At 35.8% G+C, this 107,586-nt stretch overlaps 8 protein-coding genes across 12 annotated transcripts; 4 read left to right on the top strand and 4 right to left on the bottom strand.

Annotated features, from left to right (window-relative positions):
* Positions 1–1,388: 1,388 nt before the first annotated feature.
* On the bottom strand, positions 1,389–5,630 carry LOC145595826 (ras-related protein RABA5a-like). 3 transcript variants are annotated; one of them, XM_081652255.1, is made up of 5 exons: positions 5,477–5,630; positions 5,153–5,249; positions 2,877–3,054; positions 2,435–2,783; positions 1,389–1,882 (listed from the first exon to the last, which is right to left on the bottom strand). In XM_081652255.1, exons 4-5 carry the CDS (start codon positions 2,772–2,774, stop codon positions 1,548–1,550), a joined length of 675 nt encoding a protein of 224 aa, XP_081508381.1. In that variant the 5' UTR covers positions 2,775–2,783; positions 2,877–3,054; positions 5,153–5,249; positions 5,477–5,630; the 3' UTR covers positions 1,389–1,547. The 3 variants fall into 3 exon arrangements, with proteins under 3 accessions (XP_081508381.1, XP_081508379.1, XP_081508382.1); XM_081652253.1 differs by lacking the exon at positions 5,153–5,249; XM_081652256.1 differs by lacking the exon at positions 5,153–5,249 and having other exon boundaries at positions 2,991–3,054.
* Positions 5,631–21,909: 16,279 nt separating this feature from the next.
* On the bottom strand, positions 21,910–22,437 carry LOC145594456 (uncharacterized). Its single transcript, XM_081650764.1, has one exon. It carries the CDS (start codon positions 22,435–22,437, stop codon positions 21,910–21,912), a length of 528 nt encoding a protein of 175 aa, XP_081506890.1.
* An 8,279-nt stretch (positions 22,438–30,716) lies between these two features.
* LOC145594455 (uncharacterized) lies at positions 30,717–31,244 on the bottom strand. Its single transcript, XM_081650763.1, has one exon. It carries the CDS (start codon positions 31,242–31,244, stop codon positions 30,717–30,719), a length of 528 nt encoding a protein of 175 aa, XP_081506889.1.
* Positions 31,245–41,512: 10,268 nt separating this feature from the next.
* On the bottom strand, positions 41,513–50,160 carry LOC145593796 (protein ACTIVITY OF BC1 COMPLEX KINASE 3, chloroplastic-like). Of its 3 annotated transcripts, XR_014102802.1 has the most exons (10): positions 50,022–50,160; positions 49,434–49,848; positions 49,119–49,346; positions 48,549–48,884; positions 47,658–48,213; positions 47,297–47,483; positions 46,845–47,214; positions 46,358–46,509; positions 41,880–41,935; positions 41,513–41,784 (listed from the first exon to the last, which is right to left on the bottom strand). XR_014102802.1 is itself a non-coding variant. In XM_081650161.1 (9 exons), exons 2-8 carry the CDS (start codon positions 49,812–49,814, stop codon positions 46,381–46,383), a joined length of 2,187 nt encoding a protein of 728 aa, XP_081506287.1. In that variant the 5' UTR covers positions 49,815–49,857; positions 50,022–50,160; the 3' UTR covers positions 41,513–41,784; positions 46,358–46,380. The 3 variants fall into 3 exon arrangements, 2 of the variants coding, with proteins under 2 accessions (XP_081506287.1, XP_081506286.1); XM_081650161.1 differs by lacking the exon at positions 41,880–41,935 and having other exon boundaries at positions 49,434–49,857; XM_081650160.1 differs by lacking the exon at positions 41,880–41,935.
* Positions 50,161–50,312: 152 nt separating this feature from the next.
* On the top strand, positions 50,313–74,691 carry LOC145593795 (uncharacterized). The gene is made up of 12 exons (XM_081650159.1): positions 50,313–50,745; positions 51,077–51,247; positions 53,042–53,185; positions 54,034–54,139; positions 54,286–54,434; positions 56,924–57,049; positions 57,556–57,699; positions 58,469–58,556; positions 59,598–59,971; positions 61,234–61,554; positions 63,647–63,868; positions 74,213–74,691. Exons 1-12 carry the CDS (start codon positions 50,395–50,397, stop codon positions 74,345–74,347), a joined length of 2,331 nt encoding a protein of 776 aa, XP_081506285.1. The 5' UTR covers positions 50,313–50,394; the 3' UTR covers positions 74,348–74,691.
* A 2,474-nt stretch (positions 74,692–77,165) lies between these two features.
* LOC145594454 (xyloglucan endotransglucosylase protein 34-like) lies at positions 77,166–78,991 on the top strand. The gene is made up of 4 exons (XM_081650762.1): positions 77,166–77,409; positions 77,540–77,640; positions 78,270–78,463; positions 78,548–78,991. The coding sequence occupies exons 1-4, from the start codon at positions 77,166–77,168 to the stop codon at positions 78,948–78,950; spliced, it is 942 nt and encodes a 313-aa protein (XP_081506888.1). The 3' UTR covers positions 78,951–78,991.
* A 12,448-nt stretch (positions 78,992–91,439) lies between these two features.
* On the top strand, positions 91,440–97,853 carry LOC145593794 (ARF guanine-nucleotide exchange factor GNOM-like). Its single transcript, XM_081650158.1, has 3 exons — positions 91,440–91,583; positions 91,910–92,701; positions 93,892–97,853. Exons 2-3 carry the CDS (start codon positions 92,024–92,026, stop codon positions 97,531–97,533), a joined length of 4,320 nt encoding a protein of 1,439 aa, XP_081506284.1. The 5' UTR covers positions 91,440–91,583; positions 91,910–92,023; the 3' UTR covers positions 97,534–97,853.
* A 1,834-nt stretch (positions 97,854–99,687) lies between these two features.
* LOC145593793 (putative voltage-gated potassium channel subunit beta) lies at positions 99,688–101,825 on the top strand. Its single transcript, XM_081650157.1, has 3 exons — positions 99,688–100,555; positions 100,777–100,941; positions 101,293–101,825. Exons 1-3 carry the CDS (start codon positions 99,848–99,850, stop codon positions 101,404–101,406), a joined length of 987 nt encoding a protein of 328 aa, XP_081506283.1. The 5' UTR covers positions 99,688–99,847; the 3' UTR covers positions 101,407–101,825.
* The last annotated feature ends 5,761 nt before the right edge of the window (positions 101,826–107,586 follow it).

The raw sequence follows: 107,586 nt of genomic DNA, 5'->3' as shown, positions 1-107,586 counted from the left end.
TTCTCATGTAAATTTTGTTTTCCCATGTACTTTTATTACTTTCTCTCTCTACTTTTGTGCATACCCAATGTCAATTTACTTTTTCAATGTACTTTAATAATTCTTATTTGTGTTTATTAATTTCCGTGAAAATTGTCCATAAGGGACTATCAAAAGGGGATAGAAGGAGTGCCTTCTAAATGGTAATGGACAAATAGGAAAGAAAAAAAAAAAAAAAAAAAAAAAAAAAAAAAAAAAAAAACAAGCTTGGTGGATAAGATTATATCTTCCCATGGAGATTATAGGTTGTTTTTCCATACTATGGTCTCGTTTGATTAATGGATAGAAAAAATTCCTATGAGAAATAATTCAAAAGATTAATCACAACACGTAATCTACTTTTAAAATTATACTTTTACACTTTGTTTGGATAAAGGGAGGGGGACAAATTCTCCTGTTTGAATAAAGGATTGGGGGAAGGAAGGGAAAGGAGAGGAAGGGATCTATAAGCGTAATCCCTCCAAAATTGGAGAGATTTGGAGGGAAAATGGAGCTCACCTCCCCCTCCCTTTTCCATTCCCTTCCTCCTTTTCCTCTCCCCTTCCTTTCCTTCTTTGCTATCCAAACAAAGTATTAGAGCGTGTTTGTAAAGTAGAACGAAGCAAGAACAAGAATCGTAAGACGCAAGTGCAATCCCTCTATTGAAAATCCACCCGCATGATCAAACCCACTTTAAATACACTATATTAGCTTAGAATACTGGACAAACTCTGAAGATTTTGTAATACATGAGAAATTACTTGCCTTATAAAATTCTTAGGATTTACACAAATATGTTTGGTTGTATTTGTCAGCCATAGGACTTGTGATTGAATAAGGGTGGGTGAGTATAAATTCTTTGTGGGAAATTGTAATTAAATGAACTTTGACTTTTTCATTTTATTTTTAACGCTAACCAAACAAGATGGCCAAAAGGAAATTCATGGAAATTTTAAGTGTCCATGAAAATAAATGACGAGTTGACAACCCTACAAGGCTAAGTTCATTAATAAATGAATATTGGAATGTAGATACTTGAATGTTCGGAGTTCATTTAGAGACTCAATTTTGAAGGCATTAATTGATTTGCTACATCATTTGCAATCTGCTTGGTCTAGCAATGCATGTACCATATATGTGTCATTACAAAAATACAATTTTCGTGCATTTATCTAGATAAATTTATAGTTCAGTAATTCTGCAGGAAGTTTTTTGTTAAGACTTTGGCACCACTTGAAGTCGAACAACCATGTCATCGTTGTGATGAACTGGTGTCTGCTTTTTCATGACTACATACGGAGTAGTTATTACATTTTCATTGTAAGGCAATTTAATCATGCAGGCAAAATACAGATGAATATACAACAACCTACACCACAAAGACTAGAAATTTTACTAATCTTCAATCAAATTTACAATTTTAGTCTTCCATACTTTCATGATAGCATCCAGTAATAAATGAATGAAATAACCAGAAATGATTGTTTCCAGAAGCATCAGGACAACAGCATAGGCATCACATTTCCGAGTTAAGAACTGCAACATCCAGCCTTTTTTGGTTGTTCCACGGTGGTATTTTCATCTCCTTGCAGAACGACTGTCCGGCCATTACTCAAGGACGATAAATCATTCTTCTTTAACTCGTGGGATTGCATAACTTTACGGCTTAAGATGTTATAGATCTCTATAACAACGATCTGGAAAGCAGCAGCCACATTGGATGAATCTAAGGCAGAAGTCTCAATGAAGAACAGGCCTTGTGCCTCTGCCAAAGCCTTCCCTTCAGCAGTTGACACCTCTCTTGCATCCTTGAGATCCGATTTGTTCCCTACGAGTATTGTAACCACATTCATATCGGAATGCGCTGCAAAACAAACATCATAATTTATCAATTCAAAGAGAGAATATTTAATTGGAAGGGAACATAATACAGTCTTAGCACTCATTACATAACCTGTTGATACCCATAAAGGGCACTTTTTTGTTTTAATCGACATCTCATATTGATTAGACAGATCTTTATGGATAAGCTTCAGTTTAAAACTTTTACAGTACTACCGTCATTTTCAATCTCCTTTCTTCACATATTACTGTACAGAGGAAGTGGCGAGAGAGAGAGAGAGAGAGAGAGAGAAGGAGAGAGGTGGGGGGGGGGGGGGGAGGAAAGCCAGAGCTGTAAGATGACAATCTTAGCATTGTAGTTTTAAAGAAAATGTCACAATTAGCAAAAACAATACAATCAACTCACAACTAAGTGCTTCTAAGTACAGATGCTATCTACCTAGAAACATATTGAGAATTGAGATAATATAATCGAACAGTAGTAGACATCGAACTATCGAAGTCATGGATTGATGCTTTATGATAAAATTACCAAACACAATCAATAATCAGGTAAATCCATATATATGCTTACTGTGAAGTTCATTAAGCCATCTGCTAATGTTATTGAATGTTTGGCGTCTACTGATATCATACACCAAAAGAGCCCCAACTGCACCTCTGTAATATGCTGATGTAACAGCTCTGAACCGCTCCTGACCAGCAGTGTCCCAAATTTGAGCTTTGATTTCCTTTCCGTTTATCTCCATCTTCTGCGTTTGAAACTCTACACCTATAGTAGACTTTGAATTTGGGTAAAACTCATCTCTAGCAAATCTTGCAAGCAAATTAGACTTCCCAACAGCAGAATCACCAACTAATACTATCTTAAATAGATAATCCTCAATAGTTTGCTCCTCTGAATAAAATGCCATCTTAAACACCTGATGATGAAATCAGCTTTAGATATTCAAACAAAGGGTCCTCTAGTCTTCTTCAATATATAAAAACATATGTCACGAGTTCAGTAACAGTACCAGAATATAGATGCTTCTTCCCTAGTGAAGTGACATGAAATACAGAGAGCAAGTGAAGACTATGCACAACCCTTGAAAGGAAGCCAAGAAAATCATCAATAGTAAGGTACTCACTTATTCCTCTAAGTAAACACGCTAAGTTCCCACCAAAACAGCAAGCAGGGTAGCAATAGCTAACCTGTAACAGGGGGAAAAAACGTACAAATTATGGGCACGTCTATTTAATGTCCACAGCTAGATGGAAAAACAATTATATAAAGGAATCACATAACACAGAAACCTCATTCTTACATCGACTTAAACCACCTTTGTGATTACCCAACAGCCAACATTTCATACAGTCTACTCCTGAATTAATTATGGTTGGATGATATGGAATTGCTACACTTATTCTGCATTTACCAACATCCAACGTAGGATTTTGGATCATTAAATGACCTTCTAAAATATCCTATATGATTACCATTTACCAATCATTTCATGGTCAATTTTGAAAATATTGTCTACAAAGAAATTGTTTATATGTATTCAACCGATCTTATGTTAATGAAGTTTCATGATGTAAAGTGTACAAGGATTTTAACAGGCAAATCGATCCTCATAAGTTTTCAATGATACCTATCTACAATAAAGTATAACTTGAAATGTCATGAATAAGAAGATTTGCTTGTTAGTTGAACTAGTTGAAGCGTACTAAGTTTACACATTCAAGAAGAGCTGAACAACATTCAGCAGGGAGAGAGTAAAAGTAACTGCAACTCCCACTATCCCGACATTCTATGTAATAAATTCTATTCTTATCAGTTATCACCCTTCGGACAATGACTTCTGGAAATATACTTTTAGCCTCCTATGCAATAATTCAATATGGCGTAAAGAAAAGGCTTTTCCAATGAGATTATTGGTGAGCCTCATGTACAGCCTTCATCTCCTAGATGAGTGAAAATCCATACATATTTTGGCATTCATGATATTCCATGGATGTTTGCTTTAGCTCTAAATTATGTGGAACATTAAACGATACAACCACTTAATCAAAATCTCCGATGGCCTTCTCTTTTCCTACTTTAGAGCACTACATCAATGACACAATTTTGAGCAAGGAGGATTGTCATACAAAGGGACTTCAACCACTTAAGCTCATTAAATTCCCTTACAATTGACCTCTTTCCTCCGCTTTAAGTATCCTACATAAACCACATTTGACAATATTTGGGGAAAAGAGAGCCATCGAGTTTCTTAATCACACTGGAAACAATTGGTTGATCTCATTCCATGAGCCTTGATGTAACTGGAGTTTGTATCCATTTCACTAATTTTCAGCAACAACAATGACACATCCTCAATCCCAATAGGATAGGGTCTAATGCATGAATAAGATTGGCCATTGACAAATATTATCTTCCTACATTAACTACTGAACCCAACTGCTTCATGTACTTTTGCACCTCCCTCCCCATTCAAGTCATCTTTGCCCTCCCTTGGCTTCATCTAGAATCCAACTTCTCTCATATCAATGCTTCTATTGGTTGACATTTCACATGCTCAAACCAAAATTATTTGTTCTACCTAATCTTATCATCAATACTGTACTTGCATTTTTAACCTTCCTTCAAATAGCATCAATTTGAATTTTATCTCTAACGCTGTTTTCACACATCCATCTCTAACAGATGCATCTTTCCAGATCCAATACAAGGTCAATTCATGTATTTCACTTATCTTTGTGATAGTTCTGTTTTCAAATCTCCATAGTAGAGAAATTAAAACAATGAGGTTGAACTCTTATTTAACTAACTGTAATCGAGAGGAATCAAATCTTCAGGTAAATTAGTCTAAATTCATACCACATAAAGCATTGAGCTGGTTAGAAATGCACCTTGATTCTATCAAGGACTAATCATCATTCAACCAACAGCGTCACAATCGTCACCATTAAGGTGACTCTTGGAGGTAGCATTGCACCAGCTTTGAAAGTTTTACCAATGCCACGATTTTAAGTTTAATTAGGTGAGTTTCAGCCAAAGATATCAGTACAAAAGTATAGAATCTATAACCAGCTAGATAGACCTTAGTGGATAATTAATTAAGCATTAAAAGTCAACACCCAAACATAACATAAATCAGTGAAGTGATCACCAAAGAATTTGGATTCAGATCACGGGCTAATCACCAGAACGTTTTGCACAAAATCAGCCAATTTTAGTTTCTAAGCAAGTAAATAATTCAGACGCAAAAGCTAAAATGATGTTCTAGGCAACAAGAGAGAGACGAACCTGAGTACCGTAAGTACGCAGGCCCGTCCCTGAGCCAGGGCAGGAAGAGAGGCCGCCCTGAGCCCAGGGAGAAAAATTCCATTTTCAAAGTTCCATCCTAACATTCAAGGGTTTTGCAACACATTAGCAATCAAATCTGACTCAATCATCAATTTAAATTCTTCTCGCTTAAGAATATAAATAGCAAATTCCAGCATTCCAATAATTAAATGTAACCAATAGTTCCATAATCAATCCACCCGAGAAGAACCCTAAATTGAATTAAATCAACGATTAACACTAGATTTTAAAACTGATATTCGATGATTAACAAAAACATCTTACCTATGCTTCAATGGAAGAGAGAAGCTCACAAGCCGCTTCAACGGAGAATTCAGAGTAGCCGCTTCAATGGAGGAAAGAGACAGGGAGGGGTGCACGTGAAAAACTCCAATATCCTTTCGGAAAGGTTTTTTTTTTTTCCTCTTAATACTGTACTTTGTACTCCGTTTTTTTTTTTTTTTTTTTAAACCATACTGTACAGAGTAGTAGAGTACATTGTTTTATTGGTTTTACAAATTGCTGTTGACACGTGTCACTGTTTTATTGTAGTATAATAATATTAATAATTAATCAATATATATATATTAAAACTCATAGCAAGACATGATGTTTTGCCATGTGTCAACAATTTTGCCAATTGGCATATGATGTGTCGTCGCCAAATCATAACATAGCATTAATTATTGAAAAACTCTATGCATTAATTATTGAAAAACTTAATTGATAAACTCTTCATATGCATGACAATTTTCCTTGGACTGTAACTCCTTTTAATTACATAATAATAAAGTTAGTAAGAAATTTAACATTACTCCATTTTTATTTTGTGTATTAACTCATAAAATTGTACAGTAATCATATCATAGAGTAAAATATTTTTGTGCATTATGGAGTAGTATATATTTTGACATCAAATTTATAAAGATTTGATTTATCATATTTTTATGATTTTAATGTAAAAAAATTATTCTTATAATCAAATAAACCTCATACAAGCAACAAGCAACAAGCTACTTAAGCTATTATATTAAATAAATAAATAAAACCATCACTTAAACTCTTAATGACAAACAAGCCAAATTTATATATTTGATTAAAGTAATAAACTTATAATGGCCCGGGGCATCGCCCGGGCCAATAACTAGTTACTTAGTATTTGTGTGCAAAATTAGAAGTACTTCCTCTGTCTTATCTCACCTTGACTAGTTTTGGTGATTTATAGGTTAGCAAAATTATAGCCATGTGCATCTTGTTTTACTCGTCTCGATTTATACTTTCATAATATTAAATTTTTATAATTTTTACACGTTAACAATTAAAGATATTAATAATTGAAATACTGCATTGGCAAGCGTGAAAAGAGAAGTGTTGCTAGTATTATGATAGTATATTAGTTTGATATGATAGAATATTTCCATATAATATCTTTTTTAATTTAGTTATTTTCCTAAGATCCTAAGATATCTTGTGATACTAGGACTAGGATTTGTATCTCCTATATATTTCCCAATGTGATGAATGAGAAGGCAAGCAATTCTATTCCAATTATTTTCTATTCCTCTCTAATTTATCATGGTATCAACAACAGGTTGAATTTTTTTGTTTTTTTCGCCATGGAGCAGACTTCAAATCTGCAATTAAATTTCATCACCGAACCTTCGAAGGTGCTTTCGGGTTTTGTGAGTAATAATGATAAATTTGATGATTCTTGTTGGATTATCGATACCGGAGCAACCCATCATGTTATCGGTAATAGTTCATGGTTGTTTGACACACACATCATTGAATGTCCGGTTGGCTTACCGAACGGTGAACGTGTATTTGCTACCTTGGAGGGTTCCATTTGTTTGTCCGATAAAATCACAATCACTGGAGTTCTTTTTGTGCCTCATCTTCATTGCAATTTAATCTCTGTTACTCAACTTAGTGATCAATTAAATGTTGTTGTCCAATTTAACTCATATATGTGTGCTATACAGGACCGACTGAAGCAACTGATTGGAACGGGACTTCGGTGAGACGGACTATATTATTTTAGCAAACTGGATACTGTGCAACGTGTGTCTGTGGTTGGAGCTACATCAGAATTAGAGCTCTGGCACAGAAGAATGGGTCATCCTTTAGAGAAAGTAGTTAAGTTGCTTCCTCATATTAGCAATAATAAAAGTGGTTTATCTAAGGGGTGTGAAGTATGTTTTCGTGCTCAACAACCTAGAGACAAATTTCCTCTAAGTGAAAATAATTCTACTCGAATTTTTGAAAAAATACATTGTGATTTGTGGGGTCCATATAAACATGTTTCATCGTGTGGTGCTCGTTATTTTTTTACTATTGTTGATGATTATTCCCGGGCTGTTTGGATTTATTTGATGCTTGACAAGACAGAAGTTTTTCAGATGTTTATGGCGTTTGTTGCTATGGTCGATAGGCAATTTAACCAAACAATTAAAATTGTGCAAAGTGATAATGGAACAGAATTTAATTGTTTGAAGGATTATTTTGTTGCAAATGGTATTTTGTTTCAAACCTCGTGTGTAGGGACTCCTCAACAAAACGGGAGAGTAGAGAGAAAACACAAACACATTCTAAATGTTGGTAGAGCCTTGAGATTCCAAGCCAAACTACCTATCTATTTTTGGGGTGAGTGCGTTTTAGCCGCGGCTCACTTGATTAATCGAACTCCTACTCCTCTTCTTCAAAATAAAACTCCTTTCGAAATACTCTTTAATAAACCTCCATCTTTTGGTGCTATTCGTACTTTTGGTTGTTTGTGATTTGCACACAATCAAAAGACGAGGGGGGATAAGTTTGCTAGTAGGAGTCGTAAATGTGTTTTTATGGGGTATCCCTTCGGTAAAAAGGGGTGGAAGCTATTTGATCTCGAAACAAAGGAATTTTTTGTCTCTCGTGATGTGAAATTTGTTGAAGATGTGTTCCCTTATAGTTGCCCGGAAGTTGTTAATATTGATACTCCTATGAGTGATACGGAGGATATTATTCATATGGATTTCGCTGAATATGATTTGAGTGATGATTTGGCTGCATTGACTGTTTTAAGGCCTATTTGTGTGACTGTTTTAAGATGAAGGATCTAGGTCCTTTGAAATATTTTTTGGGGATTGAAGTGGCTCGTAGCTCTGCAGGTTTATTTTTATGTCAGCGAAAATATACTCTGGACATTATTTCTGATACAGGTTTATTAGGCGCAAAGCCTAGTGGTTTTCCCATGGAGCAAAATCACAAATTGGGATTGGCCACCGGCGAATTTCTTTCTGATCCAGAGTCTTATAGACGGCTTGTTGGTCGTCTGATTTATCTTACTGCCACACGCCCTGACTTGGCGTATTCGGTTCATATTTTGTCTCAGTTTATGCAGCAACCTCGTAGTGAACACTGGGATGCTGCAATGAGGGTGGTTCGATACTTGAAAGGGACTCCCGGACAAGGTATTTTATTGAGCTCTGATTGTGATTTAAATCTGCAGGGTTGGTGTGATTCCGATTGGGGTGCTTGTCCTCTGACTCGACGTTCTTTATCTGGTTGGTTAGTTTTCCTTGGAAAATCTCCTATTTCATGGAAAACTAAGAAGCAACCAACTGTTTCTTTCTCTTCTTCGGAGGCCGAGTATAGGTCCATGTCTTTATGCTCTAAAGAGCTAAAATGGGTTAAGGCTTTGTTATTGAGTCTTGGGATACAACATCCAAAGGCAATTAAGTTATTTTGTGATAATGAAGCAGCTTTGCACATTGCAAAGAATCCGATTTTTCATGAACGGACAAAGCATATTGAGATTGATTGTCACTTTGTTCGTGATGCAATTACTGAGGGGTGGATATCTACATCTCATGTTCCGACTTCTTCACAGCTTGCGGATATTTTTACAAAAGCACTTGGGAAAGCACAGTTTGATTGTCTTCTTTCCAAGTTGGGCACTTACGATCCGAGCGCTCCAACTTGAGGGGGGGTATTGAGATATGATAGTATATTAGTTTGATATGATAGAATATTTCCATATAATATCTTTTCTAATTTAGTTATTTTCCTAAGATCCTAAGATATCTTGTGATACTAGGACTAGGATTTGTATCTCCTATATATTTCCCAATGTGATGAATGAGAAGGCAAACAATTCTATTCCAATTATTTTCTATTCCTCTCTAATTTATCATGATTGATAATTAGCATAGATGGTTAAACAATGATCTTTTATTAAGAGGCTAAATATTCGAACCTTCTCATCCATATACGAAGATATATTTTGATATTTTCAATATAATTGAGAGTTGAGACATGGAGTATTATCGATTGTGTGGGACGTGGGTGACATGGTATACCGAGGAGTAGAGTGGCTGATGTTTCATGATGAGGAGTTGAGTATGTGACATGACGTAATGATGGGGTCTACATTACGCATAGATGTAACACCCTAGAAATTCTTGTCTTTTAAAATACATGTTTTGCTCTTTTAAAACTCGAAATAGGAAAATCTAAGATATTATCGCCACCGTGAAAACGGTTAAGGCAATTATCAAAGACACACAACAAAAGACAAAACTTAAAACCATTCAAAACAAAGCAAACCAAACGAAAGTAAAATCAAACGAAAATAATAACCTACAACTTGGAACCATTGTAGGCCCTTATTAACCAAATCCAAAACTTTGCGTTAGTCTCACACATATTAATACTATCATAACTGTAAGTCTGTAACACCCCGACCCCAAACAAATTAGGGAGGGGCCTATTGTCACGAAATGCACATCGAGGGCCAACAACTGTCCCCACAAACCAACACAAGTCCTTCCGGCGCATTTTGTCCTCACTCATGCGCACCCTAGGAAAAATTCCCAGGAGGTCACCTATCCCAAGACTACTCCCAGCCAAGCACGCTTAACTATGGAGTATTCTTAGCATATGAGCTTCCTAAAAAAAAGATGCATCTTGTTGATATGAGTAGTATATCAAACTCCTTTAAAGCAATCATGAGAGGTATTACATACCACCAATTCAATGTAAAACAATTGATAAATTTGGCTAAAAAAGTGGTAATTTGCAACAAAATTTTTAAAATTGGTGGTCTTTTGTAACATTTTTTTTAAAAGGTGGTTATATGCAAAAAAACAAGATTTAAAAGGTGGTTTTTTGCAAAATTTCCATAAATCAACTATTATGGGGTCCATTTTCTAGTCATCATGTCATGATTATAAATAAAGCAATTATTATGGGGTCTATTTTCCTACCTTATAAAAAGTAGAAGATTGCTCTTATGAATAGTGCATGGACCATTATACCCCTTAAAATGTTTGTTTACCTTCTTACCTCCATGTGTAATTTTGTAATTTTACTTAAGACCCATTAATCAATTACAATAAATGGAGGATGGAAAAATAAAGTTTGAGGTTATGGTTTAATTTCATGACAACACTAGTTAATGGACAACGAAAAGTTATTGCTTTATGTGGGCGTTATTTTAAAGTAGTTTAACTAAAGTTTAGAATGTTGCACAACTATACAACATTCGATCATCACATTAGTTTGAGGTTATGGTTTAATTTCATGGCAGCATTAGTTAATGGACAATGAAAAGTTGTTACTTTATGTGGGCGTTATTTTAAAGTAGTTTAACTAAAGTTTAGAATGTTTCACACCTATACAACATTCATCACATTTATCTATATATTTTCAAGTGTTACATTTCCGTACCTACCCAAGGATATAATTGTCAATAATTTATTTCCTAGTAAATGCATTTAAAAGCATAGCCAATAGATTTTGGGTGTCATGACAAGCTATTACAACTCGACCATAAACATCTATTATGTCGCGCGCAACGCGCACGTAGGCTCCCCTAGTTTAACAAAAAGTTGTTAATTTACTTACAATTTTGTCATTTGATAAACATATTTAAATATTTTGTTTACCAGGGAGATAAACTTGCATTTTCTCTTAATGTTATAGTTAGTTTAATATAAAAACTTCGAGTTTACCAAATATAAGAAGAATTTTTACAATTTATCAAAGAATAAAATTAAAAACTACAGTGTTACCAAAGAGATATTCCTTCTTTTTTTTTTCAATGTAGTTAAGATGGAGTACTATTGATTGTGTGGGTGACGTGGCATATTGAGGAGTTGAGTGGGTGGCGTGGCATAATGAGGAGTTGAGTAGATGACATGACGTAATGTTAGGGTCTACGTTGGGCATAGACGTTCTTAGAAACACTTTTTTAATTTATATTTGTATAGATTAGTACTAGATTAAGTCACGTGCCATGCACGGTTTTATTAAATTTAACAACAAATAAATTATAAATAACGTTGTTAGTTCAACAATAAGTTACCCAAAAATATAATTTTAATAAAATAACTTGAATAGTTATTTACACCAATACCAAATACGTAAATGTTACATTGGATTGTATTAGAAGCTTAAGGTTCTATATCATAAAACGAAAATATTTGCTTATATGAAATTTTTTGCTTTTGTTAGTTAACTAGAGATGGGCAACTGGCCGTGTATAGTTATTGATTGATGATTATTGATTGAATGTATTTGAAGATTTAATTTGGAAAAATATATTAGCGGTGTATAGAATAATATTTTGGTGACAATTTTAGATATTTACTATAATATAAATGACATGAATCTTTTCTAGTGTTTGAAAAATATATGGTAGTCAAATAGGAAGATTATATTATAATAATTTGGTAAATATATTTGACGAAGATTTGACGAATAAGAAAAAAAAAGGTGGTTTTGGAGGGAAAAAACAACATCAGAAAGTGACACGTGTCATTCCTAGTGTCTACTTTAGTATTATGTTATTGATTGATTGATAGATGTAACCATCAATAAAATTAATATTTGTAATAACTGAAATTAATATTTTCATTAAATCATCGTTAGAGATATTAATAGTTAATTATGTTTATTGACAAATATACTATGCTTCGTATATGTAATTACATTAATAGATGCATTTGCTAAAGTGATTATTTTTCACCAAATTACGAATACATACACTTACGACATTTTCCGATTTACTAAAAACAACTGAACTGAAATGAACTGATTGGGGATGAACTGAACTGAACTAAACTGAATATAGCTGATATGAATTGTTTATGAGAGTATGAAATTATAAACTAAATTAAACTGATTGTAGTTGAGCTGAACTAAACTGAAATGAAATTAAGATGAACATATTAAACCCTTTATTATAGAATGGAGAGAGTGAGAGATAGCTCAAGTGGTTAGAGCTTCCTCCCGATTCCAAGAAATTTTGGGATCGATTCTCACCCCGGTCCTTGCGGCTCTCTCTAAACACACACGCGCGCGCACACACCCTTTCCCTAAATACTCAATTCCCAAATTATAGCTATTTTTTCATTAATTCCCTAAATACATCCACGTAACACAAGTGAGGACCCTTTTTTTTTTTTAATTTTTTATTTTTATCGATTCAGGTAGAAATCGGTTTTCAAAATTGAAGACCGCTACTTCAAGTAGCGACGATTTTCTACTGTATTTGTTTTAAAAAAAGAGAAAATAAAAGTTTATGTCCTTGATAAAGAACATACGTTTATTATATGGCAAAATTATAAATAATCAACAACTTTTTTGAAAAAAATGATCCCACAATAGTTGATTTATTTACAAACATGCTATAATGACTCCAATATAAAGCTAGAAACATATAATTTATTAACTATTACTAAAGCAGAAAATTGCTGACATCATACACCCACTCCCTATTTTATGTGTCGCTTCCTCATTAAAAAATTTCCTACAAATTAAATATGTGATGTCATCAATGTTTATTTATTTATTTATTTGAATCTACACTTTATACGTATACCTTGGATAATGCCAATATAATCTGTTTGTTAAATACATTTTAAAAAAATTCTCTTCTTAATATGGCTTCTCCTTATATCTTCCATCTTCTTGATTTATATTTTATTTTGCATTATAATTTTTTTTTAGTTTTAAAATTTTGTGATACTTTAATATAAACTGGAATCATAACTTCATTTTTTTTTTCAATTTATACTATAGTTTATATTTTGCAGGTCGGTTCATTTGTGAATACAATAATATAGGCATCATAAATAGCCCGAAGGCGGCGCGCCCGACTGGGGGGGGGGGCTGATGAAGAACGAAGTCTCTCGCCCGAGCTTGCGCCCGGCCGGGCGCGAGAGATGCCCTTGATGAAGAAAAGGCGGGCCCGATCGGGCTGTGCCTTGCCCGATCGGGCGCGTGTTTTGAAGAGCTGTTAATCGGTGATTTTTGCTTAGTTTCTAATTAGGATTTTAGGAGCTTAGTATAATTACGTTTTAAAGTCGTTTTGTTACGATTACTTCTTCTCTTAGACTTTCTCTCTCTACAACTTTGTTCTTAACTTTACTCTTAATTCAACTCTTTATTTCTTATTACTTTGGTAACGATTTCTTATCCTTTAATCTCAGTTATTTATTCTCTTTCTTTCATCATGACTTGTTTAATTGCTTTGATTAGTTTAGATTTAATTATGCGTGAGTAGTTTCTTTTCTAGGGTTGTGGGGATCCATACATAATATGAAGGGGTAATTTATTATTGTTGATTGTCAATGCTAGATTAATTTATTATTGATTGATTTAATGCTCTGCAACTAGATTAGCGTTGGTCTTTTATGTATGAGTTTAGCAATATTGATTCGAGATTCGAGAGATGAAAATTGATATTTAGGCTTAGTTTCAATAGGCATGTTAATTTATAAATGGTTAAGTCGAGATTCGAGAGATGAGATTTAATACTAGTAGATTAATTCTGTGATTGTAATACGTAGAGAAAGCCCTTTATAATCTGGTTAATTGATCATTGATGATTGATTATTATGTTTTACCCTGAAATATTATTTATTGGTGAACCTATGCCCTAGGTCTTTTATTCATTGATTTTCTCTATTCTTACTCTCCCCTACTTTACTCTCCTTAGCTTATATACCTTTTACAATAATAATTTGGTTACTTAATAATTTAGATTATAATAATTAATTAGGAATAGAAAGACTAGTTTCCCTGTGGATTCGACCCTACTTCCCTATCTACATTAGTTAGAGGATTTAGGAATTACTTTTGATTAGGTGATACGACTTTAGCCTGTCAATATATTAAATTTAAAATATTTTATTATTTTCTTTATATTGTGTATAGTACAAGTACTAAGATTTAGTATATGCTTAAATTTTCATATTCGATTTGCTCTTCTTCAAAATTAATTAAATCAAGATAGAATTTGCAACTAATGGTTACGTCTCTATAATTTTTCTCATATGAAAGAAGTAATAATAATACATAAAATTTATTTATATCAAAGATATTTTTTAGGGAAGTAATAAGATTACATAAAATTCATTTATATCAAAGTAATATCTTATGCATAAAAAAATACAAAAACAGATTTCACATAATTATAAAAACAAAACTTAAAAAAAAATAAAAAATTAAAACTTAGTAAGATTAGATTAGGATTGCATAACTACAAAAATTGAATAAATTAACAAGTGAATTGAAAAATTATAAATAAAATTAGGCCTAAATTAACAATTGAATTGAAAAAATAGAAACAAAATTAGGCCTAAATTAACAAATGAATTGAAATTAGGGCATAAACTATACTAACACTCCATCCCTAATTTAAACACCAACAATCTCCGGCGTTAAGCTGCTCTGATGGCGGAATCTGGTGTAACACCCCAATAATTCTCTCTTAAAAACCTGTGAGAAACCTGTAAATAACCTGAACAAATCCAAGAGAATTACTGGTGTGCTACCGCCACGTGTTCAAACGTTAAGGCTATCTCAGAAGTTAGCAGCGGAAAACCAAACAGATTAAATAAGCCTCACAGCAAAGTATTTAAATCAAAATAAGTATTACAAGTTGGAACCTTTAAGGCCCTTATTCAAAACCCAAAAGCAGAAGTAAGTAATTAAAATTCAGTGTTAAAACAAACTTAAACCAAAAGAAATGGTGTCAAATGAAATCGAGTTAAATAAAATCAAACTTGCAAGAAAAGCGAAAACAAGCAACCAACTCTCTACTCAAGATCCCACAACCCTGATGAATGCTGCATGTGAGAGAACCTGTGGTTATTCTGCTCCCCAATATTACAAGTGTAAAAATTGGATCGTCACAGGGTCATTTGAAGGCGAAGGCCATGACCAAAGAAGGACACACACACAAAAGCACGCAATCAGCAAAGCTGAGTACATACAAGCTGCAAAGTAAAATAAGGAAGTACTTAACATGCTACTAATAATCAATCATACGCATAATTAAATCACAAACTCAACACACGACTCGATTATTTAATTTATTAAGACTCCACTAGCTAATAGTAGCTAACTCATTTCAATTTATTCTTTGGATTTAGCAATAGACAAGGTTGTCCAACCCATGTCCCATTTGGAACATCAATAAAGAAAAACCCCATGCCTCCTTTCGGAAACATCAATAAACATCCAACGACCACGGGCGCGACTCCGTGACCGTAGTTAGTATGAGATCTCACCTAACTCCTAGTTTTATAAAAAAAAGTATTTGAAATAAGAGACTCGTAGATCAGACAGCCTCGAGAAAAGTACACGGCTAATACCCCATGTACCCCAACCCCTGATTGTCATTACTCCAGAAGTGCACCAATCCAGAGTTTTATTGCTCATCCATCTTGCACTTTACGTGATTTACAGGTTTAGACTTGGTGATGACTCACATGCATAATAATTCAATCAATCCAATATCAATTCAATCAAGTAAAACAACTTTTCAATTTCAATTCTTGATTTATTAGTGGTAAGCAACATTTATTATTTATTCCTTTACTACCTCGGTGTATAAACACCTTGAGTGCATAAGGCACCCCAAACTCTTAACCTTGTCTTATAAGACATGAACCATTCCTTTACTCATCCTATTTCATTAAATCATGAATGAGTAGTAATTGAATCATTTCACCAATCACATACCTTTGCCTCTAAGCATACCTTGCATAATTAGTACATAACCAATAATTGCAATAATAAATAATGCACATCAAATGAAATTCACAATGTATAACCATACAATTTAACCCAGTCATCCCTAGACATGGTACTAAGTTCTCGATCCATCCTTAAACATGCACCTAATAGCAAGGCTTTGTAACTTGTACGTACCTTGAGTAAACAATTCGATTGGCCACTTTAAAGACTAGAAATCGCCTTCTACAAAGTCCTCTCCTAAACCAAATAATAAGGAATAAATCAATACCAAAGCAATTAAAATTACAGCAATACTAAAGTATTTAAAAACCTCTCAAACCATTAAAATAAAGTCCTTAAATTAATCCAATTAGCCAAAACTAATAGTACAACATCCCAACTACAAGTTTAGGTGTTAAAATCATGAAAATATAGTGTTTAATAATAAATTACAGCAACTTTAAAGTGGTAAAATAAATCTGAAAATTTGGTTTAAGCATATAAAATAATCCCATAAGCATAATTATTTGAAAAAGCCATCATATAGCAATTTAGAGTGTTAAAAACCCAAAAATACATCAATTCAACGCAAATAGAGGCTTCAAAATAGAAGATACAAAATCTGAAAATTTAATAATAATCAAAATAATTGAACTTAAACATAATTTACATATAATATAGTTAGATAACTTAATTAGTACGTTTTAAACCCTAAAACCATGAAAAATCAACATTTAAACCCTAAATTTATAATTAAACCAAATCTGAAAATTTATTAAATAAATTAAACATGATGAAACTCATAAATTTATAAACTTTAATAACCCAAGTATAAAATCAAACCATAATAATAAGAATTCATAAACAAAATTTAATAAAGATCAAAACTTTAATTAAAAAAAATAACAAGAATAAGATAAGGAGAAATAAGGGAAGGAGAAGGGAGGAAGGAGGCAAACTGCTGGGCTGGGCTGCTGTGGTCGACGGCAGGCAGTGGCGGTGCTGCTGTGGCGGCAGTGGCGGTGCTGCTGGCGGCAGCACTGTAGCAGGTAAGTTTTTTTTTTTTTTTTTTCTTTCTTCTCTTCGTGAAAGCAGTAGGAATGAAGGAGAGTGTTTTTTTCTTTTTTTTTTTTACGTGAGTTTTGAGGGAGGAGGGGTATAAGGGTTTTTATTTTGGGCTTTTTAATCTCCTAATTAAATTAGGAGTGGTATTCCTAAATAGGCTAGGATTATTAATAATAAATATAAAAAACACTACTTTATTTTAAAAACTTCCATAAAATAATTTTTTAATAAAATTACCATAAATATAATTACAAGAATAACATATAATTAAATTATAATTAAATTAAAATTTGGGGGATTACAATCTACCCCTCTTAAAAGAAGTTTCGCCCTCGAAACTTAACCCAAAAACCATAATTTTTTTCAAAATCGCTCAAACTTTTGTGTTTTGTATTGCTGTAAATTGCTTGCTTCTTAACAAACATACTTAACAAATCGGACTTTGTACTCAATGAACTCATATTTGGCTTAAGTGTACATACTTTTATTGTATGTAAACGCTATAATAATGCATAATGATAACCAAAAACATGCAAAAACGTGCAAAATCAAGCAATAAATGGTATAATTAAGGTAAAAGCGCGAAATTACATCGCATTCTTCCCCCCTCAAAAGAAAAGAGTTACGCCCTCGTAACTCACCTCGTCAAATAATTCGGGATACTTGTTCCTCATTTCTTCCTCGGCCTCCCAAGTGGCTTCTTCATATTCCTGATTAGACCAAAGGACCTTCACTATCTTCACATCTTTGTTTCTAGTATTGCGCACTTTGTGATCTAGTATCTTTACTGGTCTTTCTTCATAAGTTAGAGACTCATCCAATTGAATAGTCTCTGGTTGCAAAACATGGGTTTCACTAGGCATATACTTCTTTAGCTGGGAAATGTGGAACACATCATGCATTTTCTCAAACTCCATTGGCAAGGCCAATTTGTAAGCCACCTTTCCCACACGTTGGAGGATTTCATATGGCCCTACATACTTAGCACTAAGTTTCCCTTTCTTGCCAAATCGCATCACACCTTTTGTTGGAGAAACTTTCAGAAAGACCTTGTCCCCAACATTAAACTCATCATCTCTTCTCTTTAAGTCAGCATAACTTTTCTGTCTATCTTGTGCTGCCTTGATACGCGACTGGATTAGTCTCACCTTGCCCACCATATCCTCAATGAAATCTGTACCCAAAGTAACCCGTTCACTGTAGTCATTCCAGCAAACTGGACTTCTGCACTTCCTTCCATATAGTGCTTCAAATGGTGCCATCTTGATGCTTGCATGGTAACTGTTATTGTAGGAGAATTCTATCAAAGGTAGGTGATCCTCCCAATTTCCTTGGAAATCTAAAGCACAAGCTCGTAACATATCCTCCATAGTTTGGTTTGTTCTCTCAGTCTGACCATCTGTTGCAGGGTGAAAAGCAGTACTCATCTTCAATGTTGTCCCAAGGTTCTCCTGCACTTTTTGCCAAAACTTTGATAGAAACCTCGAATCTCTATCTGACACTATGTCCTTAGGAACTCCATGCAACCGAACTACATTCTTCACATAGACACTTGCTAGCTGCTTCTTTTTCCAGGTCTCTTTGATAGGAATGAACATCGCTGACTTAGTAAGTCTGTCCACAATCACCCAAATCGTGTCATTCCCAGAACGAGTCTTGGGTAGGCCTGTCACAAAGTCCATGGATATAGAATCCCACTTCCATTCCGGTATCTCCAAGGGTTGTACTTTTCCCATGGGTCTCTTGTGATCTATCTTCACCTTCTGGCACGTCAGACACTTGGATACAAACTCAGCTACCTCTCTCTTCATATTCGACCACCAATAGAACTCTTTCAAGTCCTTATACAACTTATCTCCCCCGGGGTGAACTGAATAAGGTGTATTATGGCACTCCTCCATGATTTTCCTTTTAATCTCCTCGCACTTCTGTGGTATACACCATCTCTCTTTATATCTCAGACTCCCATCCTCATGAATCTTGAATTCAGTCTCCGCACCACTAGTCACTCGATCCCTAATCTTTTGAAACGACTCATCCTCCAGTTGCCTTTCTCTAATCTCCTCAAATATGGTAGGTTGGATGGTTAAAGCACTCAGTAATCCCTCTAACTCTCCTTGATTGATAACCTCAAGGTTCAATCGCCTCATATCTTCACACAACTCATTGGCCACAATTAAAGCATTGACATTATGACTCGACTTTCTGCTAAGGGCATCAGCAACTACATTTGCCTTTCCCTCATGATACTGAATGTGGACATGGTAGTCTGTGAGGTACTCTAGCCATCTACGTTGCCGCATATTCAAATGATCTTGGGTGAAGATGTACTTTAGGCTCTTATGGTCTGTGAAGATCTTACAAGAAACACCATAAAGGTAGTGCCTCCAAATTTTCAAGGCAAACACAACAGCTGCAAGCTCCAAGTCATGGGTAGGGTAATTTACCTCATGTTTCTTCAGTTGTCTCGATGCATATGCGATCACCTTTCCATTTTGCTGTAATACACATCCCAAACCATGCTTCGAAGCATCACTATACACTTCGAATCCTTCTCTCCCATCAGGTAATACCAGCACTGGTGCAGTAGTCAATCGCTCTTTGAGGGTTTGAAAAGCTGACTCACAACTCTCATTCCACTCAAACTTACTCTGCTTCTTCATAAGGGTAGTCATGGGTCTAGCTATCTTCGAAAAATCCTTAACAAACCTTCTATAATACCCAGCTAATCCCAAGAAACTACGAACATCAGTCACATTCTTAGGTGTTGGCCACTCACTTACTGCCTTAATCTTCGCAGGATCCACAGATACACCCTCTTTCGAAATGTAATGCCCCAAAAATGCAACTTTCTCCAACCAAAAATCACACTTAGAAAACTTAGCATACAACTTGTTCTTTCTAAGGGTTTCAAGGGTAGTTCTCAAGTGCTCAGCATGTTCTTCCTCATTCTTCAAATACACCAAAATGTCATCGATGAATACAACCACAAACTTATCCAAATACTCATGAAACACTCGGTTCATCAAGTCCATGAATATGGCTGGTGCATTGGTTAACCCAAAAGGCATGACAGTAAACTCATAATGCCCATATCGAGTTCTAAAGGCTGTTTTTGGAATGTCTTTATCTGCAACCTTCAACTGATGATACCCCGACCTCAAATCAATCTTCGAAAACACACTTGCCCCCTTTAGTTGGTCAAACAAGTCATCTATCCTAGGTAAAGGGTACTTATTCTTCACAGTCACATTATTCAGCTCTCTGTAATCAATACATAGCCTCAAGCTTCCATCCTTCTTTTTCACAAATAACACAGGTGCTCCCCAAGGTGATGCACTAGGCCTAATGAACCCCTTGTCTAACAACTCCTGTAATTGAGCCTTTAGCTCACTCATCTCAGCTGGTGCCATCCTATAAGGTGCTTTTGAGATAGGTGCAGCTCCTGGGACTAAATCAATGGTAAACTCAAGTTCCCTCTTAGGTGGCATTCCTGAAATCTCTTCTGGAAAAACATCTAAAAACTCATTCACAATGGGTACATCCTCCATCCGCTTACTCTCACTCATACTCAAATCTTGGACACAGCAAAAGTACAATGGACATCCCTTACTCACTAGCTTCTTGACCTTCAAAGCAGAAATAATCCCAAAACCCTTAGGCTTCCCTAAACGTCTATATGACACCGTCTTACCCAAAGGATCTCTCAACTGCACCCTCTGCATCTCACAGTCTATCTTGGCCTTGTATGAGCTCAGCCAATCCATCCCCAGAATTACATCCAAATCCCCTAGATTAAACTCAATAAGATTCGAAGGAAAGATAGCTTCTCCTATTTTCAAAGGCAAGCCTTTGAATATTCTATTACAATGGACAAGTTTGCCAGTAGGCAGACTAACCGACACATCAACATGACTGGACTCAGTTAAGTTTAATTTGCGCACAACAGAAGTAGAAAAGAAAGAGTAAGCTGCTCCAGAGTCAAACAAAGTGTTGACAGAGGCAGAATGAATAGAAAAAGTACCAGTAACTACATCTGAGGACCTCTCAGCTTCTCCCTTGCTCATCACAGTCAAGCGTCCGGGAGTGTTGTTTCTTGCCTGGTAACCATTGTTGTTGTTGCCTGAGTTGTTGCTGTTGTTGCCAGATCTGTTGTTGTTGCTACCATTGCCAAACTTCCCATTCTGACCATTTCCAAACTTCCCATTCTGACCATTTCCCCTATTCCCCTGGTTGTTGAAGTTGTTAGGCCTCTGTTGAGTGTTCCCACCATTCCCACCATTTCCCTGTTGTTTCTGTTTGGTGTAACACTCATATTCCCTGTGCCCCTTCTTGTTACAGAACCGACAAGTCACTAAATTCCCATCACAATCTCTCCCAGGGTGGTTTCTCCTACACCTCTTACAATGGTAGGTTCTCTCTCCATTATTAACAGTAGAAGAGTTGCTAGCAGTTTGGTCACCTCTATCAAATGAGTTCCCATTCCTAGGCCTCTTATAGCTACTTTGGTGCTCTGGTCTCCCAAAGTCCTTCCTCTTTTCCCCGGCCTTGGCAGTCTCTCCCACACTCTTAGAATTTAGGTGGTACATGTGGGCAGCTCTTTCATATACCTTGTCTAGGGTTTTAAATACCTTCCCCGCTAGGTCTTTTTACAGTTGGTTAGTTAACCCTTGCTCAAACCTCTGAGCCTTCAGCTCCTCAGTGGGTACTACTTCAGGGGCAAACCTAGCAAGTGCCATAAACTTATTATAATACTCAGAGATTGTCATCTGCCCCATTTCCAGATTTATGAACTCTTGGGCTTTTTGTTTCTTTAGGAAAGGAGGGTAGAATTTGTCTCTTAAAGCGGTTTTGAATACCTCCCACCCAAAGTTAGGTTTGGCTTTCACTAGCTCACAGTTATCTCTCCACCAAATGTCAGCTTCCTCCTTAAGATACATGGCTGCCTGATCCACCTTCAAATTATCAGGGCAGTTCAGTGCCACAAACAATTTGTCAAACTCACGTATCCAGTTCTCTAAGAAGGTGGGGTCAGCACCTCCCTTGAACACTGGGGGTCTCACTTGTGCTAGCTTCTTGAACATTTCTGCCTGGGGGTCAAGTTGATCCCCTCGGTTTTGGTTCAGATTCTCTGCCAACATTCGGATGGCTTCAGCAAGGGCGGCGTTATTGGCCATGGTAGTTTTACGCCTGAAAATATACGGACATCATACTCTAGTTCAAATACCATACGCATATACTCCCAGAATCATCATAATAAATATCACATATATTGGTTCAAAAGGGCACCTTGCTTTGCACCCCTTTGTCCCAAGTAGAATCATACAAATATAAACACAATTCACACCCAAATTCAAGTAAAGTTAAGAAAAATAATCCCCATACCACGTCACTCTTACTAGCTTAATAATAACCAAAGGAAATATCTTAAAATCTTTATTTCACTAACTTTAACTTTCTTTGGCTCACAAATATTAGTAAAATGAAACTTCTAATATAAAATAATGACTTTATTATAACTTAAATAAAAGTATGAATCCCAAAGAACAATAACTCTATAGCTTTAGCTACTTATTTAAATTAATCATCTAAAGCATACTATAATAAAGTTCTAATAACTATTATTAATGACAAGTTGCCTTATTCATGCTAACTCTACTCTAAAAAAAAATATCTCAAGGTATCACATTGTTGTTCCTATCTTTCTTTTCATCATAGTTATTGACATCAAAATCGGGATCCTTTTCATCATCTGAATCTTCAATAGTTATGTACTTGTGAAGCGGATTAGGATTCCTAGTAGCTCTTTTTCCCGCATTTGGATCTTCCAGTGGTGGTTGTAGCCATTCAAGGTCATCCTCATCTGGAAAGTCAATAAGGGTATAGTCATGGAACATTCTTTTATAAGTGTTAATCTTATGCTTCTTATTCTTCGCAGTTTTAAACTCATGTATATATTGGTAGTCTTCCTCATCAGGATTATCTGGCATCATAATCCTTTCGTACCTCTCTAAGGTATCTTCACTTCGCGCATCATTCTCATCCTCAGACACAACAATAGGGTTGTTCCTAGTAGCATTATTCGTGCTTCCAGACGTGCTTACTGAATCACTCATCTCCTTTCTACGTCATCCCAACGCAACGAACATACAAAAGCATAACACAAGCACATCACAAAACACATTAATTAAGACATTAATTACTAAATGTTAGATAAATAAGAAAAATGACACTCCAAATGACAATAAAATGTAAAGATATGTATGGAATATGCATGCATTCCCTTCTTAAGTCTACCCAAAGCTCACCAAGTAGACAAAATAAACTTCAAAATCATTTTAGATAAAACATTTCAAACATACCAAGTTTCGAAAAATCACTTTAGCCTTTGAACTTAAATCCTCAATGTTAATTAGTTAGGCGCCTAAGACATGTTAAGCTAGTTGGCTTTAGTGGTAATTAAATCTAAACCTAAGCTCCCAGATACCACTTTGTAACACCCCAATAATTCTCTCTTAAAAACCTGTGAGAAACCTGTAAATAACCTGAACAAATCCAAGAGAATTACTGGTGTGCTACCGCCACGTGTTCAAACGTTAAGGCTATCTCAGAAGTTAGCAGCGGAAAACCAAACAGATTAAATAAGCCTCACAGCAAAGTATTTAAATCAAAATAAGTATTACAAGTTGGAACCTTTAAGGCCCTTATTCAAAACCCAAAAGCAGAAGTAAGTAATTAAAATTCAGTGTTAAAACAAACTTAAACCAAAAGAAATGGTGTCAAATGAAATCGAGTTAAATAAAATCAAACTTGCAAGAAAAGCGAAAACAAGCAACCAACTCTCTACTCAAGATCCCACAACCCTGATGAATGCTGCATGTGAGAGAACCTGTGGTTATTCTGCTCCCCAATATTACAAGTGTAAAAATTGGATCGTCACAGGGTCATTTGAAGGCGAAGGCCATGACCAAAGAAGGACACACACACAAAAGCACGCAATCAGCAAAGCTGAGTACATACAAGCTGCAAAGTAAAATAAGGAAGTACTTAACATGCTACTAATAATCAATCATACGCATAATTAAATCACAAACTCAACACACGACTCGATTATTTAATTTATTAAGACTCCACTAGCTAATAGTAGCTAACTCATTTCAATTTATTCTTTGGATTTAGCAATAGACAAGGTTGTCCAACCCATGTCCCATTTGGAACATCAATAAAGAAAAACCCCATGCCTCCTTTCGGAAACATCAATAAACATCCAACGACCACGGGCGCGACTCCGTGACCGTAGTTAGTATGAGATCTCACCTAACTCCTAGTTTTATAAAAAAAAGTATTTGAAATAAGAGACTCGTAGATCAGACGGCCTCGAGAAAAGTACACGGCTAATACCCCATGTACCCCAACCCCTGATTGTCATTACTCCAGAAGTGCACCAATCCAGAGTTTTATTGCTCATCCATCTTGCACTTTACGTGATTTACAGGTTTAGACTTGGTGATGACTCACATGCATAATAATTCAATCAATCCAATATCAATTCAATCAAGTAAAACAACTTTTCAATTTCAATTCTTGATTTATTAGTGGTAAGCAACATTTATTATTTATTCCTTTACTACCTCGGTGTATAAACACCTTGAGTGCATAAGGCACCCCAAACTCTTAACCTTGTCTTATAAGACATGAACCATTCCTTTACTCATCCTATTTCATTAAATCATGAATGAGTAGTAATTGAATCATTTCACCAATCACATACCTTTGCCTCTAAGCATACCTTGCATAATTAGTACATAACCAATAATTGCAATAATAAATAATGCACATCAAATGAAATTCACAATGTATAACCATACAATTTAACCCAGTCATCCCTAGACATGGTACTAAGTTCTCGATCCATCCTTAAACATGCACCTAATAGCAAGGCTTTGTAACTTGTACGTACCTTGAGTAAACAATTCGATTGGCCACTTTAAAGACTAGAAATCGCCTTCTACAAAGTCCTCTCCTAAACCAAATAATAAGGAATAAATCAATACCAAAGCAATTAAAATTACAGCAATACTAAAGTATTTAAAAACCTCTCAAACCATTAAAATAAAGTCCTTAAATTAATCCAATTAGCCAAAACTAATAGTACAACATCCCAACTACAAGTTTAGGTGTTAAAATCATGAAAATATAGTGTTTAATAATAAATTACAGCAACTTTAAAGTGGTAAAATAAATCTGAAAATTTGGTTTAAGCATATAAAATAATCCCATAAGCATAATTATTTGAAAAAGCCATCATATAGCAATTTAGAGTGTTAAAAACCCAAAAATACATCAATTCAACGCAAATAGAGGCTTCAAAATAGAAGATACAAAATCTGAAAATTTAATAATAATCAAAATAATTGAACTTAAACATAATTTACATATAATATAGTTAGATAACTTAATTAGTACGTTTTAAACCCTAAAACCATGAAAAATCAACATTTAAACCCTAAATTTATAATTAAACCAAATCTGAAAATTTATTAAATAAATTAAACATGATGAAACTCATAAATTTATAAACTTTAATAACCCAAGTATAAAATCAAACCATAATAATAAGAATTCATAAACAAAATTTAATAAAGATCAAAACTTTAATTAAAAAAAATAACAAGAATAAGATAAGGAGAAATAAGGGAAGGAGAAGGGAGGAAGGAGGCAAACTGCTGGGCTGGGCTGCTGTGGTCGACGGCAGGCAGTGGCGGTGCTGCTGGCGGCAGCACTGTAGCAGGTAAGTTTTTTTTTTTTTTTTTTCTTTCTTCTCTTCGTGAAAGCAGTAGGAATGAAGGAGAGTGTTTTTTTCTTTTTTTTTTTTACGTGAGTTTTGAGGGAGGAGGGGTATAAGGGTTTTTATTTTGGGCTTTTTAATCTCCTAATTAAATTAGGAGTGGTATTCCTAAATAGGCTAGGATTATTAATAATAAATATAAAAAACACTACTTTATTTTAAAAACTTCCATAAAATAATTTTTTAATAAAATTACCATAAATATAATTACAAGAATAACATATAATTAAATTATAATTAAATTAAAATTTGGGGGATTACAATCTACCCCTCTTAAAAGAAGTTTCGCCCTCGAAACTTAACCCAAAAACCATAATTTTTTTCAAAATCGCTCAAACTTTTGTGTTTTGTATTGCTGTAAATTGCTTGCTTCTTAACAAACATACTTAACAAATCGGACTTTGTACTCAATGAACTCATATTTGGCTTAAGTGTACATACTTTTATTGTATGTAAACGCTATAATAATGCATAATGATAACCAAAAACATGCAAAAACGTGCAAAATCAAGCAATAAATGGTATAATTAAGGTAAAAGCGCGAAATTACATCGCATTCTTCCCCCCTCAAAAGAAAAGAGTTACGCCCTCGTAACTCACCTCGTCAAATAATTCGGGATACTTGTTCCTCATTTCTTCCTCGGCCTCCCAAGTGGCTTCTTCATATTCCTGATTAGACCAAAGGACCTTCACTATCTTCACATCTTTGTTTCTAGTATTGCGCACTTTGTGATCTAGTATCTTTACTGGTCTTTCTTCATAAGTTAGAGACTCATCCAATTGAATAGTCTCTGGTTGCAAAACATGGGTTTCACTAGGCACATACTTCTTTAGCTGGGAAATGTGGAACACATCATGCATTTTCTCAAACTCCATTGGCAAGGCCAATTTGTAAGCCACCTTTCCCACACGTTGGAGGATTTCATATGGCCCTACATACTTAGCACTAAGTTTCCCTTTCTTGCCAAATCGCATCACACCTTTTGTTGGAGAAACTTTCAGAAAGACCTTGTCCCCAACATTAAACTCATCATCTCTTCTCTTTAAGTCAGCATAACTTTTCTGTCTATCTTGTGCTGCCTTGATACGCGACTGGATTAGTCTCACCTTGCCCACCATATCCTCAATGAAATCTGTACCCAAAGTAACCCGTTCACTGTAGTCATTCCAGCAAACTGGACTTCTGCACTTCCTTCCATATAGTGCTTCAAATGGTGCCATCTTGATGCTTGCATGGTAACTGTTATTGTAGGAGAATTCTATCAAAGGTAGGTGATCCTCCCAATTTCCTTGGAAATCTAAAGCACAAGCTCGTAACATATCCTCCATAGTTTGGTTTGTTCTCTCAGTCTGACCATCTGTTGCAGGGTGAAAAGCAGTACTCATCTTCAATGTTGTCCCAAGGTTCTCCTGCACTTTTTGCCAAAACTTTGATAGAAACCTCGAATCTCTATCTGACACTATGTCCTTAGGAACTCCATGCAACCGAACTACATTCTTCACATAGACACTTGCTAGCTGCTTCTTTTTCCAGGTCTCTTTGATAGGAATGAACATCGCTGACTTAGTAAGTCTGTCCACAATCACCCAAATCGTGTCATTCCCAGAACGAGTCTTGGGTAGGCCTGTCACAAAGTCCATGGATATAGAATCCCACTTCCATTCCGGTATCTCCAAGGGTTGTACTTTTCCCATGGGTCTCTTGTGATCTATCTTCACCTTCTGGCACGTCAGACACTTGGATACAAACTCAGCTACCTCTCTCTTCATATTCGACCACCAATAGAACTCTTTCAAGTCCTTATACAACTTATCTCCCCCGGGGTGAACTGAATAAGGTGTATTATGGCACTCCTCCATGATTTTCCTTTTAATCTCCTCGCACTTCTGTGGTATACACCATCTCTCTTTATATCTCAGACTCCCATCCTCATGAATCTTGAATTCAGTCTCCGCACCACTAGTCACTCGATCCCTAATCTTTTGAAACGACTCATCCTCCAGTTGCCTTTCTCTAATCTCCTCAAATATGGTAGGTTGGATGGTTAAAGCACTCAGTAATCCCTCTAACTCTCCTTGATTGATAACCTCAAGGTTCAATCGCCTCATATCTTCACACAACTCATTGGCCACAATTAAAGCATTGACATTATGACTCGACTTTCTGCTAAGGGCATCAGCAACTACATTTGCCTTTCCCTCATGATACTGAATGTGGACATGGTAGTCTGTGAGGTACTCTAGCCATCTACGTTGCCGCATATTCAAATGATCTTGGGTGAAGATGTACTTTAGGCTCTTATGGTCTGTGAAGATCTTACAAGAAACACCATAAAGGTAGTGCCTCCAAATTTTCAAGGCAAACACAACAGCTGCAAGCTCCAAGTCATGGGTAGGGTAATTTACCTCATGTTTCTTCAGTTGTCTCGATGCATATGCGATCACCTTTCCATTTTGCTGTAATACACATCCCAAACCATGCTTCGAAGCATCACTATACACTTCGAATCCTTCTCTCCCATCAGGTAATACCAGCACTGGTGCAGTAGTCAATCGCTCTTTGAGGGTTTGAAAAGCTGACTCACAACTCTCATTCCACTCAAACTTACTCTGCTTCTTCATAAGGGTAGTCATGGGTCTAGCTATCTTCGAAAAATCCTTAACAAACCTTCTATAATACCCAGCTAATCCCAAGAAACTACGAACATCAGTCACATTCTTAGGTGTTGGCCACTCACTTACTGCCTTAATCTTCGCAGGATCCACAGATACACCCTCTTTCGAAATGTAATGCCCCAAAAATGCAACTTTCTCCAACCAAAAATCACACTTAGAAAACTTAGCATACAACTTGTTCTTTCTAAGGGTTTCAAGGGTAGTTCTCAAGTGCTCAGCATGTTCTTCCTCATTCTTCAAATACACCAAAATGTCATCGATGAATACAACCACAAACTTATCCAAATACTCATGAAACACTCGGTTCATCAAGTCCATGAATATGGCTGGTGCATTGGTTAACCCAAAAGGCATGACAGTAAACTCATAATGCCCATATCGAGTTCTAAAGGCTGTTTTTGGAATGTCTTTATCTGCAACCTTCAACTGATGATACCCCGACCTCAAATCAATCTTCGAAAACACACTTGCCCCCTTTAGTTGGTCAAACAAGTCATCTATCCTAGGTAAAGGGTACTTATTCTTCACAGTCACATTATTCAGCTCTCTGTAATCAATACATAGCCTCAAGCTTCCATCCTTCTTTTTCACAAATAACACAGGTGCTCCCCAAGGTGATGCACTAGGCCTAATGAACCCCTTGTCTAACAACTCCTGTAATTGAGCCTTTAGCTCACTCATCTCAGCTGGTGCCATCCTATAAGGTGCTTTTGAGATAGGTGCAGCTCCTGGGACTAAATCAATGGTAAACTCAAGTTCCCTCTTAGGTGGCATTCCTGAAATCTCTTCTGGAAAAACATCTAAAAACTCATTCACAATGGGTACATCCTCCATCCGCTTACTCTCACTCATACTCAAATCTTGGACACAGCAAAAGTACAATGGACATCCCTTACTCACTAGCTTCTTGACCTTCAAAGCAGAAATAATCCCAAAACCCTTAGGCTTCCCTAAACGTCTATATGACACCGTCTTACCCAAAGGATCTCTCAACTGCACCCTCTGCATCTCACAGTCTATCTTGGCCTTGTATGAGCTCAGCCAATCCATCCCCAGAATTACATCCAAATCCCCTAGATTAAACTCAATAAGATTCGAAGGAAAGATAGCTTCTCCTATTTTCAAAGGCAAGCCTTTGAATATTCTATTACAATGGACAAGTTTGCCAGTAGGCAGACTAACCGACACATCAACATGACTGGACTCAGTTAAGTTTAATTTGCGCACAACAGAAGTAGAAAAGAAAGAGTAAGCTGCTCCAGAGTCAAACAAAGTGTTGACAGAGGCAGAATGAATAGAAAAAGTACCAGTAACTACATCTGAGGACCTCTCAGCTTCTCCCTTGCTCATCACAGTCAAGCGTCCGGGAGTGTTGTTTCTTGCCTGGTAACCATTGTTGTTGTTGCCTGAGTTGTTGCTGTTGTTGCCAGATCTGTTGTTGTTGCTACCATTGCCAAACTTCCCATTCTGACCATTTCCAAACTTCCCATTCTGACCATTTCCCCTATTCCCCTGGTTGTTGAAGTTGTTAGGCCTCTGTTGAGTGTTCCCACCATTCCCACCATTTCCCTGTTGTTTCTGTTTGGTGTAACACTCATATTCCCTGTGCCCCTTCTTGTTACAGAACCGACAAGTCACTAAATTCCCATCACAATCTCTCCCAGGGTGGTTTCTCCTACACCTCTTACAATGGTAGGTTCTCTCTCCATTATTAACAGTAGAAGAGTTGCTAGCAGTTTGGTCACCTCTATCAAATGAGTTCCCATTCCTAGGCCTCTTATAGCTACTTTGGTGCTCTGGTCTCCCAAAGTCCTTCCTCTTTTCCCCGGCCTTGGCAGTCTCTCCCACACTCTTAGAATTTAGGTGGTACATGTGGGCAGCTCTTTCATATACCTTGTCTAGGGTTTTAAATACCTTCCCCGCTAGGTCTTTTTACAGTTGGTTAGTTAACCCTTGCTCAAACCTCTGAGCCTTCAGCTCCTCAGTGGGTACTACTTCAGGGGCAAACCTAGCAAGTGCCATAAACTTATTATAATACTCAGAGATTGTCATCTGCCCCATTTCCAGATTTATGAACTCTTGGGCTTTTTGTTTCTTTAGGAAAGGAGGGTAGAATTTGTCTCTTAAAGCGGTTTTGAATACCTCCCACCCAAAGTTAGGTTTGGCTTTCACTAGCTCACAGTTATCTCTCCACCAAATGTCAGCTTCCTCCTTAAGATACATGGCTGCCTGATCCACCTTCAAATTATCAGGGCAGTTCAGTGCCACAAACAATTTGTCAAACTCACGTATCCAGTTCTCTAAGAAGGTGGGGTCAGCACCTCCCTTGAACACTGGGGGTCTCACTTGTGCTAGCTTCTTGAACATTTCTGCCTGGGGGTCAAGTTGATCCCCTCGGTTTTGGTTCAGATTCTCTGCCAACATTCGGATGGCTTCAGCAAGGGCGGCGTTATTGGCCATGGTAGTTTTACGCCTGAAAATATACGGACATCATACTCTAGTTCAAATACCATACGCATATACTCCCAGAATCATCATAATAAATATCACATATATTGGTTCAAAAGGGCACCTTGCTTTGCACCCCTTTGTCCCAAGTAGAATCATACAAATATAAACACAATTCACACCCAAATTCAAGTAAAGTTAAGAAAAATAATCCCCATACCACGTCACTCTTACTAGCTTAATAATAACCAAAGGAAATATCTTAAAATCTTTATTTCACTAACTTTAACTTTCTTTGGCTCACAAATATTAGTAAAATGAAACTTCTAATATAAAATAATGACTTTATTATAACTTAAATAAAAGTATGAATCCCAAAGAACAATAACTCTATAGCTTTAGCTACTTATTTAAATTAATCATCTAAAGCATACTATAATAAAGTTCTAATAACTATTATTAATGACAAGTTGCCTTATTCATGCTAACTCTACTCTAAAAAAAAATATCTCAAGGTATCACATTGTTGTTCCTATCTTTCTTTTCATCATAGTTATTGACATCAAAATCGGGATCCTTTTCATCATCTGAATCTTCAATAGTTATGTACTTGTGAAGCGGATTAGGATTCCTAGTAGCTCTTTTTCCCGCATTTGGATCTTCCAGTGGTGGTTGTAGCCATTCAAGGTCATCCTCATCTGGAAAGTCAATAAGGGTATAGTCATGGAACATTCTTTTATAAGTGTTAATCTTATGCTTCTTATTCTTCGCAGTTTTAAACTCATGTATATATTGGTAGTCTTCCTCATCAGGATTATCTGGCGTCATAATCCTTTCGTACCTCTCTAAGGTATCTTCACTTCGCGCATCATTCTCATCCTCAGACACAACAATAGGGTTGTTCCTAGTAGCATTATTCGTGCTTCCAGACGTGCTTACTGAATCACTCATCTCCTTTCTACGTCATCCCAACGCAACGAACATACAAAAGCATAACACAAGCACATCACAAAACACATTAATTAAGACATTAATTACTAAATGTTAGATAAATAAGAAAAATGACACTCCAAATGACAATAAAATGTAAAGATATGTATGGAATATGCATGCATTCCCTTCTTAAGTCTACCCAAAGCTCACCAAGTAGACAAAATAAACTTCAAAATCATTTTAGATAAAACATTTCAAACATACCAAGTTTCGAAAAATCACTTTAGCCTTTGAACTTAAATCCTCAATGTTAATTAGTTAGGCGCCTAAGACATGTTAAGCTAGTTGGCTTTAGTGGTAATTAAATCTAAACCTAAGCTCCCAGATACCACTTTGTAACACCCCAATAATTCTCTCTTAAAAACCTGTGAGAAACCTGTAAATAACCTGAACAAATCCAAGAGAATTACTGGTGTGCTACCGCCACGTGTTCAAACGTTAAGGCTATCTCAGAAGTTAGCAGCGGAAAACCAAACAGATTAAATAAGCCTCACAGCAAAGTATTTAAATCAAAATAAGTATTACAAGTTGGAACCTTTAAGGCCCTTATTCAAAACCCAAAAGCAGAAGTAAGTAATTAAAATTCAGTGTTAAAACAAACTTAAACCAAAAGAAATGGTGTCAAATGAAATCGAGTTAAATAAAATCAAACTTGCAAGAAAAGCGAAAACAAGCAACCAACTCTCTACTCAAGATCCCACAACCCTGATGAATGCTGCATGTGAGAGAACCTGTGGTTATTCTGCTCCCCAATATTACAAGTGTAAAAATTGGATCGTCACAGGGTCATTTGAAGGCGAAGGCCATGACCAAAGAAGGACACACACACAAAAGCACGCAATCAGCAAAGCTGAGTACATACAAGCTGCAAAGTAAAATAAGGAAGTACTTAACATGCTACTAATAATCAATCATACGCATAATTAAATCACAAACTCAACACACGACTCGATTATTTAATTTATTAAGACTCCACTAGCTAATAGTAGCTAACTCATTTCAATTTATTCTTTGGATTTAGCAATAGACAAGGTTGTCCAACCCATGTCCCATTTGGAACATCAATAAAGAAAAACCCCATGCCTCCTTTCGGAAACATCAATAAACATCCAACGACCACGGGCGCGACTCCGTGACCGTAGTTAGTATGAGATCTCACCTAACTCCTAGTTTTATAAAAAAAAGTATTTGAAATAAGAGACTCGTAGATCAGACGGCCTCGAGAAAAGTACACGGCTAATACCCCATGTACCCCAACCCCTGATTGTCATTACTCCAGAAGTGCACCAATCCAGAGTTTTATTGCTCATCCATCTTGCACTTTACGTGATTTACAGGTTTAGACTTGGTGATGACTCACATGCATAATAATTCAATCAATCCAATATCAATTCAATCAAGTAAAACAACTTTTCAATTTCAATTCTTGATTTATTAGTGGTAAGCAACATTTATTATTTATTCCTTTACTACCTCGGTGTATAAACACCTTGAGTGCATAAGGCACCCCAAACTCTTAACCTTGTCTTATAAGACATGAACCATTCCTTTACTCATCCTATTTCATTAAATCATGAATGAGTAGTAATTGAATCATTTCACCAATCACATACCTTTGCCTCTAAGCATACCTTGCATAATTAGTACATAACCAATAATTGCAATAATAAATAATGCACATCAAATGAAATTCACAATGTATAACCATACAATTTAACCCAGTCATCCCTAGACATGGTACTAAGTTCTCGATCCATCCTTAAACATGCACCTAATAGCAAGGCTTTGTAACTTGTACGTACCTTGAGTAAACAATTCGATTGGCCACTTTAAAGACTAGAAATCGCCTTCTACAAAGTCCTCTCCTAAACCAAATAATAAGGAATAAATCAATACCAAAGCAATTAAAATTACAGCAATACTAAAGTATTTAAAAACCTCTCAAACCATTAAAATAAAGTCCTTAAATTAATCCAATTAGCCAAAACTAATAGTACAACATCCCAACTACAAGTTTAGGTGTTAAAATCATGAAAATATAGTGTTTAATAATAAATTACAGCAACTTTAAAGTGGTAAAATAAATCTGAAAATTTGGTTTAAGCATATAAAATAATCCCATAAGCATAATTATTTGAAAAAGCCATCATATAGCAATTTAGAGTGTTAAAAACCCAAAAATACATCAATTCAACGCAAATAGAGGCTTCAAAATAGAAGATACAAAATCTGAAAATTTAATAATAATCAAAATAATTGAACTTAAACATAATTTACATATAATATAGTTAGATAACTTAATTAGTACGTTTTAAACCCTAAAACCATGAAAAATCAACATTTAAACCCTAAATTTATAATTAAACCAAATCTGAAAATTTATTAAATAAATTAAACATGATGAAACTCATAAATTTATAAACTTTAATAACCCAAGTATAAAATCAAACCATAATAATAAGAATTCATAAACAAAATTTAATAAAGATCAAAACTTTAATTAAAAAAAATAACAAGAATAAGATAAGGAGAAATAAGGGAAGGAGAAGGGAGGAAGGAGGCAAACTGCTGGGCTGGGCTGCTGTGGTCGACGGCAGGCAGTGGCGGTGCTGCTGGCGGCAGCACTGTAGCAGGTAAGTTTTTTTTTTTTTTTTTTCTTTCTTCTCTTCGTGAAAGCAGTAGGAATGAAGGAGAGTGTTTTTTTCTTTTTTTTTTTTACGTGAGTTTTGAGGGAGGAGGGGTATAAGGGTTTTTATTTTGGGCTTTTTAATCTCCTAATTAAATTAGGAGTGGTATTCCTAAATAGGCTAGGATTATTAATAATAAATATAAAAAACACTACTTTATTTTAAAAACTTCCATAAAATAATTTTTTAATAAAATTACCATAAATATAATTACAAGAATAACATATAATTAAATTATAATTAAATTAAAATTTGGGGGATTACATCTGGTGGGTTGAATAATAGGTTTTTCTACGTAGTAACCCTGTAGTATCGGGTTTTCTAAGGTGTGCCCACCCTTTTGAGAAATTCTACACTGTAACCCTATGGTACAATTAGTAACTATACGGTAACCCACATCATCCTATATTTATGACGGACTTCAGAGGAGCATTAACTCCGTCAGCTAATTTCACCTTTAACAATACATTTCTCTCTCCTTAAAACTAAATCCCTCTCTAACCTTACTCTATGTTTCGTTTTCTTTCATTCTGATCAAATAAATAAACCCTAAAACTTTAATCATTTATTCAGAAACTCGTATTTCCCTAAAATCAATATCTTTAAAGAGCGAATTCTAAGGGTTTTTGGACGGAGAAAGTAGCAGTAAGTCGGAGGAGAGCTTGGAGACGACTGTGTAGCTCTGCATTTGGCGAAAGTATGAGCGTAATTGTAACACCCCAATAATTCTCTCTTTAAACCTGTGAGACCCTGAACAATATTCAAGAGAATTACTGGCGTGCTACCGCCAAGTGTTCAAACGTTAAGGCTTTATCAGAATATAGCAGCGGAAAAACTAAATCAGTTATAAATAAGTTTCAAAACCAACGAATGAAACCAACTCATACAACTTGGAACCATTAAGGCCCTTATTCAAAACCCAATAAAAGTAGTAAGTGATTAAATTCACTGTTCAAATAAATTCAAACCCAAAAGAAATAGTGTCGAATAAAATCGAATTAAAATAAATTCAAACTTGCAAAAGAAATAAATGCAAACAACCAACTCTCTACTCAAGATCCCACAACCCTGATGAATGCTGCATGTGTAAGAACCTGTGGTAATTCTGCTCCCCAATATTACAAGTGTAAAAATTGGATCGTCACAGGGTCATTGAAAGGCGAAGGCCCTGACCAAAGAAAGACACACAAAGCACGCAATCAGCAAAGCTGAGTACATACAAGCTGCAAAATAAATTAAGAAATCCATAACATGCTACTAATAATCAATCATCATGCATCATTAAATTATAGACTCAACACACGACTTAACTATTTATATTACTAAGACTCCATTAATTAATAATAGGTAAATCATTATTTTTATTCATTGGATTACGCAATAGACTAGGTTGTCCAACCCATGCTCCATTTGGAACATCAATAAAAGAAAAACCCCATGCCTCCTTTCGGAAACATCAATAAACATCCAACGACCACGGGCGCGACTCCGTGACCGTAGTTAGTATGAGATCTCACCTAACTCCTAGTTTTGAAAAATATTTGAAATAAGAGACTCGTAGATCAGACGACCTCGAGAAAAGTACACGGCTAATACCCCATGTACCCCAACCCCTGATTGTCATTACTCCAGAAGTGCACCAATCCAGAGTTTTATTGTTCATCCATCTTGCACTTTACGTGATTTACAGGTTTAGACTTGGTGATGACTCATATGCATAACAATACAATCAATCCAATATCAATTCAATCAAGTAAAACAACTTTTCAATTTCAATTCTTGATTTATTAGTGGCAAGCAACATTTATTATTTATTCCTTTACTACCTCGGTGTAAAGACACCTTGAGTGCATAAGGCACCCCAAAACCTCAACCTCGTCTTAGAAGATTTAAATTCTTCCTTTACTCATCCTGCTTGCATAATCATGAATGAGTAATAAATTAATCATTACACCAATCATATACCTTTGCCTCTAAGCGCACCTTGCATAATTAGAGCACAAATAATACTTGCAATATAAAATAGTGCACGTCATACGAAATTCACAATGTATAGCCAAACAATTTAACTCAGTCATCCCTATACATGATACTAAGTTCTCGATCCGTCGTCCTTAAACATGCACCTAAAAGAAAGGTTTCGTAACCTGTACGTACCTTGAGCAAACGAATTGGTATGCCACTTTACTAACTAGAAATCACCTTCAATAAACTCCTCTCCTAAGCCAAATAATAACATCTCAATCAATACCCAATCAATCAAATTTACAGCAATACTAACTTACTTTGAAACCTTCAAAATCCAAATCAAACAACACTTTAAAACCTTCCCTTTAGTTAAAATTAAAGGCTTATATATAGTTCTTTAAATTTTTCTTCATAAAAACCTTAAAATACACTCTTATACATAAAATTACAGCAAGTTCAAAGTCTAATAAAAATCTGAAAATTATATAAAAACCCCTAAAAATCTCCCTTTTTTAATGGGTGATTAAACCCTCTTTATAAAACATCAAAAGTAGTACTTAGAAACTATTTCCAACACTTAAAACTTCAATAAAAACATATATTTATGCTTAATTAACTTTAAACATAATTAATTTTATTAATCAAACTCAAGGATAATATTTTAAATATAAAAAAAACTTCGTTAAAATAAAAAACTGCCCGAAAATCATATTTAGAGGCTGAATTTGGCCACGAGAGGGTGGTGATCACTACCAAAGGTAGTATGGCTTTCTTAAAACGTTGTTTCCACATGGAAAACACTACTTTTTCATCAAAATCGGATGAGTTCAGAATCTGATCGGGATTAATATTAACGAACGAAAATCTAAAAATTAAAACACGAATCTATGTGTTCAAAATAATCTGGAATTAAGTTAAACTAATCAGTAGTCATAATTGATGTGTTCATTTTATATATATATTTATCCCCGTCCCTTGGTCGTAATTAGTAGTGTTTTTGGCTCCTACGAGCCACTTTTATTACTAATTTGTGTTTTCCAGTGCTTTGGTAGTTTTGCTTGAGTTTTGTAGGAATTTGCGTACTTGGAGCATTTTCCCGGGTTTTTCGAGGAGCATCTACAAGTATTGAAAGACCGCGACCACGTTCGATAGCCCAAGACCGATTGGAGGTAGCAAATCGGTGACTAAGGGCTCAGTTTTGGAGATATGAGGCGTTTGGGCCAAGTTGGAGAGCCCAAGGAAGAGCCTCGAGGCCCAAGAAGCCTCGCTCGGACCACCAGAGCACCGCCCGAAGGCGCGCCCGGCCGGGCGGGGCGGAGCAACACCTTGAAGGGTCCCGCGCCTAGAGCACGCGCCCGACCGGGCGCGAGAAGACATCTGAGGCAAAGGAGGCGGGCCCGGTCGGGCGAGCCACTGCCCGGCCGGGCGCGAGAAAGCATTTGAAGAGAAAAAGGCGGGCCCGGTCGGGCGGCCCCTTGCCCGACCGGGCGCGTGTAGAATTAGGGAGCTTTGATTTCCGATTTGTTTTGTTTAGCGGAGATTGTCTTGCTTAGTATTAATGTGTTATTATTAGGCAAGATTAGGACTTCTTCTTCATTATTATTACTCTAGTTTTTATTCTCTTCCTTCTCTCTACTCAACTTTCTCTCTCTAGACTTTTATTTTCTTTCTTGTTCCTCAACTCTATTGTAATTCCGCCGTCTTGGTACGATTTCTCTCTTAATTAATCTCAGTATTTTATTCATTCTATTTTTCTTTCATGTCTTGTTTAATTATTATGTTTTGCTTAGTTTTAATTATGTCTGAGTAGTCTTCCTTCTAGGGTTTATGGGGATCTAATAAATAATATGAAGGGGGTAATTTTATGATTGTTGATTATTAATGCTTAATTGATTTCCTATTGATTGTTTTAATGCTATGCAATTAGATTTGGCCAGGTTTAATTGTATGAGTTTAGTAATATTGATTCGAGATTCGAGAGATGAGAATTGATGTTTAGGCTTAGTTTCAATAGGCAGATTAATTTATAAATGGTTAGGTCGAGATTCGAGAGATGAGATTTAATACCGGTAAATTAATTCTGTGATTGTAATACGTAGCGAAAGCCCTTTATGATCTGATTAATTAATGCATTGATGATTGATTATTGTGTTTTACCCTGGAATATTGTTTATTAGTGAACCTATGCCCTAGGCTTTATTATTATTGATTTCTTCCTTAATTATTCTCTTTACTCATAATTTTCGTAGTATAATTTATAATCACAACAAATATTGGTTACTTTAATAATTTAGACTATATTAATTAATTAGGAGTAGAAAGACTAGTTTCCCTGTGGATTCGACCCTACTTCCCTATCTGCATAAGCTAGTGGGCTTAGGTAATTATTTTTGATTAGGTGATACGACTTTAGCCTGTCAATAATCACCAAAATTTCAAAACATCATTACTATAAAAGCCCTAAATCAATTGTTGATAAAAACCCTAAAATCATGATTTTCAATAAATTGAAACCCTAGGTTTATAATTCATAAAATATGAAATTTATAACATAAATATAATCTGAAATTTATAATCTTTATACCATTAAAATATTATTTGATACTAAAAATATAATCTTTATACTAAAATCAAAACCCAAAACAATTAAATTAACATTAAGCAAAATAATGAAACAAAGGAGGATGAAAATAAGACTAACCTTTTTGTGTGGGAAATTTTTGGAGATTCATGGGGTATTTATAGGAGAGAATTATTGTAGGGTAAAAAGAAAGATTGGGCCTCATAAAAATAATGGGTCGATTAAGTAAACAAATGGGTTAGGCTTGTGTGATTGGACATAAATTGTAGAATAAAGGTGCATAAAATAATTTGTTCAAATAATTTTCGACCCAGATTAATAATTTGAAACTTTTGAAATTAAATTATGAAAAATAACAAATAAATATTATAAATAAAATAAATTTTCATTTATAAAATATTTAAAAATACGGGGGATTACAGTAATTGACCAAAAATTGATATTTGAAATGATCAAAGTTGTTAAATTTACTGAATTATCGTAGTTTGTGAATTTCCTTTTGTTTTATATAAATTTTGGGCATATATGATATGAGCGTAATTTGGCTTTGTTTAGTTGTTGCAATTTGATGTGGTGTACTGGTTGTTGTTGTTGATATGATTTATTTGATTATTTTTTTATTTGTTTTTTAGTATAATGTGAATTGTTTGATAGTTGGGTTGCTGTTGATATTTGTGTTGTTGGTTTATCTCTTTCAATTTGCAGATGGAAGATTCTAGAATTTTGAATATTCAAACCCATAGCTCAAGTTTGAGGAGAACGAGCACCGAGAACTTGACATGGTAAATGGTGAATGAAGAGCGATTTCAAAAACAAAAAATGGTGAATGAAGAGCACTACAATGGAAGTGTAAGAAAAAAAATAGAGAAGGAAGGAGGGTTGAAGCAGGGCTTAAATAAGAGGAAGGAGAAAGGAATAAATTGGAGGGAAAAATTCCCACCAAAATGAACAGCCAATTAAATGGCTGGAACGATAAAACATAACACCGTTAAAGTAAAACTAACGGCAAGGGTACCGTACAGTTACTAACTGTACCATGGGGTTACATAATAGAATTTCTCAAAAGTGTAGGCACACCTTAGAAAATCCGATACTACAGGGTTACTATGTAGAAAAACCCTTGAATAATTTATCTCCATATTTGAGCAGTGTGAGAAGGCTGAGAAGATGAGGATTTTTATTTTTTTACTAGAAGCTAAAAGTGAGAAGGTGAGAGAGCATAACGTAACGATTATTTTTTTTTAATACTTCACAAGTGGCTGTTTAATCTTAGTAAACCGCTAATTGAAGTAGCGATTTATCTTTATAAACTAGGTTAAATCCGGTACAACACACGGATATTGAATAAATATATAAAAATACAATTATAAAAAAAATAATTGAATTGATTAACCCGATATTAAAACGCATTAAATACATATTAAATCAATAAAAACATACCTGTTACGGAGTAGAAAAAATCTTTAAATATGTAATGGTAATAATGACAAGTTGATATTTTAAGAGGTTTACTTTAGTTTTTATATAAGTCCTAATCTAAATGTAACCTTATTTTTATAAAGCAGGAATTTTTTTGATAATACATTGCCAAGTATCCCTTAAGATTTGCTTTTAGTAGTATGTAATGATGATAAATCGCCACTCCAAGTAGCGGTTTTCACATCAAACGTAAAATTCTTTTTTTAAAAAAATTGCTTAAACAGGTGACGTAGACGGTATTGTGAGAAGTTATAAAAAAGTGACTATATTAGTGGAATTGAGATTTTTGGCAGTATTATTATTTAAGGAAAGGACTCTAAATTTTACTTGCTTTAAAAGTTGGCTGACGAAGATCCAACTAGTTTGGAATAAACACAAATAATAAGAGAGAGATCTATCCACTCCAATTTCTCCAACTATACATACTACTTCCACCCTCCATTTCTACTCATTCTTCAGTATCATCAGATCCAATTTTTCAAGCCATGTTCACAAATCATTGTATTGAGAGACTAAAAAAAGGATTTTCCACGATTTTTGTAAGGCGTTATACAAGATTTGCTACTTGCATGTATATTCATTGCATGTTTCCGCATACAGAAGCTTGTAAAATTTAGCAAAGTACAAAAACATTAAACCATATGACCCTAAAATATAGGAGTAAATCAATAAGCATGTAATCCTTTCTTTACCTGCATTGCATGACATCAAATTTACAAATTTACAAGTACCTGTAAATACAAGAGAACACACACCCCCCTATGCTCAGTCTTCTGCCAATGGTAATATACTAATATAATCCAGCCTTCACTGCCGCTTACAATGCTTGTGAATTCTTGTAATACTGTTGCAACAAAAGCAGTATTAAACTACCAGCACAAGGTGACTACAATTGTTTTATTACAAGCAGTGAGGACTAAGGAGAGTATGCCCTTTTACCTTCACCTGGTATTTACCAAACTTGAATAATCTTTTGGCTGAAATTAATTTGTCTTCTGTAAAATTAAATCATTTTTTTTTAGTGAACTTAAAGTATTTTTACCAATTCATTTGTTTTTTGAAGTTATTGAGAGGCAGAAACTATGCAAAATTAGATGGTGCACATGAAAAAAGAAAACTTTCGTTCTTTGGAGTTGACATATATGTTATTTGGATTTAAACTATATATTCTTTTACATTTTTATTTGCTAATAAAGCACACGATGTCCTTAATATTGTAGGAAAATTGCTTCATAACCTAAACCTTAAACCCAAAAGTACCTACTTTCCAACAAAGCTCAAAGTCTAGGCCTATTTGTCCTTAGCCTTCCTTTTGTATATGGGTGACACCCCCTTGGTGGCTTTAAAATAACTCTCAAACAATTATTATAAAAAAATAATCTAACATGTATTTTTTTTAATGTTAAATTATGATTGTGTAGAGTGATTTTGCCGTTTAGGGCTTAGGCTTGCCTGGCTTGGTACATGGGTATACTGATACTTCATTTTGGGACAAAATCATGGATAAATTTCACTAAATAGCCAAGTTGAACACTTGAACTCGGCCTTTGAGTGTCACTTTGTGGCATTCACTACCGGTCCCTACTCAGCGACGGCTGCGACGCGCTGCACTTTATAGGCCCGGGTGTAGTGAAAAAATATGCAAGGGTTGCTAGGTTGTCGCCCTGATATCCTGAAGCAACGCGCCATCTTGAAGTCCGGGGGTGGTGTCAAGTATATAAGGGTTCCCGCATGATGAATGAATGCGGGTAAGGGTAAAGAAGCTAGTCCATGGAAATAGTAAGGGTAATAGGATGCGTTTTGGGACTTGAAATGTTGGCTCTTTGACCGGGAGGTTGGTTGAATTAGTAGAGGTTATGAAGAGGAGGAGAATTGACATAATGTGTCTACAAGAAACTAAGTGGGTTGGACACAAGGCAAAGGAAAGGGCTATAAAATTTGGTACTTCGGTAAGGATAAGGGTAGGAATGGAGTAGGTATCCTTATTAATCAGAAATATATAGATGATGCGGTTGAGGTGTCTAAAAGGAGTGATCGTATTATGAGTCTTAAGCTTGTATATTGTGATAGGTGATGAGGTCGTAACTATAATAAGTGCTTATGCACCACATGTAGGATTGGATGCCTATATTAGACAAGAATTTTGGGATGACTTCGAAGAAGTGGTGCAACTGAGAAATTGGTCATTAGGGGCGATCTTAATGGACATGTGGGCATTAGGAGGGATGACTTTAAAAGTATTCATGGAGGTTTTGGTTATGGAGATAGGAATGAAAATGAAGTGGGAAATGAATTTTGGATTTCGCATTGGCATATGACTTGAGTATCATGAACACATGGTTTGAAAAAAGGATCTCTCACCTAATGAGTTATAAGAGTGGGGTAAATGCAAGACGAATTGATTTCTTTATGGTAAGGAACGCTTGGAGGAAGAGTTACGTTGATTGAAAGGTGATCCCCGGGGAGAGTACGGTAACTCAACAACATAGACTTGTGATGCTTGATTTTCGAGGTCATAGATACGCAAGGATGCGGAGACCACAAGTGGAGCCTAAGATTTAGTAGTGGAAACTTCAAGGGGAGAACCAACAAAAATTTGTAAGAAAGATGGAGGATGTACGAATTTGGTCTGGTAGCACTGATTTGGATATAGATGCAATGTGGAGTAACTGATTTGGATATAGATGCAATGTGGAGTAAAATGGAGCATAGCATAAAGGAAGTGGCGAAAGAAATCCTAGGAAAATCCAAAGGAAGCATGCCACCGAGCATCTTGGTGGAATGGAGAAGTGCAACAAGCAATAAAGAACAAACGAGATTGCTATAAGATGTAGTAGAAATGCAGGAGTGATGAAAATTATGAGAAGTACAAAGAAGCGAAGAAAGTTGTGCAAGATGCGAGAACGAATGTGAACCGAGACCTTTATGCAAGCTTGGATACAAAGGAAGGAGAAAAAGACATCTATAAGCTTGCTCATATTAGAGATCGGAAGATGCAAAATATTAAAAAGGTCAAATGTGTGAAGGATATTGAGGAAGACAAGGAGAAAGGATAACTAGAGGTCTTACTTTGATAGTCTATTCGATGGTGATCGAACTCAAGATATTGGTGATACAAGTGTCCATCATGATATGGTTAATCGGGAGCTTATGTGGAGGATTCAAAAGGAAGAAGTCAAAATGGCATTAAAAAAGATGGGATTGAAGAAAGTAGTTTGGAGATGTTTGGGAGAAAGAGGAATTAAATGGTTGACAACTTTTTTCAACAAGATTAGGGGACGTAGTAAGATGCCTTTTTAGTGGAGGAAAAGTACTTTGTCTCCTTTGTATAAGAACAAAGTTGATGTCCAAGATTGTGCTAACTATCGAGGGATCAAACTAATGAGTCATACGATGAAACTTTGGGAGCGAGTGATAGAACAAAGGTTAAGGAGAAGTGTGAAGATCTCGGAAAACCAATTTGGATTTGTTGCTGGAAGATCAACTATGGAAGCACATCTAATGAGACTACTAATGGAGATCTATCGAAATAAGAAAAAGGATTTACATCTGGTTTTTATTGATTTGGAAAAGGCTTATGATAAGGTACCAAGGGAGATTTTTTGGTGGGCTTTAACATTGAAAGACGTTTTGCGGATATATATTGACATCACTAAGGACATGTATGAAGGAGCTAGCAAAAGTGTGCTGACTAGTGTAAGGAAGACGGAAGAGTTCCCAATTACAATTGTTCATATCAAGGTTCTGCACTTAGTCCTTTTTTTTTTTTTTTTTTTTTGTTTTTTTTTTTTTTTTTTTTTTGCTAAAGTCATGGACGAATTGATGAGTTCAATTTAAGATGATATACCATGGTGCATGATGTTTGCTGATGATATTGTGTGGATTGATAAGATGAAAGAAGGCATGGATAATAAGTTGGAATTGTGGAGACGGACTTTGGAGTCCCATGGCTTCAAGGTGAGCACAAGTAAGATGGAGTATTTAGAATGTAAGTTTAGCGGTGTGGGAAACAATGAGGCAGGGGTGATCACCTTGGATGGGAAGATTGTTCAAAGTTGTGAATTATTCAAAAGGATGGAGAATTGGATGGATATGTAGCTCATAGGATCAAAGCGAGTTGGTTGAAGTGGAAGAGTGCGATGGGTTTTTTATGTGATCTAGGCGTATCCCATAGATTAAAGGGGGAATTCTACCGAACGACAACAAGGCTTGCTTTGTTATACGGTACAAAATGTCGAAGTGTAAAGCACTACCATGTGCATAAGATTAATGTGGCGGAGATGTGTATGTTGCGATGGATGTGTGGTCATACAAAAAGGATTGGTTGAGGATTGAGATAACAAGGAAGAAAGTAGGGGTTACATTGATTGAGTACAAGATAAGGAAGAATCGCTTAAGATGGTTTGTACATGTAAGAAGGAGACCAAGTGACACTCCGATAAGGAGGCTTGAAATATTGTAAAATGTTGGGATAGCGAGAGGTAGGGGAAGACATAAGAAAACTATGAAGAGGGTGATTGAGAGTGACATGAGTGCTTTGGGGATTGAGGAGAATACGATGTTGGATAAGGCGGTGTGGAGAGAGAAAATTCATGTTAACAACGTGTCGTGATTACATATACTATCTAAATTTATTATTTGTTTAATTTTATTTTTAGCATACCAATGTCTTATGAAATGTTTTGATTTCCTTTGCTAAAGTTTTCTCCAACCTTTATGTTTTCTATTTCAATTTTTTAACCACTTTTTAAAAACTTTCTTGAATTTTATTTTTGGTTCTCTTTTAAAACTCCCTTATTTTTTCTTAAATGCTCTTTCGTTTACTCACTTAACTCACCTTTTTTCAGACTCTTTAAATGATGATTTTGTTATGTCCTTTTCTTTATATTGTACGATTCCTTATGATGATTCATGTTAGCTGACCGCAAATCATTTTGGTTGTTGTAGCCAAGTTGAGCACTTGAACATGTATGGACGTATGGTGTACCTGTGCGAATTTGAGTATACGGATTTGAGAAGCATAGGTTTTGGGTCATTATGGGCATTGGTATGGTTTAAGTTCAAATGTTAAAATAGAGGGTCAATTCCATATATAGAAGTTTGCAAGTAAAGTAGAAAAAATGTACAAAGTATTGCAAGTAAAATGGGATGGAGGGAGTAGTAAAAAATGAAGAAACTTGAGAATAAACTAATAAGTCTATAAAATTGATCGAGTCTCAATGAGTCCATTAAAAAATCCATAAAATGACTAGCTTATCTATTTCACTCAGATCTGAAGCCCTTGATTGAAACTTTGAAAGGTGAGGTCATCTAGTATGAACTGAATTATTCTCTGTCAAATTTAAACATTGTCTATGAACTTATCAGATTGATTATAGTGCTCCAAAAAAAGAAAAATTTAAGTTCTAGCATTTTACCTGCAGTTATATGTTGCTTTCTTCTATACTTGAAGGCTTGTAGTTGAGGTTGGGGCCTGTAAGACTTGCTGCAGAAAACGTGCTGCCAGACGCTGAGCAATGCCACCAAGGACACGGCCTCCAAGATCACGTGCTTCGCTTTGTTGAAGTACCTGCAAAAATGAATTTTACAAGTTATCAATGGTAAATCATCAAATTCAACAATAACTGCACAGTAACTACAGACATTGACAACAAGTCAACAAGACAAGAATAACAGCTAATGATGAATTTTGGTATTCGTTCATAGAGTTCAATGAATAAAGTGCTTATGCATGGATCATATACACTAATTAATCAAGCAGTCCATACAGCTTAATATGATCCACCCAGAAAAGTAATAGCCTTCTATTTTTACAGATCAACATTTCCCCAAGGCAAATCACATGCATAAAAAATGTAAATACGTGAAATTAAAAGTTTCTGTTGTTAATGTAATTATTTAGACCTGTAATATAGGTTGTAGGAGGGAAGGTTCAAAGTTATTTGAAGACTGTAGAAGCCCCCAAACCTTTAGCACTTGTCCTCGAAGTTCCAACATACTTTGCTGTTCAGCTTCCTTTAGTAATAAGAAAGGTCCTGTCGAACTACCATTTGTTACTAGAGTCCTCATGAATTCAGGTAGAGAACTGTATGTATCCATCAAAGAACCCAGAATTACTGCTTCAGTAACTCGCACAGCTTCCTTTATAACTAGAATCCTTAGTTCTTCACCATCCGGCCCCAACAATAGCTTCAGAACAGGTTGTAAAGCATCTTTTGCAGAAAAATCCCTGTCTTTACTCCCCTGAACAAGTAAATTTTCAAGTCTATTCCACCTGCAGTCAACCACCATAACATAAGAACTTTCATCTTTGGGTTTTCTGCAATCACTTTCAGCAATAATTTAGACAGAGTAACCTGAATTTCCCATCCTTAAACAGCAACTCAATAAGAGCATCTCGCAGATATGGGTTAGGATCAGTAAGAAGTCTCTTAGCAAAATATGGATAAGATGCAGCCAGAACCTTAAAATTTGGATCTGCATAAAGTGCTAAACCTTCTAGCACAGTAAGCGACCTCAGTATCAATGCATAATATGCTGGAACTGCCACATTAATAAAGAATAACATCAGATGTAGAACAGCTTCAATCTGAAGCAAATATTAAACCCACAAATTATCAGGTTAAGGACCTGCATAAACTCCGTTCCCTTATGGATGTATCACAGTGGAATGAGATGCCATATCTATGGAAAAACTGTATCAGATAAGAAGTTTACCATTGAATGGATATTGATAAAAGACGGCTCCTAGACCATCTACAAGCGTTTTGAAGTTCAGTTCACTAACAGTTGAACTGAGTGCATCATCAAAGAAATCCCGAAGTACAGGCACAATTGGAGAAACATCCACATCAGGGGATAAAAAATCCAGAGCATAATAATCTTGAGCCATGGCTTCATAGTCACGATTAACCATGTGGACAACATGACCAATAATTGCAAACCTTGCTTGTTCTGGGGTTTCACTCATCATTCCAAAGTCAATGAATGCCAGCTTTCCCTCAGGAGTTGCCAAAAGATTGCCAGGATGTGGATCTGCATGAAAGTATCCGTACTCAAGTAATTGTCTAAGGCTACACTGGATACCAATGGTAACAAGATCCAACACCTTCAACCCTTGTCTCTCAATTGTGATTTGTTCATTTAACTTGACACCATCAACCCACTCCATTGTTAAAACTTTGGCACTGGTGTAATCCCAGAAGATATCAGGAACAAAAACATCTTCCTTGTCAGCGTATAATTTCTTAAATCTTCTCGCATTCTTACCCTCCTGCAAATGCCTGTCAAAATTAACATCCAAACCCAAGAAAATATCATAGAAAGAAAATATGGGATGAATTTCAAGTTCCAAAACTTTCAAAACGACCAGTTTCATCAGAGCAGCTTTACTGAAGGGAAAATTATAGCTTTCAAATTTACCACAGAATTGGCAATTATTGCTATAAACACTTGGGCATCAGATAATGCAAAGGCCTCTCTGACATCCGCAAGGAAGCTGCTCTCTTTGACATGGCTAATCCAGGTCAAGGGCGGGTGATTGTTGTTACATTTCAGAGTATCCTGTTAATAAAATGACAAAATAAATATTGAAGAGGGAGTCCTTGCCTGTACATAGTTAAGCTCTTGATAAACTCTTCTGGCAAATTCATCAACTAGGGCAACAACATCACTTGTGACAAAGTCAACATATTTATTTATAAAAAGGGCCAGTCCTCTTATAAGGTAGAAGTCAAGCCCTATGGCCTCTTCAATACCAGGCCTCTGTACCTTGACAGCAACCGTCTGACCAGAATACTTCAATTGAGCTTTATAAACCTGACCCAAACTAGCAGCTGCAATCGGATACGGAGATATAGACGAGTATATGTCTTCAAGTGGAAATTCCAGCTCCTTCTCAATGCATGAGAATGCCTCCGCATTTGGGAATGTAGGCAAAGCATCCTAATCAATCAAACACAATCATAAGAATTCCCTACTTGACATGAGACCTAGACAAGAGAAAAAGTAGAGCTAATATAAATTCAGAATACATTTGAGTAGGCACTTGTTATTTGGTTACCCCTGATGTAATAGTAAATAGTAATATAACCCTTTGCAGTTAAGAGGAGTAAGTATTAGCAAGTAGTTATAAGAAAGAGCATGAAGACATTGGACAGCAAAAAATGGAGAGCGAACCTGTAGCTGAGAGAGTTCCTCAAGGTACTCAGGTGGGCACAAGTCAGGCCTTGTGGATAAACCCTGGCCAATTTTGACGAAAGTAGGGCCGAGAGCGGTAAAAATCTTGCGGAGCTGAACAGCTCTTAAGGATTTGTTTTGATTGAGCTGACCATTCCATTTATCAAGAAAGAGCTTGAAAGCAAAGGAACCCAAACCAAACAAAATATCAGAGGTCCTACGCAAGACCTACATGATGTATATATATATATATATGTATTAGTGAAATAATTGGAAAAAGATGAGCAAGAAATAAAGAGATGTAATGGTAGCAACCATGAAAGGGCGTGAGCCATATTTAGAAGCAACCATCTGAGGAGTGTAGACAGAAGCGGCGGCTGCTCTGGACATGGCCCTTGCCTCAGCTTGCATATCATCAGCAAGATTCTTCTTCCTCCTGTCAGATTGTGATAGTGATAGTGCAGCATCATTGGTTTTGGTAATGCTCCTAGTATTAGTATTATTATTAGACCCCCCTTGAGAAGGAAAAGTACGGGCATCAGCCTCCACCAAGGCCGAAAGTGTTAGTGGTCTAGACTTACGCCTCCGTCTATGACTGTGACTGTGACTTATGCTAGGAACGTTGATGAGTGATACTCCATTTTGATAACCGGAACTCAAGGGATGATGAGACAAGGACAACATCCCCGATGCCATGGATGGGGCAATTATCTTTGTGATTCAGTCACTCCTGTCAAACCTAGATATTATTAATTTTAGAACACTTCCACCATCACGATTCATGAATTCATTCATACTGGATTGATACTTCCAATTACAACATATAATTATAGATAATCCAATAATCGAAATCAAATTGGTTATTAGAATAACAGATTAGAAAAAAGAGGTAAACTAACTAACCTCGGTTAGGATATCGGAAAGCCAGCTGATGGAGGAGACCGGAGTAGGATGTGAGGTTGGGTTCTGTTGTGTTGTTAGAGAGAGAAAATCTGATATAACCATCCAACCAACCATCCATCCGGTTATTGATTACAAATAAGACACGTGGTCGGTCAATCTCCATTTTATATTAATAAAAAAAAAGGACCATCTCAAATGAGTGTAAGCATTTGTGTCCGCAAAGCTGGGTTGCCTTGGTGGAACGTTTAAGGCTTTAATTTTAGTTTGGTTGGGAGTGAGTAGTCTTTATTTTATTTTATTTTAAGAGAAGTATTACAATTTACAAGCTACAACTGAATAATCTCTACTACAGTACTAGTCTGCTACTGCTGCAATGGCGTTGGCTTCACCAGCTGTTGCATATTTTACTGAATTCAGGAATACCTCCTCCTCTTCTTCTTCTTCTTCTTCAAGCTTCAATCGCCGCAATTTCACAATTCGCGCCACTGCTACTGCTCCTCCCCCCGGCCCTCGGAAAGACGTTGATTCCAATTCCGATGATTTCGCCTCTTTCGCCCGTAGAAATAGGAGTATCAGTGTCGGAGAGATGTCTGCCGATATCAAGCGAGTCAGAGCTCGCATGGAAGAGAATGAAGATTTGGCTATTCTTATGCGCGGTCTCAGGGGACAGAATCTCTCCGACTCCCAATTTGCTGCCGATGATGTCCAACTCCGCTTGGTTGAGGTTTCCATTCTTCCTTTACTTTCTTTTTCCTATCACATTCTTACTTATTTCTTAACAATAACCCATCTCTGTTTACTTATACAAACCCAACTAATGCTTTTTTTAGGGATATTATGAAATCAATATCAATTACACCTTCCTATTCGGATAATCACAATACTACATTTAGGAAAATATTATAGGGTGTCAATTTTTAATAATATGATGCCTTAGTCAAAGTCAGTGAGGGTATATTTAATTGTTCTTGGAAGAGAAATAATTTGCATTAAAAGAAACTTGTTTTGTAATGTTTCTTGTTATAGAGAAATAATTTGTAATGTTTCTTGTCTAGGTTGATGAAAGCAGTGAGTTCCTTCCATTGGCATATGATCCGGCAAGCATATCCTCATACTGGGGCAAGCGCCCACTTGCTGTTGCAACACGTGTTGTGCAATTGCTTTCTGTTGCAGGAGGTTTTCTTTCTCGTCTTGGATGGGATGTGATCAATAAGAAAGTCAAGGAGGTATCATGATCTTTTCATCCTCAAATTTTATAGAATAATGATGATAAATATATTAAGGATAACAATATGGTGTTATCCATCCATGCAAGGAGGCAATATATGTTTTGCCCGTAAGCTATCTTGCATAAATGGGGAGTGATGATATATTTTCTGCTGCTTGTTATGATTAAATTTCTGTGTAAATCATGCTGCTTTTTTATTTTTTCATTCTTATGATCACAATCTTTACCGGTGTTTTGGATAGAAAGAAATGGAAGGAAAAGAAGGGGAGGGAAATGGAGAGATGTGATATCTTTCATTTGGATAACAAATGAGGAAGGAAGGGAATTGGAGGGGAGAGAAATGGAGGGATTAAATTGTAGGAAAATGATCCCTCCAACAATGGAGAGATTTGGAAGGAAAACTCACCATTCTTCTCTCCCCTCCTCTTCTCCTCCCTCCCCTTCTTTTCCTTCCTCTAATGTTATCCAAACACACTGTACATGTTTTGTTTATATGCCAGAAACCATTGAATACAAAACCTACAGCCTAAACTTTTAGTGCTAAACATGTGGTGTCATTTGTCTATAGGTCAAATTTCACTTTCATATATGTACATGTTAAGCTTAAGATCTAGCCTGAGTAAATTTTTTTTCTCAACAAGTCTGGTGGTAGATGTAATTGTAAGGCTGTTTATGTCTTGGACTCTTGCTGTGAGAAACCAACCTCCTTTCTATGTTTTAGAAACTTTATAAGTCTTTTACTTATCTTTTCTAGGCCTTGGAAGAAATTATTATTTTTCAATCCAGTGTTTAATAGAGAATATTGTAATTCCATAAAGAAGCTCTTTAGGGAGCAGTGATTAATGAAATCCAAGCTTCCTACCCATTGTTCATATCTCTTTATTACTTGTGTGTGTTGTTGTAGGCCTCTATAGATATTGTTCCGCCCATATTTTAAAGCACCCTAAAATAGTTAAAATCACAAGAGACCCTCAAACTTCATTGTCGGACCCGCTTGTGCCCGCCTCAATTTGCTCGGCCATCACAAACCCCAATAACCCTTGACTCCACTCTTGTCTCCAATCGGCAGGAGGGCCCATCAAACCTATTTCCCGCTTGTGCTACTCCGTGCTTGCAAGCCCCTGTCGCACTTGGCTAGCATCCTCGTGCCAATAGATGAAGCGCGTCACATTGATCCAGTGTCAAAACATTCGGACTGTGACACTTGGTCTCTTCAAGCACTGGTGCACCCTTCTGTACTGGTATAGCAGCCAATATTGTGAACATAATCTGGATTCTGTAAGGAATTTATTGGCCAGTAATCTCTAAGCACAACATAAAAGTATAAAACCCACTAATATAGATGTTAGTTATATGTATAATGATATTGGATGTTGCTCTATGCTCTTCATATTTAATCAAATAAGGCCCAAAAACAGTATTTTTTCAGCCATTCTGCCAATTACATCTGTAGATTCCCCCAGCTTGTTTAGTGTTGAAGCTGCTTTTAGATGAAAACCTTCTTAATGTGGCTTCTATTTTCCCCTTTACTTGCCAGTTTTGTGAATAGTGCTATGTACTTTTTTTCCTATCTTATCTCGGGTGACATATGCTTGTTAAAATGTGTTACTAGAAGCTGTGGATCAATGCTAAGGAGTAGGATTGAACTGCTTCTTCTCTGCTGAATATTAAACAGTTATTTTTCCTAAAAAAAGTCTCCATTATGATTTTTCATGCTTAATTTTCAACTTTTACTACTGGATTGATTTCAATGACTCTAATGTTTACCAACTTTACTTCCCCCACTTATCAGAATGAAGTTGCACGAGCAATTGAATTAAGGGAGATTGTGACCTCTTTGGGACCTGCATACATCAAACTGGGGCAAGCTCTTAGCATTAGACCCGATATACTGTCACCATCTGCAATGACTGAACTCCAAAAACTATGTGACAAGGTAATGTTAGGTTTGTTTTAGTATGTTTTGCTAATTGCTATGGCTGGAAATGTTGGCGATTGTCTGTCTCCTTGAGCAAGTTAGCCTAAGTTTAAAGTACTTGGATCATTGTAATTTCTTACCTTGTGTATGTCGTGATCTTTCATTCTCAAGCTAAGGCTAGCATTTACGATATTTTTCTCATCCTGCTTGTCTAAAAGAGCATTCATATTACGTGTTGAGTGAATTTTCATCTACTTTCCTAATCCTTCCAACAATAGAGGGGTTTAGTTTATTAAAAGGGAAAGGAAAATGGATCCCTCCAATGCCCTACCTTTTCTTTCCTAGCATGATAATGGGTTTAAGGGGATGGCTTTGAAAAAGAAAGGGCTATGTCAAGATTTGGGTTAAGGGCACTTTGGTGGCTTTTGGTTAGTGTATTTTATATAGATATATCTCACACTTACTCTAAGTGAGGATGGCCACCTTCTATGAAAAATATGATAAAATTGATGGTTAGTTAACTATAAAACCATCCTTCCCAATAGCTAGGTAGGCAATGATATGTAAAAAGTGCTTTTGAAAAATAAACCTATGTAAATAGATATCATTGGCCAACAATTCTAACAACAATCCTGGTAATTATAGCAGTAAGAGGAGACAAATCATTTTTTATCAGCTAAGTGATGTATAATCAGCTTTGAGGTATTATACAGCCCACATGGGCTTCATCTACAAATTACCATTGTTTATCTAAAAAACATTTCTAGTTGTTTGCATCACCAATAGATATGCCTGTCTTGTCAGGTCTTACCTTTTCCTTTTATATGTTTGATGATGAGTTTTATTCCTCTTTGGCAATATATAAGGTTCCATCGTTCCCGGATGATGTTGCAATGGCTCTCATAGAGGAGGAGCTTGGAAGTCCTTGGCCTGAAATTTATGATGAGCTTTCATCCTCTCCAATTGCTGCTGGTATGCACAGTAATTTATTGGTTATTGGAAAAAAAAAGTGGCTTTTGTTTATTTTTGAGACACAAAAAAAAAAAAAAAAAAAAAAAAGGTGCCATTTACTACACTGTTAAGGTAACTTATTATGTGCTTGTACATTTGTGTTTCAGCATCTCTGGGACAGGTTTATAAAGGTCGATTAAAAGAAAATGGGGATTTGGTTGCTGTCAAAGTGCAGAGACCTTTTGTTCTGGAGACTGTAACAGTTGATCTGTTCATCATTCGTAATTTGGGATTGGTTCTTCGCAAATTCCCTCAGGTAATGTTTTCAAAATTCTGGTCATATATTGTTAATTACTGCCTGGTCTGCATCCGTCACCAAGAGAGAGAGTCTACTTCACAAGTTCAAGGAGTTTCCATCCCAAAACCATATGGCAATAGGAGTAGCCCCTTAGCCTTACAAATTGGGACACTTACATGTATTGTTTGGGAAGGTTATACCTCAACACTTCCCCTCATATGTAAGGTCTCTTTTATAATCTAGTCACATGTGATGTTTCAATGGTGTCATAATGCATTTTCACACTCCCCCTCACAGGACCCATTCAATTTGGCCCAAAGTACATAACAACAATTAAAGGTCCTAATCGTGGGCCTTGCTCTAATAAATGTTATATACGGGCCTGGCCCCACCCGTTAGCTAAGAGAGAGAACTCCCACTACATAAGTCTAAGGGGGTTCCATCCCAAAACCATATGGCAGCAAGAGGAGTAGCCCCTTAGCCTTATAATTGGACACAACTTTCTCTCTTCCTCAGTGTAGGATACACATCCTATTACTCACCCTTACTTTTTACAAGGGTTCAATGTGGGACAACACTTCCGCTCACATGTGGGTTTGTTCATGGGCTCAACATTTCCTCTCACATGTGAGTTGTCCATTATACTAGCCCAAATCACAACTCAACCCAAGATTTGATACCATGTTAAAAGGGTGTGAGCAGTAAGATGAAGTCCCTTTTGACAGTTTCCTATTAAGAGATAAAAGGTGGTTAAATGGTGATAGGATGAAGAGAGGAAGAAAATCGAGGCTTTTGATGAGGGCATGTGCTTTGCACGTGATAATCTACGCCGGAGTGTGGCGGTCAATGGCCGGTATCTGAGTATAGATCCTGGTCAGCTAAAAAATTTTGTTTGAGGTCGCAAAAGCCACTTTTTTTTTGTATATTTATTATTTTTATTTTATAAAAGGTCCTTTCTCACAAAATGACCAATATAAAAGGTCTCCTTCCTGACAAATTTTCCAAAATAATATTTTGGGCTAAACTGCCCTTTTCCAAGTTGTTGATTGTCTCATGAACCATGGCCTCGAACTAACATACTAATTATTTAGTAATTATGTTTGTTTTTGGACCTTGGATAGATTTTGTATAATCTGTGCAGTTCTAGGTCCAAGGGTTGAACAAAGCTGCCAGAAATGTGCTTTTATTTATTTTTGATTTTTTTTGGTAGTCTGAAGTGTCCAAATGAAAATGTCATCTCTTGCTAAGACACAATTAAAACAGGTGAAAGTCATGTAGCTAGGAGTAGGAAAGTTTGCACACTATCACTGGAACCAGGAGTTCTTTACTAGGATTTCTGTTCTTTGTAGTTGGAGCCCTATTGTAAGAATATACGGAGTTTAGTTTACCATAACAACTTAATGTTTAAGGGTGAGTAATAACCCTTCTCTACATCTCCTTTTTGTCATCTCTTCATTTTGTTCTGAGTTCACAAATCATACACAGCTTCTGGATATAGGATGTAATTTCTCAGGACAATGCTCTTTTTAAGGGCCTCTTCATGCAGTCTGTGGGCAAGCTTCAAGCTCTTCTTCCCTTATTTGCTTCAATGTCATATTTTCAAATCACAAACCTGGAATTCCTTGATCGGCAACGACCACCTGTTGATATGGTGTCGAACCACCAAAATCAATTTGCCTATTGCTTACCAACCGCAAATTGGGCTTCTAATAATTAATATTGACAATAAAATCAAGTAAATTCATGCAATTAATAGAGAGCATGTCTTTACTTTTACCCAACTCATGTTTTGCAAACTTTACTAAAAAGTTTTCTCAATCCTTTTTGGGTTTTTTTTTTTTTTTTTTTTTTTTTTTTTTTTTTTGACTCACATGTTTTCCCTCTCCTTTTTATCTCCTTACCTCTCTTTTAAAACTCTCTTAAATTTACTTGTATACTCTTTTATGTTTCTCACTTTACGCACTTTTTTTAAAATCTTGCTATGCCCCTTTTCCTTTTCGGACGGTTCCTAATGACGATTCTGTTAGCCGACCCCATGAGTTGGGACTAAGGCTTTGTTGTTGCTGTAGTTATAGAGAGCATGTGTACATATTTGTCTATTGAAGACCAGATGCAAGTTAACTTGATAGTTTTTTGGTATTCTGTAAACTTCAGATCTCCCTCCTCAGGGTCTTTACCTCTCACAATGCATTGCACCTAGGTAGGGAGAGGTGCGTTGACACACCTTGCTCCTGGATGCAAGTTATAACTAAAGACTAGATGTGCAGTTTCTTTTTTTTTTTTTTTTTTTTTTTTTTGGGTAGAAAATCAATAAAGAAGTCAATACCTATGTCATTTCCATGCTCCATAAACTGCATTACATGCTGTGTTTAATGCCTGTTTACTGAGAAATTATGTTTGACAATGCTCAATGCGACCTGCTTTCCTGGTCTGTAAAGAGGACCTTCATTAAGTTCATTAAATTTTTCATCTGATGTCAACCTCTTCCTTTTCACACATGGCCGCAGATCTCGGTTGATGTGGTTGGCTTGGTCGATGAATGGGCAGCACGTTTCTTTGAAGAGCTTGATTATGTAAATGAGGGTGAAAATGGTACAATATTTGCAGAAATGATGCGGAAGGACCTTCCACAGGTTATTATTCTCTCCTGCTTTTTTAATATTATATAATTAGTAATATATAGATGTATCTTAAAGCCTTGAAGGGGGTGTCACCCATGAACAAAAGAGGGGCTGTGAACAAAACAAAAAAAAAAAAAACTCATGCCTTCAAGTTATCACGAAGCATACTATCTAAGAAATCAAGAATTGTATCACCCAGAATCTAATACTTAACTCCAGCTAAACAAAAGGGAACTTGAAACCTTGACCCACGAGGGTTATGCCCTCAGAATTCCATTATGGGGTTTTTTTTTTTTTTTCCCTTTCCAAGCTAACCACCAAATTGCCAATGTAATTTTTTCGCCACACTTCAGCAATTCAAATGTCATCTTTCTTGGGTTTGCTTAGAGCATATGATTGTGTGCCTACATCTTCCATGAGCATCTCTTACTGTCCAATTGTACTATTCATCTTTATTTTTGATTTTTTCTCTATTTTATGTATTTTTTATTTTGCCTAGCTGATACTGGCACTTTCAGGTGGTTGTACCAAAAACCTACACTAAGTATACTTCAAGAAAGGTTCTTACTACTCAATGGATTGATGGTGAGAAACTATCGCAAAGCACAGAGAGTGATGTTGGTGAGCTGGTTAATGTTGGGGTTATATGCTATCTGAAGCAGGTATAAAATGCATAATGGATCATCATTCATCTATTAAATGATAAAGTAATTTTTGAATTGTTTATTCTGCATAGCTGATAAACACAACAAATAAAAAAATACAATTAGACTGTATTCCTATATGGATACCTGGGGGTCATCTGCTCCTTTGGTTGACATTGAAAAGTGCTGGAAAACCAGAAGTACAACTTCCTGTGAAACTGAAAAGCGGAGAGCTGTTTGTTTGACATATATGCAACTTTCTGGGAAGTTGTACTTCCCACAGTATGGTAGAAATTAGTGACTGCATTGCTTTGGATACTTGGATTGTCACTATTCCTTAGACAGTTTACCTTTCTTCATCTGACTGAAGGACTACTTATTTACTGTGTCCTTAATTTTCAAGTTAATAAGTCTTCCATGTCAGACTTCTGAGCCTATTATTGAGTATTGCACTTCTGTGGTCGCATATATGAGTCGGAGCATAAAAAGCATCCTGGAAAATTGTATGAATTAACAAATGAAAGATCCATACCCGGATTTTCAAGTTGGACAATGTGAGGTTTGATTCTTTTTATTTTTCATAGTGTTCAATTGCTATCACTATGAAACTAGCGCTTCACCTATGCTACAAAAAATTTTGTTGAGCCCCATGTAGTCTTTAACGATCGTATTAGATGTAGCTAAAAGCTTAATCTCTCTTCCCATTCCCAGATATGTAGCTAAAAACTTAATCTCTTTTCCCATTCCCAGATATTTACAGTGATCTTTTTGGTAAAATTGTATGCAGTTGCTTGATACTGGTTTTTTCCATGCTGATCCGCACCCAGGAAATCTAATCCGAACTCCTGATGGGAAGTTGGCAATACTTGATTTTGGTAATATTTTAATTTATGTGGCATGTGACAGTTAAGGTTGTATGTTACATTCTCATGTGCATGTGTATGGCCATAATTTTATAAGGGGAAATTTTTTATTTAGAAAAATAAATACTACGTAACTAAATAGATGAGCAAGTAGCAGCAACCACAATAGCAGAGGAATTTGAATATATTAATTATTAATTACAGTTCATCGCCCTTCAGACCCTCTCCACCCCCCCCCCCCCCCGGACATACACACACATATTTTTATATTACAAATTAAAATTCATCCCCCCACCCCCATATATCAAGAATGCAGTGCTTTACTAGTCTTACTGCAGCTTCAGAAAAGAAATTTGATCCCTTGACACCTATAAGCACTGACCTTTAAGATTCTTGTCCTATATCATACCATGTAAAACACCATATTGTAATGTATCATACCCTTGTCTTAGATTACAGAAAAATTGCTTGAGATTAAAATATAAGTTGTTCTCCAAAAGGCTTGGCTCATGTTCTTATTATATCAGAAGCCGATGTGATTTTTGACCCAAAAAAATAAAGGAGACAACACCCATTTTATTAAAATTGACTTGAACTTGACCAAGTTTTTCAAATAAAAGAATAGTTGCATTGTGCACAGGATTGAATTATTTAATATTGCTTTAGTTTCACTATATCTCAGAAGAACCGAGTGCTTATGAGACACTCATTACCAGAGGAGCACGAAAAGAAAATAATACTGGATCTGCAATATTAGTTATGTTCTTCTTTGTAGGCTTGAGTCTCTTCATATTCTTGTGCAAAGACCTTGAATTTTCCTGATCCTTGACTTCCCCAAGGTTCGAAATAGAATACGTTGGAAGAAGAATATAAATCTAGATAAAGTGTTGTCACATAATCTTCCCATTTACAATAAGGTGGATAACAGACATGCACCAATGTTACAGCTTTTGCTTTTCCATTTTATGAATAGGCTATTTACTGTTAAAGAACATTACGCTTTCTTTTATTCTGGAGTACTGAATCTTTTGAGGTAAAATTCTGCTCCAACAGGCTTGGTTACAAAATTAACTGATGATCAAAAGTATGGGATGATTGAAGCAATTGCTCACCTAATTCATAGAGATTATGAAGCTATAGTCAAAGATTTTGTCAAATTGGATTTTATACCGGAGGGGGTTAATTTGGACCCCATTTTACCTGTTCTCGCAAAAGTTTTTGACCAAGCACTTGAAGGAGGGGGAGCGAAGAACATCAACTTTCAAGAGCTTGCATCAGATCTAGCACAGATAACTTTTGATTATCCATTCCGTATACCCCCTTATTTTGCTTTAATAATTCGAGCAATAGGGGTGTTAGAAGGCATAGCTTTGGTCGGAAATCCTGAATTTGCTATTGTGGATGAAGCCTACCCATATATTGCGCAGGTACCTGCTTTATGCTGGGGAATTTTTCAGTGAAAATGACTTCATTTTTATTTACTTCTGCAAGTAGCTTGCATAATTTTATTTTTAAGGTTATTCTACCAGTTATATTAGCTACTTTAACTCTGTGGCTCATGAAATGGCTGCAATACAATCCACAGCTGGCTGACTGCAGAAGAATTAGATCCATTACCATGTTAATTTTTATCCTTTAATGTTGTTCCTGACTTGCCCCTACTTTTTTAGAGCAATATTTGGACTCCCAATTGAATATTATATATGCGGGCCATGCGGCTAAACAAACATCTCACGAGATTGATATTGTGAATTTGCAGTACATGAAGTCATGTAGACGCATGATACAATCACCCACCACCCTTATTTTCTGGTGATGTACAGCTTGTATTCCAATTTAATTATTTCCTCATTTGTTGTCGAGATGCATGATATATGTATCTCAAATTTTACAACGGAGGATTTAAAATTTTTGGCATAGAAGTTAAGTTTAAAAATCTACTATAGCTGCATTGTTTGTCTTAGCCAATTGATTGGAGTTTCTTAGATTCACGCAAGTTATTAACATTCTAGCAATTGGGAAATCACTGGGGATCTTGTCTCTTGATTCATAAATTCTTAGTCCCCAAGTGGGCTTTAGCATTCAGTTGTGGGTTGTTGTGTGGCAAGGGGTTCATGTTGGCAGTTTTGGGGTGGTAAGGTTGAAAGTGTAATTGGAACTTCCAACCTTGAGGTTGGGGGCTCAATGCCTATTATGTGCACTTTTAAGGATGGGAATCCCTTACCGTCCCCCTTCGTTCTCTTAGTGTCTGGCTCATTAGTCGAGGCCAGGTTGACCTGTGTGGGGTTTGTCCTGACTCCCTGTCTCCCAAAGATTGCCCCCTGCCCAACTTTTACTTTATTAAAGCTTGAGCAAGGTTGTGAACATGCTTGGCTAAGTTGTGCACATGAGGAGAGAGGGCAAGTGGGAAAATCAAACCAAAAGTGGTATGGGGAAAAATCAAAGGGACACCCAAAAATAGTGTACGAGGAAATTTTAAGTGACGGAAAGAGTAAATTTCTCCTTTGGGGTACAATATAAGTTGATGTTGATCAAGTAGATCTGCCCCCTATCTTACCTTCCTACTATCTAGGCCAGTAAAACTGTTGAACAAATTGATTTTGTGAATTACACTTTTGGGTTGTCTTCATTTCTTTCTCACCTTTGCAGTGTTAGTAGTTTGTAATTCATTCTTTTTATATATTTCCAGAGGCTCTTGACCGATGATTCCTCACGTTTAAGGAAAGCTCTTCGATATACCATATACGGAAGATCTGGAGTTTTTGATGCTGAGAGATTTATCGATGTGATGCAAGCTTTTGAAAATTTCATTGTGGCAGCTAAAAGTGGAGGAGGAGAGGATTTGAATGGTAGAATGGCAGAACTTGGGATTCTCCAGAGTGAACAGAATAATGATTTTGCTGGTTTCTCAATAAATTCATCAACGAACCAGCAGATTCAGACAAGAGCAGCTTTGTCATTTTTGTTATCTGACAAAGGAAACTTTTTCCGGGAATTTCTTCTGGATGAGGTATGCCTTATCTATTAATTTACTGTTAATTACTGGATAGATTTGTTGATTTAAATGTGTTATAGGTGTTGTTCCTCAATCCAATAAAGCATGTACATGTAAAATAAAAGGTTTTAATAATGTGGTAAAACTTAATTTTATGCTGGAAATGCAATGTAAAAGCACATTCTTGTATAAATTTAGCGGATAGACTATCATTGCTCTACCCTAGTCATCAATACCCCTTTTTTTTTTATCTTTTGGGAGTTGGTGGATTGGCCATAGGGATTAGGGACAAAATTCATCCTTTCCAGAAAAAGATTGCAATAGGTTGAGCTGTGATATCAAATTATCAACTTTTAATCATGCAAATTAATAGACAATTAAAGATATTTATAATTAAAATTGTGCCGTGGCGAGCATGAAATTCTAGTTGCTGCAATTTATTTGTAGTACTCCCATGTGTCCCTATTTAGTTGACAAACTTTGACAAGAACACAGTTTAGGCCAATTTAATTGATTTCTTATTTTATTGTGCAATAGTTGGTTTTTCTTTTTTTTTTTTTTAATTATTATTTATTTTATATTATGGTTATTAAGTAGTGGGGTATTATTTTATAAGCACTACCTCCGTTCCTAAAAGATGTGCTTGTTTTTCTGAAAAGGAGTCCCAAAATGATGTGTTTGTTTCTATTTCATTTCATTTATAGATTGTACTTTTGGACCATAAAACCCTCATTTCTCACTATTACTCCCTAATCTCTCTCTCTCTCTCTCTCCCCCCCCCCCCCCCCTTTTTTTTTTTTTTTTTTGAAAAATGCAATAAAGTACACCTTAAATAAAGTCGACAATGGCATGCCATTAAAAAGTTTGATTTTTTTTTTTTAATTAAAGCAATAAAGTACACCCACACTCATGCACTGATTCTATTTTCTTTACTTCTCATTATTGTCAATTCTAGAAACTCCCAATTCCTTAATTCCCGTGAAATATTAGAACGTTGAAGTAAGGTGATAGGTAGTGGGTAAAAAGTAAGGTGAAAGTAATAATATTTTCTTTAAAAAAAAATTATTTGGCTCCATGTCATTTATGGAAAGTAAAAAAGTGTAAACTAATTACGGATGGTTTTATAAGTAAAGTGTCTCAACTAAATAGGGACAGAAGGAGTGTTTCCTTGGGCAGCAAGTAGTCACTTTATAAAATTTGCTGCAATAGGACCGACTCTTGTAGGGGGATTACTTCCTTCTTTAATGCCTCCTTTTCACTGTTGTGTAGGCTGCAAGCCATAGATGAAACCCAAATTAATTATTGCCTGCACAATATGATAATCCCTCTTCATCACAATAACTACTTGCCTTATTTTTCGTTTGTTGCCCAATTTGAATATCAAGTAAGACTTGCTGTAAGTTTTTTTTAAAGATTTTCTATAAGAATCTTAGATATCTGTGTTGTAGTCATTTCCAAGATGATTATGCCAAATCATATGGCAATCAGTGTAGGATGAAGAAATTAATAAATCAGGATACTAGTAGTATTTAATTTCACTATGAAAGAGATTGACACACCTATGCAAGCAACGCCGGTGTCACTTAATTTGCTCAATTGCTCACCCCCTCCCCGCTTCTCCCAAACCATTTAATATACAAGGAAAGCAATATGGATAAAAACTTGATCCTAGAACCAAGGACCATATCTTTTTATAGAAATTCTTTGGGTCAAACAAGATTTGAAAGGATTTTGCTTGATGGCATCATGCAATTGCAACCAGCTAATTTATCATTTCTATTGCTTTGTTTCTTCTGTAAAATTATTTTAGACATTCGATTCTTCTCCCGTTCTCATGTCCTCATCCCCATCAAGAGTGGTAAATTGTTTAGTTTCGTGTTTTTTAATCGTGACATGTCAATTTCTTATTTATAGCAGCTTCAAGTGCAATATGAATTTCGCTTCTGAATATCAAGAAAATGTTTCATTGGAGTATGGCATAGCAAGTGTGGGAACAAATATGGATTTTCAACTGGATTGTGATTTACAGGATTCTTGCATCTTACTCTGATATTTCAAATTTCTAATTGTTGTATATGCTTCCTATTTTTCTTTGTCTCTTATCCAGATTGTAAAAGGCATCGATGCAGTGACAAGGGAGCAGCTGGTAAAAATTACATCTTCCCTTGGTATTGCTCCTGTAATCAGTGTATTTCCTGCCTTTGGGCCCATTAAACCTGTATCACTTCTACCCACTATCAATGAGGAGGACAAAATCATTCTAAACAATGTCCAAAGAGTAGTTGAGTTTCTTATAGCTGGAAGTTCATTGACAAGAAAATCAAATGAGGTATGGGATGCTTTTCAACTTCCACTCTAATTATTATTACCTAACCGTATGCCTATTAGTTAGAAATTTGCTTTTATCTATTTATGATGAATAATTGGAAAAAAGAAAAATTTTATCTGTTAAGGAAATCCTTTATGTGGTGTTCTCTTGATGAAGTCCCTTGATGGTTTGATATCTTTATATCTGTAACTACTTGTGTGGTTACGGTTACTATTTTAATTATAATGTTGAAATTGGTCGTTGATATGCAAGGTGTCAATTGTGTGCCCATTTACTCCCTCTGTTTCAAAATTTTAACATTTTCCTAAAACATCGATGTCACAATACTTCAACCATGCTCTATAAAATTCAACCCAAAAAAACTAAAAAGAAGACTTGCAAGTTGACCTTATTCAACCATCTAGATTTATTAATTGTTCACCATATCCCATTTTATTACTTCCCTTTTTATTACTTCCCTTCTCTCTTCTGAGTAGAGGTGTCAATTCGGGTGTTCGGATCGGGTTTGATAAAGTCAGGTCGGATTTATTTTTAAACTTGAGTCATGCTAAATTATTGTGTCCACGTGAGTCGAAATTTTAATCGGATATTTTTTCGAATCGAGCCGGGTCGGGTCGGGTGTGGTTTGACACCTCTGAGTTTTCACCCACCTTTTAACACAAAGACCGCCATGAAACCACTAGCCTCATCCCACATGAACCGCCTTTAAACTTCAAACAACAGTAGCACCATCAGTCCCACACCAGCAACGAAGAACAGTAGCCCCAACTGTTGGTTATGGGCAAATTTATATGATTGGGCTACTAATGTTCATGGTAGAGAGAAAGGTAGGGGTAGAAGAGTTGTTAATCGAGTGGTCTAGATGCTCTTCACACATTTTCTTTTTCTTTTAATTGCGTGATCTAGATGTTCTTCGAACATTTTCTTTTAATTTAATTGAGTGGTCTATATGTTCTTTGAACATTAAATATCCTCTTAATATGTGTCAACCCACTTAGTTGCAAGTGTTTTAAAAAAGAGGAAGTATATGTTATAGGAGCTAGTAACTCACCTCAAGCCACCAAACATTTGTCAATAATCAATGTTTTTGCTATGTGGTGAAGGTGAGACTTGGGAGAATGGTCCTTTAACATGGTATCGGAGCCATCATGACATAAAGGTCACGGGTTCAAATCTCATCCACCCCAACTTTTAAGTGGAATATTAAACGTTGGGTTCATGAAGGGCCCATGCTGCATCCATACATTTAGCCCAATGGGCTCTCGTGTGAGGGGGCGCGATAGAGTATAGAACATATTATTGAGCCTCAACCTTAAACTTTTGGTTGAATTGGTTTTTTAACATAATCGCTATAGGATCAAATGATCCTTTTTTTGTACTTGGATTTTTATAAAATTGTACAAGATGGAATGTAACACCCCAATAATTCTCCCTTTTTCAAACCACTTACTTTAAATAAAATAGTGGAGAACCATTGACATGTTACCGCCACGTGTTAAAACGTTAAGGCTTTATCAAAGTATCGCAGCGGAAAAATCAAACTTAAGTATTTAAAATAACACAATTTAGAAAACGAATAAGTCAAAGCTTACAAATTGGAACCATATAAGGCCCTTATTTAAAACCAAACCAATATTAAAAATCCAAAACATAAACGAAATAGCAAAGCATAAATAAGTTCAACACAAGAATCGAATACTCTCAATCACACCAATCCCTTGACAATGCGTTTGTCAAATCCCTTAACTTCACATCATCAAGCTAACCTGTGCATACTGCTCCCCAATAATACAAGTGTAATAATTGGATCATCACAGGGTCATTGAAAGGCGAAGGCCATGACCAAAAGAAAACACACACAAAAGCACGCAATCAGCAAAGCTGAGTACATACAAGCTACAACGTACCAAACCTAGCATGCTCAATTAATTAAAGTAATTAAACATACAACACGAATTCATTAATCAAGTCTCCACACTTAGACAATTCAATTGACTCAACATACTTACTAACCAATTCCAAACACTTGACTCATCATATTCAATTTAATAAATTTAATTTAGTTTGGAGTAAGCAATAGACCAGGTTGTCCAATCCAGGTCCCAAATGACCATTTGAAATAAAAGTTTAGCGCGATGCAAGAATGGGCGCGACTCCATTCTCACAAAGTTAGTCTAGGATCCCATCTAACTTTCATTATAAAATAAAATGTAAATACCAAAAGAGAAGAGGACATGTTGATCAAACAAGCCTCGAAAAGCCACGGGCTACCACCGTGTACCCCAACCCATAATTGTCAATACTCTAGAAGTGCACGCTTTCCAGAGTTTTATTGCTCATCCATGTTTCACTTTACGTGATTACAATTTTAATTAATAGCCGACTCAATCAAAAAGACCATACATAACAATCATACATCAATTCGTTTTTAATCTTATTTAAGACAATGGTGATCACATCACAAATTAACCTTTAATTCCATTAAACTTCCAAATTATCCAAAATTGTTGAACATAGTCAACTCACCTAGCCATTTCGGCTTAATCCACCTTTACTCAACATACTAACAAGTTATGATTGAGTAATAAATAAATAATAATAACCTTGTGGAATAATTAATAAATTCATTCCACTTAAACCATTCAATTCCAATCCTTTAATAAACCAAATGTGGTTAACAAACCAATCCAATAAAATTATGCTTGTATCAACATTCCATACAAACATTTTATCCAATATAATTCAACATGTTTGCATCCATAATTCCATACAAACATAATCAATTCACCAAAACATGTTTCATAAACATAAGCACATGAGTTAAATCAATGTGTAACCAAACAATTTCCATCCAAGTGTTCCCTAATCATGAAACTAAGTTCTTTCCTTTTGGTACCTAAACATGATACTACTTATAACGAAGTAGACATGTACGTACCTCATACAAACAATCCTTTTGAGCCACTTTTAATCACTTAAAATTCTCATAGGGAATAATCACTTCCTAGAAAACAACCAACAATTAATATTACTATCCCAAGTAATTTCCAACAATATAATATGATGAAAAACTTATTAAAATAAATAAAACATATATTTATATGCTTAATTAACTTTAAAAATAATTAATTTTATTAATCAAACTCAAGGATAAAATTTTAAAAATAAAAAACTTCGTTAAAAATGAAAAACTGCCCGAAAATCATATTTAGAGGCAGAATTTGGCCACGAGAGGGTGGTGCTCACTACCAAAGGTAGTGAGTCTTTCTTAAAACATCGTTTCCACATGGAAAACACTACTTTTTTGTCAAAATCGGATGAGTTCAGAACCTGATCGGGATTAAAACGGGATTAATATTAACGAACCGAAATCTAAACATTAAAATACGAATTTACGTGTTCAAAATAATCTGGAAACTAATTAGTAATATAATCACCAAAATTTCAAAACATCATTACTATAAAAGCCCTAAATCAATTGTTCATAAAAACCCTAAAATCATGATTTTCAATAAATTGAAACCCTAGGTTTATAATTCATAAAATATGAAATTTATAACATAAATATAATCTGAAATTTATAATCTTTATACCATTAAAATATAATTTAATACTAAAAATATAATCTTTATACTAAAATCAAAACCCAAAACAATTAAAATAACATTAAGCAAAATAATGAAACAAAGGAGGATGAAAATAAGACTAACCTTTTTGTGTGGGAAATTTTGGGGATGTATGGGGTATTTATAAGAGAGAGAGTGGTGTAGGGTTAGTTTTAAGATTGGGCCTCATAAAATTAATGGGCCAATTAAGAAAAGAAAGTGGGTTTGGTTTGTTTGCTGGATATAAATTAGTGAAGAAAGGTTCATAAAAAGTTCTTTGTAATAAAATCGTTCATCAAACCCAAAAATAATTTGAAACTTTTGAAATTAAATCCGAAAAAAATACAAATAAATATTATGAATAAAATATAATTTCATTACTAATATATTTAAAAATACGGGGGATTACAATCTACCCCTCTTAAAAGAAGTTTCGTCCCGAAACTTAGCACAAAATCCCTTAAATTGCAAAACTTTTGCATAAAGCCATTTCAAAAATTTCAAAATTATATCCCAATTGTGTCATAATATCGACACTAATACTTTATCACCATTCCAATTTACGCACTTCACTAGATGCGTAAACAAATAAAATCGCTATGAAAAGCATGAAAACACCATAAAATAGCATAAAATAGGGTAAAAAAAAAAAAAAAAACGCGAAATTATACGCATTCTACCCCCCTTAAAGAACAAGAGTTACGCCCTCGTAACTCACCTCATTAAACAACTTAGGTTATCTCTTTCTCATATCATCCTCGGCCTCCCAATGGCTCATGTTTTCCTCACTTTTCGAGTATACCAAAATATCATCAATAAAAACAACTACAAACTTGTTCATGGAATACTCGATTCATCAAGTCTATAAAAATTGCAAGTGCATTGGTCAACTCAAAAGACAAAACTGTAAACTCGTAGTGCCCATATCTAATCCTAAAAGCAGTCTTAGGTATATCCTTATCAGCCACTCTTAATTGATGATACCCCGAACGTAAATCAATCTTGAAAAACACACTAGCTCCTTTCAATTGATCAAACAAATCATCGATCTTGGGTAGTGGGTACTTATTCTTTATTGTGACATTATTTCAACTCTCTATAATCGATCCACAATCTCATGCTCCCATATTTCTTCTTCACAAAATACATCCAAAACTCATTCACAATTGGCACATCTTCCACATTCACTTACTACTCATTTCCAAGTCTTGCACACAACAAAAGAACAAAGGATGCCCCTTACGTACAAGTTTTGACAACTTTAACGCAGAAATAATCCCAATACCATTTGGTTTCCCAAAACGTCTGTAATACACAATCTCCCCCAAAGAACTCCTTAAGTAAACATTCTTTATCTCACAATCAATCTTATATTAGCTTATAAGTGGCTAACCAATCTATTCCCAAAATGACATCAAGGTCATCCAACTCAAATTCTATAAGATCAGATGGAAAATCAGTCTCTCCAATCCTCAAAGGTAAACCCTTATGTATCTTGGTGCACCTCACAACCTCACTAGTAGGCAAACTAATAAGCAAGTCAATCGAATTTGGTTCAACTAGTCCTAATAGCAGCAGCTAAAGCATCATTGTTAGCCATCCTCCTTCTCTACCTAGAAATGTAACACACTCTTAGGCTGACATCAGCGCGAAAAAAACTCTTCTTGCTTAATAAATCACATTCATAATCATCAAATATATATATTAAGGTAGAAAGGTGGACACGGCCACACAATCGCCCCTAATAAGTCACTTTCAAAGGAAATGATTATTTATTTTTAATCATTCCTACGCACACGAAAATTAAATAAAATAATTCCCTTGATTCAATTCCACCAAAATTCATGCATCAAGTGCATAACATCATTAAATTAACACACATTAGTAGACACACAATTACATGCTTCACACAAATAAATTAAATCATTTAAACATTTCACATTACACAAAGAATCTCATTCCATTCCATTCCATATGACATGCTTTAATCCTTAAACATGATACTAAGTGATCACTCAAGTTTGCACCATTACATGAACATACACAATTAAATAACTTGCATGATCACTTCATACAATATAAAAGCATTAAGTAATTAATTACAATGCATAAAGAAATAAATAATCTATTCTATACGCCCTTTCTAATGCTACCCAAATCTCACCGATAAGCAAAATAAGCACACAAGTTAGGAATAAAAATAAATAATTAAATTCATTTTATTTCAAAATAACAAAAATACTTTGAAAATATATAAAACAAATAAATAAACTTTTTTTATTAAATGCCGAAATAAATATATTAGAATAGAATAATTTTTGAAAATCTAAGTTAACTTTAAATAAGGTAGTCGAATAAACTCATTAGATTTAAAACGTTAGGCGCCTAAAAACTTTAAATTAATTTTAGTGGTAATTAAATCGAACCTAAGCTCTGATACCACTTTGTAACACCCCAATAATTCTCCCTTTTTCAAACCACTTACTTTAAATAAAATAGTGGAGAACCATTGACATGTTACCGCCACGTGTTAAAACGTTAAGGCTTTATCAAAGTATCGCAGCGGAAAAATCAAACTTAAGTATTTAAAATAACACAATTTAGAAAACGAATAAGTCAAAGCTTACAAATTGGAACCATATAAGGCCCTTATTTAAAACCAAACCAATATTAAAAATCCAAAACATAAACGAAATAGCAAAGCATAAATAAGTTCAACACAAGAATCGAATACTCTCAATCACACCAATCCCTTGACAATGCGTTTGTCAAATCCCTTAACTTCACATCATCAAGCTAACCTGTGCATACTGCTCCCCAATAATACAAGTGTAATAATTGGATCATCACAGGGTCATTGAAAGGCGAAGGCCATGACCAAAAGAAAACACACACAAAAGCACGCAATCAGCAAAGCTGAGTACATACAAGCTACAACGTACCAAACCTAGCATGCTCAATTAATTAAAGTAATTAAACATACAACACGAATTCATTAATCAAGTCTCCACACTTAGACAATTCAATTGACTCAACATACTTACTAACCAATTCCAAACACTTGACTCATCATATTCAATTTAATAAATTTAATTTAGTTTGGAGTAAGCAATAGACCAGGTTGTCCAATCCAGGTCCCAAATGACCATTTGAAATAAAAGTTTAGCGCGATGCAAGAATGGGCGCGACTCCATTCTCACAAAGTTAGTCTAGGATCCCATCTAACTTTCATTATAAAATAAAATGTAAATACCAAAAGAGAAGAGGACATGTTGATCAAACAAGCCTCGAAAAGCCACGGGCTACCACCGTGTACCCCAACCCATAATTGTCAATACTCTAGAAGTGCACGCTTTCCAGAGTTTTATTGCTCATCCATGTTTCACTTTACGTGATTACAATTTTAATTAATAGCCGACTCAATCAAAAAGACCATACATAACAATCATACATCAATTCGTTTTTAATCTTATTTAAGACAATGGTGATCACATCACAAATTAACCTTTAATTCCATTAAACTTCCAAATTATCCAAAATTGTTGAACATAGTCAACTCACCTAGCCATTTCGGCTTAATCCACCTTTACTCAACATACTAACAAGTTATGATTGAGTAATAAATAAATAATAATAACCTTGTGGAATAATTAATAAATTCATTCCACTTAAACCATTCAATTCCAATCCTTTAATAAACCAAATGTGGTTAACAAACCAATCCAATAAAATTATGCTTGTATCAACATTCCATACAAACATTTTATCCAATATAATTCAACATGTTTGCATCCATAATTCCATACAAACATAATCAATTCACCAAAACATGTTTCATAAACATAAGCACATGAGTTAAATCAATGTGTAACCAAACAATTTCCATCCAAGTGTTCCCTAATCATGAAACTAAGTTCTTTCCTTTTGGTACCTAAACATGATACTACTTATAACGAAGTAGACATGTACGTACCTCATACAAACAATCCTTTTGAGCCACTTTTAATCACTTAAAATTCTCATAGGGAATAATCACTTCCTAGAAAACAACCAACAATTAATATTACTATCCCAAGTAATTTCCAACAATATAATATGATGAAAAACTTATTAAAATAAATAAAACATATATTTATATGCTTAATTAACTTTAAAAATAATTAATTTTATTAATCAAACTCAAGGATAAAATTTTAAAAATAAAAAACTTCGTTAAAAATGAAAAACTGCCCGAAAATCATATTTAGAGGCAGAATTTGGCCACGAGAGGGTGGTGCTCACTACCAAAGGTAGTGAGTCTTTCTTAAAACATCGTTTCCACATGGAAAACACTACTTTTTTGTCAAAATCGGATGAGTTCAGAACCTGATCGGGATTAAAACGGGATTAATATTAACGAACCGAAATCTAAACATTAAAATACGAATTTACGTGTTCAAAATAATCTGGAAACTAATTAGTAATATAATCACCAAAATTTCAAAACATCATTACTATAAAAGCCCTAAATCAATTGTTCATAAAAACCCTAAAATCATGATTTTCAATAAATTGAAACCCTAGGTTTATAATTCATAAAATATGAAATTTATAACATAAATATAATCTGAAATTTATAATCTTTATACCATTAAAATATAATTTAATACTAAAAATATAATCTTTATACTAAAATCAAAACCCAAAACAATTAAAATAACATTAAGCAAAATAATGAAACAAAGGAGGATGAAAATAAGACTAACCTTTTTGTGTGGGAAATTTTGGGGATGTATGGGGTATTTATAAGAGAGAGAGTGGTGTAGGGTTAGTTTTAAGATTGGGCCTCATAAAATTAATGGGCCAATTAAGAAAAGAAAGTGGGTTTGGTTTGTTTGCTGGATATAAATTAGTGAAGAAAGGTTCATAAAAAGTTCTTTGTAATAAAATCGTTCATCAAACCCAAAAATAATTTGAAACTTTTGAAATTAAATCCGAAAAAAATACAAATAAATATTATGAATAAAATATAATTTCATTACTAATATATTTAAAAATACGGGGGATTACATGGAACATAATTGTGTGGGATAAGACATAATCGGGTAGGATCCGTCGGGATCGTCTAATCCCACTTTTTACTTATTAAAATGAGCCTCAAGCAATCAACTCAATCTCTAAGCCTAGAAAATCACTATAAAACTACTTAAACTACAAATTTTAGCATTTTTATAGCTTAAAAAATGTGTACTTAGTTATGTAGCAACCTTTTTACTACTCCTTTTATTAACTTTGTAGGATCTTACGATTCTACGATCTGATTTTAGCGATTTGATCCTACTTCTCTCACTAATCCAATGTGTGGACAACCTTGGACAAAACTTTATGTTTAGACTATGGTACGCGGCTGGTGGGGGTAGGAGATGAATTTAAGAAAAACTGGGGTTTTACTATTTTAGAAGTGTAAATTACACCTTCTCATTTTCTTTTGTTTGTCCTATTCATAGAATCTAACACATTATCAGATAATATATAATTCAAAACGTTATGTGAGATCATCGATGTTTAGTCATCATAAATTTGCGAGATCATCGATGTTCAGTTACCATAAATGACTTGGTTGGAAGGAGTTAGGAAGAATATGAAGTATTTGGATTTGCATGAGGATGAGGTATTTGATCGTAAGGGATGGAGGAGGAAGATTTTGTCGATGACTACACGGAATAATTATTTTTGGTTCATGTAGCCGACCCCACTTATGGGATTAAGACTTTGATTGATTGATTATAAAATATTACAATATTGCATTGGAAAATGTGCTTAATGCAAATACAAGAAAGTAAACGGAGAGAGTAAGAGCATGTACATTAGGGTTCTTAAACTAACTCTCCAATGGACTTTTAGAGGAGAGAGAATTAAAACTATTTCTATGCCAACAATGGGGCTTTTAACCAGCTCTTTGGTGGCTCTCCATCATGAGAATGACTCTTTCCTAAGAACCACTAATATCGAAGCACAAGACAAGAACCACGTAATCGAAGCACAAGACAATATACTTTGATCAGCTTTTGCAAGGTACAATAGTCTTTTGCAAGGTATTCCTCTAATTTTTATGTAGTTATATGCTTAGCAAGTGTAACTAGCTCTTGAATCTTTTTTAGGATTAAGAGAGCTCTTTGGGTCTTTTTGAATTTGGCTTTTAAGTTCCTCTTATCAAGAGAGAGGTATAGAGAGAAGATTAGAGCTTGTTGAAAAGATGACCCAATGTCCAATTGTACATACTTAGGGCCTGTTCTAATGGCCTGTACTAAACTGGACTAAACTGAATATTTTATGAGAGGAGGATATTAGGAACTGAATTGAAATTAATCTGAAGAGAACAGACCCTCACATACACTTCTTATTCTATCAGGCTATCAGCCAATCACTTGTTTATGTGACTAGAAGTGGAACATAAGGCATCTGACTAACTAGGGTTTGACATCACTAAAATTTCTAGTTTCTATATGACATTTGTTCCACTTGATTTGTGATCTGCAAGGATATATTTCCTTATTAATGTTTAGAAGCTAATTGCTATGCTATTTTAGTCCTATGACTCCTATCACTGAAGAAAATTTGTTTTCATGGCTAATGAGTTTGGCTTTGCTTTTACATGCCTATGTTGCTGGAAAATGGAAGTTGGTTGCTCTTGTGACTTTGTGAGTACCCCTCAATTGAGCAAGAAGTGTCATACTATTTGCTTTGTTAATGTTGACAGGCCATAAATGCTGATCAGGCCATGAGGGAGCTCCTTCCACTGTTGCCAGGCTTGTCTGCTAAAGTGTTGCCTGAAGTCGTGAGTCGGCTGGGTTCAAGAGTGGCAGCACGTTTGATTCGTGATACATTGATGTAAGTAGTCACAGGTTCACAGCTCGTTGACGCAAAGTGTACAGTCTCACATACTGCCTGGCCTTATGCTCTCATAGGATTCATCAACTGAGTATATTATATCTTCTGCCACACTTATATCTTCTGACAGAATAATTTCTGTGAGACCAGGTGAAAAGTAATGAGCAATGGAGCAGTTGTTGAGTATACATGTTTAGTAATTTGTCATTAACCTTCCCGCAAAATTCAGTGAGATATAAGTCCCCAAAAGTTACTCTAATTAATTTTTGATTATCAATGAATTGTAAAATGGAGTCTATCAGGAATTTTGGGAGGAGGGATGAAGATGAAAGCATTCATTATTTGCCATGCTTTGTCTTTTTTCTATTGCAGTCTCAGTTGTTCATAGTGTTATACTGTTATTACTGCCATAGTGTCCTTTATAGCAATCTGACCAAAAAAGTGATGAACAATGTTGCTAATCTATGTTACTAGTAATGTCTATTCTTCAAGGATTGAATTGCAAGAGGTCGAGGTTCTCCAAATTGAAGGTATGAGGGTAAGTTCACCAAGTTGTACAATTGCACTTCCTTTTTTTTACAAAAAATATTATTATTAAGTGCATGTGCCTTAGTTTGACCTTTTGCATTATTCTAATATACCGCTTTGATCAATTTTATACTGCCTTAGTTATTATTTGTAACAAAGGAATTTTTATGTCTCACAAATAACACCCTTTTTGTTGCATAAAAAGAATCGGGGTAGTAATAAAGATTAAGTATAGTCATGTGAGCTCTTATTAGAATCGGAATCGTATTTCATTTAACATACTCCCTCTGTTTTTTTTATATGCATCACTTTGACAATTGCACTATTCATATACCATGGTTGACTTAATCTTTTCACCTCTAAAAAATAAATAAATGTTATTATACTACCTCCGGTCCAAATTACTTGCAACTTTGGGGTATTATTTGTGAGATATAAAATATTCCAAAGTTGCGAGTAATTTGGACCGGAGGTAGTATAATACTAAGTATATCATTAGATTTGTCATAGTGTCTAGTTTCATAATATAAAATGTACAATTAAAGATACTAATGGTCAAAGTAACATCTCGGCAAATGTGTCGGTCAAACTGATGCATATAACATGCTCTCTGACCGGCATAATTGTCGAGACGTTACTTTGACCATAAATATCTTTAATTGTGTATTAGTAAAAATTGTAACAAAATTATACTATGAAACTAGACATTATGATGAATCTAATGATATATAATATAATAACATTTATTCATTTTTTAGAGATGAAACAATTAAGTCAACTATGGAATGTGAATAGTGCAATTGTCAAAGTGATGCATATAAAAAAAAAAAAAAAAATGGAGGGAGTATATTAAAAGAGATGGAGTAAAACAGAAAGTCAGAAAGAGTACCTGACATTATTAGAGATTTAATGTGCAATTATTTCTATCATACACTAAAGGTAGGTGTATTTATGTAAGTAAACGGGCAGAAAAACACGAACAATCTCCTTTGATCAGTGCTTAAACTTTAAGTGCATCCACATATTTGTGCATGCGTAATACGGTGTAATATTGAACATAGTAATGGAGTAGTAGGGCTAGTAGCAGTGGGTGGGCAGACACTCTGCTTGGTCATCAGTCGTCACTGGTCATTGGTGTGCATATGCTGATTGCTGCAAGTACAGACAGGAAAAGTCTCAGCTTGCTTAAATATGAGAGAAGGAAATTAGGAATGGAACTGATTCGAGCTTAGCTGAATTAAACTAAACTGAATAGAAATTAAACTGAAGAGAACAAACCCTTAAAATTCTTTAGTCCAGGAAAACCACCACGTGACCCATGTGAGCTGTGCGCCAATATCAGCTATCTGTAGAAAACAGTATCAGCTACTGTAATGTATTTACCCCAATCACATGAATTCTTTTTTACGTCAGAAAATTTAATTATTTAATGTCATTCCCCCTTAAACATCAAGATTTGAGTACCATTACCTTAATAAACAATTGCAACTGGATTGGCCTCCAATTAACAGCTGGACTACTATTACGTTTTACAAAGGGAGTACAACACTGTCAAAAATTAAATTAAATACGGAGTACTGTAAAAGTGACTCTAAAAGTTGGATGAGGAGCGAGGGGTCCGCAAAGTCGAGAAATTTACGGTAAGAATGAGAGTGTGAAGGTGCACAAAGCACAAGGTACTGGGTATACTGTTGAAGCCTTGAAAAAATGATCTATAAATATTAAATAGGGAATGTCATAGGCTCATTCATTCTGTTTCGCAGTATAATTCATATCCTTGTCTGTCTCTCCTTTATTTGTTTACGTGTTTCAACTTTCTTCCTTTCTTTCAAACAACGACCAACGTGTTTCTTGAGGTATCATATTCATTCATTCATTATACTCCTTTGCTTTATCCCATTCATCTAATTTTGAATTCTTACCTACAGTACGAGTACCACTTTGAATTTATACAAAAAAAATGTTATTTGGTACTTGGTATGTTTTATCAATCGAGTATTGAAAATATCAATAATTTCCAAGACAAAATTATAATTCTTGTTAGATGTTTGTGCTTGGTACTCCATCAAGTTACTACGAGTAGTATTTCGAGTAGAACAGGTTTAGTCAATCTGGGTAGTGACTAGTACCAATAGTGGGTTCCATTGTTCAGTCATATAATCCGTACGTATTCTCTAATTAATGTACTAGTCTACAGTATCAGCAAGGTAGTAATAAGCTACGGGATACTTGGTTACCTATTAGGCTATTACTTTATTACTTTGTTATTTCTATTATTCAACCGACAAATATAAATGGGCTTGTTTTGTATTGTGAGCAAGTGTAGGAAGAAGAAGAAGAAGATGAGATTTATTGACAAGGAGAAGAAACTACTTGTAATGCTGCTGTTTTTGGCGATTAATGGAGCACTGGGTGCAACTCCAAGAAAGGCCGTTGATGTGCCATTCGGAAGAAACTATGTACCAACTTGGGCTTTCGATCACATTAAGTACTTTAATGGAGGCAATCAGATTCAGCTTCTACTTGATAATTATACTGGTAATAATTATTGTTTACAGTTTACTCCATATATATCTATATCTAATTCAATTTGTTATATTACTAGATTACACTATTATTATAGATTAGAGTGATGGGAGTATAATAAATAAATAAATAAATAATGCAGGTACTGGGTTCCAATCCAAAGGATCATACTTGTTCGGACACTTCAGCATGCATATCAAACTGGTTGGAGGAGATTCTGCTGGAACCGTCACTGCCTTTTATGTCTGTCTTACTTTCCTCTTTTACATTCTCTATTCTATACTACTCGTACTAGCTTATTACTGTACCAAATATTTCTTTGCTTTCTTTCTAGTTTTTAAGGCTACTAACAATAACACCAATTTTACAATTTTTATCTTCATATGTCCAGTATTTACGCAAACTTATAAAAGACAATTTTTGTGAAACTCACTTTCTAAGTTTCTAATGTCATTTTTTTTTTTTTTTTTTTTTTTTTTTTTTTTTTTTTTTTGTTAAAGACAACTTTAATCCCTGTTCTTAATAAAGTCTACTTTATGGGCTTTTATACAGTAATTTTGATTATGTTTTGCTCTTTAATATTTCTCGTCACTTTGTTCATTGCTTTTCTTTTGTCATCTTCAAGAGTTAGTCAAAGCCACTTTATCTGCTACTGTTATACATTTGAATTTATGCAAGTGTAGTGTTTTAACTGCCTCAATTAATTACGGAGTAGTATAATACTTGGTATTAACAAAAGGCTTTTCTAGATTACACTTTTCATGCATACAAATTAAGAGCATGTATAGACAATAACTTGATACTGTATGATTTTTGTTAATCTGTTGTATACAATGATGTATTAGCATAATAAATGAATCCTTGTTTGTTAGCTGTCATCACAAAATTCGGAGCACGACGAGGTAGACTTTGAGTTCCTGGGAAACCGGACGGGGCAACCCTATATTCTACAGACTAATGTATTCACCGGAGGAAAGGGAGACAGAGAGCAAAGAATTTATCTATGGTTTGATCCAACCAAAGACTTCCATAGATACTCCATTCTGTGGAATCTTTATCAGATTGTGTAAGTGACTTACTTTACATTAGTTTGATATTGATTATAGTACTACTACGTATTGATTTATTCAAACAATTGGACTACTCTTAGGTTCTTTGTGGATGACACGCCAATTAGAGTGTTCAAAAATTGCAAAGATTTGGGAGTGAAATTCCCGTTCAACCAACCAATGAAGATGTACTCGAGCTTGTGGAATGCAGATGATTGGGCTACCAGAGGGGGATTAGAGAAGACAGATTGGTCAAAGGCTCCATTCGTGGCAGCTTATAAAGGATTCCATATTGACGGTTGTGAAGCCTCCGTTGAGGCCAAGTTTTGTGCAACTCAAGGAAAGAGATGGTGGGATCAAAAAGAATTCAGAGACCTTGATTCTTTTCAATTTAGGAGATTGAGGTGGGTTCGCTCCAAATTCACCATCTACAATTACTGCAAGGATAGAGTTAGATATCCAACCATTCCTCCTGAATGTTCCAGAGACAGAGACTTGTATTGATCTCATTCATCTATCTTAAAATTCTACTACTAATATTGTTTTCGGTGTTTCCTTTATTGTGTGTAATATCATTGATTCTAATGATACTAATCACCATATTGCGCTATGATTTACTATGAAATTCTTATCAGTGGTAATTAAAATTACGAGAATATTCTAATTTATTCACACATTGCATTTAACTTTTTTAAAAATCGACCCCTTGCATTTCCAACGATGCATAAAAAGAATTCTACTTGAAATTTAAATAAAATTGCAAGTATGTAGCTTATCATTGAAGATGCTCTTATATCATTGGAGATGCGACGAGTTTCGGCAAGGAGTGAGGGAGGTGCAACGAGGGACGGGAGTAGAGTGGAAGAATTGTTAATTTGTTATATACCCAGGTGTAATGTACACTCATGAGTATTTTGTATTCGTTTAATTTGATGATTTTTTTTATTTTTTTTATTTTTTTTATTTTTTTTTTGAATAGCAAAAATATTTCATTAATTAAAAGTCATACGACATCTACAATAGAGATTCGACGTTAACAAATACATAAGATATTGAATCAAATAGAATTTTCCTTCATAAAAACTACGATCGTCGAGTAGATCTTGCACTGCGGAGCATCTCCCGCTTATATCGCTGAAAATTACAGCCTTGTTGGAGAGACAATCTAACGATCCTTTGTAGTCGTGAGGATGTTTTCCTTCTGATTCATCTGTCCGTATTCGAAAACTTGATAACTTTTTCACCAATGAAATAATTTCACGACAATCCATTAGATCTGCTACCATGGATTCAAACCTAAGAAAATTCTCCCTCGAAAAGAGGAGATAAACCTTGTCTTTCGAAGGAGATCGAAAAACCCTTGTCTTTCGAAGGAGATCGAAAAACCCTTGTCTTTCGAAGGAGATCGGAAACCCTTTCTTTCGAGGGAGAAAAGTTCCTCCCAAAAGGAGGAAGCATTATTTATAAACCTAAAAAAACAATAAAGAAACAAGGATTGGGGCTTTCCACCGATTAAAATCGATGGAAGCCCCTTCAAAATTCAACAATGGAGGCTAGGGTTTTGGAGAGAGAAAGGAGGAGAGAGAGAGAATATATTTATTTTATTTTCTTAGTTATATTGTAGAACGCAAAAAACATGATTTTTTTTATTTAATCATCAAATGAAGAGTAAAAACTAATCTTGGGTTAGTTGGGTGTATATAATAAATTCCAAAGGGTGGTGAGTATGGTGTAGTGGTGGCTAATTTCAAAAAAAAAAATTGTGCCAAGGATACTATTTTTTTTATTAGGTTATTTTTGATCAATTTTACATTTTATTAAGCCAAATTAACTTTATTTTCACCATAAATCTTTAACTTTGTAAATATTCTGTTTTCTAGTTTAGTGCTTAGAATATTTAGTATATAGCTTTTACCTATTTTATTGCTTGATTAGTGGCTTAAGATAAGCCTTGTATATTGTATATATTGACAATGATATGCAATGCTGCAATGCAAAACCCACGGATTATGTTTCATTCATGGTATCAGAGCCTTAGGGCCGGGTAATTTCCGCTGCACCCTATCTTCTTGTTCCGCCTCCCCTTCTCTTCTCTTCTACCTATCTTCTTCTCTTTAATCACAGTACAATGTCGAACTCCAAGATTTCTTTTCACCCGACCTTTACTGTTTCTAATATCAAGAGCATCATCCCCATGACCCTTGAAATGGAGTATGTTGAATACTCTACTTGGGCGAAACTATTCAAGGTACACGCTCGATCTCACAAGGTTCTCAACCATATTATTGCTCCGAAGAAGAAGGTCGCTGCCCCTTCAACTGATGACGAAAAGGAGCTTTGGTCGACATTGGACGCAACTGTTCTTAGGTGGATTTATGCCACGATTTCTAAGGATCTCTTGCATACTATAATTGAAACCGGACTCAACAGCGATGGAGGCTTGGGAAAGATTGCGTGATATTTTGCAAGACATTCAAACCTCCCGTGTCGTATCTCTTGAACGTGAGTTTTCTAACACTCATATGGAGGATTTCCCTAACGCTTCGGCATACTGTCAACGGCTTAAGAGCCTCTCCGATCAGTTGGAGAATGTAGGGGATCCGGTCGATAATAATCGGCTTGTCCTCTAATTGGCTTCCGGCCTTACGGAACCTTACAACGGGGTTGCTACTTTGATTGGGCAGAGTAACCCTCTTCCTCAATTTTACCAAGCCCGTTCCATGCTCATATTGGAAGAGGCTGGCTTGGCAAAAAAGGCGGCATCGGCATCAGCAACAACTATGGTGGCAGGTTCTTCACGAGACTCTGATTTTGGGCATGATTCCGGGGCTTCTCGCGGCAAGAATAAAAATCAGAAAAAATCTGGGGCCCGCAAGAAATCGGGCGGTGGTGATCGTGGCTCCGGCACCAGTGGACAGAACTCCGGTGGTGGTCGCGGTGTCCAGGGACAGCAGCAGCACGGGTGGTCAGGTCCTCCTCCATCGTGGCAGCAACAATCTCCTTCGGGTTGGGTATCGCAATGGGGAGCCCCTCCATGCCCTTACCCAAACCAAGGATGGGCTCCTCGTCCTACAGGCCTAGTCGAACAGCAACATCAGTCCGGTCTTTTAGGCCCACGTCTACAGCATGCGTATGCAGCTTGCCAACAACCCATGTCCTATGCTCTAACGGATATTGAATCAGCTATGCACACTATGACATTAAGCCAACCTGATCTTTCATGGTATATGGACACCGGGGCAACCTCGCACATGACATCCTCAAATGGTAATCTCTTGTCTTATTTTAATTTGAGCAATCATCATAATGGTATTGTTGTTGGTAGTGGTCATACAATTCCAATTCGTGGTTGTGGTCATACTACGTACATTGCCTTCCCTAAACCCTCCTTTGTCCTTTCTAATGTCCTTCATGCCCCAAACTCATTAGAAATTTGAATTTTGTTTAGAAATTTACAAATGATATTTGTGTGTCTGTTGAGTTTAATCTTGTGTGCTTGGAAAACATGTTAAGTTGCCTTTTATCTCTTCTGATTCAACTACTTCAATTCTATGCCGTGTGATATTGTTCATAGTGATCTATGGTCATCTCCTATTTTGAGTTCATCGAGACATCGTTATTATATGCTTATTTTGGATGATTATTTGAAATTTTCATGGAGTATTCCTTTAGCAAACAATCGGATGTTTTTGATAAAGTATTAGCCTTTCAAGCATTAATTCGTACCCAATTTGAACGACCTATTAAGACTTTTTAATGTGATGATGGGCAGGACTATGATAATGGACTTTTTTGGGCTTTATGTGAGTCTAATGACATGTCTTTTCGTCTTTCTTGTCCATATACATCATCTCAAAATAGAAAGGCCGAAAGAAAAATTAGATCATTAAATAATATTATTCGCACTCTCCTTGCACATGCATCCCTACCTCCATCTTTTTGGCACCATGCATTGCAAATGGCAACTTATCTTCACAATATTCTTCCAAGTAAATTGCTAGAATATAAGTCTCCTCTCCAAGTTCTTTACCAAAGGAAACCGTCTTACTCTCATTCACGTGTCTTTGGGTACGATGTTTGTGTTACCTCTTATTTCCGTCTACTAGTATTAACAAGCTTCAACCTCAATCTACACCGTGTATTTTTTTGGGGTATCCACCGAATAATAAGGGTTACAAATGTTATGATTTATCTTCTAATAGAATCATCATTAGTCGGCATGTTATATTTGATGAAACGGTTTTTCCCTTTGTTAAATTGCACACACCAACTTCTCATACCTGTGATTTTTTGGATGAGGGACTTAACTCCTATCACTAGTAGAAAATAAGTGATGGGAAGCCCCAAATGGCAAGCGGTTTTGAAAATCCGCTTGCCATTAACCCAATTTTTTTTAAATAAACCTATAATATTAAATGGCAAGCGGTTTTGACGCGAACCGCTTGCCAATATATGTGATGACAAGCGGTTTGGGGTTGAACCGCTTGCCATTAGATATATTGGCAAGCGGTTCAACCCCAAACCGCTTGCCATTAAAAAAAAAAAAAAAAAAAAGCGGGATCACAATCTACAAACCCTAACCCCAGTAAATCCTCATCTCACGGCCTCTCTCTCCTCTAAGTTCGCTCTCTCTCCTCTCATTCATTCCCTCACTTCTCTCTCCTCTCTTCCTCCATTATCACGCCATCTTCTCATCTCTCCTTTCTCCTTCTCTTTCTCTCTCATCTCTTTCTTTCCTTTCTCACGCCAAGACCCTCATTGGTGCTTGTGGATTTTTGAGCCAATTCTGGTGGTAGTCCGGTGGGTTTTCGAGCGAATTCTGGTGGTAGCCCGGTGGGTTTTCGAGCCGGTGGTGCGTGTGGGTTTTTAGGGTCGAATTCGACCATAAAAACTCTAGATCTAGAGTTTTTATTGTCGAATTTGACCCATGAAACCCAAATTTAAAGCCAATTTCGATTTTTTGGTGGTATTAAAGGTATTTCCTTTTTTTTTCTTTTATTTTGTTTTTCAGTTTTTTTTTTTACTTTTATTGTGATGGGTGGTTGAATTGGTTTGTTTCAGATCGATTTGTTGTTGGTGGGGGTCGTGGTGGGTGGTGGTGTTGGCCGGTGTTCTGGTGTTGGTGGGAGTCGTTGTGGGTGGACGGGTGATGGTGGGTGGTGGTGTTGGCCGGTGTTCTGGTGTTGGTGGGAGTCGTTGTGGGTTTGTTTGGGTGGGTTTTGGTGGCTACGGGTGAAGGTGGATCTGGTGGTGTTTGTTTGGGTGGGTTTGTTTGGGTGGGTTTTGGTGGCTACGGGTGAAGGTGGATCTGGTGGTGTTTGTTTGGGTGGGTTTGTTTGGGTGGGTTTCGGTGGCTACGGGTGAAGGTGGATCTGGTGGTGTTTGTTTGGGTGGGTTTTGGTGGCTACGGGTGACGGTGGTGGTGCGCGTGGACGGTGGTGGAACAAGAGTTGTTCATATTTTTATTTTTTGTAGATAACTTGTATTAATTATTTACTTGTATAAATTTTTGTAATTTTTTTTTTATGAAAATGTAATACTTACATCAATTAATTAATAAAAATATTATTGTTCTTATATATATTTTATTTGTGTTTCAATTTCAGAGAAAAAAACAAAAAAAAAAAAAAAAAAAAAAAAAAAAAAATTATTTTTTATACCTCTAATGGGCAGCGGTTTGGCGCCAAAACCGCTGCCCATTCTCGTCAAAAGGCAAGCGGTTCTGAACCGCTTGCCATTTAAACGGACAATGGCAAGCCCCCTAACAGGGAGCGGTTCAAAACCGCTTGCCATTAGGGGGTTTGAACCGCTTGCCATTTTGTTTATTCTACTAGTGTATGTGATCCAACACATGAGCAAACCTGTACAGCCCATCGTGCCTCCTCTGTTGGACCAACAACAGACTGGGCCTCTTGCTTCTCCTGGCCCAGCGCCTACTTCTCCTTCCCCAACTGGGCCACTACATCTCTTTCCCACACGCGGCCCAGTTCAGCTATCAACCCCAGCTTCCCCTTCCTCTCTTCCTAGCAACGAGGTTGTTGTTGGGTAGAATAGGTCGCTCGTGGACCGTGGGCCTGTTCAATCAGCCACGGTCCACTTGCGGTCTACCCAACAAGCAAGCCAACGTGCTACTTTCTGTTACACCCCCGATTTACTAATTAATATTAAATAAAAATTAAAGGAAAAATAAACAACCTTTGAATAAAACTGCGGAAGCATACACCTAATTCGGAGGTATTATTACTGCCACACTCAACAAACTGTCAAGTGCTAAGGCTTACAAAAATCCCAATATTTACAACCCAATAAATCTAGGTGAGCTATTTATACAACTTTACAAACTCATTATAGCATACTAATCGAAACACTTGAGCTCCTTTAGCTACGATCACCTGCTTAACCTGCTTAGAAGGTCTTAATTGCTCACCATTAAGGACAAATTCCAAAATAGATTGTCGCAGGGCCACCATAAGAAAAAGACATGGCCGCAAACACAAATAGCACAACAAAACAAACAAACCCACACACGTCAGCAAAAAGCTGAGTAATCACCACTTATCAAATATATAATGAAATGATATAATATTTAATAATATAATTAGCTCACTGACAATGTAGTTTGAAACTACATTCACCAAAATATCAAACTAAATACGACATTTCACATAACTAACCTTGATAAAATCCAACCTCAAAAATAATAATATGATGCTCTGCTCAATTAACTCATCTAACCAATAAGTGTGCCACGCTCTTTGTTTTGTACCTAGCCTTGGACATGGGTAATTCGAATAACAAACCAACAAGTATAAAAACTTGAATACTCTCAATAACCAGAAAACACCTTAAACCAAACCACATACGGGCCAATTCCCACTGTAGGGGACCATAGAAAAATAAATTATAAAGATTGTATCTCATTTTTAACCATGATTATCATCCTTTTACCAACATGCCAAGGACTAAGGTATATAACGCCGAGCCTCAAACCAAGAACAAAATAATCATTCTCAACCTTTTGATCTCATATATCGATCAAATAATCATTCACAAACTAATAGATTACATCTCAATAATGGCACATATTCCCAAATAACATAACAATTCGATTCAAAAATATCTCAACTCTTAGGAAAATAATACTAATAACCCAAATATAATCAAATCTCAACCCCAATACAATAATTTTTCATGAGTAACCCTAAAACCTCAAGAAAACAATACTCCCTAGAGTAACAACATTAAAAACCCTAGAAAAATAACACGATCAATCAATACAACAATTAAATTTTATAATACAATACATTAATCACATATATATATATAAATCTTGGTCAAACAAATAACAATTCATAAAATTTATACACAATAATACAATGTACAATCAATACAAACAATAATCAATAACCAAACAACTCCAAGATGACGAGTGTGATTACCTTCCGAAAAATAATACTCCAAGATTTATTTATAATGAAACTAAGGTCACGCATGATTGCATGAAGAATATTCTCTGCATACAAATACTGCTTTTCAAGTTTTGCTAATGCACTTGCATATAAAACGAAATAAAGAAGTCAAAAGTCATCAAAAGAACTTTAATCCCCACGATTTGAGGTGTTGTGTGTGAAACAAAGAGGTCTGTGAAAGCAATTGCAAAGATAAAGTTTTAATAAGAGTCACGGCTGCACAAATATTAATAGGGTTAAAATAGTTTATATATGCTTAAAAATAAAGAGTCATATTTAATTTAATTTAGGGTTTAAACCTTTCCGAACTTTAAAATAAAAATATAAGGTTAGAAAATTTATTTAATAAATTAAAACAAGCTATTTTTATAATAAAATATATATTATATAAAATCATAATATATACGGGTATTACACTTTCTCTCCCCTAAGCCCACATTTTTGGGTTCCACAGCTCCCTCCACCTCCTCCAATTGTCACATGAAAGCAAAAATGGTATTGTTAAGCCAAATCCGAAATATATATGAAAATTTCAATACTATGGTTTCTGCTGTTACCAAGTCTCCTCTTCCTCGTAACCCCATTTCTACTTTACGTGATCCGAATTAGAAAATGGCTATGGATGATGAATTTAATGGCTCTTATTAAAAATAAGACGTGAGAGTTGGTTCCCCATCCACCTGATGTTAATGTTATTCGTTCTATATGGATTTTTACTCATAAAGTGAAATCTGACGGTTCTTTTGAGAGGCATAAATGTAACACCCCAATAATTCTCCCTTTTCCAAACCACTTACTTTAAATAAAATAGTGGAGAACCATTGGCATGCTACCGCCACGTGTTAAAACGCTAAGGCTTTATCAAAGTATCGCAGCGGAAAACCAATCATAAGTTTTTAAAATAACATAGTTTACAAAACCAATAAGTCAAAACTTACAAATTAGAACCATATAAGGCCCTTATTTAAAACCAAACCAATTTTCAAAATCCAAAACATAAATGAAATTGCAAAACATAAATAAGTTCAACACAATTAAAAATCGAATACTCTCAATCACACCAATCCCTTGACAATGCATATGTCAAATCTCGAACTTCACATCATCAAGCTAACCTGTGTAATTCTACTCCTCAATAATACAAGTGTAATAATTGGATCATCACAGGGTCATTGAAAGGCGAAAGCCATGACCAAAAGAAAACACACAAAAGCACGCAGTCAGCAAAGATGAGTACATACAGGCTACAACGCACAAAACCTGGCATGCTCAACTAATTAAAGTAAATAAACATACAACTCGAATTCATTAATCAAGACTCTACACTTAAACAATTCAATCGACTCAACATACTTACTAATCAATTCGAAACACTTGACTCTTTATATTTAATTCAATTAATTTAATTTTGAGTAAGCAATAGACGAGGTTGTCCAATCCACCAAATCATTTTGGTCCAAAACGACCATTTTAAATAAAAGTTAGCGCGATGCAAAAATGGGCGCAACTCCATTCTCACAAAGTTAGTCTAGGATCCCATTTAACTTTCATTATAGAATAAAATGTAAATATCAAAAGAAAAGAGGACATATTGATCAAACAAGCCTCGGAAAGCCACGAGCTACCACCGTGTACCCCAACCCATAATTGTCAATACTCTAGAAGTGCACGCTTTCCAGTGTTTTATTGCTCATCCGTGTTTCACTTTACGTGATTACAATTTTAATTAATAGCCGACTTATTCAAGTAAACCATACATAACAATCATACATCAATTTTACTTTTAATCTAATTTACGACAATGGTGATCACATAACAAATTGACCTTCAATTCCATTAAACTACCAAATTATCCAAAATTGTTGAACATAGTCAACTCACCTAGCCATTTCGGCTTAATCCACCTTTACTCGACATACTAACAAGTCATGGTTGAGTAATAAATAAATAAATAAATAAATAACCTTGTGGAATAATTAATAAATTTATTCCACTTAATCCATTCAATTTCAATCCTTTAATAATCCAAATGTGATTAACAAACCAAGCCATTAAAATTATGTTTGTATCAACATTCCACACAAACAATTAATCCAATATAATCCAACATGCTTGCATCCATAATTCCATACAAACATAATCAATTCACCAAAACATGTCTCATAAACATAAGCACATGAATTAATTAAATGTATAACCAAACAATTTCCATCCAGGTGTTCCTTAAACATGAAACTAAATTCTTTCCTTTGGTACCTAAACATGATACTACTTATAACGAAGTAGACATGTACGTACCTCGTGTAAACAACCCTTTGTGCCACTTTTAATCACTTAAAGTCTCCTAGAGAAAAATCACCACTACAAGAAAATTACCTTTTCGTAGCGATTATTTTAACCTTTAGTATCTATTGTAATTGCAATAAAAAACTTTCCCAATGAATGGTCATTCGATACAATATCCCCCGTTGCCTTAGCCTTTAGTAGTGGTTTTCAATATCACTGGGGTTGGCCTCAATAATCGATACGAAAAACTATATCCAATCGTGGTGATTATTGTAGCAATTACAATCGCTATAAATGTTGAACTCATTTTCTTCAAAAAAAAAAAAAAGCATGCATATGATATTTACAAGATTCGAACATGCAACCTCAAACTCTTATATAAATGTTTCACCAATAAGCTATGACATATTTTTTGTATTCTTTGTCAAACAATATTTATATATCTAGTGTAGAAAAGACTTTTCGTATCGATTTTTGGGATTTAGTGGCGATTGTAAATGATTCAATTTCTCAAAATTATATAAATGTGTAAAAATAGTGTGGATATGTATTATTATGTTTTCAGTAACGATTTTATATGGGAAAAGCATGGCGATTGTAAAATGATACGACTTTCTTAATTATTTCACAAACATACTTGCCTATTGTAGCGAATGTACAATCGCTACAAAAAGACATTTTTCTTGTAGTGCACCTCCTAGAAAACAACCAATAATCACAAATTGATACTTAAATGAATTTCCAGCAATATAAATTTGATTAAAAGTCCTTTATACTTCATTAAAAACATGTTTTTATGCTTAATTAACCAATAGAAATACAATAGGAACAAAAGCCCCAAATTAATTAGTAATAAGAACCCTAAAATCTCAATTTCAATAAATTAAAACCCTAGGTTTATAATTCATAAAATCTGAAAATTTATAACATAATTAAAATCTGAAATTATAAGTTTAAGCTATCAAAAACATAGTTTTGATACTAAAAATATAATCTTTATACTACAAAATCAAAATCCAAAACATTTTATAAACATTAAGCAAAATAAAATAAAACAAAGGAGGAGGAAAGGGGAGTGGGCCGCTGGTGGGTCGCCGGTGGTCTAGGTCAATGTCCGGCGACCGGCGGTGGTAAGGGCAGCAGGAGGCAGCAGCAGCTTTTGTGTGGCAAAAACTTTGGGGATGTATGGGGTATTTATAGGAGAGAGTGGTGTAGGGTAAGTAGTAAGATTGAGCCTCATAAAATTAATGGGTCAATTAAGTAAGTAAAGTGAGATTGACTTTGATTGTTTGGACATGAATTATAGAATGAAGGTACATGTAATAATTTGTACCAAAATAATTTTCGACCCAAATTAAAAATTGAAACTTTTGAAATTAAATACCGGAAAAGTACAAATAAATATCATAAATAAATTATAATTTCATTTATAAAATATTTAAAATACGGGGGATTACAATAAAGTCTGTCTTGTAGGTTATGGAAAAACACAACAAGTTGGCATTGATTGTGGGGAGACTTTTAGTCCAATAGTCAAACCGGCTACCATCCGTACTGTGCTTAGCTGGGCATTATCCAAAGCTTGGCAAATTCATCAGCTTGATGTTAAGAATGGTTTTTTGCATGGTGAGCTTAATGAGACAGTCTTTATGCAACAACCTCTTAGTTTCAGTGATCGGACTCATCTTGATTATGCATGTTTGCTTCGAAAATCATTTTATGGTCTTAAACAGGCACCCAGAACTTGGTACAAGAAATTTGCTGATTTTGTTGCTTCTATTGGTTTTACTAATAGGAGGAATGGCAATTCTCTCTTTATTTATCGTGTTGGCTCAAATGTGGCTTACTCCCTCCGTGTGTTTTTTAAGTGATACACTTTCCATTTCCGGCCGTGTTTTTTTAAGTGGTACACTTCCTTTTTTGGCAAAAAGATACATTAAAATATTATTTCTCTCTTTTCTCATGGTCCCCACCCAAACCCACTACTACTTTTTTATTATAACTTTCCTGTCACATTCATTATTTTTCAATAAACTATTAACCCCACTATCTTTCTTTAACAATTTTTTAATACTCCACTACCCCAGTTACCTCTTATTTTATTTAAGTCAATTAAATTGCCTAAAACTATGTGCCGGTCAAAGTGTATCACTAACAAAAACACGGAGGGAGTACTTGTTACCGTATGTTGATGATGTTATATTTACAGCTTCTTCTGATGCTCTAAGGCGTTCTATTATGTCCCTTCTTAGCTTAGAGTTTGCTATGAAGGACTTGGGTCCTCTGAATTCTTTTCTTGGCATTGCTGTGACAAGGTATAAGGGTGGATTATTTTTTGTCACAACGGAAATATGCCGAGGAGATCATTGAAAGAGTAGGGATGAGTTCGTGCAAGTTTTCGGCCACTCCAGTTGAAGCAAAGCGTAAGGTCAGTGCTTCGGGTTCCCCTTTTGCAGATGACCTTGTATCGTAGCCTTGCTGGGGCGCTGTAATATGTTACTTTTACGAGGCCGGATATATTCTTATGCCGTGCAACAGGTATGCTTACATATGCATGATCCGAAAGATACTCATATATGGATGATCTTAAGCATATCATTCGTTATATATAAGGTACTCTTGAGCATGGTTTGCATCTTCATCCATCATCTATTTCTACACTTATATCGTATACAGATGCTGATTGGGGTGGGTGCCCCGATAAGATACGTTCTACGTCTGGATATTGTGTCAATTTGGGTGATAATTTGATATCTTGGTTTTCCAAACGCCAAGCCACTCTTTCCAAGTCTAGTGCTGAGGCAGAGTATAGGGGTGTGGTCAATATGGATTTCGAGTCATGTTGGCTTCGTAGTTTATTATTGGAGTTGCATCGCCCGATTAAGAAGGCAACCCTTGGTATATTGTGATAATGTGAGTGCTATTTACCTTTTGGGTACTCCGGTACAACATCAACGTAGCAAGCATATTGGGGCAACCCCATTTTTCGGCATAAGGTATGACTTTGAAAAAAAAAATGATTAACATATGATATCACAAAATAAAATAAAATTACAAGGAGCTTTTCTAATAAAAATGCTTTTATGAGGAGTTTTTTTTTTTTTTTTTTTTTTTTTTGCAAAATTTCCCAAAATTAATAGTATAAATATATGTATTTTTTGAAAAAAAAAAAAATAAAATAAAAAAGGGGAGGAAGCAGGTAGTACAATAATAAATTAAGAAAAATTGAAGTGGTTTAGCAGTGTAATACGAGTAGAACACAAGGCAAATAGGAGAGGCATTTGCACTTTGTTCCGATTTCTGCATCTGAAAGGTGCCGCTTCCCCAAATCGAAATACGAATATTTAGAAGAAACGATTTGTTTACCAGAAATCGAATTCAGGTAATTTAAAGCTTTGTTTGAAATTTGAGATTGATATTATGAAATCAGATTTGGATAGTTAGTGAAATTGCATTTCAACAAATTCGCAGTTTGTTGATTACTGATAGAATAGCATTTACAGTATCGACTCTCTTTTAATTGGATTCTAGCCCTAGTTCATTAATTTCAAGTTGGAAAATTGAATTGTGGTGTTGCTTTTAGTTCCATAATACTCAATTCTGCAATCTTAGACTCGGAATCTCAGATCCTTCAATGTCTGTCCTGTAGATCGATTGTCCTGTTGGTATACAAATTTTTACAATTTTGTCTTGTTTTCCATGTACCAGCCGTGATGATTTTGCTATGCTGAAATCGGATTGTGCCTTTTAAACCCCCATACAATACAATACAGTACAATACAATACATACATAGATACAGCTTCAAGTCCCCAGTACCAATTATGACTTGTCTGGAGTTGCAACCTGCTTCGTTGTCGTGTATGCTCAATACAGAAATTGGTGCTGTATTGGCTGTTATGAGAAGAAATGTCAGATGGGGTACTCGTTTTACTTCTGCTGATGATCAACAGGAGCACTCTCTCATTCACTCTCTTAAGCTACTCCGAAAGAAATTGTTCACCTGGCGAGATCACTGGCACAACATCGATCCTGTCATCTATCTCCGCCCTTTTCTAGATGTCATTCAATCTGAACAAACTGGTGCTCCTATTACAAGTGTTGCTTTGTCGTCTGTTTATAAAATCTTGACTCTCGATATTTTTGATATGGATACCATTAATGTCCAAGATACTATGCATTTCATTGTTGATGCAGTCACTAGCTGTCATTTTGAGGTTACCGATCCAGCGTCTGAAGAAGTTGTACTCATGAAGATTCTTCAGGTTCTTTTAGCTTGCACTAAATGTAAAGCTTCACTTGCATTGAGTAATCACCATGTTTGCAACATAGTCGAAACATGTTTTCGGGTTGTTCAGCAAACGGGCGCCAAGAGTGAGTTATTGCAGCGTATTGCTCGTCACTCAATGCATGAACTTGTCCGCTCAATTTTTGCACGCCTTCCAGAACTTGACAGCGTATGTCATGAGCTGGATAGTGAGGGCGGCTTCATTAATCATCAGGTATTGACCATTTTTAACTCCTTTCTTCCACTTAGATGTTCTTTTGAAACACTTCAAAAGTATTGAGAAACCTCACCTTATGTAAGTAATTAATGGCTTTAGTTGCTTCATATCATTTTGTTTGGCAATAGTGGAACACTTCTAAAGCCTTGGACATATTTTTTTTTTCCCAGAAATCTCACCTTATGCAAGAAGTTTTTGGCTGTAGTTACTTCATGTCACATTATGTTTGGCAACAGATTTTATTTCTTCTACCATGTTGAAATAAGTGTAAATTGTAATTTTCCCCTCTTTGCATCAACTACACTCCTTTTCTTCTGAATCTGTATTGACTTTGGCTATGTTCATTATTATATATCCTTCACCAAAGACTATTTTAATTAGTATACAGTATAAGTTACTGGAGGGTTTAGAGTGCTTAAACAGAATAGTAATCCACTAATCCCAAAGTTTGAGTATCTTAGCTTGTTTTTTATTTCTGATCTTGAAAGTGAAAATAGAGCTTCTATACACAAAGATGATTGACTCATGGCTTATGCCCATATCGAGCTTCATGAGGTATTAAGCCTTTCATAGCCATGTCTTGTGGACTTGTGGTGTTCTTTGGCTCTGCCAAAAATTTCTTGGGAAATACTCTACTCTTAAGCAAACATCTGAGCATCTTCATTTGATTTACATGCGTATGCAAAATAATAAAATGCTTAATACTAGTTTACATTTGTTTTTTAATCAATGGCGCTGATATAATTTGCTGGCCTTGTGCACTTGTTTTGCTCTGATGTCATCTGCTAGCCTTGTGGAAATTTTATGTTGATATAGCTAGAGAGATTGATAGGCAGAAATGATAGTTAAATAAGATCTGATTCAAATTATGTGGCTGTAATCAACAAGTTCTTAGTTGTAAAATGTAATGATCTACCATCTACCACATCAACAATGCTGTCTTGTGATTATTTTCCTCAACACCCCCCACGCTCTACCACCCATATTATGAACTTAAAAAAAGAGAGATTCTTTCAGTAGCGTGATACACTGATCCTTACCAGGTGTTGATTGTTACCCTATGTTCCTGTTGCTCTTGAGTCTTGAACTTGTTTGAATTCTGTATACTGGAGGAGCATTTCAAATTCCTATGTTTAAACAAAAAGTATATAATTTTTTCTCTTTTTTTTTTTTTTAACATTGTGCAGATCCAGCTGGTTAATCATGATCCAATCCTTGGTAGTCCAAAACCTGATTCTAATTATAACACTCCAAAATACAGTAGACTGTCTGTGACATGTTCTGTTTCCAATTCTTCTACTCCCTTGGTTGATGGTTTAAGCAACGGAACCGCAACCATGGATGCAGTGCAATATGATTCACATCTCCAGAATCAGCAGTTTGGAGTCCCGTGTATGGTTGAGATACTTCAGTTTTTGTGCTCTTTGTTGAACATTATAGAGCATGCAGATATGAGTCGGAAATCCAACTCTTTGGCTTTTGATGAAGATGTACCCTTTTTTGCCTTGAGCTTGATTAATTCAGCCATTGAGTTGGGTGGAGCTTCATTCCAAAGGCACCCGAGTTTACTTAACTTGATTCAAGATAATCTATTCTGCCCCCTGATGCAATTTGGCATGTCTATGAGTCCACTCATTCTTTCTATGGTTTGTAGCATTGTTCTTAATCTGTATCAGCACTTGCGTACTAAGTTGAAACTACAGTTGGAGGCTTTTTTTTCTTCTGTGATTTTGAGACTTGCACAGAGTAGATACGGAGCTTCATATCAGCAGCAGGAGGTTGCAATGGAGGCCCTTGTTGATTTTTGTAGGCAGAAAACATTTATTATGGAGATGTATGCTAACTTTGATTGTGATCTCACCTCTAAAAATGTATTTGAAGAGTTGATTAATTTGTTGTCAAAAAGTGCATTTCCAGTGAATACTCCACTCTCCTCAACGCATATCCTTGCTTTGGAAGGCTTGATTGCAGTGATCCAGGGAATGGCTGAGAGGGCTGGTGTTGAACATGTTGACCTGGGTAACACTAGCATCACATTTGAGGAGTATAAACCATTTTGGTTGTTCAAGTGTGATAGTTATGAGGAACCCTGTCACTGGGTGCCATTTCTTCGCCAAATGAAGTATATCAAGCGGCGGTTGATGGCTGGTGCTGATCATTTCAATCGTGACCCTAAGAAAGGGTTGGAGTTTCTTCAAAGTACGCATTTGCTACCTGGGAAACTTGATGCTCAAAGTGTTGCTTGTTTTCTAAGATATACTGCTGGGTTAGATAAGAATATTGTAGGAGATTTTCTGGGAAATCACGAGGAATTTTGTGTCCAGGTTCTTAATGAGTTTGCTCAGACTTTTGATTTTAAAGGAATGAGTATGGATACTGCTTTGCGGATCTTTTTGGAAACATTCAGACTCCCTGGAGAGGCGCAAAAGATACAGAGAGTGCTGGAGGCATTCTCGGCAAGATACTATGAGCAGTCGCCACATATCTTAGCTAACAAGGATGCTGCACTTCTGCTTTCTTATTCAATTATATTGCTGAATACTGATCAGCATAATTCACAGGTGAAAAAGAAGATGACAGAGGAGGATTTTATAAGGAATAATAGGCACATCAATGGTGGTAATGATCTCCCTCGAGAACTACTGTCTGAACTGTACAGATCAATCTGTAAGGATGAGATACGTATTACTCCAGAGCAAGGCTCTGGTTCTTATGAAATGAGACAGAGCCATTGGATTGATCTGATGCAGAAGTCCCAAAATACATCCCCGTACATTGCAGCGGCTTATAAGCCGTATCTTGATGACGATATGTTTGCTATAGTAGCAGGCCCAACTGTTGCTGCTATCTCTGTCGTATTTGATCATGCAGAGGATGAGGATGTTTACCAACTTTGCACCGATGGCTTCTTAGCTGCTGCTAAGATTGCAGCATATCTACATCTTGATTCTGTGCTTGATGATATAGTCATCTCTCTTTGCAAGTTCACAACTCTCTTGAATCCATCATATTTAGAGGAGTTTCTGTTGGCGTATAGTAATGACACAAGGGCTAGGATGTCAACAATTGCAGTATTTACTATTGCAAATAGTTATGGTGACTGTATTCGAACAGGCTGGCAAAACATACTGAACTGCATATTGCGATTTTATGAGTTTGGCTTTCTTTCTGCTTTTGCCGTCTGTGATGCTGCAGACGAACTTGTGTTCTCTGCTACCCCTGGACATGTAAAGCCTCTTGCAAATTCATCTTCTTCACCTCACATACAAACAAGTGTTGCTCCCAAGAAACCTTCTGGGCTGATGGGCCGCTTCAGTCAACTTCTATCCTTTGAGACTGAGGAGCCAATATCACAGCCCTCTGAAGAAGAACTTGCTGCTCAACAGTGCACCAAAGAGATCGTTCAGAAGTGTCAAATCAACAATATATTTACTGAGAGTAAATTTTTGCAAGCTGATTCCTTGATGCATCTGGTATGTGCAATTGTTGCGGCAGAGCAAATACAGACAGAAAGTGGCTATCCTGAGGATGAAGCGAATGCAACTTTTTGTCTCGATTTATTGATTGCTGTTACTCTGAACAACCGGGATAGGATCTCACTGCTATGGAAGTCTGTCTACGAGCACATCTCTAATATTGTTCAATCAACAATGGCTCCATGTGCTTTGGTGGAAAAGGCTGTTTTTGGGCTCCTGAGGATTTGTCAACGCTTACTCCCCTATAAAGAAGATTTAGTTGATGAACTGTTAAGGTCACTGCAGTTAGTTCTGAAGCTTGATGCTCGAGTTGCTGATGCTTACTGTGAACAAATTACACAGGAAGTTGGACAACTTGTGAAGACAAATGCCAATCGCATTAGATCACAAATGGGTTGGCGTATAATCCTGTCTCTTCTTGCAATTACAGCACGGCACCCAGAGGCTTCGGAAGCTGGATTTGAAACACTGTCGTTCATAATGAGTGAAGGAGCCCACCTCTTGCCTTCAAACTTTGTTCTTTGCATTGATGGAGCAAGGCAATTTGCAGAGTCACGTGTGGGTGAAGTGGAGCGATCTGTTCATGCACTGGATCTGATGTCAGGATCATTGACTTGCCTGGTTAGGTGGGCACTTGAGAGCCAGGAAATTACAAATAAGGATGATGCTGCTATGCTCTTTCAGGATATTGGTGAGATGTGGTTTAGACTTGTGCAAGGATTGAAAAAGCTTTGTTTGGATGACCGAGAAGCAGTTCGGAATCATGCCCTTTTATCTCTCCAAAAATGCTTGAGTGGAGCACAAGATATACATCTTTCACGCAATGTGTGGTTGCGGTGTTTTGATGTGGTCATGTTTCCACTACTTACTGACGTTCTTGAAATTGCACTTGGGCAATCTTCAAAAATGTACAGAAACATTGAAGCCATGCTAGTAGTTGCCATCAAGCTCCTATCTAAAGTGTTCTTACTATCATTTAATGAAGTTATGCAGTTACCAACATTCTGCGATCTGTGGATTACTGTTTTAAGCCAGATGGAAACTTTTATGATGGTCAAAATTAGAGGGAAGAAGAGTGAGAAACTTCAGGAACTAGTTCCCGAGCTTCTCAAAAACTCTCTGCTTATAATGAAGACACGGGGAGTGCTTATACCAGGGACTGGATCTGGTGGAGATAGCTTATGGGAAATAACATGGTCACATGTGAATAAAATTGCACCATCCTTGCAAGCTGAAGTGTTTTCAGATGCAGATTTGGATAGAGGGCAGCATAATCAGATTAATAAAGAAGCAATCCAGGCTTCTGCTTGTGTAGTTTCTACCCCAAGCAATCCTGTGGCTTTAGAAGGTTGATACAAAGACATACTCTCACATGGCATGGCCTGACAATGAGTTTTTGGGAGCTACCAGTTCTTATTGATACTCAGTCATAGAGAAGATACAGAAACATTGTTCAAAATGTTCTCTGTGCTGAATTGCCGAACTGGTGTGCTCCATTAAATCACCTCAATTATGGTCAAAATACTGCGATTTGAAGTTGGTAGTACAGATACAAAGATGGATCTTAAGGTCCAGTCACTTCTATTTTTGGTAACTGTTAATCTTGTTGTTAGTATTCATTTAACTGTTCATTTCCTCAATTATACTTACTGTGTACATATAGGAGTTATAGGTAGGCACTGCAATTTCCATGCGGGCTTATCCTCCACAGATCACAGGCAATCAAGGATAGTAAACTACTTCCTTTAAATCATACTTGTCTCTTTGCAAGATCATAAAGTTGTATGGATGATTGTTTATTGGGTTCGTATTGCACATAGCTCAATGGTGATTTTTTCTTTCCATTCTATGAACCTGAAATTTTTACAGTACTTTAACTACTTTATTTGTTTACTGTGTTTGTATTGCTTGTAGGTCAAAGTTAATCAATAATCTAATCTTTAATTTTATCATAAAATGTATAATATAGTAAATATATATATATATATATATATATATATATATATATATATATATATATATATATATATATATATATATATTTTAATAATCATATGGAGTTTTTATTTACTTAAAAAAAATGATTATAGGGTCAAATTTAACAAAATTGCACAAGCCATTTTCAGTGTTAGTACTTATAGCCCGCCTAAGCTTTTATGGAATGAATTATTGTAATGGAAAATATAGGTGTTGACAGTAGAGCTGTCAATTCGGGAGGGGTGGATTGTGACATAACCTCAAAAACAGCACTAAAAGCTCCAACTTCTCTCTACTTGCTCTCTCTAGTTTATTCCGTTTTCCGAACACTAACTCGATCATCGGAGGCGGATCTCCGACCACCGGAGTTCCGTGTTTTTGTAAGTGTTTGAGTCTCGTTGCTGGCGAAGCGTGACCAGTATCCCGAGGGATTCCAAAAAAACCCCAAAACAATATGCTTGTCAAAGATAGGTTAAAATTTACAAAATTCAATCTCGTGTCTTTTTGGAAATCTGTAGCATACATGGTGGTGTTTTGGGGTTTTCTGATTACTAGAGAATCAAAGTATAGTTTGAAGAAAAATCCATGAGCTTGGATGATGTTGTCCACCTCTGAGATGAGGTTAAAATGAGTCAAGGTTATCCTGCTATACGAATTGAACACCTAATAATCAACTAATCATCAATCTAGAATTCCATCACCAGATTTCACATGTATTCTGACTCTGAAGGAGTATATGTTTTTGACATTATGTACTTTACTCGTTTGACAGTTTCCTATAATGTGCTTTTAGTGTCATTTAAGTTATAATGTACTCAGGCAAGTAACTGCTTTCTTATAATGTCAACGGATCTTGAATAACTACTTGCACATAGAATATGGGGGGCCGGGTACTTTGCTAGTGATTCCTTTCATTGATATGGCTGATATTTTGAAAGAACGCGGACTGCTGAAGGATCTCAAGCTGCACGAATAGCTGTTAAGTGGGCTTAGAAAAATATAGACAAAGACCGGGAGGAATGGACAGGCGGGGATAACAAGTAATGCGAGTGTTGACTAAACTAACCGTTGATGCCTGAGTACAAGTATTGTCAAGTAATTTGATATAGTTATAGGCATGAAATTTTGAGATTGCTTTGTTATCAGAATATTTGAAATATGATACATGTGGAATGTAGAGCTAGCAAGTGTAGCATTTCTATTTGAGTTATTTCCCTTCTTTCAACTCTTATACGAAGTAATAGACATTTACACAACGACCCATGCCATTGCAAAAAGTACATAATCTATAATACGACTTTTGTCATTGCTAAACATACCGATAATATAAATTCTAGACCCTTCTTTTTCATAGAAAATTCAAGTTTATCTCCTTAATTGTTTTTATAATCGGACTTGATAGTAACTACATGATGCTAACCGGGAAAAAAAAAAAAAAAAAAAAAAGAAAAAAAAAACACGGTTTGAGTGGTCTATTTTAGGAGTGCGAAAAATGAGACATGTGGTGGTCGCAGAAGAGAGTGGCAGGTGTGTGAATCGATAAAAGCAAAGGAATCTTATCATACGAAACTGTCCGTATTTCCACCGCAGAGATCAGATCTGGCATCTGGGGTTCGTTCTATCTGGACACTTCTGTTGGAGAAATTCACTTTGCATTTCATTTCACTTTTCATTTCAGATCAAGTCGAGGATGCAGTACAACAACCTTGGGCGGTCTGGTTTGAAGGTGAGCCAGCTTTCGTACGGGGCATGGGTGAGCTTCGGCAACCAACTTGATGTGAAAGAAGCCAAGTCACTCCTCCAGTGCTGCCGCGATCACGGCGTAAACTTCTTCGACAACGCCGAGGTTTATGCCAATGGAAGAGCGGAGGAGATCATGGGTCAGGCTATAAGAGAACTCGGTTGGAAAAGATCAGACCTGGTTATATCAACTAAGATATTCTGGGGAGGAGCTGGTCCAAATGACAAGGGTCTTTCTCGGAAACACATTATTGAAGGTACAAAAGCATCTCTGAAGCGGCTTGATATGGATTATATTGATTTGATATACTGTCATAGACCAGATTCATCAACACCCATTGAAGAGACTGTTAGGGCTATGAATTATGTTATTGATAAGGGTTATGCTTTTTACTGGGGTACCAGTGAATGGTCTTCTCAGCAAATCACTGAGGCTTGGTCTGTTGCTCATCGTCTTGATTTGATTGGCCCTGTTGTCGAGCAGCCTGAGTACAATCTTCTTTCCAGGCATAAGGTTGAGTCTGAATATCTTCCTTTGTATTCCAACTATGGTATTGGTCTCACCACCTGGAGTCCCCTTGCTTCCGGTGTTCTCACTGGTAAATATAACAAGGGTACCATTCCTCCTGATAGTCGTTTCGCCCTCGATAATTACAAGGTATGCCCTCATTCATCTACTTTTCATACTCACTCCTATTCAACCTTTTTATTCAACAATTACTTAGATTAGATTCATAGATATTACTCGTAATTCTTTTGTTACAACAACAACATAGCTTAATTACATTACGCTGTTAAGAGCCCTATTTTGTCCATACAGGTTTCAGAGTTCTAAATCTTCCTGCTTATTTATGGTTTTTTCCTTGTATTTGATGGTAGAATCTAGCAAGCAGGTCCTTGGTTGACGATGTCCTCAAAAAAGTCAACGGACTAAAACCAATTGCAGATGAATTAGGTGTAACCTTACCACAACTAGCCATTGCTTGGTGTGCTGCAAATCCCAATGTCTCATCAGTTATTACTGGTGCAACCAAAGAATACCAGGTAAGCCTTCTTAGGCTTCAACAACATTTGTTTAACTACTTTTTCTTTCTCATTGTCAATTGAACCAAAATCGTCAAGGAATTTTTTGATTTTGTCTTCAATTCATTTAAAACATGCAAGGCATCATATATTCAGGGTGACAGGGTAGACAAATGTTATGCGGTTTTTTCAATCATTTCTTTATGTTATAAAAAGTTACAGAACACAGTAGTATATAAGCTCAGTATGCACGATAATTTTAATGTGTTGCATTTGCCTCTAGCATGTCCATTTTTTTACTTTATTAGCTTGCCACTCTACTCTAGCAAGCAATCAACATAAGTTTTAGTCAACTAAATTTCGCCATTGCAGGTTGAAGAAAATATGAAAGCTATCAGTGTAATTCCTATGCTTACTGCTCCAGTAATGGAGAAAATTGAGGCCATTGTTCAAAGCAAGCCTAAGCGTCCAGAAGCCTACAGATGAACCAGATGCAAACTGTGCTTTCTATGGTTGTGCTTTCGGTTGATGGCGCCATTACTTATTTCTTTCGTGATTGCTGCAGCATTTTTACCTAGAACTTCTGTTGGTATCACTTAGTTTGTACCTACCACATATCTTATTTGATGCCTAATTTGCTTTGGTTTGCTATGAATTTCTTTAAATGCTTCCTTGGGATCAACTTGTTTGCCACTGGTGTGTAGGTACTAAAAAAAAGTAGAGGCTTTGAGGCCATAACATGTCATGAGTTGTGTATGTTAGTCTCGTTGTGATTCATTATTGTGATACAACCTGTTTATGATACAACCTGGTTATTTGCTATTAAATTCATGCATTGATGAGACACTCCATGAATATTTGAGAAATCATGGAAATCAGATATAAAGCAATTTTTTTAAGTCTCAGTTATTGGCTATTGCAGTGTATTTTTATTTTAACTACTCTCAATTGCTCATACGTAGTCGGTTATACATTCATGTAAGGGTCATCAACTTCCAGAAGAGAGGGGGTGAAGCTTTTGGAAGGAAGGGGTTGCTCTCCTCTGTGCCAGCTGACTGCGAGTAGGAAGTGAAACTAACACAATGAATTCAAAAGCATCAAACCCATATGATTAAAGAATGCCCATCAGAGGTTTAGACTGTATTCTTCATACTTGCTAGAAATAACACAAATAGTGGTTTTGACTTTTGATGGGGATGGGGATGGGGATCTTTTTTCTCTAGATTCATTCCCTCACTCATACTAAGATTATGAGAGTGAATCGGATCTCTTTCTTCATTCACTAAATAACACTTGTATTTATTGAGCTTGTAATGATACCTCACAATTTAAAAAATCAAAAGTCTACTTGTTAGAAAAATGAAATAAAAGAATTACCTCTACGTGTGTAACTTATGAAATTAGATCATTTTCAGAGATTAAAATACCAACAGAAATATAAGTGATGACAAATATACATTCTGAAGGCATATAATGATCGAATAAAGGGTGGCAAGGCAAAATAGATGATTTCAACCACAAGACACAAGTAGCCTTCAATTTTGAGAGTTTTTGATTTGTTTTGGCCTGAAAAAGAAAAATGGATGTTTCCGGAATGGTGGGGAATCTCATTTTTTGGTAGTACGAAGAGGGAATTAAGAATTGCCGAGACGCTTACCATGGACTCTAATGCACTCAGGGAGTCTTTTTGGATGGGTAACACCATCCAATATGCATTAAAACAGTCAATTTATCAGTTTACAACTTGCACCGATTTCATTGACTCAACCCAAACACGGACATTTATGACAACATATAATGACCATATATGGTTCCAAATGATATTATATGACCCCGGGATGTATCCCCTATTATCTTGAGACTTTTCGACACCGAGTCCCAAAACCTCCAAAATTGCTCAAAAAGTGTGGATAATATAGCCTTTAATTTTGAGAATTTTTTAATTTTTAGGCTCGGAAATAGAAATTGACGAGACGCTTACCATGGACCCTAATATATATCCTGGGAGTCTATTTGGGTGGGTAACACCATCCAGTATGTCTTAAACAGTCAATTTATCAGTTTACAACTTGTACTGATTTCATGACTCAACCCAACCACGGACATTTATGACAACATGTAATGATCATATATGGTTACAAATAACATTATATGACCCCGGGATGTATCCTCTAGTATCACAAGACTTTTCGACACCGAGTCGCGAAACCTCCAAAATTGCTCAAAAAGTGTGGATAATAGCCTTCAATTTTGAGAGTTTTTGATTTGTTTTGACCCGGAAATAGAGTTGTCGAGACGCTTACCATGGACTTTAATGCACTCATGGAATCTATTTGGGTGGGTAACGTTATCCAATATGCCTTAAAACAGTCAATTTATCAGTTTACAACTTGCACCGATTTCATTAACTCAACCCAAACACGGACATTTATGACAACATATAATGATCATATATGGTTCCAAATGACATTATATGAACCCGGGATGTATCCCCTATTATCTCGAGACTTTTCGACATCGAGGCCTAAAACCTCCAAAATTGCTCAAAAACTGTGGATAATAGCCTTCAATTTTGAGAGTTTTTGACTTTTTTTTGGCTCGGAAATAGAAACTGCCGAGACACTTACCATGGACCCTAATATACCCTGGGAGTCTATTTGGGTGGATAACACCATCCAATATGTCTTAAAACAGTCAATTTATCAGTTTACAACTTGCACCGATTTCATTAATTCAACCCAACCACAAACATTTATGACAACATATAATGATCATATATGGCTCCAAATGACATTATATGTGTAGACACCTAAAAATGTCTCCCCAAAAGCAAACCCGATGATGAACAACCTTTCACCGTCGTTATTGGTCGGGTTGAGTATTTAATCTTTGGAGTGCTTAAATTCATGTTCTATCCAATATATTTCAGACCAATCCAATTTCTAGCTCATTTCCCTAAACCATAACCTATTTTCCACTTTTCGTATCCACATCACAAAACCGAGCTAAACTGATTTTATGGCTATATAATTTTGATCAAATTATTATTTGGTTGGATAGGCCTTTCAATAATGTTTCCAACAATATATATCATAAGCCCAATTCTGATTTAAAACGAAGAAGACATGAGCCAAACACTAAACTCGTCCCAAAACCGACACTCTTCTACTAAAACGATCATATCTTAAAATCTACAAATTATTTTGACCTGATTCTAACTGGGTTGGAAAGTAGACTTGATAAGCTTTCCAATGATATATTATATTCCTTATTCCAATTTACGGATCAAAAGCTATCGCAATTTTAAAAATGCGTAAAATACTGGAATTACCGCGCACAGTGTAAAACTGCCGCGTCGCAGGAGATGCTGACGTGGCACGACAACTGCTACCGTGTCACGGTACTCTGTACCGTGTCGCGGTAGACTTACCTGCTTTTCCTCGTCAATTCCACGTACTTTTTTCCGCTGGACACGGTGTACTACACCGTGCCACGGTGGACTTTTCCGTGTCACGGTGCACTTTTTGTGACACGGGGTTGTTCCGGGTCTTCTCCGCGTAAACCATTCACGCGTTTTCACTTCCCGTAGATCAAATATGTCATGTGTCACTCCAGAATATCCCGTGTCACACAAATATTCCCCATGTCACGGTAGAATCTGCCGTGATGCTGTATAATCTGCCGTGAAGCGGTAGAATCTGCCGTGTCGCGATAGCCTTTTTTAGGGTTTTTTTATCTTTTTAGGGTTCTGTGTGTTCCCTCTACTCATTTTCCCTATAAATACCCCCCTCCATTCTGCAGTTCGGGGCACCAAATCATTCTCTTTTCCTCTCTTTTACACCAAAAATTATTCTCTTCTCTTTCCCTCTCATATTCTAAGCCTTAAACCTATTTTCTCATTATTTCTTCCTTAAGCACTCCAAGGAGTCCATACTTGATCCGAGATTCCGTCCTTAAACCAAAACGTGAAAGGTACAAATAACTAAGGGTTTGGACCAAATCAACTCTGCTTTTTATTTAATTTAATTTCAATTTGATTTATATTTTTATTGAAGTTACTAAAAATTTATTCATGATATAGCAATTTAAAGGAACGTGCGGAATGTGAGTAATTAATTAATTTAATTACTTATTTTATTTTATATTGCTAGTATCATGATTAGGTTTATTATGACTTGATTTGACTAACATTATTATTGTTAAATTGTTTCCAATGTTAATGTATTTCTATTTTATGATTACCATATTGCATGTTTAAAGGGAATATGTAATTGAAAATCACAACTAATAAGATAATTTGGACAACCGGTTTAGGTTCCTTTAATCTTGTTATTAAATCGAAGTGATCATAAATATTTTAGAATAATGTGTTGCATTAATGTTCAACCAATTTAGCATAATAATAGTTTGGAGAAAATTGAATGTTTTGTTTGTATGCCTTTGAGATCACAGGATTGCTTTTCATTATAAGAACCGAGTAGAGGCCAATGCGGGCGAATGTGACTCCATGACTCACTTCGTACCATCATCCCCGATCCTCTGATCGTGGTTCCGAACCATATGGAGTTAGTAATCTCATGGATTATGAATAGGGTGTAACTTTCACGGGTCAATCCGTCAATCGTTGTTGCCTATCTTTGTCCCTTAATCGTGGTTGCCTTAAATGATCCGTGAATGGTTTATAAGTTCCTTAAAAACTTGTTGGCGGCTCCCTACTTTCCTTGTCCCTAATCATAATGTTAATTCCCACTTCCTATGAGTGCCAAGCATATTCACCACATGCTTTAACGTAGGTGCACTTCAAACGACGCCTACAATATGACCCCGGGATGTATCCCCTAGTATCTTGAGACTTTTCGACACCAAGGCCTGAAACCTCCAAAATTGCTCAAAAAGTGTGGATAATAGTCTTCAATTTTAAGAGATTTTGACTCTTTTTGGCTCGGTAATAGAAATTGATGAGACGCTTACCATGGACCCTAATATACCCTGGGAGTCTATGTGGTGGATAACACCATCCAATATGTCTTTACATAGTCAATTTATCACTTTACAACTTGCACCGATTTCATTAACTTAACCCAGCCACAGACATTTATGACAACATATAATGATCATATATGGTTCCAAATGACATTATATGACCTCGGATGTATCCCCTAGTTTTTCGAGACTTTTCGACACCGGGTCCCAAAACCTCCAAAATTGCTCAAAAAGTGAGGATAATAGCCTTCAATTTTAAGAGTATTTGACTCTTTTTGGCTCGAAAATAGAAATTGACGAGACGCTTACCATGAACCCTAATATACCCTGGGAGTCTATTTGGGTGGGTAACACCTAGGGGTGCTAAACCTTTGAGCCGAGCCCAAATAGTGCTAGGCTCGGCTCGAGCTCATTTCTCACAAAGAGGGCTCGGCTCGAGCTCGAAGCTCGACGAGCTTCGGAAACTTAAGCTTAGCTCGAGCTCGAGACTCCAAACCAAAGTTCGCCGTGACTCATACGATAGCTCGAGCTCGTAATGTTTTAGTTCATTTATACTTGGCACAAGCTCGAATTCAGGCTTGATTTCAAGCTCGAATTCAGCTTTACATCAAATAATTGAAAGCAGCCAAAATCAAGTTCCATAGTCAATTTTTATTTTTTGACATTTTTTTCAACCGAAAATCAAAATTGCCGAGATGTTTACCATAGTACCTAATACCCTCCGAGAGTCTAATTCAATAGGTGGAAACATCGAATATGCCTTAAAACGATCAATTTACCCATTCCCAACTTGCACCGATTTAGTAAACTAAATCCGACCACGACCATATTTTACAACATGTAATGGTCATATATGGATCCAAACATTATTATATGACCCTAAGATGTATCCCCTAAGGTCTCAAGATTTTTCGCCACCGGAACCCGTCATCTCAAAAATTCCTCAAAAAGCGTGGAGAATAGCCTTCAATTTTGGAATTTTTTGACATTTTTTCGCCCGAAAAAAAAATAGCCGAGATGTTTACCATAGTACCTAATACCCTCCGGGAGTCCAACTTAATGGGTGGAACCATCCAATATGCCTTTAAACGGTCAATATACCCGTTCCAATCTTGCTCTGATATCGTGAAGCCAAGCTTAACAAGGACATTTATGACAACATGTAATGGTCATATATGGTTCCAAACGTCATAATATGACCCTAAGATGTATCCCCTAAGGTCTCAAGACTTTTCGCCACCGGACCCCGTAACATCAAAAATTCCTCAAAAATCATGGATAATAGCCTTCAATTTTGGAGCTTTTTGACATTTTTTCGCCAAGAAATAAAAATTGCCGAGATGTTTACGATTGTACCTTATACCCTCCGGGAGTCCAATTCAATAGGTGGAACCATCCAATATGCCTTAAAACGATCAATTTACCCGTTCCAAACTTGCACCGATTTCGTAAACTGAAGTCTACCACACCCATTTTTTACAACATGTAATGGTCATATATGGTTCCAAACGTCTTTATATGACCCTACGATGTATCCCCTAAGGTCTCAAGACTTTTCGCCACCGGACCCCGTAACATCAAAAATTCCTCAAAAAGCGTGGATTATAGTCTTCAATTTTGGAATTTTTTGACATTTTTTCGCCCGGAAATATAAATTGACGAGATGTTTACCATAGTACCTAA

This window comes from Chenopodium album, chromosome 19, assembly GCF_948465745.1.
Source record: "Chenopodium album chromosome 19, dcCheAlbu1.1, whole genome shotgun sequence".
NCBI lineage: Eukaryota > Viridiplantae > Streptophyta > Magnoliopsida > Caryophyllales > Amaranthaceae > Chenopodium > Chenopodium album.
This window is presented reverse-complemented; position numbering and strand designations above follow the sequence as displayed.

Excerpts from the sequence above, each read along its gene's own strand:
- LOC145595826 (XM_081652255.1), bottom strand. The coding sequence starts at position 2,774 with ATGGCATTTTATTCAGAGGAGCAAACTATTGAGGATTATCTATTTAAG. Across the intron at positions 1,883-2,434 it reads ATGGCTTAATGAACTTCACA|CGCATTCCGATATGAATGTG; the intron begins GTAAGCATATAT and ends TTTGTTTTGCAG.
- LOC145594456 (XM_081650764.1), bottom strand. The coding sequence starts at position 22,437 with ATGGCCAATAACGCCGCCCTTGCTGAAGCCATCCGAATGTTGGCAGAG.
- LOC145594455 (XM_081650763.1), bottom strand. The coding sequence starts at position 31,244 with ATGGCCAATAACGCCGCCCTTGCTGAAGCCATCCGAATGTTGGCAGAG.
- LOC145593796 (XM_081650161.1), bottom strand. The coding sequence starts at position 49,814 with ATGGCATCGGGGATGTTGTCCTTGTCTCATCATCCCTTGAGTTCCGGT. Across the intron at positions 47,484-47,657 it reads TTATCAATATCCATTCAATG|TTCCAGCATATTATGCATTG; the intron begins GTAAACTTCTTA and ends TTAATGTGGCAG. Across the intron at positions 47,215-47,296 it reads TTTAAGGATGGGAAATTCAG|GTGGAATAGACTTGAAAATT; the intron begins GTTACTCTGTCT and ends GGTTGACTGCAG.
- LOC145593795 (XM_081650159.1), top strand. The coding sequence starts at position 50,395 with ATGGCGTTGGCTTCACCAGCTGTTGCATATTTTACTGAATTCAGGAAT. Across the intron at positions 53,186-54,033 it reads TCCAAAAACTATGTGACAAG|GTTCCATCGTTCCCGGATGA; the intron begins GTAATGTTAGGT and ends GCAATATATAAG. Across the intron at positions 61,555-63,646 it reads GGGAATTTCTTCTGGATGAG|ATTGTAAAAGGCATCGATGC; the intron begins GTATGCCTTATC and ends TCTCTTATCCAG.
- LOC145594454 (XM_081650762.1), top strand. The coding sequence starts at position 77,166 with ATGGGCTTGTTTTGTATTGTGAGCAAGTGTAGGAAGAAGAAGAAGAAG. Across the intron at positions 77,641-78,269 it reads GAACCGTCACTGCCTTTTAT|CTGTCATCACAAAATTCGGA; the intron begins GTCTGTCTTACT and ends CTTGTTTGTTAG. Across the intron at positions 78,464-78,547 it reads TGGAATCTTTATCAGATTGT|GTTCTTTGTGGATGACACGC; the intron begins GTAAGTGACTTA and ends GACTACTCTTAG.
- LOC145593794 (XM_081650158.1), top strand. The coding sequence starts at position 92,024 with ATGACTTGTCTGGAGTTGCAACCTGCTTCGTTGTCGTGTATGCTCAAT. Across the intron at positions 92,702-93,891 it reads GCGGCTTCATTAATCATCAG|ATCCAGCTGGTTAATCATGA; the intron begins GTATTGACCATT and ends AACATTGTGCAG.
- LOC145593793 (XM_081650157.1), top strand. The coding sequence starts at position 99,848 with ATGCAGTACAACAACCTTGGGCGGTCTGGTTTGAAGGTGAGCCAGCTT. Across the intron at positions 100,556-100,776 it reads TCGCCCTCGATAATTACAAG|AATCTAGCAAGCAGGTCCTT; the intron begins GTATGCCCTCAT and ends ATTTGATGGTAG. Across the intron at positions 100,942-101,292 it reads GTGCAACCAAAGAATACCAG|GTTGAAGAAAATATGAAAGC; the intron begins GTAAGCCTTCTT and ends TCGCCATTGCAG.